At 36.7% G+C, this 144,179-nt stretch overlaps 1 long non-coding RNA gene across 1 annotated transcript; it reads right to left on the bottom strand.

Annotated features, from left to right (window-relative positions):
* Positions 1 to 61,368: 61,368 nt before the first annotated feature.
* On the bottom strand, positions 61,369 to 128,464 carry LOC134473185 (uncharacterized). Its single transcript, XR_010043308.1, has 2 exons — positions 128,328 to 128,464; positions 61,369 to 61,756 (listed from the first exon to the last, which is right to left on the bottom strand). It is a non-coding gene; the product is annotated as an uncharacterized LOC134473185 (long non-coding RNA).
* Positions 128,465 to 144,179: the final 15,715 nt, after the last annotated feature.

Here is a 144,179-nt window from a genome sequence, read left to right as displayed (position 1 = left end):
TTGAACAGTGGTACAGAGGTACAACATATGATATCACAGCAGATTAAATGCAGAAGCAGATCTGAGAATCCAGCTGTTTCCCCTTAAATCTGATTTTTAATAAGATTTGCAAAAAATGGAACATATCATGCATCTCACTGGTAATAAATACCTGTAAATACACACATATAATGGACATATGCAAAAATGTAAAATGTAGTTATTTCATTAAAATATATTATTTATTCATAATATGCCTACTAATGTTATTTTAAGTGAGTTAATAAACAAAAATATCTTAAAATTTAATACAATAAATATTTGTAGACAAAATTACATAAACTAAAACTTTTAAATAATTCTTATGGTTGTACACTGACTGAAATTAGTGAATTGAAAATGCTGGATAAAATGATTTTCATATTCCTTTTAAGTACCATGATACTCTAATATCCTGTACATTATCATATGTTACTACCTACAGAGAACAATTTCACAAGACACCAAAAGTCTTTAGTTTTCCTTGGCCTGTATGGACACAATTTTTAAAGAAATAATTGAAAATATTTTAAATTAAACAAAAAATAGTATCCAGTGAACCACAATTTTCTGCATAAAGAATCCTCATTCAATTACTCATATTTGGATTACACTGCATTTCAAGGTCTCTGTTCCTGAAATATTTATTCTAACTGTTTGTAGCAGGAGTTAGCACCTGTTCCAAAGTCAGCCACTTGTGGAATGAATACCAGAGAAGCTCACGCAGTTACTCTCTGCAAGATTCTAACCAACAGGGCCATTATGTATCGAATACTAACTACTTGATCAGATGTTCATCTTGGGGATGCCACACAAGGCAAGATCTATGGAGCAGTTTGCAATACCTGTGAAAGGCACAGAGGCTGAGAACACAAGCTGCGAAGTAATAGAAGCCATAAGCCGGTAGAAGTTTCTCTTAAATATAAGCCATGATATGGAAGCGGACAATGAGAATGGACAAAAAAGTCTTCAGTAAATCCTCCAGGAAAAGTGTGGGGAGCCACGGACAAAAGGAAATTGCCACAAAAAAATGCCTTGCTGTTAAGAGTTGCTACCAGCATGGCTCAGTGGTGTCCTGCATGACATTTCAGTTCTCTGTAAGCCCACTGTTCAATTGCTGGACTGAGAACCTGTTCTTCTCATGTCCACACGTCTGTATAATAACAAGGCTACTGGGGTGTGTTCATTTTTTTCTTCTTAGAAAGTCTTACACTGGTAGAGTACCTCTTAGGAAATTGAAATTTAAAGGACAAGTAAGGGAAGAGTAGTATATATGTTTAAAACACATACATATACAAAACCGTCAAAGAGGTGTATTACGTGTGACTATATTTTACTGTACTGCATACAGATGCATAATCCTTACAGAGTTATAGTGTATTAAAGACTCCACAAAACAAAAATTGCCATCTAACAGCAGGGAATGGAAGAAACTGACCAGCACAGATCCAGCCTAAGAGCCAGTTAGAAAAGGAGGAGGTGAACAAAAGTATTAAAGGACAAGGGTCATAAGAACACATAAGAATTCTATTCTCTGAGAACTTGCAAGAAAAGTAAGCTAAGAACAGCAGCTGGAAGTAAAAATCATTATACACTGAGATGCTCGGAGGCCAAAATGGATTAAAAGAACCTAAAGTTCCGGAGAATCCCTTGTGTGCTTTCTTAAGAAATTAAGTACCTCAGATTTTTAGATGATGGATCTGACTCCATCATTAAAATGTAGTGTAGAGAAAGTATGCCACAAATTTCACTGTCTTACCACCTAATCACCAACATATTTGCTCATCTATTTATTCCCTCATTCAATATATTTTGCTGAGACTTGAATAAATGGTTGGAGCCCCCACATGGATTAGGCACTCGGGAACTCTTTGGGGAATGAAAGAGATAGATTTAGACTGCCAGACGCCACAGTGGTTGCAAGGATGAAACAGATGCTGTTCATGCTTCATAGAGCTGACAATGTGGGAAACAAAAATCTAAATTCTCAAGAGTCCAGGCAGGTGTGATCTGCCTTGAGAAGACTATCCATGAGGTCTTGGCAAGAAGTGGAGATGATTTCCATCAGGGGGAGGAAGAACGTCTTCATGGAGGAATAGGTTTTGAAAGATAGGTAGGTAGGTCTATGACAGGCAGATTTGTTAAGAGGCCATAGAAATGGGATGGGGAGGCAAAAGCAGGACCATCAAAACAGGAATGAATGTGACCTGTTTGAAGGTTGAGAGTTTGGTGGGTACAACGTGCACACAATACACAGAGACAAGACAAAAGCAGACACGGCAAAGGCGAGTATGAGGGTCCAGACACTTGGACTAATTTGCTTTCTTTACTTTTCTTTTACAATTTGGGAAATTGTAAGAGCTTCAGTGTGGAAGGATGACATAAAAATTAATTACTATTCTTTCTAAACGCTTACTCTGTGCTAATATAATTTTGAATAATAAGCACAACTTCATAGCTAAATAGGTACTACATTATTATTCCCATTATACTTAGGAGTAAACTAAGACACAAGGAGCCCCCCCCCCAAATTTCCGAAAATCACAGAGCTGGTTTCAAGTCTAACTTCAGTGTCCATGATATTAACATCTAGGAGTGTAAACTCAAACGCGTTCCCAGGAATATAGTTCATGGAAACCAGGGCAGCAGACTGTACAGCAGAGAGCAAGGAGGAGCGGGGACAGTGGTAAATACATGAATTAGGCATTGAAAATAAAGGAAAAAACCAGGGATTCAGCTCAACAGCATAAGTGCCTGCTGGGCAAGCGTGAGGTCATGAGTTCAATCCCTGGGACCAAATTAAAGGAAAAACTCTCTCATTGGGCTCTGACTGAACAATCATTTTCTGATACAGGCAGCAAGTTCATCATCTCTGCTGGTGAAACTCTCCTCTCTAATCAATTTTAGGCAATTAATCTCAAATTTTATGATGATCAGTCTGGTCAAGAAAAAGGCAAGAGGCAGCAGGACCAGTTAAGGGGTCAACACATGCTTGCAGAAGAAGGAAAAGAAATCTAGTGAGTTTAGGAGGAAAGGCAAGGGCACTGTGGTACAGAGCACTGCTGAGGCAGGATGACAGCTTCTCATTATGGGATAGAGACGAGTGGAAGGAAGCACTTTTTCAACCCCAAATCATGTCTCAGTTTTAAGCTCTTCTCAACCCTGCTACAGGACCTTACCTATTACTGAAAGTATCCAAAGAATTCAGGCTCTTTCAGAACACTGGCATTTTTTTTGGAGTCCTGGCAAAAGATATTATGAAGAAAACAATTTGGGGACTTTCCTCATATTTGTTCAGTGAGGTAGTCAGTAGTTATAAAATCTCTAACATGATACTTTTCTTCCATCTTTTCTCACTCACCATAGATTTATTTCAAGCTTTATTTTGCTTTTTTTCCTCTTCATTCTTATACATAATATCTAACCCTGTAGCTTTCTATCTCAGGTTATTCCCTCAAAATTTGAACTGACCAGTCCATTAGTGTTTGGAGCTATACTATCTTGCCACATCTTCCAGAGCTCTGCCTAGAAAAGCCTATGGCTCGGTTCCTCACAGGAAGGAAGGAGCTAGGCAGCCATGCTTTTACACCAGCATATCTGGAAAGAGCTCACCTCCCATCTCACTGAACTTCTTCAAGCATTTTTTGCACACATGCATTAAATTTGCTAAGAAGAATCCTGGTGGTGAAATTTTTCCTTATATAGTTACAAAGCTACTAGGGGCAATGAGGACATGGAGTTTCAAGTATGCCTACAGAGAGAGGACTGTATCAGAAAATAAAGGACTGAGGACACAGTACCAGTATCCATGAAAGGAGTCAGATCTGGAAACACGAATTTGCAGTGCACTTAAGATTCAGTTGAAGCAGTGAAGGACAGAGGGGGAGAGGAGATGGAGAAAAGGGGAGTTTGAGCAACAGCATTAAGTAAAACATGATAACGAGGCAGAGGCAGGAAACGTGTGGAGATGCCAGCGAGGCTGGAAGCGTAGAATAAGAGACCAGCAAAACACGGAAAACCAGTGCAGGAGTTTTGGGTAACCCGGCTGCTAAGTCCAAAAACATGGATGCCAACATTGACTGCTCCCTCTCTCGTACCCTATGTCCATTTCATCAGAAAATAAGGTTGATACAAACTTCTCAACCTTTCCAGTGTCTCAGCATTCACCTTTGTCATTTCCACCAGCTGATCTACACCATCAGCTCCTCTTGCACAAGTAATCCCCACTTGTACTCTCCACTGCCAAAGTTCTAAGCCCAGCAGGGCCCTCAGAGTGAGGCTTTATAGTAATGTGTAGATCTTAATGGTTGTTTGCTCAAAAACCCTTCACTTGCTCCAGGTCATTCAAAGCCAAAATCCTTACAATCACTGATGACCTGAAGCCTCCACACAATCTACTCCCCCTACATCTGATCTGGTCTCCCACTCTTGCCCCGCCCGCTCTTGCCCCTCTGTCATGGCTTCCGGCCCCTGCTAGGACCTATCACATGCACTCCCGCATGTGGGTCTTTGCACTATTCTCTTTTCTTTGAAAGCTTATGTGAGACATCTAGGGCACTAAATATAAAGAATTAGGGTTATATTAGTGCTGACCCTCAGTGAAAATACCATTTTAAATTCTTATCTCTAAGAATATCACTTGCCTCACCCAAAATATACCCCTAAATGTCATACAGTTGATGAAGATTTTAATGTGATGATACAGTATGTGGTTCTTATTTATATGTCTGTTACTTATCATTTGTATTCCCTTTAATAAGTAGTCACATAAATTTCTATATGCTTTTTTTGTGCGTACTTGAAATCAAGTGTCTGAAGAATGCCTAGAATATGTGGGGTACTTACCAAATATTCAGTAAATGAATAAATGAGGATGAGGTGGCTCCAAAATACCAAATGTTGCAAATAAGTCATTTAAACACACAAGTTAAAACAAGATTAAAAGACTTGGGAATACTATGGTTATTATGTTCTTGCAAAAAGAGAGGCAAGATCATGAACCAAACTGTAGATGGTTAGAGATTGACTGGAAAAGAGTAAAAGCAGGAATCATGGTGGACAGCAGGTCCTAAGGAGTGAGGTACTGAGCGCTGCTTTTTGATTCTTGAAGTTGTCGTGCAAGTATACTTGAGAAACAAGACCTTGACTCAAACATACAGCTCCTCAGAAAAATGAAACCCAAATTAACACATGATCTAAAGCAACTGAAATCTGTATGGTGAAAATATATCTGCATTCCTGTGATCCTTGCAGCAGGATACAGGCTCAAACCAGATGTCCATCTACGCATAGATAGATAAAGAAAATGGGGAATAATGCACCATGAATTTTTATTTGCCTTTAAAAAAGAGAGAAATTCTGTCATTTGCAACAACATGGGTGATCCTGGAGGAGATTCTTCTAAGTGAAACAAACCACACACAGAAAAAAAAAATCTCACAATCTTATGAGAAGAATCTATAAAAGTTGAAATCATAAAAGTAAAGAGTAGAATGGTGGTTAGCAGAGGCTGGGACAAGGGTAGCTGGGGAAGAGGACAGGGGTGATCAAGGACCTGAAGTTTCAGGCAAAAGGACTAAATGTTAGCGATACAACGTACAGAGTGGTATTTATACTAAATGGTAATGTTTTGTGTACTTCAAAATTGGTTTTAAATTTTTCGCTGCAAAAAAATAAATGCATGAGGTAATGGATTTGTTCATTAGCTTTATTTGTTCATTTAATGTTACAAACAAATACCAAAATATCACAGGATATGTTTTACTTCCTAAGTGCATCTAATCATTACTTATCAGTTCAAGATAATTTCTTCAAAGTCCTTAGCTTGTAGTTCAGGGACAGGTAGAGACTGAGGGTGAGTGGGTAACCCAAATTGTAAGAACAGAAAGACCTGTGGTTTGGAGGCAAAAGAGAGAAAGCCAGAGAGGATTGAGCTGCTTAAGATACAAAAGAAAACTGATAGTGACCTCTGTAAGGAGAGATAAAGAGAGAAGAGGAAGCAAGGAGGAAGGACTAAAAAAGACACAGAGCCATTTAACAAAAGGAATCCTTATGAAGAAGGGTCCTAGCCATCCAGTGCACAAAGATGCTATGCTCATGGATTGCAATCACATTACACATAGTTCTTGCGCCTATGGTAAAAACAACTCACTGAATCAAAGCCTGGAGAGGATAGATTCAAAGGGAACAGGTAAAACTGGAAGCCAAAACATTAAGTAGTTCCTAAGATAAATACAAGAAAGATGTTCAAACAGTAAAATAAAATCATCAGTTCTTTGAGTTCTTTAACAAAGGAGTATCAGTTTTTGCAGCCATTAAGTCATCCACTAAATGGCTAAACTTGAAACTTCAGACCCTCAGCCAGGTCTCTGATCTTAATTGGGGTTGGAAAACAGTGTAATACAGAGACAGGAGTGGGGAGGGAGAGATGGAAACAGTGACAGAGACGGAATCCTCATCAGTGTCTGAAACCAGCTAGAGAGATATTCAAAATCACATTTGAGATTAAACACAAGCATGAGCAATATATTCACCTGGTGCTCACAAATCCCAGGGAAAATTAATTAGCCACTTGGGGATGCAGTATATTTTCTCTACTGTAGGTGCTCTGTGGGGAAAGGGCAAAAATTTGGAATCGCTTCTACCAGAATGAGATTAGTTCATATGCTGGTTTCAAGCCCTGGTTTCCATGTAAGTGAAAAGTAAAACTAGAAACACATGTGCTCTGAGGTTGCCCCTGATTCACTCCACCCTTTAATAAGGACATCTAGAATGGTGACAGAGTCACTGCTTTCAGTCTTTCACCAAACCATTGGTCGCCATATTCATCAATATTTTGCCCAAGAAGGTCCCTTTGCCCAGGGTCTAAGGAGGTAATGCATGCCTTCTCTGGCCACCTCAATTCCTGCAAGATCCATCAGCACATCGTATTACTTAGAGATTTCAAACTTGCCTCTACTGAGCAGCACCTTTTAACTATTCCAGCTTCAGGAAATTCTAGACAGTAAATTTTATTTCTGTTGCTCAAAAATCAGAACTCTTTAATAAACCAAGTATCATATGTATCCAAAGTAATCAGCCTCTTTTTCCAAGGCTTGCTCAAAATCTTCTTTAGCTTGCACTGACATTTTAATTGTGTGCAACTGTTTTGTCTTTTACAACAAGACACAGCTAGCTTACATATCACAAATAGTAAGCATATACCTTCTTTGAGCAAATCCTGTTACTATATAAAATTTCAGCCCAATAGCCACAGGTGCAAGAGGCAATGTGTCTGCAGTTCTCAATCTTATTCTGTTTTATTCTGAGTGATTCCAGCCTGCGTGATCACTAATGAACATATCGAGTTTTGTGCTCTTTAAGAAGTTTCAGCCAGTGTCTCTATGCCTTTGCCTGGGTGTTTCTGAGAGGAGGAGAGCCTCAGGGAGGGGTGGATGGAATTGGAAAATATAAATAACAAATCAAAAATTACAATTGATTGGATAAACAATTTCCCTTAGTCTGTTTCTTAATAAGTGATCGATTTTATGATCAATATTCATTATTTCCCAGAACACACCAAACTGCTTATTGAACAAATGAATGGCTGAAACTACAATGACACAGAATCAAAAAGGTGAACCAATTTCTTTAATAACATGGGTTGAACAGACTGTCTCATCTTACCTAGTTGTTCCACATCAATGCACTTTTCTACATAGCCCTTTAGAAAAAGGCTGGAGTTCAGGAAAACAGGGGAGGTAATTCATTACTCATTAAAAGAACTGGGTTAAGGGAGCACGTGTTCATGAGCGCGAGGGCTGGGTGCAGACTGTGCTCCACTGCCTTTTGTCCGCTCGAAATAAAGTCTCCTTACTGCCAAACCAGGCTCTCCCTGAAGGTATTGCCTTTCGAAGTTGCTGCAATACACAGATGTACAGTGAATCGAGAAACCCAGACCATATTCACGTTCTAGAAATATTTTATATTGAAATGCTGGAAGACGACGAGCAGACAGTTGGGTTGAAATAACTGAAGTTTAATTGACTACTTGTGACACTTGTCATCTTGTTTTCTTTTTCTGGGATCATGTTCAAAGCAGTTAGTGGAACCTAACAGATTCTGATCAACTATTAAAAGCATCTGGGGTACTCCGCGGTTTCCTTCATCCTCTTGAAATAATCTGGTGACAGGTGCGTTTGTGAATGGCTGTCATTGCCCTGATTTTTAGTGGTTTTCCATGGTCTTGTGGATGTATAAGGAGGCTGTACAGAAATTCCATTGCACTGGCAGCTAATACGAGGATAACGTCACCCAACTGATAACCCTAATGGAGAACAAGCTCTAGTACGTGGCAAAGGTGGTTGGCAGGACCCCGCTTAGTGCTGCGTCCTCAGGGAGCGTGACTGCCGTCAGCCGCCTGACCTTCAGGCCTGGCTGGGAGTGAGGAGCCACGGGAGCATCCGCCCTTTGAGCCAGCTCTCGCTCTCACCTCTCATCTCGTGGTCCCATACCGCCTGTAAGAAGAGCATAATTACACAGCTCCATGAGAAACGCCAGGCTGATCAATTATGAAAGCAGGCGATGATTAACTAGTTTCTTTCTTTTTTAAAATAAAAAACCACATCACTTAGTTAAGTCAGTCATCCAAGGCTTATCCAGACTACTTAGGAAAATCTCATTAAATCAGGATCTCCTAATTAGAAATTAGATAACTCTGACAAGAGCAAAGCTAAAGTTTACCTTTGTACTGTCTGTAAAAAAATATTGTTGTGAAGCAGAGGAATAACATAAACAAGGCTTAATGATTTTCCACATCTAAAGTTCTAGGGTAGATTCAACATCCTCTTAAGTATCTTGACAGCAAGATGTCAACCCTGAAGGTGTCTTCATGCTGTGTGCAAACCTCCTCCTCCAGAAAATACTCCGAGCTTTAATTGTAAAACATTCTTACCTATCACTAAGAAAGCCTCAGTAAAGACTTTACTAGGTAACATAATTGGAGTCTTGTTGTAATTAAAGTTATTTTAATGTATGTGTAATGTCTCATTTATACAGCATCATCAGGAATTCATACAAGTAAAATTTCAGACAACTGAGATTTTTATTTTAAGTTGCAACACTTATTTATTTAAATCGGGGCGGTATGGCACAGTGATTAAAAATGAGTGTTAAACCTGTGTCTACCTCTGGCTGAACTGTGGATAAGGTGATGCCTCTTCTGCCTGAGCTCCCTCATCTGTAAAATGGGAATATTAATGGTAACTCTTCATAATAGTGTTCTAAAGATTTAATGAGAATATATTTTAAAACCTTTGATCAATGTTTGCTTCATAGTAACTTCTCAAAAAATTATCATCATTTAATCCTTTGAGAAAGAATTTAGAAAACCCATATGGCATAATCACCTGCCTTGTCAAGCAAAGTGCACTGAGTATAATTTAACCCATTAGTTTTTGAAAATCACCATCATGAAAATAACTGTATATGCCTTGGGGGACCACTTTTGTTTTATTAAATCACATCAAATTATCATACTTATACTGGCTAATAGTTCTCTGTCTTTTTCTTTTCATTGCTCTTCATTATCTGCTATCAGTATGTCCCCAGTGTTTCTAATAAAGTGATTTATTTTATTCACAGTGGTCTGGATGAGGTTCTGTGAGCAATAGTGTCCTCTTATGCAATATATTATGTGTGCTTTCTAGAAGCTGGTTTCTACACTGATAATAAGAACTTTCCCAAGTTCTCCTGAATTCCAGAGTCTAGTTTTAATGGTTGAATTTGCTCCATGTCTACATTGTTTATAAGCACAATGCTACCATATTTATAAACATATGGTATATATGTAAAGTCCCATAAACCAGAATTTCCATTGATACCGGCCATCCTCCAGTTAATAACGTTTTATAGAATTTATTTCTATGAATCGTGGGCTCTTTTGAATTGACAGAAGATCATTGTAGTCGGAGTCACTTACTAGTATTAGAAGATGCTAATTTGCTAATGTAATGTTTATTCTCATTACTCACTTTCACCTATGAGTTAAATTTACCTAGAAGTGTGGAAGTTTGGGGGACACTTGGGGTAGGAAATTTTCCGGGTCCTTCATCACCTAGTCTGAAGTCTCTGAAATAAGAGTCATGGCAGAAAAATGGATACAGAAAACAGTTAACAGCAAAGCCTCCAAGCATGGTGAGTGCATTCCTATAATAACTTTACATCCATCAGCATCAGATTCAGCACAAATGGAGTACAAACTCTGTCTTACGTGTGTCATTTTTTCATTGCATGGGATAGGACACAAGCTAATAAAGCATTCAGATTTCCAGAACGTAGATGTGTTCTTACTTAGAGAGGGAGGATATGTTTTCTCCAGAGAAGCAAAGATAGATGTCCAAGACATGTATGCTCCAAACCGTATTATAAAATTCCCACCTTGTTCCTCTCCATATCAAATGTAAGTAGTGATATAATGACATTATTTGATGGTGATCATTTGCAATGGTCAATACCGTAAGGATGTCAATGGCTAGTAGTGATGTCTTGTGTCTGGTGGTGGCACTTGAGCAAGAAATGAATGCTGTGTGAGAAAGCTGTAAATAAATCAAAGTTGAGGTAATGGTGACACCGGCACAGAAATTCAAATAATGTGGTGGATAAAATAGAATCCCTTCCTTCTGCTCCCAGGCTCAAAATAGAATAACAGGAAGAAAGATACCAATACCAAGTAACTTTCATGAGAATATTTATAGTCTTTGAAGACACTGCTTTTGCTACCAATCAGCATGGAAATTTTCTGTAGTACATTTAAACTAAACTGCCACCTTGGCCTCCCCTACTGGAAAATGGAACAGTCCGGAAATTCTATTTGAAGACTTAAATGTTAGACCTCAGAATCCATGCCAAGCTATATTAAAATCCAAGGGATGGCAACCAACCATCCATGGGATGACGACATACTTTGGATCCAAACCACCTGTGCTTTGACCAAACACCTCAGCTCTGGCTGGCAGTCATGCCCTGGCTCCTGTTGAATGTTGGCCATGCCTTAGTCCAGCACCTCACTTTCTGGTGAGTCCAGCACACAGCTGGGCTCAGACCTAATGAGAGGACAGCTGCAGTGTGATGCTGCCCTGCACTGCAGTTCCAAATTCTCACAACTGCAGGAAAAAAGACGTAATTTGCAAAATCTCAGAATTTTATATTCTATCCTCCATGATAGGTTTGTCCTTTGGGTCTCCTTGAATTTCAATATTCATCACAATCGCCAAGAGATAAAGCTATCGTCTTCACTCATATTCTTACCCTATCAAAATTTGTTTCCAAAAAGTTGAATTTATCCTGAATGTGGTAATTACTTCAAGTACTTCCATCACCCAAGAAGATTCACATTGTAACAGGGGATCAGTGCACTAATGGTAGTTTCTAATCTAGGATACATAAGGTGATATGCTCAAGTAGGGAAGGAAAATATTAATTCTTCTACTCATGTATACTTTTCATGTACAAAAGTTAAAATGTTCCCTAATATTTAATATATATTGACCCTGGCACCCTCCCTAATCTGCCTTGCCAAATCGTCATGTGTCACATAAGTTATATGAAAGGACCTGAGAAAAGAGCAGGGAATCTTTAGTGTAGAATAATTGACAAAGGTCCTCTCAGGTCATCACCTGCTTAAAGTTTTTGGTGTCAGTTGCTTAGGTTTGCTTAGGTGCTTAGGTTGCTTAGGCTTACTTCAGTGAACTGGTGTGTTGTGTTATGAAGCTTTAATTAAACAAAAGCTTACAAAGTAGATGAGAAAATTTAAACATTTGTATGAAAAAATACCTCTTAATTGGCATCATTCATAAGTAAAGAAGTTGAAGCTAAAGTGTAAAGTCTTACAGGATTAATAACAATTGTGATGTATACAGAATAGTGAAATTACTGGTAATGACACAGAAATGACCAAGTTTTTGTAGCCCACAGAAGTTGCAGGTTATCTCAAGAACTAAATTGCCAATCTTATGACTCTTCCGTATACTCCTGAGGTTGCAGTTTTCTTTAGCTAAAAACAAAAGAGTGTAAACTTGATGACTTTTTCTGGTCCTTGAGGCTTAACTCGATATTTTAATTATAGATGAGAAGAACTGTGTATTTTAAACAAAAACTTAGAACTGCAGAAAGAATATTTAAAAACTGGTATTAAGAATCATTCTCATTGTGTGATGATTTTAATACTGAAAATGATCTCTGCCACTTTAAAAAAAGCTCATAGCTTCACACACAAGCTCATATAAAAAGATATTATAATCTGGTTTTTAAAAATCCTATATATCAAAACTCTCATAGGAATTTAAATTCATTTGCTAAGATTATAAGAATGTATATACTCTAGCTTGTGAAGTACTGATTAGGAAAGAGACATTTGTTTGTTAGGGACAATACAGATGCCTGTATAGTGACAGAAGAGATTCTAATCTGAATATCACAAACAAGACCATGTAGACACACAGCTTTTCTCCATTAAACTGTACATTGATAAAGCATTCTTTTTGCTGCAACAGGCATTAAAACAAAAATTTTAAAATTTAAAGCCAGAAGTCACATCACGAGGTACTAAACCAAGACAAAAATATTTTTGAATTACAAGTAATCACAATCATAAAAATAATTTTTGTGAAAGCGAATGGCTTTGTGCCATTACTAACGATATTTCATTTCAGCGTTCTCTCCTCCAGTCAAAATATTTGCATATGTTCTATTATGTATTAACATATTCATGGAATAGTACATATATAATTTATAAATCAATAAATATACATAGTTTGGGATAAGTAGTCAAAAAGTATATTGATGTTTTATACAACTGTAGAACTTGGAACCATCGTTTTTGGAATGTTCCCCCTTTAAATAACATTCCTCAGGTAGCATGGCAGGTTTTGCAAAGTGAGTGAGAAGCAACATGGGCACAGGATGTGCCTTCCGTTCACCTCTGAAGGCAGTGCAGAATGCACGCGTGCCGAGCAACCTCAGCACAGACCAGGTAAGTGTGGTGGCACTCACAGGCACATGTGACATTTGCACACACCAGTGTGGCCTCCAGTGGAAACACAGGGTATTTCTGTTCATTTATTTTTTCCAAAAAACCCTTCTTGAGTTTCTGCAGACTCCCTGTCAAGTGCTAGGGAAACAGTTGCCTTAAATGTTTTCATTCCTGGAAGAAATGGCCACAGTTCATCTCTCATCTGCTGCTGAGAGCCACAAGAACTCCATCTTAGAGGCCAGCAAACCAGTAGCCGCTTTGTGAACAGTCATACAAATTTTGTTCACCATGTGCCTTTAAATTGCAGGGCGCAGAAGTGCACCTGCGATTTTAAAATATTCCTCACAGTGTCCTCTGAATATGCTCCACCTTCAGATGCAAACGTTCTGCCGGCAAATGCTATTCCAGTCCCTCTATTCCTTCCTCAGCCCTTCTGTTCTTCTGCCCACGCGTTTCACGGAACTACCACAAGCCACCAGGCAGGCAGCTGCCACAGAGCCCCAGCGAGGATGATGATTTTAACTTCTTGGGGGACATTTTCCAAATGCCGGAAAACGCAGAATCAAAGAAAACCAGCCATTCTGACAATTACACGTGCAGACAAGAGAACAAATTAGATTATGCTCCCTATTACGGGAAAGGGCAAGTGTTTCAAGACCTGGTTTGTGCATTCATGGTACAGAAACATGTTCCCTAAAAATACCTGAGACCTTTCATATTGTCTTGGGAAAGCACCAAAAATCTGTAAAATGGCTTCATACTGCACAGCACAACATCCTCCCAATAGGAGACAAACTGTATGATTTCCACTTTCCCTCTAGACTCCTTCTTTCACAGAAATTCTCACAAAATACGTTAACAATTAAAACTACTGGTAGAGAAAGAATTAAAAAAGTGCACCAACCATTTTCACCATTATAGTTAGTTCACAGAGGGAGGCAGTGTAAAACCTCTACTTTACATCTTAAGTTTGGAAATAGGAGGTATAGGGCCGTCACAAGTCTTTATACCTTTGGAAAACTTATGTGGAGAAATATTTTTCTAGACTTTTATGCCATCAATTCCCTATAACGCTAGCCTGCAGTGTGCTCTCTTCATTACCCAGTCACTCCAAGAGAAAAACTTGAGTCCACAGTCAGCTTTGTAACTTACCAGCTGAACAACCTTAGTCAATTTCCCTCTACCATTGCTTTATTTATCTGAGAAATCTGCAGAAGTAACAGCAACTACTTGAAAGTGCTTGAGAGAAATAAATGAGGTCATGCACGTAAGATCTTCGAACCATGCCTAGCACAAAGCAAATACTCTATAAACGTTGGCAATCTTGGGTAATTATGTTCGGCTTTCTCAGAGACCCGCCCCAGTACACTTCAAATCTAGACTGAGTTCCCTGAACATCCTGTTTCTTCTTCCTGGGCTAAAGCAGCAATGTAGAAGGTAGCAAAAGATGTGAATGTTCACCCAAAGAAGCTACATCCTTTGAGCCCAATTCCACAGTCCTCAATGCTTTAAAAAATAAATCTTCTGTTTCCGAAAAGAGTTTTGTTCTTTTTAACTTCAGTAATTGGGGAATGGATTGACTCTCGTGCCAATGCATATGAAAGAGATTTATTTTCCACTATCATGAAAAGATCATGTAAAAAGTAATCCCACTAGGAGTTAGATACCATAGACCTGTACTTCATCCGTGTGGTTTTCCCGTAATCCTAGACTGGAACATAATATGTGTGCGTATATAGTGACCACAGCTGAGCTCTCAGTATCAGCAGCTTTAGCTGTCATAAACCTGAACAGTCCTATAGCAAAAAAGGTAACTTCTAAAGTCTCACTTCAAGATGAAACTGTCCAGAATTTGCCAGTACCTCATATAATATCAGGAGATATCCTCCCTACTGAAAGGTCTCCTGTGGAACAATGCAACCTTAGTATACAATAGGATGGATTCAGTCCCTAACTCGCCATCTCTGCTGACATGCTGGCAGTTCTCCATAGATCCAGTATGGCTCTGTGTGAGACCAAAGAGGTAATTTCAGCAGCAGCAGCGGCAGTTGCTTAGCTAGTTGTTATCGACATTGCTCAGGGAGCCACGAGGGTGGGAGATGATCCAGGAGAGGTTTCAAAGCCTTTGCTAGTAACATAAAGACCACAGCTGCTGCCTGACCAGTGGCTGTAGCCAAAAAGCATCGCCAAGATGCATTCTATTTTCACTTGATTGTATTCACCCCGCTCAGTGGTGCTAAATCTACCCATAATAACTGTGGAAAGTTCACTCAAAATGCACTTATCCTCAGGATTTGTGAGTGTAAAAGTACTACATTTTCTTCTGGAGTCGCCTCACACACAACCCTAGTAGTTGTGTCTCCTGGTTCTGAGATAAATGAAAAAGGCAACTCCTTTTGTCTTTTAGGTTGATTATCCCTGATCCTTAAGATAAACTGACTCAATTATTATCATTGACTTTCAGCTCTGAGCCACAGCCCACAGAAGTCAATCTCAGACCCTGTGTTGTGATCAAGTCTCCTATTTACTGATGCTCTATCAATCTAAGATTTGGTTCTAGAGAGATAGCTGGGACTAAAATTCCAAGTTGCTATTTCAGATCACTAGTTCTTGTCTGGTATATACTTGTGCAGTAGTAAGAGAAGCCTGTGTGAATAAATCAGGTATATCTTCCACATTTTAAATAAAATGTATATCTGGATGATGATCTCCAATTTGTTATATGAAGACACCCAAATTGTTTAACTCAGAAACTTAATCTGTGGCTGTGGTGCTCATAAACACTGAGGAGGAGCCAGTGTTTCATTATCGAAGGCAACACTTCTCGCCAGAGTCTCCACATTATGCCCCTGCATTTCACTACCACCCAGGGCTCTCTTCACAAATCTTTTCTCCAAATCCACAGCACTTAGACATCATCGAGAATGAGCTCTGTGTTCAGAAATCAATAGTTTTTAGCTAGTTTGTTTTAAGCATAATGTACTGACGGTCAGGATGTCTTGTAATTACACAGAGACTGAGACTCTAGTCTGAAGGAGTTTGGACTCTTAAAAAAGACAAAAAACAGCTTAGCTGCAAAGATATTGATTTCAAACATGTGAAACCTAATCCAAGTTTTGAAACAAAACATACAACTCCATCTTTAAACATGTCTTTAGGCTTGTTTTGACATAAAATTTCCATTGCTTTTCTAAGGTTGCCTCAAAAGAATCTTATTTTCTCAGAAAGCTCTGTATAAGGAAAGACCAATATTGGTCTGAGAAGCCTTCTAGTTCAGAAGTTAAACAGAAAAAAATTAAACAGATCAGCATTATGTACACCACACATATAAAGCTGCAAATGTGATACTTTGTTTAAAACTGTTCCCCAAAACAGTATGTGGATTTAGCATGTCTGTTAAATAATAATAATAAGCACTGTAAAACTAAAATAAGAATTCAAGTCAGTTGATCATGATTTTCTTCTTTCTTTATGAATGACTGTGCAAGAGGGAATGAGTCTTTTCCTTCTTGTACAGTAATAACTACCATAATTCTAGCTCTAGAAAAAAATTGTGAATGGAGTCAGGGACATTTACATATGTATCCTAAGATAAAAATAGAAAGATTGCAAGCAAATTTTATACAAGCCTGCAATTGGGGAAACTGGTATCAAAAGCTTTCTACTAAATTTCTCCTACATTAAGATATCCATTTTCACAGAGTTCCAAAAAATGATTAAAACTGCCTTAAAACTCTCACAAGATTAAAAAAAATGAGTAATTAAGAAATATAGTTCTCTGGTAGCCATTTTGTTTGCTACCCCACTGTAGAAAACTAGGAACTCTAAAACAATAAAGATGGGAAGGGAAAACTCCTTACTAATGAGACCCTTTAAATGAGCTCCTTAAATACTTTTAACTAGCATTTAATTTATTTTTAATCAGGTCCTTATCATTTGTTAAATAAATTCCAAAGGCCCCAAGATTCCACAGCCCTTAGATAGGTTAAACTCCCGTTGGGAAGCAACACATATTAAATAGTTGCTAAACCTTGGTAAATACACTTTTAATAATTAATTCTAGAAGTATTTAACTTGCAGTAATATACCGGATATTTCAGCAATATTGTAATCCATGGGATATTGCCGAGGGATTTCTCAGATTAACACATTTGGGTCTCCAAGTCCCATCTGTATACCTCTATCTGAATTAACAGCAGGTGATTCAACACATGGCGACCAGCTCCATGTGTCTGAGTGACCAATGATTTTATTACCGTATCAGTGAGATCAAATCAGTGAAATGCATCAATTGAGGAAATGCTTAGTAAGGGATGAGACAGACGGTGGCTTACAAGTCAACCTGGCTTTTCAAAAATGATAAATACTGAAAAGAAAAATTACTTTTCCTGTTGAGATGTGTAAATAATATGTAGATATTCTAACTCAATCTCTGTGATGGATGGAGCCCAATTTTAAACATATTTCAGTGATGCCTTAATTTAATAGAATAGAAGATACACAAGATGTTGAAGGATCAAGGTGAGAATAAATTTCCTTGCACAGATGGTTTAGTCTTATTGTAAAATTCCATGGGATTCTTTACTTCCCACTCCATTAAAAAAGAAAAAAAGGTTTTGCTTTATTTTCATCTTGTAAGATATGTTGTGAATAACCACTTGGATACGTTCTGTGTAGCTGGTCCATTTCTGATCAGCCTTTATATGACATGATTGTCATTCCTTCCCCTCTTCCACCTTGATATAAATTGCACTCATTTGTTCTGTGTTAAAATTGAAGTCAGTCCTGACCTTTGTCTGGAGCAGAGCCGTTCCCTTCCCCACCCAAACTGACAGAGATGAAAGGTTGACCAGCAGATGGTGCTACAGAGCAGGCAGCAACCCCAGGCTTAAACGAAGCTCAAGGACTGTGTCATACCCTGGCAAGCATCCTCAGTCTTCTGTCTGGTCAGTTACTTCACTTAGGAACTCTCCACGGTCGTTTCTCTGCTCCACTTCCCCCACTCTGACCCCCAGCTTCGTAAGTGTGCTTCTTGTAGTTTTCAAGATTGCGGGGCCTACACCCTGGTATCACTGCAGACTGGTTTCTATGGCCATCAAGGAATACCTGGGTAAACATGGACATGTGGACAGTCTTTCTCGCAGAAAGGAGTATTCCCTTCCTGCTCCAGCTAAATGGAAGCACACTCCATGATGATTTTTAGTAGTGACAAAAATCAAACATTTTCTTGAGCCACTATAGTCTAAAATGTTAAGGCAATTTACTTTTTAAAATGTTATTCATGGTGGGGGGAATTGCACACAAATTCCTAAAGGCAAAAAACATACTATTAACGCATGGTTCATTTTGCAATATTTGTTAGTCTATATTTTACTGGGGGGGGGGACTTTTAATTTGCTGAAAGCTTCAGTTTTGTTTTCTAAAAAAGAAAATACCTGTCTTTGTGTCTGTTTAAGAGGGATATTTTTAACGTGACTCATTTAAGAAAATGTAATTCTAATGCAGTATAGCTATAGGTTTCAATTAACGTTCTACCTTTCTGACAGCCTTTACATTATGTGTTTTATGAAATCATTAACTATTGTCATGTTTCTATTATGATACTATTAGGAAATAAAGAGACTTATGTAAATGGAGATGTAAAAGAAATGTATGACAGTTACTCGGAGCAACATCTGTGCACTATCATACATGCTCACACTAATTTTCTAAAGATTGTTCCATTCATTATAGAGCATTGTTACTTGCAGTGGCACAACCCTTATTTCCATGCATTTAGGGAATGAGGCAGAGAGTGGGTAAATGAGAGCCTAATCAATACCACTTTTCATTTTGCATCTAATGTGCTGCCTTTCCCTTTCTTTTCCTCATGCACAAATCCAAAAAAGATCCTGACGTTACAGTCATAAAATGTAATTCTTCTGCAGAAACACAGACAATAATGCTTTCTGTATTCAGGCGTATTGCATATTCTAATGGCATTTGGCTAAATTGAGTATGGATTTAACATCAAAGGCTTCATGAATTTTTCAAATGAGATATTAAAGTCAATATTTCAAGTGAAAGATATTTCAATTTAGTTGCATACACAACAATAAAAAACTTCTACAAGGTAGAGGTACTAGTGGCTGTAGCAGTATTAGTTCATTCAAGGAATTATTAGTTTATAAGAAAATCAAACACAAGGTTGTGATATGGCAATGACTCTGAATAAATTAGACTAACTGATATGCACCAGTATACTTTATCTTTTGCAGGCTGAAGCAGTACACTTGCCACTGGCATGTTCAGGGTGCCTGGCTGCTTTTCTCTAAACTCTGTTGATTAGTATGAAGATTTTCATTATCGTTGCATAAATCTCCTTATTTTCATTTGTACGAGTGGAAGATTTAGAATATGTGGGGGGAAAAAGAGCCATTTTTCACCTTGCACTTAAGTGGATCTTACTTCAAAATGTCAGTACTTAAAGTGAGCCTCCACAATGATGCTAAATGTTGCCTTTCAGGCAGGTTAGGGGCTGCTCAGCTTCAGCAAGTGCAAAGGTGGAGCAGCTGCTGACAGCTGTCCGTAGCATCGCAGGTGGCTGATGGGCTCAACACATGCAAGCTTCGAGCCCTAGAGCACACCATGGTTTCACCCATGCAACTAAATTCTCAGCAAGGAAAGGAAGACAAAAATGTTGTCATTCCACTGCATAAGCAGATGAATGGACGCTACGAAGCACCAACATGACTTGCCTTCCTTCTGGCTCATGGTCCCAGGGAGATTGATTTTATGGGGAATTTAGTGCTATAGCAAGAACTGAACCACACCTCCTGGTTTCCAGACTAAAGTCCTAAACACCAAACTGAACTGTCGTTGTTCTTTGGCTATGATGACAAAGCAGGTTGGTCTGTGTGGTTTGTATTGTGCTTTTGATTTAGCTCAGTAGACATATATAAAAGCAAAAGCCCAAAATTTGCATATACCACCCCCATCTTCCCTCTTTGTTTTGAGAGTGACAACATAACTATGCCTTGTCCAGGACCTTCAAGACCTCATCAGTTTAATCACGGATCTCTCTCAATCTCAGGTAGACACTTGGTTAATTCACAGACACCTAGGAAACAAACAGTAAAATAACTCAGAAGTGACCACTTCTGAATGATGATGTGTAGCCCAACCAGCTAATCTAGATGCTAAAATCCTTGCCTACCGTGCAGAACTAAGGCAGACTCTGAACAATGCAAATGCACTCAGCTCTGCTTCACTCCTGTTAACCTGCGTCACCACTACCTGATTTAAACCAGTGTCATTGTCAGAATCCTTCACTTTACTGGGGTTCTTAAAAGTGATGGCATTTTGAAAGCCTAGCAACCTTGCAGCACATAAAAAAGATTCCATTCTGAAGTCAGAAGAACTATTGCTCATCTTTATAAAAGAAGAATCCTAACTTCGTAAATGCTCTGTAACGAGGAAGGTGCCCACATGCTACAGATGCTTTTTCCTTAACAAGAACAAAATATTAGACCCATTGCTTCTTGCAATGTCAAAGAATGTGGGATCTCTGACAGGGATTTTTTTTCCATTAGCCCCATTACACATGTACCCACCTGGTTAGCAGAGGTTCACATGGCAAGTATTTTCCCCTGTTTTTTCCCCTCCTTTTGGATTTCTTGCAATTGGATTGCAAGAAGCCATGTTTCACTGTATCCATACCCACCCCCAATAAAAACAACAACAGGCCTCCAGGACGGAAAACTGTTTCTTTGCTTCATTACATCTAAATGATCAGACTCATTTCAGTCTCAATTCTCAGACTTCCCTCCCTTCTTTTATTCCTCTTTCTTTTTAAGGGACCCTATTATAGGGAGGAAAAACAAAATGGAACAAAGCTACAATTCAATGCTCATTTTAAGGTTTTCAGTTATAACAGTGCTCCTGGGCATAACTATTATATATTGGGTTCTTTGGGAAACTGTTGATCTCTTGATGTTTATCATTTCTTTATTTAAACTGTAAAAGGGACCTTTGTAAAGAACAAGACTTCACCTCTAACCAAGGCCTATCTTAAAATGCAACCCAGGCCATGACTGAAAATAGAGCCTGCGGACTCAAACTACTCCCTCATCGGTCTCTGCCCACATCATAAAACCAGGAAGCTATTTGGCATAGGAGGAAAGAGATGGGAAAGCACAAGAACTAAAAGCTGGGGCCGACCACGTACCTAAGAGCCACAAATATAAACGCAGAAGGAAGGGTTAGCTAAGTTCTGGAAGGTGGCAAGGGGAACATCAGGGGTTTATGTGATATTCAGTGTTCATATTCCTAAAAGAAAGTGCACATTTTAAAATTTTCACTGCACATCTGTGCATTGCTACGTTTTTAAGGGCCTGCTAGGACTGGAATTACAGGAGATTTGAAGCTCGCAACTGAGGAGCTCTGGCAAAGCTGTATGGGGGAGGAAGGCTACTGAAAATCACGGGGGAAGGTAGAGCCTCTGCCAAAGAGGAACATTAAAAACGGGTTCTAGCTGAGGAAACTATCAGCTTTATATATGGGAACTTGAAACGGAAAAATTGGTAGTGCCACTGAACCTGAACAGCAGCTGGGAAATGAAAATTTACTCCCTAATCTGAATTAACTAATCAAAACCAGATCACTCCTCCGTCTTTCCTCCACTACCCACCGCATTGCCTCTGGGTTATTTTTCATGACCAATCGCATTCTGCAGCAAAATAAATAAAAAGCAACAAAAACAGAAATACGAAAGGTCAAAGTGTCCCCACAAGACCCAATGCACTTGAGATTTATCAATGGAGAAACTAACATGAATTTTCCACTTTTCATCTTTGGGGCACATAGACTTAGTAAAAAAGAGCCAGGTTACACTTTCACCTCCAAGATGCTCAGAATAGAAACTAAGAATGATTTTCAAATGATGATTTCTGTAATCTAACCTCAAAAGAAAGCTAAAAGGTAGGGACTGCGGGAAGCAAAATGACCACTGAGCTAGTAATTTCTAAAAATTCAGATTCACAGCTAATTTCATACACAAGCACTTTTTGATCAAGCATAAGCATTTAATAAAATTGAACTGGCAAATTATCCAAAGAAATACATTAAAGGGTGTACACTAGCCAGAGCACGATTGAAGCTCTTATTAACTGGTGATTATCTTCACTGATCCACATTACCATTCAGTTGCAGATGTTACTGACATTAAGATGTATGATGCACAGGCTGGAGAAAGAGCCCATTTAAGACAGGTGAATACTTAATAGTAATTCAACATACGAGGCACAAAATGTCTTTCACGGGAGTTCAAGGATTTTCCCTTCTTTCTCTTTGCAATTTTATATGAATGTTTATAAATAAAATGAGAAATGAAACTCCATTTGGTAGCCATTTGACTTGCTCCAGTTTAATGGCCATTTAAAACTATGCAATTTATCATTTTAGGCTCCTACCTCATCTGGCTTTATTTTAAAATTTATTTATTTATATATTTCTCTCTTCATCTCTCATGAATTCATATGGAAAAGTCACATTTTTAGGATGCAGATGAAATGTGTCTGACCTGGAGCAGATATTTTCTTTCAGTTTTGTTATCTCCATTGCTGACACTACAGTAGCCAGGTTCTGCCCACCAGGCACAGAAGGGACCCTTTTGAGCTTGTATAGATTTTTTTCTTTACTACTTCTTGGTCCGGTATTAGAGAAGAGAAGACACAGTGCCTTCATCCACAGGGTGGATACAGGAATCAGTCATTTCAGGACATTTCTAGATGCAACAATCAACTATTTGGGGGAACACTTCACTCAAGTTCATTTTTTGAAAAAGGGAATCCAGATAGTCCAGCAAGAAACATGAAATTCAAATGATGCATAGGAAGCAGTTCCAAACCCTTGGAAATTTTTTAGTATGTCTCAGATACAGTCCCTTTCCCTCTCCCTGTCTTCCAAATACGAATGTCAGTTGGTGACTAATTTGACACACAGGATATGCCACACAAACTCTAACTGTAAGTAGAAAAAAAAAAAAAAAACAAATTGAGAAAGCAACAAAGATTCCACAGACCTCTTCCCTCTTTTTCTGTACACTTCAGATTTTTATCTTGGGTAAACTTCTGCCATATGGCACTTGGCCAAACCTCTCCCTTCAAACTCCTGTGTAAGCAGTGCTCCGCCACCCCAGTTCTTCTCCCATTTCCTATTTCCTCTGAGTCTGCTCTATCCCATAGTGTACTGCAGCTTGCAATCTCACTTCCTGAAGGATTGCATGACCAAAAATGGCAGACATAGGCATCCCCCAGCTGCTATTTCTTTTCCTACCATTGCTATTACCCAAAGAAATGAGTAATGGGAGACACTGCACAAGCAACTGAGCCCGTGGGAAGTGTATTTTGTCTGAAGGAGTTTTTTTGCCAATCACACAACATAAACATCTACTTGTTCTGCATAAGCATAACTCTGATCTTGTAAACATACACATATGTGTATTCATAGTTTTCTTTCCCATATTTGGAAGTATATGTGTGCTGCTAGTTATTGTTGTATATAAACATAAATTTTACTGCTTTACTGGAATCTATATTGTGAAATATCTAGTGCATTCAAACATGGGTTTCCCATTATACAAAATAAAGAACAAAGAGACTTCTCACTGGGTTGGGAAACTGAGTCCCAAGGTTCTGAGTTGTCTTGAGCCAATGATTTTCAGACTGTCTTCAGTGAAGTTGTGCATTTATTCTTAGGTTTGCAAGGAAAGGAGACTTGGGGAAGATAAGGTACAGAAGTAGAGTTTGAGACAGATTCTGTTCTTCCTATCTCCTTTCTTAATCAAGCAACTCTCCTTCTGCTTTTATAAAAGAAGCCTGAACTGCCTGAAGATGAGTTTCCTCTACTTAAAGACAAAGTATTGGCTTCTTTCTAGGCATGATATTGAAGGGATGAATGCTGACTCCATGGGCCAAACAGAAAAGTCCAAAGTTAGTCTTCAGCATATTCCGGTTCCTGACTGATGCCTTCGCTATTGAAACACTAGGCCCTTACTTTATGTCTTCTGAGACTTTTTAGAAGTACGGCTAGAAGCTGTTCAGCAAAACCTTTCAGCAGTGTTGGTCCTTAAAACCTTTCTTGAGCATACAAACAGACATTTAAATAAATAATCTATGCTTATTTTACTTTCTAAAGCGACAGAATTCCTAATGGGTAACATCTAATCTGTCCATTTGGAAGACAGGGAAATTTATTTCTTTTTTATGCCGAGCTGGGATGTAAGATAAGAGGCATCCTTGCAAAAACATGACTATAAGATGGTCCTTAGCCCAAATTGTTAAATCGTGAGCTGCCAAGTTTTAATGTATGTATAAATGCTCCCACTAGCAGAGTTAGATACACAATTTACCTTTCTTTGAAGGGAGTCCTGATAGACTTTATAGGCTCCTTTTACTCTAGATATTTTCCTCCATAGAGCATAATAAAAAGAGCCAGGATCAAGTAGACAGTACATCCTAAACTCATAATATGTGCCTCCTTGATACCAGTGTCATAGCATTTCATGAGGACCATGATCAGCTCAATATATATGTGTCTTCCTCACTGGAGACTTGTTAACTTAATTATCTCAGACTACGAGAGTGGGAGTAAGAGCGACACTAAAAATATAAAATAATAATAATGAGCATAAAGTAATAAATTTGCTCCCACTGTGTCGGATTCAGGGAAATTTCCATTTAGCGAAGGATTTCACACTTCCTACATCTTTGTATAACATATGTTCTGTTCTAGGAAAGTTAATTAAAGTTCATGTTTGACTGTTGATTCATCCCTATTTCAGAGCACAGTGACAGGAGAAGGTGCTCATCAAAGCTGGGAACTATTGGTAGAACCAGTTAGACCTTTAGCTAAACTGATACGCAATCAATTAAATCCCAAATTTAAACTGCATCAGAAGTACAGAAAGATGCCTATGCATTACAACACTGTGGATGTTCCAAGAAGCATTTTCTTTGGTTATATATTTGACATAATCAGTTGTCTCTTCCCTAACTAAGACCAATTCCTGTAGATCATTCAGGGTACTCTGTTTTCCAAGTGAAGGGGTTTCGTGGTACAAGAGGGACTCTTTGTTACCAGATTGTTGTCTCGCCACCAAAGAATGCTCTTATGCAATAATGTGGTGCTTAAAGTACAGTAATTACTGTTACACTGTGTATGCAGCAATGCAAGCACATCTAGTGCTCCACGTGGTACCAAGTCATGGAACAGCTGTAATTTTGGCTTTCAATATGTTTATGATCATTCTGAATGGTGTATGCTTGCTGTGCAGCGTATGATTTTAATTTTCTTTATGGATACAGAGGGCAATGAAATACTGACTTTTGATGCAATAATCTTTCAGGAGTAGGAGAACTCGAGGAAGTCAGTCTTCAAACTTGCCCTCCTAAATCTTTACTTATAAAGTTCTGGGTAGTAGATGCGAGTTTAAAAAAATCATAATTCATATTGCATAATATGTCCCATATCTCAGATTTGGATGAATCTCTTCAGTGGACTACTTGGAACTAGGATATCAGAGCAAACCTGCAAAATTAAAGTATATATTTTATTTACAAAATAATGGTTCCTTTCATTGGGAGAGAAGAAATAAGAATCTTCTAAAGGAAAATTCAGTTTCTTATTTATCATAGACAAAACTCAAGGAAGAGTCATTTTTATATTGAAAGTTATATTTAAACCCACTTCCAAGCAAGTGCTAAATTGGTCATTTCATAGGAATTGCTAAAGCAGATTTGCCTACAATTAGAAAGGAAAAAACTTTGAATTGCCTCTAATTTTTGGAAGTTAATTGTGCGTACTTTGGTTTGTTTCACTTAAAAGAATACATCCCAGATCTGTTAGTACTTGAAAGATTAGTGAGGGAGAAGAAATGGATCCAATAAAAAAAGTTTCATTTAATGAAATAGAAATGATGTTCCTTCCCTCAAATGATTGCTATCGTGAGAAATGTATAAATACCCATTTTACTAAAATTAGAGAAAAGAAAACTTGGTAAATCTTACCTTCTAAGTTACGGACTGGGGTGGGTAATTTTATCTACTCCTTAAAATATAGTTTTTCTGCATTGTAATTGTTTTTCAGGAATATGTCTTATTTCTGTTATCAAAGTACAATATTGCTTCTCAAATTATATTTAAAAAATACATCTATCAATCAAATATTCTTTCAGCTTCTGGTCATTAAAAATCTAGGAATGTATTGACAATTAAATCCTAAGTAGTTAATACCCAATCTGTCATAATAATAACAAGAATAATAATCATTTGCGGTATAGAAACTATTGTAAGACAGGTGCAAGTAGATCCTAGAGAGCATGGCAGGTGCAAGCTTTAGTAAACCAAGCTTCATTTTCCTTTCTTCTGGAACATAATTAACCAACATTTCCAATACATTATACTGAACTCATTGGACTGAGTTCTGGCCATGAAAATATTAGTGAAGATATGTGTGCAACTTCAGACTTCTACTCTCTCCCTCATTCTCCATACACTGACTGAATATAGAATATAATGAAGCTCTAGAAGAAAATAGAGCCACATGATGGAACAGTTGTAGTCTTGAATGACTTCATAAGGATACAAAAAAAAATCTGCTGGGCTGGGGATTTAGCTAAGTGGCACATGCCTGGCAAGCTCGAGGTCATGAGTTTGATCCCTGGTACCAAAAAAAAAAAAGATCTGCTTTTCTTATGTGCCATCACTGAGATTTTGACCAATAATAAACAGAGACACTATAGTATATTAGGGTTCAAGTGAAAACCACAAAAACAATAGAAAATCTAGTTTCTTTAAAAAAAAATCCACCAGAGAAATAGTGAATACATTCATTCACAAATCGTCACACATGGAGAATTTCAAGCCAGGCAAGGTAGTGCATGCCTATAATCTAAGCACTTAGGAAACTCATGTAAGACAATTGCCTTGAGTTTGAAGGCAGCCTGGGCTGCATTTAATTAATTTAATTAATTAAATAAAGTTCAGTGTTTCAATCTCATCCCTCTTGATGTTCAAAGTGCAGTAGTAAGTAGGGGGAAATGCTCCTGAAATAATATCAATAGAAAGATACAGTGTACTGGGGACTCGAGGCTTCTTACCTGGGCTGAGAAGTATTGCAGGCCCGTTACGGTGGTTATGACGCAGGTAGGGATATGAACCATGTGGATATGAACCACATGAAAAATGGATCTAAGAACAATGGTTGAAGCACCTGCAGATTTGCAATGCAGTATGTGACAGTGTGACAGTGTCAACCCTCAAGAATTCCAGCACCGTGGAATTGTAATATACCAGTGGCCAAATCCCAGATGTCTTCACTTGGCTTAATGACAGAAATATCTGTTTTGCTCCATTTAAATACATTTTCTTTTTCAGGAAGTAAACCTCACCTACCACCTCTCTCTCTCTCTCTCTCTCTCTCTCTCTCTCTCTCTCTCTCACACACACACACACACACACACACACACACACACACACACATGCACACACACACAGAGACATCCAATCTAAGGTGGTATTGAGCCCCGTTGAATGTAACAACTTTGGTCACTGTCCTGCAGGAGCAGTAAGTCTCTTCTAATCTTCCATTTGGGAGACCACATATTCATGATCCAGCTGTGAGATTACTAAATCTTTTGGTGTTTTCTGAGAATGTTGAAAGGTAGTTTGTCTGCTTATGAAATTCAGACTAGTATTGCATACAGGATTATATCTAAATAATGCTTTAAAATTTCTGATAGATCATTTCTAGAGTTTCATGTGTAGAAAATTCAGAAATGATCATCATGTAAACACACAGCATAATATAATACAACGGGATGCTTCTGTTTATTTTTTATTATTTCTTGGGTGGGCAGAAATTATTCATTATTAATGTGTGCTCTTTTAAGCAAAGAAAAGAGGGGGAAAATGCAGTTCTATTTGGGTCTAAGAACAATGATATAGAGAAGGGTCTATTAAAAAATACTTAATGTTGAAGTTTCTCTGAGTTTGTGAAATGTATGGAAAGTGTACATTGAAAAAGATCTCTGTATTAAAAATGTCAGCAGGCAAAGTGGTCAAGGTAACATAAATAAGTAGATATTATGCTATGAGACATTGATTCTTTGCTTTAGGCAATATATCAGCTGTGGACAAAGGTAACCAATAATATGTCTTCTAGCCAATGCTGTGCTGAATGTGTCCATTATCTTTTATAAAACTTTGGACTTTGTGGAAAATAGCAGAGAAGACAACACCCCAGGAGACAATTGCATGCGTGGCATATTATCTTGAAGCCACCTACAGTGTTTCTTATCTAAATCTTTACTCAAAGTAGAAAAAGCCCATGTAATAAGGTTTAAATATTATTCTGAGTAACAGAAAGACCACATTTCTATAAAACATAAAATAATCTTCCTAACATAAAAAGTATATGTAGAACTCTCAGCCTGAATTTTGTTTATATTGGATTTAACCCTCTGAAAGCAGAGAGATCATGGCAGAATGGCACATCTGCTTGCAGTCCCCCTCTTCTATAAACAATGGACAATATGGAAATGAATAAGTAGAAAGATAGGATCGGCCTGAGAAGCAAGGTTCAACTCCTTTGGTCCCACAAAAGGAACAATAATGCAAAACTCTGTATCCAGTTGAAGCTGTGAATCTACTGGGTTTCTGATCTGAAAGCAAAAACAGTATTTGAGATTTTCACTTCTGCTCGAGGTTAAAGAGCTCGTAAGCGACTGAAAAGGGTAGTGTGAGAAGGAAAGCTTTACTGCTTGGAGGTAGGAAACGAAATGAACAAGTCAGCTGTGTAAAATGAAACAAAGCAAAAACACAGTCAAAAAGTATATTGCTGGCAGCCATGGTCAAAAATATTGATAATCAAGTCATCCATTGGTTGAGTGCATAAATGAGATGCCCAGTGTCACTGAAGATTAGAAGTTGTGGGTAGGAATGACATAGAGATTAGAGTCACAGAGTCAGGAAGCAGCAGTCACAAACAAAACAAGAAAGGAGGAATGCTCACAGGAGCAAAAAAAAAAAAAAAAAAAAAAAAAAAAAAAAAAAAAAAAAAAACGAGCAAGAAAAACAAATAATTCCACCCACAATGAATTATAAATGAAAATTACAAAGAACATTAAGAAATGCACTGCAGAGAAAGCCACTAAAATTTTTCAAAGTAATCATCTTCTAAGAAAATTAATTTTATAGAGCAGTTTGGTAAAAATTTCAAAGTTACTATGTTTAAAATCTTCAGAGATAAATGAAAATGTAACATCCATTAGAAATTTAAAATTCCTTTAAAAAGAGAGAGAGCTAAAACAAAGATGGATAGATAAGAAAAAGAACCAATTAAAAGTCTGGGAAACAAGAAACAGTTTACTGCAAAATACAAATAGCATTATAAACTCTACACTGCAAATGACTAAAGAAGGAAGTAGAAAATATAACTGAGGACTTTACCCAGAATGAAGCATGTGGAGAAAAAGAGCTTGGATTTTTGGGAGGTGGGAGTTGGTTTGAGCTTGTTTTATTATTTCTTACACAAAATATCAGATACAAGACATGGTGAACAGAGTGAAAAGACATAATGTCTAATAAGTCCTGCAGAAATTGAAAAGAACACGGAAAATTGATGATGAAATATAAGTTGTAAAAATATTAGTTATCAGTTTTTCTGAATTGAGGAAATGACAACAAACCTGAGGACTTGTATGAGTTACTTCTGAGGACAAATTGGGATAAATAGAGATAAATTAGGCCAACAGATGACTTTTAAAAATTGAAAAACATTGCAGATATGAGACAGGAAAAATTTTAAAGCTAAAATCAAGATAGAAAAAAGATAACCATGATAATTATACTGATAACTTGCCAGTAGTGACAATAAGTGCCAGAAAAGAATGAAAAAATATTTCAGGATTGTACAGGGAAAATTATGGTCAATTTAGCAGTTTTTACCTAGATAAGTCAAGAGGAAAGACAGAATAGAATCATTTTAAGACACTCATCACTAAAATATTTATTAAGGAATGTACCTCAGGAAAATGATATGTGAATACAAAGGAAAGTTAGAGATTTAAAGAACAATGGTAAGACTAGGAATTGATGAATTATATCAATAAATGTAATCAATGATTACCTGAAAGTAATATTTGTATGTGCACAGATCTAAAATAAAGCAAGTCAATAACTTCGGTAATGATGAGAATTACTGTGTGCTCCTGGAAGCGGGTACTCAGTGACTGCTTAAGGCATGATATCAGTGACATTCTTGAACTAGTTCAAAAGCTAGCTATCAAAATTTTAGGAGTTTTGCAAGCCAGTTACTAAAAACAGCCATTATTCAAAAATCAAATTACATAAATCTACAATGAAATAAACTAAAATCAAATAAATCCTCAAAATCCATTTCCTATTTATTTTGTTACACTTAACCATTTTCTGTGCTCTCGAGGTTAACTGTCAGTGACACCTGGAATTCTTATACTGATGCACGTCTGCGCATGATGTGCCAACTCTGCTTTCAGTGACATTATGGTTACAGTTTGGAACAGCCATCGTGGGAATATTTACACCAGAGAAATCAGTAAATGCTGTGAATTCCAGGCTTTTTGCCTCCTCCAGAGAGTTGATAAACATTTAGCAGCATTCCACTGGCAAAGGTTCATACATATGTTTTAAGAGAAGGTAGAAACATTGAGTAACTTCAGACTTTATGCTACATATCTTTACGTTTTTCAAATTAAGGAAAATATTCAAAAGGAAGAAAGGGAGAGGGAAACTGAAGGAGAGGAAAAGAAAGGGAACAAACACGGAGAATGCAAAACAAAGAGGGCTGATTAGTGGTTTGAAATCTGATGATTGCAAAAGATCTTAAAGGAAACATCATAGCAGTAAGCCTCAGTGTTAGAATACTCACAAAAAATGAGGATGAATATAAAAATCACCAGAGTAGACTGAAAAAACACTAACTGTGTTCCTGCAGTTGAGAAGTACCAAAACTCAAAGGATGTCTAGCAAGAAAGGAACTTAAAAATATTTCCAGGAAAATGCAAATTAATAAAGAAAGAAGTTACTGGAATTAAGAAACAAAAATGAGAAATAAAAAATAAATCTGGTGGGTACATACTTTTTGTAAGCATAAGCGCCTAGGACAACATGTCACTAGTTGACCAAGCTGATTTGGGGGCTGTTTTACTTCTCTCTAGAAAATTATACATAGCAGTAATATTTCTTAATAAAAATGTTTTTAAAAAGAAAATACATTTGATTCAGGGAGCCAGGAGAATTACAATGAATTCCTAGATATGCCACGAATTTTGGCACCTGTAAGTCTTAAGGTTGTATTTCTTGATAGAAAAACAAAAAAAGAACTTTGGGTTTTCAAAAAATCATGCATCAATTGCATGCAAATCATTGTCATATATTAAAAATACTTTCCAGATCAGACTCTTAATGAGGCCAAGGTTGGAGTTGGATAGGGAAGTCTATTTTTATGGGCCCATCCTGTTATAAAAAAAAATCTCAATTTGAGCACAAACAGACAAAATATCCTTTATTTCAAAATAAATTTTGATTACAATTTGTAATAATCTGAAGACAAACTATTAATACTCTTTACTCTTCTTTTATTGGGAAAAAATCTGGAAAGCCAACCAAAGGCTAAAGAGACTTGAGATTCACATGTGTTAACAAGAATAGCAGAATGAAACAATTATTTTAAGGTAAATTACACTTTAAAAACTGTCTACCATGGTTTCAGCAGAGGTTCTTTTCAAGAAATGACAGGAGCGCCAAGGTGCCAGAAGCCCCTACAGGTGTGCAGTTTTATGTGTGTACACATACATTTTTCAAAAGGACAGGTTCTTTCTCTGTCATTAACACAGGTTTATGATTCTGAATAGATTAAAAACCACAGATCTAAGAAAAGGACCACAAAAATACTAGAAAGACCCTCCCTGAAACCTGGTAGTATTTTAAAGGGATGTTACAAGTTCTGACCGAATGTTGCTTTCCATGTAGGACTCCGGACCCCTGTTCATTATCAAGGTTGCTTAGTAGCCTGAACAGAAGAGAGAATCCCATACAGCCGTTAAGTAGGTACTGTGCAGAACAGGGCCATCAACTAGGAGATTGGCCTAGGAGATGCAGAAAGCTTGTTCACTCCATAACGCAAAGTTCTTGAGTAAGTCACCTGGCCTCTCATCAATAAAATTAGAGAGCTGTGGTAAGTTACTTAAATATCCTTTCTTGTTCTAGACTCCATAGTTCTACCACAACCCAATACTCTCCCTTCTAAAATGAAAGATAAGGCAACATCACACTCCAAATACAAATCTAAATGGAATCCAGAAAACCCCATGATGAATCAGAGACAGAAAAATCCAATTGGGGGAAATGGGTGGTGGAGAATAAACTTTACTAATCCAATAATCCACATTTAATTCCATAAAAAAAAACTAGCACAACACACTATATTCCTTTGAGTGCACAATTGAGTTTCTGCAAGCATAAAGGCCATTTGGATGACTGAGAGTCAAGTCTGTGATTCTCTATGCAAGGTGTTCTTATTTCTTTTGAAAGTTCAAAATCAACAAATTAGATAAGTGTGGGCAAGCTGTGATTCACTGGCAGTCAGCCCAAAGCACCATTTGTCCAAGAGTCCTAGAGTCAAGGCGTAATCGGATGAAATAAGTGGATGCCCACTTGCTCCCTTGAATTGTGACTGCATTGGGTTTCAGCTGACCTCAGCTATTCTATTTACTATTTCTGAAAATCCATCAGTTCAATTCCATGGTTCCCAAATTATGTGCCAAGGCTCCATGAAACACTGCTGCAAATTCACAGAGCCCACAGCTATTTTAAGTGTCCAAAGGTTCTGAGGTAACACTTCTCAAACACTCCGTAGCTCCTTGCAGGGAAGTTCAAGATTTGAATATAGGTTAGATAATGCTACATTCCTTCTAGTGGCACCAAATTGTATTTTATAAAGATAGAAATGATGAGGGGGGAAAAATGACAAAAATGTAAGTGAGAGGATTTGAGGAGTTGTAAGGCATTCAAACAAGTAGATAGATCTCATCAATATGTAACTGTAGTACAAATGAAATAAAAATATGCTATTTGTCCTTTGATTTCTGTGGATTATCTTTTCCAATATTGTTTTTAGGACATAAATACTTACTAAGTTGTTTGAACCTACCTACTGAATAAACAACACAGTTAGGTATTTCTTTTGACATAGAGCACAAGAAAAAAACTACTGGGACAATAAGATTCATAAAAGTTTGGCAATCACTCTCAAGAGTGATCCAAACTTGAACAGAAGATAAGTTTTATTTCTAAATTATAGACTGTATAGTTGTTCTCAGATTATGTAATAGGAAGGCTGAGGAGAAGAGAATGAGGATAGAGAGAAAGATGAATAAAAAAGAGGGATAGTAGTAATGATAATAATCATTATTATTAATTGAGCACATATTAATTATCAGGTTTTACACCAAGTATTTTAACTTACCTATTTCAATCCTATGACTATTACCACTCCTTTATGCAATATATTGAATTTCCTGTGTTCTAGTTTAAAAGCAGCTATTATTCCCATGCATTTCCAAAACTCCCCACTGTTCAGCCCTGGCCCTACCCCAGGTACCCCTGGACTACTCCACAGTATAGTGGCTAAAGAGCAGACTCTGTGCTAGCCCCCACTGACTGATATCTGCCCCGACTGCTCAGCACTCAGGCCTTCTGACTGTCACATAGGTAGCGTTCACTTGCATCAAATCCTCACAGCAACACTAAGGAAGACACTTCTTTATTCTGAAATTTACATGTCCATTTAACTGTAGTTTTGTGTGACTTCCAAGCTCACCATGTGCAGGAAACTAATCCCAGCCCATCTAGAATGCTCCACATTTCTGATATGTGCTTTACCTCTACAGTCCTAGGCTTAGACTGATTTGGAAATTCACCGTTCACCCTGCACTGGATTTGAGGACCTCTCCTAAACAGGAAGTGCTCTTCCCAATGATGGTATAAATTAGTTACACTCCACCTCCCTACTTGTCAACACACCTCAATGTTCTATAATAACATTTTAATACTTAGAAAACGTTATATACTCAGCAAGAAGTGAGTCATATTGTCTGTGTCCCACAATTTTCTACTTCTTGATATGGGACAGAATCACCCACGTAGCATTAGTTGACTGCAGCAGTGGTTTGGTGGAGAGTTTCCTAAGTTCCCAGGTGGACCGGTCTTTTCCTGGCCCTGGGGCATCCACATTGTCAGGGCATTTTCAGTAGTACCAGAACAAATGAAGAATTTCCTTCCTGAATTGACATATGACTGTAGCTCCTCCAAAAGACCAAATTACCCCCAAATCGCCACATCTTTCTGAATGAAGTCTGTATCTGCAGCCCAACATGTAGGAAAAGTTGTCAATAGCTGTCCATATTTCAAATAGAGAAATAATCCCTACCTCAACCATAGAATCTTTTTGTTCTATGAAACAGAAGGGTCTCACTGCTTCGTTTTATAATTTCCTCACAGCACACAGAAACACAGAATATAGCAGTTTCTCTCCCTCCCTCTCTCTCTCTCTCTCTCTCTCTCTCTCTCTCTCTCTCTTCCCCTCATCTTCAGTCTTTTATTTGTACCTGTTCTCTCCTCTCCTGAAACCAGCCTTCTCCTCTCTCAGTAATAAGAATCAGGATCATCCAGGGGCCGGGATTTAACTCAATGGTGTAAGTGCCTGCCTGGCAAGCACAAGGTTGTGAGTTCAATGCCCGGTACAAAAAAAAAAAAAAAAAAAAAAAAATCAGGATTATTCAGTAAAACTTAAGTGATCACAAAATGGTTGCAGTACAATAAACACTGCTAACTTGATTCTGTGTGAACAAGTCACTTTCTAGAAATAAAATTCCCTTCTCTTTTCCAGGCACTATAAAGTAAGTTTCTTCTTTGACTGTTCTAATAAGCATCCCAGAAGGGCAAATTCATCTATCAGTAATGATTTGCTCCCACCGAAGTTTAATTACTCCGGCTCACCAAAGGTTCAAGCCCACTGTAATTAGAATACCATAAACTTCAACTGGGTATAACAAGGACAGTCATTTGGGTCTTAACTCTGACCTATTTTTACAACTTCTCAAAAGAAAGTTTTCAAAACTCTTAAGAGCCAGATAGACAGACTAGATTTACTTAATGAAATCAGAGAAGTTTTGCTGGGCTGGGAAAATTGGAGTTTAAATTGGTTGTTGATATAAAATTTAATATCTAAAGCTAGGAAGCACACTTCCATTTAATTAAACTATGAGACAAGGAAAAATTAAGCTTAAAATATGAGTAAAATAAATAGTCAAAGGATCAATTTTAGACCTATTAGGCAGTTAGTTTCAGCCTCCTCAGTTTAAAGTTAAAATAAATTAAGGTTGATGAAGGTTAGAAACCAAGTCCCAGGACTAGTTAATGGCAAAGTGAGTGAGAACCCAATTCTCTTGTGCATAAGTTTCCTGTTAATTCTCAGAGTCCAAATATAACACCATCAATCATCTTGAAAGAGCTATGGTTTTTCCTTATAAATTTTACTCTTTGTATATCCTTTGAATATAAAAACATAGAGCTAAATACAAATATCTATTTCACTCCAAATCAAATTTCTATGTGCAAGATACAGGTATAATTTGTAAGATACTACAAGGGGACTTGAGAATTGAATAAGATATGTCTTTCGGCCTCAAGGAACATACAATCTAACAGGAATCGAATCATATTATACTGTTCCAATTGAGCAAAATATATTATCTGAAGTTACTATCTACATTTTTAGCAAGTTTTTTAAACTGCAATTGATTCTTTCTGCAATTTGACAGCTTTCAGTAGACTATAATTCTTCCTAATATGTAACATTATTTTTGGACAGATCCTGTGCTAGAATGAAGCATTCCTCCTTTTTTCTTGCAAATGTGGAAGTCAATTTACAGGAGACACACCTGAATGAATTCCTAATAGGCTATTTTAACTATTGTGAATTTGCCTTAAGTAGTGTGATTAACCTCTCCTGGAAAAGATCTATTTCTAAATATAGAGCAGTTACACTTAAAGAGAAGCCACTTTTGATGTTGAAGTTCTCTCCAAGTTTGCAGGAGGAGAAGATAGGTTCAGAGAGGATGAGAGGTCACCTACGGAAACCCTGCAGATTAGACCCCACTATCTGAATACCTTCTGAATAAAGCGTACACTCCCTGCAAAGGAAAACCTGCAAAGGGCTGTCTATGTGAAATAAAGAGAATCCACTGAGAATGAACGACTCCACCCGTATTTTTTCTTCTCATTTATAGATAGAAACTGTACTACAAGTCAGAAAAAAGCATCAGAAGTCAAAGAATAGGCAATATGTATATTTTAATTCTATTATTAACTTACTTAAAATGCATGACAAGCAGGAGTTTGTTGCCCCGCACCACTTATATACATTTTGTGTCCTAGGCACACTAGAAACTAGAGAATATCCAAAGGAATTGGGAAGTCAGAGAATAAGAAAAGGAATTAAGGGCAATAATATTTATGCTGGTCGCAATACAAGAGATATAGAAGTCTAAGAAGGTGAAAATCAAGAGCTTAAAATATGAGCAGTGGTGTAAAAGTCAAACATGCTGAGAAGTTGAGAAAGGAGCTGAATATTCTTACTCCTGACCTTGAAATGCTATGTCAAGGCATATTTGTGCCATTTGGGACTTATAGTCCAACTACTCTCTGACTCCACATGTGGCCTAAAAACATCTGGCGTGAAACTGCAAGTGCTCAGGACCAGATTGTCTGATGTGGAGGAGCACAGTCAGTGTCACAAATTAGGCCAGGACTGATGTCGCAATGGTGCTTTATCTTCTGTACAGCTAACTCAGTGCAGCTGTTTTTCCCTGCCACCTGGATTTCTCATGTTAGAACAACCTCGGGAAGAGCCAGTCTCATCTTACTCGTACCCAGTAGGAGGCTGAGAGCCAGACCTTCAATCACATGGTGCACATTTATGAAGTACTTCCCATCAACAGGCTAGATGTGGGCATTGAGGATTCAAGAAAACAATGCCCAGAGACTCATGCCAGCTCTTGTGTGGTTCATAAGTTCTTGCAGTGGCTCTGAATGTGGGATTCTAGGGCAGATCTTTCCCCCAAGCATTCTGTTCCTCTTTCAGATAACATATCTCAACTTTCGATTTATGATATAGAGTCACTACATAATTCTTAAAGACTGGGAGTATGAAAGGCTGCTGAGATTTCAGCATGTGACATTTAGACACAGAAATGGAGTAGGGGAGGAATCCTCCTCCTTCTAAAGACAAAGTGGCTTGGGATTTTGAGGAAGATCTTTGTGATAAAAGGCAAGCAAGAATCATGAAATTTCAAGCAACATTACATAAGCTTCTTGACCTTGTCTGGACTAAATAAAGCAGGAAATGTGTTAGGAGCACCTCTATGAAACTCCAGGGGGTGCTTTTTGCATCACATATAAGTCAGCGACACTTCTTCAGGTGTGCCCTGAACAGCATGTACAGGTATATACAGCAGCTCTGCCCAGGGAACACATTATAAACTATTGGCCACATTGAGGCCTATGCCCCATCCCACCTGTACTCAATACTCATAAAGCTTCTTGCTCACACTCTGTCCCTGGACCCAACCTAGTAACATACAGGCTATGAGGGTCTTTCCCCAATTGCCTTGCATCTTAGGATGAAGGTGCCCTTAATAAGAATATCTTGCATTGTTGGAGCCTGCCTATTGCAGACACTTTACTAAGTACTTCATGCTTACTATTTTATGCAATCCTCAAAACAGTGTCACATGGTGATTATTATTACTAGCCCATTTTATGTAGAAGAAATTTGCCTAAGGTGACATAGCTACAAAGCCTGGACCCAAAACCAACTCAGCCTGAATTCATTCAAAGTCATCCTGTGCTATACTACCACATTTTTTATAGTCAATGACTTGACAATTAGCAACTATTAATGGAGAACCAGGTACTGTTCTACTGTAAATAAGGAACAAGCAATCCCTGACCTTTGAGAACTATATTAAATGTGAAAGACAGACCATTATACAGTAAATATTATAAAAAGAAAAAATTTCAAATAGTTACAAGCTCTAAAGCAGGATGAAATAGAAAAACCAAAATATAAACAACAACAGCAACAAAAAGAAAAACAAAATACCAAGTCACTGGTCAAGGCTGGGGGAACCCATCTCAAACAAGTGATTGGCAAAAGGTGATAAACTAGAGCTTAGTGGAAAGGAAGAGCCAGTCTTGCACAAATCTGGGGAAAGTGTTTCAAAAATCTAAAAGCTCTTCCACAGGAACAACTTTGGTGTGTGTGGTGAACTTATTAATGATGGTCTTAGGTGAGACCTCCATCTGAACTGAGTCAGCATGCTTCTGGCAGTGAAGACCCAACTGAGGATTGTGACTGGAATGGCATAAAAGGAGAAAGAGAAGACTGCATGCTCTGCTGCTTTTTTGGTGTTTTTTTTTTTCAAAGGAGCTTTGTCTACTCTTTCTTTGGAAGAGTCTCAATCCTTATCTTCATTTTGGGTGCTGTCTCTGGCTTGAGTAAAGATCTCTCAGCCTTCCTGACTTTCTAGCTTCTACCGCTGGCCCTTGAACCTTTCTGGTGCAGATCCTTCACACAGACTTGCACAGGTTATTGCCATGGGTTTCAAGCCCTTGACTGGATTATTAGGATCTCCAGTGCTCTTCCACTTCTGACTCTAGTAACCACTGACTAATACAACATGTTTGGGGAAAAGCATGAAGCCCATGTGGTCTGAAGCTGTGTGTGATGGAAGGGGTGGGGGAAGATAAGGTAACCAAGGAGCAGATTACTTGGGAAGGTATTTGGATTGTTCTAAACACAATGGAAAGTTATTAGAAGGCTTTAAGCAGGAGATTTATATTGTCTGATTTGCTGAGTATGAAAGAGTCATGGTCTCAGTTTGGACTGAACTATGTACATGGAGCAGAGAGATAACCAAGGATCAATTAGGAGTCTATTGCACTGAATGAGGATTCAACCAAGGATATAAAGGTGAAGAGGCTAGAAGTAGTCCATTTCCAGTGGTATAGCTGTCAAAATTTTGGAATAGATCAAATAATGAAGATAAAAGAAAAAGAGAAATCAAGATGTCTCCTTGATTTGTCCCTGAGCAATCTTCTGGAGATGTTGACTTTCCTGACTTTAGTAAGTCAGGAAAAGAATAAGGAAGTCTTAGGTGTACACAGATTATTTAGAAGATCAATATTTTTGTTTGGATCATTCCAAGTGAAATATTTAAGATAGTCAAGTGAAAATAATTAAACAGATATATGGAACTCAGAAGGACACCAACATCTGGTGATCTAAACTTGTGGTCATCCGTGTAGACATGTGGAATTCAGAAAGCTAGAGATCTAACCTGAGGAGTACTGGTGTTTTCTGTGCTATGGACTGGATGGACTGCCTTAGGGAGATACTGTCTACAAAACTGCAGTAGAGAATGACATTGGCCATAACACTTTTGGGAGCTCTACCTGTAAGAAAAAGAGCCAGGCACAGAATCGAAGAAACCTGGACTGCAGAAAACTCAAGCAAAGTCCAAAGGATTCTATTTCTTTATCTTTATACTGAAGATAAACACAAAGCTCAACTCCCACCCTAGGTGAATTCAAAAAGTCAGACAACACATTGCAGGTGACACAAAGGAAATTTAAGACAGAAACCTGTATTATTTAATTAGCTCATCTCTGCCATGTAATAAATTTATGAATCTGAGCAAGTCACTTTTCCTCTCATTGGATGTTTATGCATCTGCAGTGTAGTCATAGACTTGCAGCATTTTTTCTATAAATCAAGTGAAATAATATACGTTAAATTCTTAGGTTGATCGGTTTACAGTAAATGCTTAAGGACTTGGGGTTTGGCCTTCAGTAGACCTGAATTTAAATACCAACTCTGCCAGCTCGAAATTGTTGAACCTGATTCTACAATCTGATCTACAAAACAGAAGAAAATAGTAACTATCACGTGATGGCATTGTGAAAATTAGAATAACAGCTGCAAAGTAAATAGAAACAAGCTAACTATTAATGGTGGTTATTACATTTACTATCACCACTATTTCCCAAGCCACAGAAGCCAGAAGATGACACTGCTCAAGAAGTTCCAAATTTCAACATTTGGAGTCTACCTTCAATGCTCTTCCCACCAGAACCTGTCACTCAGTGACACTGTCTAAGCTGCATATTTATCACCTTTAACAAGGTGAAAAAATGTTCCTGAAATTCTAACATTTCCCCCATCTCCACCAAAACCTGCAATCACTAATATTTGCAGTCCAATGATTTCACAATGTCTTGGAGCTCAAGATAACCTCCTTGAAAGGAAAAATCAACCTCTGACTTCTCTACCAGGACAGTGAAAGTGAAAAAACAAATCTTTTGGGTCCTAAATAGCTAACTGCCAGGAGTAAAAAGAGGGTCATGTTTCCTTCTTTGCCCATGAAAATGCTGTGTTTTCCTATCACACAACTTAATTTTAGGATTAAAAATTTAAAAAATTGAATCCCTCAGGTGCAAAGTTACTTGCATATTTGATTCATCTATTTTTATGTTAAAAGCTGTTAAGAAAAGAATAGCTCTTATGAACAAATATTATAATTACCTCCAGTTAAAGTTCTTTGAGATTCTCAGATGAAAGGTGTCTCTAGTATAGACTAAGATTCTTCTGTGATTAGCTATATCCTAGTCAAACAGCACTTAGTAAAGTGTGTGAATAACATTATTTTTTATTTTATATTTACATTTTCAAAGTTTTACTGCTACGTGAATATTATTCAAATAGTTTCTTTCTCTAGCCAAATTCTGTGTGTTTACTTTGAATAACACACCTTCACTTGAAACAAATATTCTTAAAATGGCTTCCACATAAGGAAATAAAAAGAACTGAGATGGAGCTGACTGGTTATACACATATACGCTGAGCATGAAATGAAACATAAGGAAGAAATATAATGCTTCTGAAGGAGATAAACCGGGGTTGAGAGGTAGATGGAATAAAGCAAGGAATCAGAAACAAATTCTCTATGAATTAAATGAGGCTGCATTTGTGCACTTACTGGAGCCTAAATCCATCTGCTAGGCTCTATAAATGATTACCAAAGATGTGATTTTTTACCCTCAAGGAGTTTACAGGCAGCCCAGAAATCAAACACACACACACACACACACACACACACACACACACACACACACTTTACAAAGCAATACAGAAAAATACAGCAGTCATTCAGAAGAAAACATACCAGTTTAGTGTAATCCCCAAAATAGAGCTCACAAAGCAATTTATGTGTAACATGGCTGCATAAATACTCTGAGCTAGTGTATTAAATTGTACTTCTTTGAGACAGTCAAAATTCTGCCTGTGCAAAGTACTCAGAGTAATGCAAGACCATTGTTTGACCTACTGGACTCTGTCCTGATGGAATGTTCTAGGCAGTTGGCAAGCTCTCCAGAGTCCCTGGGGTACAAGCAAGCTCACTGAATACAGAATGCTTGATTCTCTTTAGGATCATGTATGTCACCAGGTAGCCTAAGAGAAAGATGTTTATTTGAAAAAATCTCAGTAGCCCAGAGGCAATATCAAAGTTTTAGAGTCAACTGTTTAACAACTGGTTAGTGTGACTGCCAGGCCTCCTGAAGAGGAGTGATGGGGCAGTGTGCAAGACCCTGGCAGGCTGGGCAGGGAGTGGTCCAGCTGAGATGGGGAAGGGCTCTGGGTACGTCAGTGAACAGCTGGATGAACTGGTGCAGGGTGTTCCCACTGGACTCTCTGTGCACCTTGACAGCACAAATGACAAGTGTCTGGTTTTTTTACTTATTTTTATATTTAAAAAGTAACAATAGTGAAGTATTTCAAAACAGTCTAGTAGGAAAGTAACAAGAATCAACATATTACGTATCATTACATTCACAGTAGTTGTTCAGAGTACAAGTTATAGACTTGTAAAAGATTGTCCAGCAAATTACTAGCACAAAACTTTCCTCTTAACAAAGAGAAACCAGCTGTACAGCTGTCCTGTTTATATACTTTTTTCGTTTTCTTATCCTTCCTTTCTGCCATTACAGTTTTTCTTTTCTTTTGAGCAATCTCTTCCCTATTCACTATATCCGTTGTACATTTTGCATCTTATTTACTCTTTCAGATTTTCATACTAGGGAGACAATACAATGTTTGTACATGTGAGTCTGATTTATTTCACTTACAAGTATGGTCTTGAGTTGCACCTATTTGCCTATGAAAGTCTCAAGTTTATCTTTCTTATGGCTGAGCAATACTTCATTGTATAAAAATACCACATCTTTTTTATCTGTTCTTCGGTTGATAGGCATTTGAGTTATTTGTAAGATTTAGCTATTACAAATTGTGCTGCTATAAACATAGGTGCACATATATTATTCTGATTATGATGCTTTTTAATTCTTCTGGAAAAATACCTAGAGGGGCAATAGCTTGGCCAAATGGGACCTCTAATCCTAGTTTTTAAAGAAATCTCTAAGCTGATTTCCACAGTAGCTGCACCATACTACACTCCCAATAACAGTGGAGAAGCGTTCCTTTTCCCGCACAGCCCCTCCAGCATTTGTTTTGGTTGATTTCTTGATGATAGTCATTCTTTCTAGGGTGAGATGGAATCTCAGTGTTGTATAATTTGTATCTCTCAAATGAACAATGACGTTGAACATTTTTTCATATATTTATTTCCTGTTTGTATTTCTTCATATAAGAAGTGTGTGTTCATCCCAGATGCCCATTTTTGGATTGAGTCTTTGAACTTTGGGGGCCTTATTTTTTTTCAATTCTTTGTATGTTCTAGATATAAGTCCTTTGTCTGAGGGCTTAATATTTTTCCCACTCTATGGGTTTTCTTTTCTCTTGGTAATTTCTTTGGTTGTGCAAAAGCTTTTTAATAAAGTGAGATCCTATTTATTTATTCTTTGTTGTATTTCCTGTGCAGTCTGGGTTTTGCTCATGAAATCTCTGCCTATATACACATCTTCAACATTTCTACTTATTTTCGTTTGGTAGATTTAGAGTTTCTGTTTAATATTTAAATCTTTGATCCATTTTTACTTCAGTTTAGTGTATGGTGATAGACGTGGGACTAGTTTTCGTCTATAACATGTCTAAAAACAGTCTAGTTTTTCTAGTATCATTTATTAAAGAGACTATCTCTCTTCCATTGAACGTTTGGATCCTTTGCTAAACATAAGGTGGCTGAGCTGTGTTTGTAGTTGTGTCTACATCTTTTATTATGTTCCACTGTTCCTCAGGTCTGCTTTTTTGTCAATACTATGCTGTTTTATCACAATATCTTTGTAGTATAATTTTAGGTCAGGGATTGTGATGCCTCCTGACTTGCCTTTGTTGCCCAGAGTTTCTTTTGCTATTCTATGTCTCAAGAAGAACTAAGAACACTAATGTTGAAACTCTTTAAGGAAATTTAAAGGAAAGCAATACTTCCAAAATCATTTCTGGAGTCAAGTATTACCTGGATGCCAAAACCAGAGAAGACCCCAACCAAAAAAGAAAACTACAGACCAATCTCCCTAAAGAACATAGATGCAAAAATCATCAATAAGATATTGGTAAACCGAATGCAGCAAATCAAGATTAAACAACATGATCAAGCTGGAGTCATACCAGGTATGCAGAAATGGTTCAACATATGCAAATCAATATTAACAGAACCAAAGATCACAATCACATGATTATCTCAACAGATGCAGTAAAAGCATTTGACACAGTCTAACATGGTTTTATGATAAAACCCTATAAAAATTGAAATAGACACTCTATCTTAATCTGATGTCATCTACGACCAACCAACAGCTAACATTACACTAAATAGTCAAAAACTTAAAGCTTTCATTCTAAAATCAGGAACAAGACCAGGATGTCCGCCATCTCTTCTGTTCAATATAGTTCTGAAAACATTAGCCAGAGCGATTAGACAGGAGAAATAAGTAAAAGGAATAAGGATAGGAAAGGAAGAAGTTAAATTTCTATTATTTGTAGATAGTATAATTCTCTACAAAGAAGATCCCAAAATCTCCACTGAAATACTTACAGACTTAATAACCAAATTCAGATGTGTAGCTGGATACAACATTAATACTCAAACAAAAAATAGCTTTCCTATACACAAGCAACAAACTCACAGAGAAAGAAAGTAGGGAAACCACACACTTTACAATAGCCTCCAAAAAAAATGAAATACTTCAGAATCAATCTAACAAAAGAAGTAAAAGATCTATACATTGAAAAATTCAGTACTCTAAAGGAGATTGCAGAGGATATCAGAATATGGAAAGATCTCCCTCACTCATGAATAGGAAGAATCCATATAGTGAAAATGGCCCTACTTCCAAAACTGTTACACAGATTTCATACAAGCCCAATCAAAATACCATTAGCTTACCTCACAGAACTAGAGAAAACATTTCCTAAAATTCATTTGGGACAAGTCTCTTCAGAGTCATTAGAAAGTCTCCAATAGGTAAATCCCTCACCCTTGGAGGATTTCTAAGGTATTATACATTCTCCATAGAGAAAATTTTGTTTCCAAGGCTTGGGTCTGTGTAATTACTTATCTATACATCAGTGATGAGAACCTTTTAGAGCTTTCAATAACAGTGTGTGTGGCATGTGTGCCATAGATTTGCCACCACTGCTGTAGATAATTAGCTACTTGCTTCCCTTTGTCACACTTCTGAGTGGTTACCACTGTCCAACGCAATCTCTGAAACCTAGTCTCAATTTTCTTCTTCTGTGACTTCCAATACCTTTTATAATTACTGTTCTTATTAAATGTTCACTATTATAATTTAATCGCTTTCTTGAATTTGCCTTATTTCCTTATATAGGATAATACATGTTTTTCTAAAGCACGGATCATGTTTCTAGTTCCTACAGAACCTAGCATTTGATGAAATTTGTATTTCATATTATGATTTCATCATGGCACCCACTAAGCCTTGAATAGTTATGAAACGGTGGCTTTCATATGCTGGGACATCAAAAGGAAACCAAGACCCAGCATCAGAGCCTCACAAAAGATACCTGCTTCTCAGGAAGCAGCAACCGTGATAAAAATCATACCACAGAAAACAGTGGAAGGTACTGAATGACTGCTTTCTTTTTTCCTTTACTACATAGCTGTTTTTTTTTTTTTTTTCTAATCTAAGTGTGCAGCACATACTTTCTTTCCTCCTGGGAATCTGCATATATTATAGTTTGATCATTTTCACTGCTTTCCCAAATCCTCTTCTCCTGTCATAGTATCTACCTCCTTGTTTGCTATCATTTTTCTTCTTTCAGTTCTTCATATGTTGAGTTTCTCATATTAGAGAAGGCATGTGATATTTAACCTTCTGCTTCTAATTTATTTCATAGAATTATAGCCTCAAGATCACTCATTTTCCTACAAATGATTCAAGTTTATCCTTCTTTTACCTAATGGTTCAACAAACATCACTGCCTCCTCAGTGTCCAGCCTAAGCTAACCATTGGGGATAGCATGTGCTATCATCTCCTCACTCCAAAGCACTGGATTCTTGCAGGTGCTCTAATTCTAAACTCAATTTTTATCTAATCATGCATTGTCTCTGTAATATACTGAAAAATAAGTGATTATAAGAAAATCAAAAAAATATAACTTTTGGGGGCCCATTTATGAAACCAAGGTAATATTGCCTTGATATCTAAGTCAGTAAAAATATTTCAGGTGATTCTTATTCCTGAGACCTTTACCATTTTAAATGAATAAATGAAAACTGATAGCTACCAAATATCCAGTGTATTCTGTTGCTGGACTTATTTACTGATAAATTCAAAGAAGATATTTAGTGTGATAGATTTTTTTGTATTTATTTAAGACAAGAAATCATTTTTAATTTATGAAACTTCCCAATGCCTTCATGTACAAAGCAAAATTCATTCATTTAGAAATTTTGTTTAAAAAAAACAATGTGTTGAACTTTCAATGAGGTGAGAAAAATCTGAGTCAAATTTTGGATGCTCCTGGGACAAACCCTGAGTAAATGCTTCCCCGTATGACTAAAAATTTGCAAGTGATTTACACTTCCATTCAGAAACTACTGATGATTTCTCTTGATTTGGCTTTAACAAGGAAAACAAATCTCCTTAAGCAACTTGATATTTCCATTGAAACTCCAAGAAACACTTGGGATGCAAATGCATTCTGTCTGAGCCAAAAAAGAAAACAAAAACTTCCAAACTTCTCACATACTGAGTTTCATGCTCATACTCAGATAATCTCCCGTTCTCTCCATAAAACCCAGCCTAATGAATTAAGGGCTACACACATATGCAATGTCATGTAAAAAATACTAAAAAAAAATACCACACATAAATAACTGTGTTTACATAAAGCTGTGTTTACAAATAGCTACATAAATAACTGTGTTTATAAAGTTAATCCTAATACCTACAGAGAAACATAAGTGCCTCACATGTCTAAGGTGAGGCAGCTATATAGAAGGTAAACTAGCCATTCTTCCTCTGAAATAGTTTGTGTCTATATACTTACATTTCACTGAATCTAGGTAGGCATATACTACAGGACCTCACATTATGCCCTTATTTATGGGCTGCTTCTAGGAGATAATTTCTTAATCTGAGTGTCAGAACTCAGAAAATCAAAATCCAGAGCATAGAACTGAGTGATTAAACTAATTTCCCCTTAATACTCCATCTGCCATTCTCAGAAAGTAGGAAACCCATTTAAGAGACCACATTTTCCTTCTATTCATTTAATTCTGCTAGTATTTATATACTATGCCATGTCCTGTGCTAATATGGAAGACACAAAGATGATTAAGGCAACAACCCGTCCTTGAGACAGAAGTACAACTGACCATATATACAGGGCAAAATTAATACAGTCTATTCTTGGTCTGCTTCCCACACCCATAAGCACTCCCTAAAGTGGGGCTCTGAAGCCTATTGCCAAGCTCAGAATATCTATTTGATGTCACCTTTCAATATTCATGAATATCAGGGACTAGATTTAGTTTTTTTACAAATACTGTTTGCTTGAATCCAGCAGAGTAATGTTAAATTCATTTTATAGAAGCAAAAACTATGACTCTAAGAGGTTAAGTAATCTTTCTCCAAATTGCCCAGTCAAATATAAGACAAAATCAGGAAATTGTCAAATATAAGACAAAATTTGGGCATACATTTATAGAATTTCAAAACCATTTTCCCAGAAAGCCAACATATGACTCGAAAGTCCAGCTGAACTGCCTACTTTTAATTCTCCCTAACACTGACCTTTTCCCTTTACCATGTTGCCATCTAAGAATCGGTATTCCAGATTCCTGTAATTGCTAGCCATCTTTCTACCTTCCCCAGCCACCATATCACACAGTACCTGTACCTACTGTATGTGTGTGGTATAATGCCTTCCATCAACATAATAAAATACCTAGGACAGCTAACCTTGCAAAGAGAAGATTTATTTAACTCACATATAAAGGTTCAAGGGCATAGAGAGGGAGTCAGCCCAGTTCTAGTGAGGGGTCTCTACTCTCTTTTCTCTTCCCTTCCCTTCCCCCCTCCCCCTATCACTCCCCTTCTTCTTTATCTTCCCCCTTTTTCTGCCCTTCTCTCTTCCTATTCCTCATCTTAATACTTCTCTTCCTCCTCCTCTTCCTTTTTCTTCTTCTACTTCTTCTCTCTCTCTCTCTGTCTCTCTCTCTCTCTCTCTCTCTCTCTCTCTCTCTCTCTCTCTGTCTCCCCACACACATACACATGGCAGAGGCTCTTGTGTGTAGAAGAGCTTATATAACTAAACAGAAAGTCTAGAGAGAGACTGGGTTTCCATAATCCCATCTTAGGTGGCCCACAGACCTTCCTTTACACACCACATCTTACAGGTTCCATGGACCAATGTCTCACAAAGGAAATTTGCTGAATGTACCTTGTAGGGTTTAGATAGACACATCATAGTTTCCCATACCATTTGCATGAAAAAAAAATTATTTAGAGATTCTTGAGAACTTTAGTACACTGGCATTCATTTTTTTTTTCATTTTACAGCAGAAAATCAAATGCCCAGAGAGAGTGAGACATTTGAAGGGAGTCACAGAGCAATGCATTAGAAGCCCTATAAGGAAACTGCAGAAGGCTGATTTCCAATGCAGTGCTCTCTTCGTGTGACCACACTGCCGCTCATTAGGATGGCACCACTCATTAAGACAAAGCATAACCGTTAAAGATCCTGTAGCTTTCTAACATTAACTACCTCTGTGCATCACAGGTCTAATGCTTCACAAGGCCCAGAAGTGAATTAGACATTTTACTTAAATGCTACTTAACTAAGAGTTAAAAAGTATAATTTTCTATTGAAGAATAAGAACCAGGGAGACTAATTTGGTGCAGTTGTTAAATTTTACAAAGCCTGAGTCTCGATTTTGAAAAAATATTGTACATTTATTTATTGAAGTGAATGAAACATTTGCTATAAAACTATTCAATGGAAAGTTTTTTTAACAAAGCATAATTTACTTTTCATTTACAGAACAATGGAAAGTAGAAGGAAATCTCCTCCGAGGTATTAGAATCATGTGCAGCTCTGTATTTGACTAAAAAATTATTTCCCCAGCCTGTTTTCTCAACAGTAAGGATATGCAGAAAAGTATCACTTGCATTCATCATGAAAATTACAGAAAAATGACAGAAACTACTGAGAACATTATTAAATAAAACATACACTTATTATCTGTCTTTTTGTCTCTGTCTTTTGTTCTGTGGTTTACAGAACACTGACTTTTCTTACTAGTCCTCCTACTCAGAAATTAAATTTCAATCTATTCCCAAATGTGAAAAGTCAAAGAACTCATCAAAACTTCATCAAGGAATTTGAGAGTGAAGTCCACACCCAGGTTACAGATCCAAGCTCTGAGGACCTTCTGGGACCCTTCAATTTCCATGTGACAAATGTAGCAAGGGGAGCTCTTCTCTCCACAGCAGATGGTAGGCAGAATCTGGGGCTCTTTGTACCAGGTGAATTGAATTCCACAATGAGGATGGCACCCATGTCTCCTTATCCAATTATGCCTGTGCACAACATTACAATCCACGAGGCTAAGACAATGGATATTACCCTGATACATGCAAAGTAAAAATATGGGATTAGAAGAGAAGAAAACCATGTCCTTATTCCCACCACCATGCATATTCAGATCTAGAACCAGTGAACTGAGCTTGGTACCCTAGACATTTGCCACCATACATTTCAGGAAACATCAGTCCTAGTCACCTTGTCCAAGGTAAGCATAAGAGTTCAAGGGCACATGTGAGGAAGTGTCACAATGAAGAAGACAATTGCCATAACTAAAATCGACCTTTCTTGCAAAATATAATGATCACAATAAGCATGTATGTTTGTACATATTATGCACATGAGTGTGAACTTGTCTGTTTCATGGAGAGTGACAATGTCTCCAAAAGGCCAGGAGAAATATGCCACTGACTGCAAAGAAGACTAGCTTCTGATGTGAAATGAGGAGATCAGGCACTGGACCCAGGCAGTAGCACCCAGGCAGGGGTGAGAAGTGGAAATAGTGTAGAGTCAGCACCCTGGGGCACCCTGACTCAGGAAAGCTCACATGGACTTTGTTTTTTGTTCTGCTTTGGAGGTATTTTGGGAGGTGTGTATTTGTTTGTTTGGTCGGTCTTTTCTTGGTTTTGGGTCTTTTGCAATGCCGGTTATTGAACCCAGAGCCTCTACACTGAGCAACTTTTCCAGCCTTATTTATCTATCTAATAGGCTGGGTCTCCATAAGTGGCCAAGTTGAGTAGGCTAGGTTCAGACTTGTGATCCTCCTGCCTCAGGCTCCTAAAATCACATGCTTACAGGCACACTCCACCGTGCCTCATTCAGCTGAACTTCCAAGGACAGTTTCAGCAGAGGACAGCCATGAAGGTTTTCACAGGAAGCGGGATTCCCTTACATTCTGTGCTGCCTAAGCAAGACCCGGTATTTTGTTCATGAGTGTTTTCTCAGCCTTAGAGTAGGCATGCTGTAAATGTTTGCTCTATAGATGAATAAAGGAAAATGAGGCAACAGGCACAGGCTTAGGAGTTAGGACCAGAAAGATTCAACTGTAAGTAGCAGAGATCCAAGAACTCTCAAGTAGAATTTGCTGTTGGACAGGAAACTACGGAACAGACATGGAGAGAAAGACCTGAGACACAAGTCAGTTACTGCAAGTGGAATAAGTGGAAAAAGTCACTTAGAACAGCAGAAAAGTTTAGATCCTGCAGGCACTGCCGGAAGAATCCCATCACCAGAATAGGTGATGCTAAGCTGTCGAGTCATGTCACCTGACTGGCAAGAGGCAAGGGTAGGGTAGTGTGTGGGCTTTGTATACAGTGAACCTCTTGAGAAAGAGAAATATGAGAGTCTGTGTGTGTGTTTGTGTGTGTGTGTGTGTGTGTGTGTGTGTGTGTAAAAGAGACAGAGACACAGAGACAGAGACAGAGACAGAGACAGAGACAGAGACAGAGAGACAGAGGAGGAAAAGAGAAAATAACTCTGGGACTTTTCCATATTCCACTCTATATTTCCATATTCATTCAATTACCACTATTTATTGAATGCCTACTTTGTTTTAACCCCTTTGCTAGGCAATAAGTATAAAAATTTATATTTCTTTGGAAAATTCTGCTTTTTAAGGGACAATTTAGAGGAACTGATTTAACATATTTTCCTTGCAGATTCTGAGAAAGAAGTCCAGCTGTGGTGGCAATAACCATCCACACAATTCATTACTGAGGTGAAGGAGGCAGAAATGTCACCTCAGACATCTCAGTTAGTACAGACTACTACCAATGACCATGCATAGCCTCTTCCATGCATACACTGTGGCCAGAATGTCAGGAATCAGAACTGTCCCTCCTAATCAGTCACTCCAGATGAAAAACAGTAATCAAATGAACAAGAGGATGATGCTCTAAAGATGTACTCTGAAGTTTGTACAGTACTTCTTATGAATGGAGGAATAACTAAAGGAATGAAAATGTAGCAAAGATCAGAGGCTTAGGTAGTTAGGACTAGGGAGATCCTACTCTAAGTAACGTTAGTCAGACTGTGACTGTGCTCAGTCAAAATTTGCAGGTGGGAAGAAAATGACAGGGGAAAGAGGCACAAGACAGTAGACAGACATAGCAGGGGAAATAAATGAATTTGGTCACTTCAAACAGCAGGAGAGTTCAACTCCTGCAATCGGCACTTATTGCTAGAGGAAACACCTGCGTGACTCTTGGAATTTTTTTTTTTAGAAAGAAAATTCATCATTTTTATAGGGGATTAAACATGTAATTTCTACTACTTAGTACTAAAAATAAAATGATAAATCATTCTGAGTAAAGAATATATAATTCAGGGGCTGGGGATTTAGCTCAGTGGTGTAAGCACCTGCCTGGCAAGCACAAGGCCATGAGTTCAATCCCAAAAAACCAAAAAACCAGAATATATAATTCAAAGAGAGACAGCTCAGTGAAGATAGGCAGTCCATCTTTGGATATTTAAAAAATTGTCACACAAAAGAGAAACATTTTTTCCATGATACCCTCAAGAAGTTCAGGACCACTGAGATGTGAGGTGATCCTGGATATTGCTATGAGAATCTGCCTCAGTATGAGAAACAAATTACTATTTCAGACCTACTTTTAGAAGAAATGGCTATCAGGACACAGACCGTCTCAAACTCAGAAATCAGGAAGAGAATGACACAAGTGAGTCAAGATCTGGGGAAACTGACCAGTGGTCTTTAGGACTGAGAACCAAAGAGTGCAGAGTGGGAAATAAGATACAAGGGTTGTGAGTACTGCAGCAGTGATAAGACATGACCAGGTCTCCTAAATTGGGTAGATTAATAGCTTCATGTTCTTCCAGGATCAGTCCCTAGGAGCAAGATTGCAGCCAGTGGCAGCTGACAGAGCCGAGTTGTAATCCATCCTTAAACGAGCTAGAGAGTAACTGGCTGCTCTCTTGAGGGAACTCTGGAGAGGCGGGCAGCAGTGTCCTATAGGATAAAATAGAAGCCACGAATTATCTTTTTACCGCATCTCTTTGGCTAGTTCAGCAGTTTGTAGCTATTCAATTTGGAGAACCAATGTTCTAAGAAGGAACCTCACAGGATCTCTGAGAAGGTAGAGAAATTAGGAATTTGTGAGTCCTACCATCCTCTACCTCTGTTTCCAAGAGCAGCTACTTGTTTTCCATAAAGGTTCAGCACAATACACAGATGAAATTAGAAAACCAGAACCATAGAGGAATTCTAAGCTCCTCATCTCTCGTTCAATTTCTCCCAAAAGGAAAATCCAGGGACATACTGAGGTTCTCCCAGATGCACAGCTGAGCTAGGTAAGCGAGGCCAAGCAGCCAAAAGATGAAGCAATGGACTTCCTTTTACTCTATGTCCCACTGGATGGGTTCACATTTCTCTATTCTCTACTTTCCTCCACAGTTGCTCCTTGGCTCGTACTGCAAAGCCCACAAGCTCAGGAAGGCACAGAGAAATTGAAACATTGCTTCAACCAGCTCGCCCTCAAGCTGGAAGGGCTTCTTCTGGTATCATTCATTCATTTCAAAAGTGAGACATTTCTGAAGAGCATAATTGTCATATGAAGTTAAGACAAAAGGACTTCAACTTAGGTAATAACAACTCTCAACACATAAGTGTAGTTTAGTCCAGTATACAAATACAAGACAAAGCTGGGCATTGTGGCACGTGTCTATAATCCTAGCACTCAGAAGACTGAATTCAAGGCCAGTCTGGGCTACATAGTGAGTTCAAGGCCAGCCTAACTCCATGGCAAGACCCTGTTTTAAAAATGAAACAAAGAAAAATAAACAAACAAATAAAAACAAATTTAAGACAAAGCTGACTTCAAAGCGATGGCTCCAGTTAATGTTTGTTTGCCCAAAGTGATTCTTCCAGTGCCATTGCTCTTAGCACAATAAAATTGTTTTCTTTCCAGTGTATAATCACAGATAGTATTTTTGTTGATAAATAGATTTCCAGTTTCTGGAAAACAATTCTTTTCCTTTTTCTATTCTAGAGCCACAGATGGAAAACTTACCAGTTTACTAGGTACAGTGTTTTATTGCTTCAAATGAGGTATAGAAATTTATTTCCATGTAGATCCCTTTATCATCCCTGCTTTTTAAGTATAATTTTAAGTGTGTCTCATATACATATTAACCCCCACATCAGATGTAATGAGTTTTGCTTTATCAAATGTAAATTAAGAAATTCATGAAAACCGTCCATTATATATACCCGTCTTTTTGTCTGCTGATATTCTCTTTTTCCTAATTTCCAAATTTTCTTTTTAGCTTTTCCTGTTTAGAGAACTTCCTGTAGCTATTCTTTAAGAATAGGTTTGTTAGTGAAAAATTTTCCTCATTGTCCTTTGTCTGACATTATTACTTAATTTCCTTTCCTTGTTTAAACATATTTTTGTTGGATGTAGACTGGGTTTTTTCTCTCAGCATTTGAAACATTTTGTGCCACCTTCTTCTAGTCTTTTTGTTTTCAGATAAGGAATTAGCTATCGTTAGAATTGCTCGGTGTTTTCTGCTCTGGCTGCTTTCAAGATGCTGATTTATATCTAGGTTTCAAAAGTTTAGCTAAAATGTTCTGTGGTGTGGATTTCTTTGGATTTATCTTAGAATTGTCTCAGTTTCTTGAATATAGAGATTTATGTCTTTCACTAAATTTAGAAAATTTTCAAACATTTCTTTTAATATTTTTAATTCCTTATTTTCACAACAGTGTTCAAAGTGTATAAATTCTAGGGCTGTGACTTTGGGTTCATTGCTCAAATTCTGAGTCCACCTAGTTAGTATTTATTTTGCTTTAAATGAGTATCAGTTCTATAAATTACATTTGATTCTTTTCATAACATATTTTTGCTGAGGTTTCTGTTTTAAGATAATTCACATTTGTTTATTGAAATATGGTTATTATGGCTTCTTTGGAATTCTTATCAGAGCTAATATCTGACTCATACTGATGTTTATTGTCTGTTGACTATCACTTCTTAATGAATTTGTGATTTTTCTTGATTCTTGGTATCAGTGATTTTTTTTTCACTACATCTAGACATTTAGATACTGCAATAATAGATTCTTGATCTTTTTTGATCATTTTACTAAGAGTCCCTCCTGCTGTACTATAATGGAAGGCTTGGATAGTTGTGTCTGACGAGCTTCCTGCTGGACAGTGCTGTCATCATCCATGCACACATGGAACAAGGACTTACACTGCCTTGGAAATGACACAGTGGAAATTCAGTTCTCTTTTCAACCTCCAAGACACCTTCCTGTTAAAGTGGAGCATGAATTCACACCAACTCTTGCTTTGAGTTCTTGTATAATCTCAGCTCTGCTCCCCACTATACCCTGCTGATAATAGGGAGGGCAAAAGCTTAGGGCTGAGTTGTACCAACTCATACCACCTTGTCCAGTCTTAATGATTCCAGACATGAGTGGATCCTGGCCTCCAGGCAAGGTTCTATTGCATTGGTAAAGAGGTGGAATGGTAATGGGTCCTTTGTCTCCTGATCTAAGTTTCACTGCTGCTGGTGCAAATTTGACTTGAACCTTCATAAATTCCACTGAGAAAAGTCTACGCTGCTTCTTTCTGAGAAGTAATCTGAGTTGTTCAGAATCCTGAGCAATATTTGTCCTTTCCTTTTTCCCATTTCAATCCACCACTAGGCCAGAGATTCACCAGTTTTAGCTTTGCTGGCTGTTTCTCAATAACTTGCTTTCATTTTCATTTATTATCTGGAGTCATTAAATTAACACTCTGCCATGCTCCAACTCTGGTCATCCATCTGGCTTGTCAAATGATACCCCTTTGCATCTGCAGCCTTCATCTGCTTTTCAAAGATATTGAACCTGGCTCCAAAGTAGCATACCTTCTGCCCAAACTTACCAAATTGATCTCAGGTTCCATTTCTATGTGATGACTATTAGTCCCACCTCTATTCTATTCCCTATTGTTTTTCTTTTCTTTTTTTAAAATTTTATTTAAAGAAAGACTAAACAAAACAGAAAATGGGTCAAAATAATACATACATTCAAAGAAAAAATAAACAGTAAGAAATCACTAGCTGATGATTACATACTGTCCTCTTACAAATAGTTGTTCAAGATACAAAAGTGGAACATATAAAGTGGTAATTCAAACAGCAAGACTGCAAACAGTTCTGTTCAACTATCCAACAAAAACTTAATAACATGGTCGTTAATCCTACACACTTAAACATACACACAGTTATCCATATCTTCATTTATGTTGAGATTAAACAAACTAAAGCAAGCTAAAATCATTCTGAACAAAGAATAATAGTATTGCTGGATTTCACATCATGATACTCTGGGATCAGCACTGGGTACTTATAGTGTCTTTTTTAAAAATTTTATTTAAAGAAAGACTAAACAAAACAGAAAACGGGTAGAAATAATACATACTTTCAAAGAAAAAAACAAACAGTAAGAAATCACTAGATAATGATTACAGATTGTCCTCTTACAAATAGTTATTCAGATACTAAAGTGGAGCATATAAAGTGGGGGTTCATACAGTGAGACTGCAACAAGTTCTGTTCAACTATCCAACAAAAACTTAGAAATATGGTTATCAATCCTATACACTTAAATATACATGCAGTTATTCATGTCTTCAATTATGCGAGATTGAACAAACCCAAGCAGGCTAATATCACTCTGAACAAAGAATAATACTATTTCTGGGTATCACATTATGACACTCCAGGATCAGCACTGGGTACTTTAGTGTCTCTTTTTTTTCAAAGTATTTGTTCATTTCATCACGTATCAAAGATCAGTTCTCATAAACTGTTCATAGGTTCTATGCATGCATGAGTCTTAACATGTATTTCTATCCTTTCTGTATTAGAGGGGGAAACAAAACAAAGTAATTCAAAACAAAACATATTCCTATAAACACATGAAACAAAAAACACATATAAGACCACTGTACAAGGAGTTCCACTATAGTTCCTGTGTTGTCTCTTGTTATCTTCAATAGAATTGGCTATATCATCAGATATAGTATAATTGAATATATCAGTACATAGCAGTATTAATAAAAACACAACTTTATATACAGTATAAAACTTCAAAAACAGGCAGTAATCATATTCTATTCCCTATTAAGATCTGAGGTCTTTGAAGTACATTTGTGCTTCAGAGAGCAGTGAATAGAGAACACTTTATGCATCAGAATATGTAGAAAAATGCTTTTGATTGAGACTTATAGAATCACACTCAGATTCTAGTTTCCCTCAATCAGAATCTAAACCTAGTCATACTTCCCATTTCTCAGTTAATTTAGTATATTTTGAATGCCACCCTCCTTCCTCATCTTCATGAATAAAAATTTTAAAAGTTTGTCTATCATTGGAGAGTCAGAAGATAGACTTTGCTTAAAGAGAATCAAATTATGATCTCCAATTAAACAGAAATTTGGTTAGTAAATGGGATTATTCTTCTTTAAAATGATTTCTTCTTTTTCTAATCCCTTAGCCTAGCAGAAAAATCCTACACAATATAACAACCCCAACCTCATGCCTTTTCACCAAAATTAACATTACATACCTCTACTCCACCAGCCTCAATTTATGGTACACTGAAAGGACACTTACATGTTTTCCACCCTCAGCTTTTTGCTCTTATCTTCTATCCTGCCTAAGAAACCAGTTCTCTTCCTTTCTTTGAATGTTTTCCTTTCTTTCAGACTCAACTTGAGCTCAGGGATGTTCATCCCTGAATGACTAGAATCTATGGTTTTCAGTGGCCTTTCACTCCAAACTCTTAAAGTATATATATATATATATATATATATATATATATATATATATCATCACATACCTGATAATCACTGCTTTTGTTAGCTTTGTTGTAATTCTTGATATTTATTATTCACCAGAATCACTTGGGGTTTTGTTAAAGAGACAAAGAGACAAGTTTCTTTGGCTGTGCTGTAGAAACTCTGTTTTAGTAGTTGTGGGAGGGAGTCCCTAAGACTCCTGTCCCTTGGCTATTTAATCAAACATAAACCCAAGTACAATTGTAAAAGGACACTATCAATGTAATTGAAGTCTCAGTCAATGTGCCTTCAAGTATCTTAAATTACCTGGGTGGGCCTAATCCAATCATATGAGCCCTTTCAGAGCACAGTGTTTTCTCTGATATATGACAGCAGAAGAATCCAGAGAGCTTCCAAGGATGGGAAGGCCTCCACATGCCTGTGCTGGTTTAAAGATGGAGAGGGCCATATGCGAAGGAAGTGGGTGGCCTCCAGGAACAGAGAGCAGGCTCCAACTGACAGACAGTAACGGACTGAATTTTGCCAACAACTTGAATGAGTTTGGAATTGGATTTTCCACCAGAGCCTTCACATAAGGATGCAGCTTTGTGAGACATATATTTTGGTCTTGTAAAACCCTAAAAAGATAACTCAGCCAAGCCTACCTGGATATCTAACATTCAGAAACATGCAATAATAAATAAACGTTGTTTTATACTGCTAACGTAATGGCAATTTGTTACATAACAATAAAAAAGCAATATAATAAATTTAGGCTTGGGCCCAGGACTCTGCATTTCAGTAGTAGGTGGTTTTTAACCACAACTTAAGAACTTCACCCAAAAGTTCATTATTTTCATTCTATATATCCAATAAGTGAGCTTCATGCTAGTTTCCTATTTAGCAAGATAACATATTTGTCCCATTACCTTGCAGTTAATTTCATCTCCCACTGATACTCTCTTAGGAATAGTTAGGTTTTTTTGACTTTATAAAATCTCCAAGGTAGACAAGCTATTTTCATCCCCAGTGTAATAACTGAAACCTATGCTTATACAATGAAAATGCTAGAAAATCAGAGGACATGACGTCTAGATGGGCCAATAAGTTCTTTGAGATTGTACACTGGTCACACAGCAGTAAACAGTTCTTGCTACGTCTTTAGTGAATCAGGGTTCCATCTGAAATTTTGACAGAAGTACTCTAAAACTGCAATCACAAGTGCCAGGTATTATGCTGCCTCTCAGCATGAATGGTAATCCCCAGGTATTAATGGAGAGGTTTCCAGATAACATGATAGTATCTTAGTTACTTGTTACTAAGACAAAATACTCACATCTCAAATTAAAGGAGGAAAAGTTTATTTAGCTCACAGTTTGTAGAGGTTTCAATCCATAATCAGCTGGCTCCCAGGCAGGGGAGCACATGGCAGAGGGTCAACCATTCACAGCAGCAGAAGACAGCAAAAGCAACAAGAGGGAGACAAGACCCTTTCCATCCTTTATACTGTATGCAGGCTATGTGTCCTAGGGTGGGTGTAGCATTCACACCCTTAATCTAACCCAGACTAAACCAAAGCAATCAGTGGACTGATTAACTAGTCATACACCCATAATTCCAACACCACACATTCTTCATTCCTCCACCTCTGAAAAAGTCCTATGATTGCATGAGGCTTTGGGAGACATCTAGACACAAATCATAACACATGGTAGCAGGTGGCCTGCTCAGCAGGCCTGAGAAATCTAAGACAGACAAATACAGGACTTGAGATTCCTGGATATTCAGAAACTCTGTCAATATCAAAATTATCTTAGTTTGCTTGTGGGAGGGAGACAGTTGACCACAACTTTTCCATAAATGATAACTGTCAGGTATTAGGCATGGAAAAGAAATTGGAACTGTTCTAGTTCACGCTCTTCCCACAAACTGCTTGACCACCCAGTGATGGGGAGCTCATTACCTCATAAACCAGACTATTTCATGTCTGAACAGCTCTGTCTGAGCTGTGCCTGACCTCCCTGTATTCAGTTTCAGTGCCGTTAGGAGGAATGTTGCACCATGCTACATTGCTAGTCTGGATTTAAAGATCCTGTGCATATTAGAAACCCATCATTGTAACCCATTCCTGTGCTGCATGTGTTTTAAGAGAAATTGCCCGATTTTGACAATATTTTCTTGCATATCCTCCCCACACCATTCCCCATGCTTGGTCTCTTAGAAAATCAACCATATCAGAAGCAGTGAGGAGAAAGGCTTCAGACAGGCACAGGGCTTACAGAAATAAGATATGACAATGAAATGACAAAGAGAAACAGACACACTTGGTGCCTAGATAACAAATGTCCCACTGAATTCAAAGTTCCAAGAAAACAGACAAAATCTGAAGTAGCATATTTAGGTGTATTACTTTCTTAAAACAATTTCTTACTATTGCTCCACTATTTTATAGATCCTACAGCCTTCACTCTTTCTGCCAGAATCATAAAGCAGCGGCAGTTACAAGCTCTCTAATGGAGTCTCTCACCTGAATAGAGAGGAAAAGATTTCAAAGCAAAAAAGAATAGACTGCAGAGGAGGAAAAGCAGCCCACAGTCTACTCACTCAAATAATATAACACAGTCTTTGTCTTACCTGTCAGGACCTATAAGTCTGAAAAACCAAATATGTACAGTGCTTATGTGTCTAGACAGATAGACAGATTTAGACAATCATGGAGCTGAATTTTCATGTTTTGGGAAAATTTCCAGCCAATGTCCTGCTGCGAAACCTTCCTGCCACAAAAATCCATAGCTGATTGACACAGGAATTCAAGCAAGAGTTTTCAGGTTCTGATGGAGGGGGAATGATTTGACTTTAAAAAAAAAAAGTTACTTTGCTGGGTCCCCCTCCTTCCCGGCAGCCCAATGCAACACCTGTCTCATCAGCAGGAGCCCTCCGAAGGGATGGGCCTCAAGGAACTCCAGTCCCTGGATTCTCCATGCCTCATTCTTCATCCACGCTGCTCGTAATGTGCCATCACTGGCACAGTTACACCTGAACACTCCGGTGCTGCCAAACACCTGGCTTGATTTTCCACTGTCCAAATGAAAAATAAGCATAATCTGCTTTTTGAGGATACAGCAAATGAGGGAGTTCATGACAAATTGTGTTGGTTTATGCAGAATAGTGATAATAAGATACAAATGAGAATTTTTTGCTTAATGAATAATACTAATCACGTTTCAACAAATGCTGTGCCCTTCTAATTAGAGAGACTGCATAAAATCAGCTTAATTTATTTGTGACTAGTTATACAGAGTTTAAATATTTACTAGAGATTTACTCAAATGTTTGAGACGATTTTAAACATTTCCTACAGTAGAAGTGGCCTGCCTAGTTCTGTGGGCTGTGGAGACAGCTCTAACTTGTGGGGGCTCTCTGAGTTTTCAGTGTGTGATGAAAATCCCAGTTTCAAAATCAAGAAGAAAGGGCATTATTGATTTACATGCTAATTCTCCAACTGTTACTCATTTTCTTGATTCCAGCTTCCAAAGTTGCTCTCCCAACATTCATCACTGTAGTACACTAGAGGGGATGAGCATCTTGTTCAATAAATTAAAGGAACTATGACTAATTACAGTGATATTAACTATGCAAAGCAATGTGTAACTTAAAATGGATACGTTCATCATTTCAAATTATGCCTTTGACTTTTGATGGTCTAATATACACACACTCCTTTTGAACTAAATGTGCACTCTATTTTCTGGGAACCTCTTTATAATTCTAAGTTCTGCTTATGAACATAATGACCCCCTAAATATAACCATCTCAAGCCTATTCAATGACCCAGAGCAATTAACAGAAGAACCTACAGAGGACCACAACACGCTTCTGACATGGAATAAGACATAAAGAGGCTCTCATGAGAAGTCTGATGAACCATTTTTTGTTGGGGGCAGGGAGCACTGGGATTAAAATCAGGGTCTTTGTATTTACCTACATCCTAGGACCTATATCATTTTTTTCATTTTGAGATAGATTCTAAGTTGCCAAGTTGCCCAGGGTGGGCTCACATTCGGACTCCTCCTGTGAAAATGTTTTATCATTTGTATTTTTAAAAGGCATTTTGCTTGTGGATCGTTTTTTCAATCCTGGGAGCAACCTGGAAATTTAAAAAGTCTGCCCTCATCTTCTGGAGGGAGATAATGAAGCCCTGGAAAGTTAAGAGATCTGTCCAAGGATAAAGAGCCAATTATTGACAGTTGAAAAGTACCGCAGCCTTGCTGCCATTTAATGCACATTATATTTTCCCCAGCAATTGGAGTGATATTCGAGTTCATTAAAAAACTTAAAGAAAACTGCCAAAATTCATCATTTATTCAAGCAACATGATTTGCTCCATCATTTTTTCCATTCATCATTTTTCAATCTTTCACATTTTAAACAAGAAGGATTCTAATGAGGTGAGTGTTAAATTCAGCTTCAAAGAAATCACTGGATTTCTCCCCACAGACAATAGCCATAAAGCATTCCACATGTTCCTTGGAATGAGGGGTGTGTCCTCGGAAAAGGGCTACACAGCTGGGGGGAGGGGGATCTGAAGGGTGTGTCATCCGGAAGAGTTTGAGCTTTGTTGTCCTTATTGAGTAGGCGTGAAAAGTCAGCAGAGGTTCCAAATGGAAGAGCAATGGGACAGTTTTCTGTTTCAACCAGTCCACCTGGAGCAGATGGGTAAGACAGGACGATCCTGGAGAAAGGGAAATGAAAGTCATACGATTAAGAGGTGGCCCAGAGGGATTTGTCTTGTGCCCTCTCCAGTGGCAATGTGATCCGTGGCCTTCAGCAACTCATGATGAAGAATCTTAAGTCTCTGAGACAAAGTTACTCCTATAATTTGCTAGGTATTTTATTAGACTTTTCGCAAGATGTTCAACTTTAGGGTTAGGGTAAGGGTTAGAGTTAGGGTTCAGGTAAGGGTTAGGGTTAGGTTTACGATTAGGATTCAGGGTTAGGATTGTTATTCCCTAAACCAAAGCCTAAGATTCAGCCTCCCTTTTTGTAATTATTTGTATTGGTCAGTTTTTGCGATCTGTCCAATTTATAGGCATTCACATGCAGGTACAAATAAAGATTGCTTACTAATGTGGAATTTCAATGATCACCGAATTTTTTTCAAAAGTATTTAATGAAATGATTTTTAAAAACAACCTACTAACTGTCAGATGTCTTTCAAAAATATGTAACACCTGTTAATTAGAACAGAACAAACAAACAAACAGTCAAGGCCTTCAGGGTTCCCTAGATCATACAACTTTCTGCTTCTTTCCTGACACCACAGCCCTAAGCCTTCCTTCATCCCTGGACAATTGGTGCCAAAGGCTGAAGCCCACAGAAACTGGGACTGGAATTGTTCTGGCAGCAAAAGGAGGCCCTAAAAGCATCTGATTATTTTAAAATGTGCTTTCATTGTGCTGCTTGCAGCTGTGAGTCAATTTTGTTTAAAAAAAAAAAAAAAAAAGACCATTTGCTTCTTTAAAATCCAGGTTTTTCCCCCTCTGCAGAGCAGCTGCAAGAGGAGCAGCATCACTTCAAATGCCCACCATGTCCCCAAGATTGTCACTCTGAGAAGATGCCTTTCTTACCACCACAGAATCCATTCTGTACTCCAAAAGGCCAAGGTTCCAAGGGATCCCATCATTGGCTGATCTGGGCAGACGGGCATGTGGATGGACCAACTGTGGATTTGCAAAGCATTATAGCCGCCTCAGAAATTCTCTGGGCCAACCCTCAAACATTTACTGCTGAGAAAACTCAAAGGCAGAGAAGTTAAGTGACTGACCTAAGATTTCACTTCTATGTAAAGCAATGCCATGGCATATATATTCTGGAAGCAGAGTGCAATAGGGTTGAGAGTAAGTGAGATGTTGTCATTAGATTTTACCAGTAGGCAATCATCTCCCCACAAAGCAATATTTATTACTGCTGTCCATGCGACATCTTTAAGATGCTGGGCCCCTTGGCCTCCTGTTTTCCTTCAGTTCCACTTGGGAGTCACATTCTCAGTAGAATTCTGGACCACTTCTCTCTTCCCATTCCCCATTTGCCTTAGACTCCCTCAAAAAATACCTGTAGTGGTTGATTGTGTCTTGAAAAACTCAGAAGTTTAAAGAAATCTGCTCAGCAATTCTATACCCTAAGGTGTAGAGGACCCATCTTGGCGTGGCTTGTTGCCTGGGTGGTAGGTGTCAAGGGGAAATGAGGAAGGACAGAGCTGCTTCTGTTCTGAGGAGTTACAGTGTCTTGCCTTTGTGCTTTGCCTTAGATATTGGCTCCTGGCTTCCAGCACAGACTGTTAGGCTTCCCTTGTACACTGTTTAGCATTCCATCTTAGATGTATCCTCCCGATACAGACTCACACAGGTCACTGCAGTGAGCACCAGATCTTGGACTGAAGTCTCCAGCATGCAGACACCTTCTGCTTCCTCATCTGACTCTGTTGCTGATCATCATAAGCTAATCTTGTAATTTCTTATACATTTGTAGATCTTGTATTACATCTAGTAAAATACTGACTGATATAATACCCCTCCATTAAACCCCCTCATCCATCATCCTGTCCATGGCACCATGCCTTGTGTTTCTAGTCGGTTTGATGTGTAAGTGCCTCACTTACATTTCCTTCTAGTTTTGGAGATCTTCATTGCTCATGGGCTTTCTTCCTTTGACCATTCTGCCAAATTAGCAAGGCTGTTCAAGAGCTGGTTTTGAATCTCCTGTCCTCCAGGGGTAAGATAATCAGTGTTTCTGTGAATCCTTCCATTGTTACTATTCCTTTAGAAGGAGCCATATAGCAATAAATAGTAGTAATCAATCCCATCTCTGTCACTGCCCCGTTAGCTACAAGGTGGCTCTGCCAGTCACTTGCCAATCAATTTCACAGAATGTAGATTGCACCTCACCCAATTCAAGCCTCCTAATTAATGGAGTGACAAAATTTTGACATTTTGTTGGCTTTTCTGGCTCTTGTGGGAATTTGGGGAGGAGGATTGAAGGAAGTAGAGAAGGGGGAGAATAAGATGAGAAGAGGCATCGAGTTAATGTGCTTTTGCCAGTTTTTAGCTAATAGCAATTGTCTGAGTAAGTCATTTTTTCTAATTATAAAAGCAATATGGGTTCAATATATAGCATCCTTTAAAACTACTGGGAAACATAAAGAATAAAATTAAAATTAGGTTACTTACTTTTCACCTATTTTATTTTCATGTTATAAAAGCCTTAATGCCACTTACTTTAAATGATTTTAAGGTAAATGCTAGCTCATGGGCAGACGTCAGTGCTGTTCTGCTTCATTCCACCTCTCTGCTCTGCCTTCTGGGTGTCGGATCATCTTAAAACTAACTTCCCCTGTGGTCACAAAATCTCTTTAAATATCACCCAGGAAGATATGATTTTTCATTCATGTCCAGAAAAAACTGGAAATCTCCCACACAAGCATTGAAAAGAGGTCTTTTCATTCTTTCTGATTCTACCAGGTAAAACTGTATGCCTGCCTCTGAACAAGACATTAAGGCAGAGTGTTAGGGAAATACTGGCCGATGAGTACAAAGTTTCAGTTCTGTAGGATGTATGTATTTAGAAATCTAAGATATAGCATGACACTGCAGTGAGTAGTACTAATTGTACCCTTGAAATTGCTAAGTGTTCTATCACACACACACCCCAAAAGGGGACTATTTGGAGAGATACATTCATTAGGTTAGTAATCAGTTCCTTATGCCTATGTATAACAAAACATCATGCTGTATACTTTAAATGCATACAATTTCAATACAATTTAATATAGTAAGTGACTCAAGCCAGGGTTAAATATCTACCTCTGATGTAAAAGCCACTTCTAGAAAAGTGCTGATTGATTTGACCTAGTGATGAGCAACCTGTGAAAGTCAAATGGGGATCAGGATGCATGCTGTTGCCAATGGTCTGGGGTGAGAGATTACAGAATGGAAGTAGGAAAATCAGTCATGATATTTTGTGTACTCTTTAGATTCCCAATGTTCAGAGAAGAGCTATTGTTGACATTTTTGTTACATAGCACCACACACATACATATACTCTGTGGATGTGTATATTATATCAAAATTATATTGTATTTACTGTTTCATGGCCTCTTATTTTTCACTGAAAAAGAGGAAAGTTTTTTATGTCATCAAATCTTCTTGTAATATTTAAAAACTGCATGGAACATAAATAACAGCAAAGATCTGGGTATTCCTTAACTTGTTTTACTTTTCTCATTTACTGATTAAGCTACCATAGGCCATCTGCACATGTACCATTGTTTACATGAAGCTTCATTTCCATAGGTTAGAGTACTAGAACTAGAAATGTTTAATGGAGGCACATAAACAAAATTGTTGAATATATATTAAAGAAACACTGTGCCAATTTTACAGGTTGGCAATATTACACATCAGCATATTTTAGTCTCCACACCTGTTGTATTTTAAATCTCTAAAAAATTTTTTAAATGTTGTTAGGGTTGGTAGTTAAGTCTATAAGGGAAAGTAAAAAGGAGAAATCACTAATTTATTAAAAGGTTGGAATTCAGAATATTGTAAGTCAAGTTTTTCAACTTATGGTGCCTAGGGCTATAATCGGAAAAAACACAGAATAAGGTCATACTTATGTGAGGAAGTCATAAGACAGTTTTTTTGAGCATTGAGTGACTGCTCATCCTGACTGTTTGGTATGTTAGTGACAGGTGTGCAATTTGATTTAGCTCAAGCAAAAAGGTAAATTTATGAACTTACCTAACAAGAAAGAATAAGAGTGTAACTGGAAATGACCAGGGCCAAAGATTTTGATGGTACTGTGATTCCTCACCTTTCCTTATCTCTACCTCTATCTGCTTCATCTCCTATTGCAAGTCATCTTGGAGAAGCTTATAAGAATGCATATTTTTATTTTACCATCAAAAACTCATCCCTACTCCTCAGATTCAGTTTCAAAATTGATTGGCCAGGATTAGTTCATCTGCAGGACCATGACTGATAGCCCTAAATCTAAGGCAGTCCAAGTCAGGAAAAGCTGGTCCTGTAGAGGAGAATGGCGTTAGTCATGGTTTAAGTCAGGGTCCCCCAAGCCTCAGGAATTATGGACTCGACCAAATCTAGCATTTGTGATTGGTTCATTTTCTAGCGCTCGGGTTAGTGGTGTGAGTACTATCACAGCCTAGTGTTCCAGCATACTATGTAATGGCAGGAAGAAAGTATGTCTCTCTCCCTTTCTCTCTCTCTTGCCAATTTGCACCTTGTTGTTTGCAGTCATCCATGAATGGCAGCCCACCAAGCCACCCTGCCACTTGGAGCCAGCTGAATATGGGATGAAACCTCCAACTTGTAAGAAATAAACCTTTCCTTTCTTCATTTTAGGATTTGGGTATTTTGTCCTAGCAATGAGAAAAAAGTAACTAAGACAGTGTTATTGAAAGAAGAAATGTGTGCTAAGTAAATACCAAAAAAACTTAAAGAGATGTCTTAAAGTAGTTTTTTAAAACTCCATGAAATAGTTACTGCCACAAATGTATGTAAAAGGAAATTGAAACTCACAGAAATCATGCTATTTGTCTTGGATCAACTTCTCTGTCTCTCTGTCTCTGTCTGTTGTCTCTGTCTGTCCCTGTCTCTCTACCTCTGTCTATGTCTCTTTCTGTTCCTATCTCTCTGTCTCTGTCTCTCTGTCTGTCTGCCTCTCTCTCACCTACACACACACACAGACACAAAACATAAGTAAACCTAATTCCAAAATCTATGCTTCCACTTACCATACATTAACCACACTTTAGAAATTTGGCCATTATGTGAACAAAGACACTGGTGGTATGTGATAACATCACACCTGCCCCTTCTTGCCCTGTGCCCCATACATGCAGACAACCACATTGTGTGGCCATACAGTATCCTGGCTCACCACCACCACCTGGGAGAGAGACTGTTTCCTGTGTGCCCATGGTCAGCTCTCTGAGCTGCAGCTCTCAGGACTGTTAGGAGTCACAGAGACACATGCTGAAGCAGTCTACCCTCAGCCTTCTCCTAGTCAAAATCTGTCATTTGCTCCAGGAAGATACACTGGAATTTCCATTAATTCACTTTTTAAAGGTTTTACTTTTTATTAATACTGTATATATCTGTAGTACATAATGATTATATCCCTCCACTTTTAAAACTTTTACTCTGATGTACTCCAGGGTAGTAGACTAACCTGTCCCTACATAAACAAAAAGGTCTCAGCTTCATAGTTTGTACATGCAATCTAGTCCACTCATTTTGTAGCTTTAGGAAATAAGGATCAGAGTAAGTATGCAATTAACACAGGGTTAAAAGCCCAGCTAATGCGCTGGGTGAATACAAACTTAAAGCTCCCATCTCCTAAGTTAGCATCCATCCCTATCACACAAAGATGTCTCTGTCATTTCAAAGAGAGTACGCTTTTAGGATAAATTAGCATGTGAAAGCAGCTCTCAAAGGTAAGATGACTATCTGTGTAGTCCGAAATGGAGCATCCCATTGTTTCTTGGAAAGAGATGAGCACACATGCAATGATATGAGTGGACAACAGCAACTGAGGACAGTAGCTGAACTGTGTCCATTAGGAAGTCAATAAACATATATTATGTGCTGATGAAGTGTCCAAATTCTTTTTTGGTGCCAGGTGCTGGGAGTAAGGCAATAAACAACACATATAATGCCACTAGCCTTACAAAGATAGCAATCTGATAGAGATACAGAACAAAACATTATAGGTATGATGGCTATTTCTACGAGTCACATGCAGGACACTTTGGGAATGTAGTGTCCATCAACAGTGGTAGGAATGGGCTTTCAAAGAAGGGGACTTCAAGCAGAAATCTGAAGGGTGGGTGGAATATATTCAGGAGTATGAGAGCGGATAGTGGTCCAAGCAAGAGAAAGAGCTTATGTAGAGGCCTGGAAATGAAAGGAAGTGATGATTTCACAAACTGAAAGCAGATCCCTGTGGCTGGAATAGAGAGCGAGGAAGAGAGGGCAGAATAATTGCATGGAAAGCCCTGTAGGAGCTAGAATATGCACAGCTCCATGACCTATACTGAGGAATTTGGTGTCTATCCCAGGATAGAGGATTTAAACGGGAGTGGTAGAATCATATCTTCATTTGCAAAAGATTATTCTAAATAGCATCCAGGGACAGAAGAGATCAAAAGCCAAATGCAGTGAACAATCTCCTAGGAGGCATTTGAACTGTTGAAACCATGACAGTGGTTAGATGTGGCTGTGCCAGGGGAGTGGACACAATTTCCTCCTGTCTTTCCCTGAATCACGCATATCAGGAAATACAAAATCAAACCCAAAGTCTGCTCATGAGCAAAATCATCTCTGACAATTAAGAAGGAAAGGAATCCAAATCACCTCCTGCTTGCTCAGAAAAAATGAGAAAAGTGACTCTACAAAAGAAAAATGCAATTAGTTGGAGTAATTCTAAGTCACAAACACTATTTCCGGGCCAGATGCTGTTGTGGGAAATTTCAGAAACACCCACTAAAATCATAAATGAAGATCACATATTCGTAACATTTAATGAGAATATAGGCTGAATTTACAGCCGCTGAATGTGCAGTATGGATGTAGCTGTTGATTTACTCATGAAGATGGAAATATATGTGACAGAGGAAAACAATACTCAGAAATGTGATAAACATTTGCATGAAAATGAATCACTGGAAAAACTCAAAACTTCTTTAATACTTTATGTGCCAAATTATCTTCAGAGCAGTCAAAATGAAATAATAAAAAATAATAATAGGAAATTTTCCTGCTGTTATTTTTTTTTTTTTCAAAACCTCTATTGATTTCAGTGGAAGTCCTGCATCTTGAATGTGGCCCAGGAAATTTATAGTCTGCAACTCAGGGACCAAAGACCTTGAACATCAAGAAAATCTCTTATCCTTATTTATATACACTGTTCTTTATCACAAAAGAAGAGCTGGTACCCATTCCAAGTAACCAATCATTATGCAAGGAATATTCTGACTCACCCCGCATCCTTAATCAGTAAATGCTGTGCCAATGGAAAGAGAGTGGGAAAAAGTCACAGCATCCATTAATAAAAAATGACTGGGGCTTTCTATCAACAGAAGCATCATTAGGAAATGTATGGTAGGAAAATAGTAGGCTGTAGATTTGTGGTGGCAGCGATGGCAATGGAATACTAACATTTATACCCTCTTAACCACTTTGTTTTAAAATGATACCAGATTTCAGGTAACTGTACACATGCTTAACACTGCACTGTGCTGTCTCCATTTCTTGCTAAATTATCAACCACAGTCTCAAAAAATGGAACTGCCTTACTTTTTCCTTTGGCTGCTTTCCTGTCTCCAAACACATATATTCCTAACAGGTAACTGACTATTCTTTTTTGAGCATATTCATTCCCCTGCAAAAGACCTGGTCATTTCTTAGCAAAAGAAAAACCATGTATGAAAGGAAAGAACCTCAGATTAACCTAATAATTTTTTAGCAGTCTCCTCTCTTTACTATATTTTTCACTCCCAACCCTGAACCATAGAGTAAATAAAGAAAATATGATTCACATTTCCAATAAACTGCACAATCTGTATTTCAACTCAGGATGCTTCTTGGTCACAGTGTATACATACTGTTTCAAACTGCATTGCATTTTGAAAGAAAACAAGGCAGTCGTGTTCTATTAAAAGAAAGCCTTCTTGAATATGTCTTCTAGTAGGTTAAAGGGATCTGAGTTATTTACTGAGGATGAATGAGAGAGCTAGTTTATATAAAACACCTACAAATCTTCATAGTGGGATGAACTAAAGTCACAAAAGTCACCACTACTTTGCAAGTATCTCTAATGCATGTCACCAGTGGATTAACTAATAGTATTCTACTTTAATGGCATTTCTCTTCTATCATTAACCCAAACATGGTCCATAAAGTTGCCTGAATAACCATAAATGAGCTTACTGCAAGGTTATGTGATTTCCAGTTCTATTTGCTCAATAAGAACAACAGCATCAAATTCCTCACCCACGCTGTTTTGTGGGTCTGAGGGCTAGGGACTGTATAATAATACCCGTGATTAAAATGACTTCAGTGTGAATTCAAAATCCCATTTTGTCTGTTTGCCATGCCTCGCTTTCAAAAGACCATGATTCTGCTCTTAATGCTGCACAATAGCGTATGGCTTCTAATGAGATTCCACTATTAACCTCTATTCTGCCTTAAAATGGATCCTAGATAGGTAATGTTTTCAAATCACTACCCAGTCTGCACTGGAAATTATACTGGTTTTGACAAGTAGTTTGAATATATCATCTACTGCCCCCTCCTCCCCTCAGAAGTTCTGTTTAATCCAATCTTCTATTGGAATTCTAGGATTTATGTCACTATTATGGAAAAACTCATTTTTGGTTATAGCACCAACATGACCAAATAAATGACTTCAAAATGCTTGAAGAAAGTATTTGGCCAAGACAAATAGGTATTCAAAAAGGCTTCCCAGCATACTCATTTTGCTATATGGAAAATGAACTAACCAAGTCTAATGTACAGCAAATGAGATTTGGAAGCGTGCTCTAATCCACTTCATTCTGTACCTGAAATGAGAAGTGTTTGATTTCCCTGCTTCCTCCTTAACCCCTACAGTATATTCTCACAACAGGCCAGAGTAATGCTTTCCAAACATACATCACATCGCGTCACTCCTCCGCTCAACACTTGCCCATGCCTCTCCCTCCATGAAGAGTGTGAGCCAGAGCCCTGGCCAGGGTCTCTAGCCTGGTATGTTTGGTTTCTCCGATCTGTCATTTACTCAGTGGGAGCTGAGTAAATGTCTCCAGCCTCACTGGACATAGAGCCAACATATTTACACGTCAGGACTTTTGCATTGTCTGTCCCATCTGACTAGGGTTCTCTTCTTTCTCATATCAAAAAGATTAATGATCTCATTCCCAAAATGTTTGACAGCCACATTTCAGCAGCCAGCCCGACCCATCTGCTATAAAATTAGACTCCACTGTTTCTCCACACACTCTCAGCTCCTCTTGTCCTGTTCCAGCTTCTCTCCATAGCTGCGTCGTCTCATCCTCACATTCTCCTTCTCACAGTGTCTTCTCCTTCTTCACCACCAGAATTTAAACTCCACAAAGACATGAATTTTAGCTCATTTTGTTGACTACTCTAGGCTCAGAGTGGGGAAAAATAGATGACACATAGTAGGTATTTAATAGTATTAGTTGAATGAGTGAATGAATTCCAAGTTTTTGCATATAGCAGGGATCTAGTATGCTGAAAATTCAGGGTCATGTAACTTTAATTTTAAATTTAAATTCTTTAAGCCTCCATTTTCTCATTTGTAAAAAGGAGTAATTATACTAACAGTGTTATTTTAATGATTAAAGAGAAAACAAATAAGAAGACTTTACGACAGTACCTTACATACTGATGCAATATTTTGTGTCTAAAATTAAGAAAAGCAAGAATAATTAAAATCACACCTAACATTTGTATAGGACTTTACTGTTTATAAAGGATATAACTATTTTCATTCAGTTTCCGCTAGTATCCTCTGAGAGTCACTCCAGGAAGAGATAGACTTGGATCCCAGAGTCTGTACTCAGCAATATCAGGAGATAAACTACGAGAAGTAGATGCAGAATTTAAACTGGTGTCCAAAATCTGAGTCCTTTACTCTTACTAGAAAAGGGAAATATCAAGTTGAGAGCTACCTCTTAACAAAGGAAAGGTTTGTGAAGTGTTTTGTTGTTACTGTTTTGCTGTTGCTGTTTTTCTTTGTTTTCTATCTGTGGGTTGGTTGGTTTGTTGTTATTTCTTAGTGTGGAGAGCTAGGTAGAATGTGGTTGAGGTGGAGCCATAGTCACTAGCATCCGTTACATCCTACAAATCCCAGGAAGGAAACTCAACCACTGTAAGATAGCTACTCAGCACCTGATCTTTGATTCAGTCACATACGTGCAATCTGGAATACATGTATTACCTTTATGTGTGACAGTTAAACTGGATTGTGGATTGCCAGCTTGACTGGCTTGTCAAAGCATTCTCCTAAGTGTATCTGGGGGGACTGACCTTCAGTACTGTAGATTTAATCCTCCAAAACCATCATTCTAGTAAATCTCTCCTCCCTTAAATTTTGAATGTCAGGTATTGCTCTGACCCCCTAGTGGGAAAGCTGACCAATATACTGTTTCCGGCATGTTTCTAAACATCTGAAGGCAAAGCTCTTTTAGGGACCTCCCAAACTCCTTACTGAATCTTGTTTATGTGATTGATGTTTACTAAGCTCTCTGTGAGTGAATGAGTGAGTGAAAGATGGGTGTGTTTACTGGTGCTGCCTACAGTAGCTGGCAACACAACGTTTTCTCCGAACTTCTCTACTGCGGTAATTAGAGTACAAGCAGATGTCTACAGCAGCATGCTGCCACCCTCCCCACCCCTCACGGTTGTGTTAATTGGAAAACTAGTTCCCCAAAATGTTGTGTGCAAAAAAATTACACATGTAAGAGGTGCTGAATGAAACACATTGAAATACTCTTTTTTACTACAGGACTTCTCAGAGCTTTCAATATATTCACAAATAACCATCGCAAATCTTCAAAACTTAGACAGTATCTGCAGAAATTTGTAAATTTATTGGATCATACACTCCCCACCTTAACTTTAAGAAAAGTCTTCCTGTGTGAAGTTTCTCTCAAATTCATTTTTCCAGAGAATATGTTTATCTGCAACATATGTACTCAGATCTCCAAAAACAGAGCCCATGAAAAGTAAATCAAAGCATCTGAAACATGAAGAACATTTCACTTAAAGCTAGAGGATTCCCATGGCAATTCCACCTAAATTTACTATTAACTTTCCATCGTGCCCAGTATTGGTTTGCCTTTAGACTTTATGCAAGAATTACTTTGATCAATAGTTAGAAAGGCTGATTTTTTTTTTTTTATTTTACTGGGATTTGATGTTCTGGTTATTTTAAGAAAGCACTAGGATTTTAGCCTTATATAAGCTCTCCAACTTCAATGAGAGGACCAAAGTTTTGATAGGCCACGTAGTTAAATTGATGATGAGAAGAGACACAAAGGATACTATCACCTCCATAGTCTTAATGAGGGTCCACAACATCCCCCTCTGACCCATGCAAATTAAAAGCCTACTCTCAAAAAGCAAATGTTTTCCAAAGATCTTTATCAGCTAATAGCATCTTACTTAATTTCATTTATCAGATAAGATTTAATAAACGTAACAAGGTACCAAGGGCATAGGGCAAATGTATACACTTCGAGGAAGCAAAGAAGAGAAGGATATTTGAGGGATGAGACCTGCCAGCGAAGGACAGCTGTGCCGGGCTCCCTGAGGAGGCACAGGCCTATCAGGCAGGAGGACCTAGGAAAGTGTGGATGAAAGAAAACGAATTCCACTTTGTCTGTTCTGTGATTTAGCCTCATGGTAGCCTGTCTTGTACTGGAGTTTCCATAGGAAATAGTTATTGCTAGCTAAAGACACAAAGATATACAGGGAAATAAATACTGCCTAGGTAGGATGTTGTCTTTAGGAAATATAAGGATAGAGTCCCTAGACCAGGGATGGCGAACTTTAGAGCTTTCAACAATATGGTCGGCTGAGGCGTAGGTTTGTTACCACTGTCCCAGGCTTTGGTACAAGTATAGTCAAAGCCAAATAAAATAAGCCTTTCATCTGCTTTATCCAGGAATACCCTGTTTCTCCTCTTTGGCCGCTCCACTCCATACCTGCATTACTATCCTTAACTCCTGAGTGAACAGAGGGTTAGAAATAAGCCTGAGTATCTGTTGCTGTGGCAAATATATGCACTCTCACCAAGAGTAGTGCACAAGGTTTTAACTTCTATTTTTAAGCTACAAAAATATGCAGGCTATTTGCATAATATACAAATACCCTCCTTTCCTTCTGAATGTAGATGAATTATAAATCATTAATGAAATTACTTGACTCTGAGATTTAGTCTCCGTATGGGAGCCCTTCGTAAAACTTTAAATTTCAAATTCTACACTCAGAGTCCAGCTCCTTTTTGTTCTTCTTCCCACTTGCCCGCTTCCACGAGGTTCTGTGAGTGTTCTGTGGAGGCCTGGTCTCCGGGCAAGTAGTTTTAAGCATGGCTGCCTGAGGCAAACACTTTCTCCTAGGGCATCTCATTTGGGAATCCTTTCACGGGAAGATTTTAAACAGGTTCAGGGTGAACCCTGAGGAGCTCTGGGCTGCTGAGGAGGGCCTCACCACCCCCAGATTAGCAGAGCTCACCACTGACAATCAGGGTGAGTCCTCTTCCCACTCAGTCTCGCCCACAGCTCCCTTCTCAAAGCTGCCGAAATCTGCTCTTCCTTTGTCTTCTTAAGAAGATCTAGCTTTCCTTGGATCCTTTCCAGGATAAAACCCACTCATTTCCTTGACTCGCAATGTCCTCTTGGAAACTAAGTAATGAAAGCAGATGCTCTAACTCAGACACATATTGCTTCACTCAAAAGTTCATCGCAGCTTCCCACCCAAAGCTGAGGCACGCTCTGCCGGGAAAGTCAGTCTCTGAAGCACACAGAAAAGCTGGCGGGCTGTTCTAATGGGCTCTTCTAGTGGCCATGGCTGTCCGGGAAGATAGACTTCTGGTTTATAAAGTCTCTGTGTAGTCTATCCACTTGACTCTTACAAGATATCTACAGAAAAAACAGATACTTTTTTCTTCCAAAATGTCTTAGATTGTCTTGCATACTCAGACCATTTTTCAAAAAAGACACACTTTCCTGGGGGGAAGTGGGGCTGGCAATGAAACCTGTTAGGACACTGAAAAGACAGCTATAAAAGCTATGTTCTGATCTTCTTTCCTCAATACATGAGAGAAGGAAGAGTTCACATAATTGGAAAGTTATTTCTGAATGTTTCCCTAAACCTACAGACTCCTTACCTTGAATGTAACCCTGATCACCACTGCATCGTATGCTACAGACCAAAACTTTCAGAGTTCAGGAATACAAAAGACAGACCATTATAATAAACTTGTGGATCGTATTGAATGGTTGATTCCTAAAGAAATATATAAATAAAATTAATTAATTAATTGAAAAGACTCACATCCAGTATTTCATGTGACTGCTCTGTCCTCTGTGGCATGTACAAACTTTTTTTGAAGAAATTGCGGGAAATGTCAAGACCCTTACTTGCTACAATTTAATTTTGTGCTGCTAAGGCAATTACAGTTCAATGAATGATGATTCAAACACATCGAAGTTTTCATTACTCTTTGCTTAATTTGTCAGTTAATGCTTCTGAGTTATACAGTTTCCCCGGCAGTCTTAGCTTGCCATTAAAAACCTGTCAAGGAAACACAACCTTCTGATTCCAGCCAGGTTTAAACGCTGTATATCCTTTCATTATTCAGAAAGTTAGAACTAGCTCCTCAACCAAAATATTCATACTCCATAGTTAGGAAAGGTTGCCATAATTCTAGATTAGTGCTTTTTAATGCAACAGCACCGCAGTAAATACCAGAAATAAGTGTTCATGCTTAAGATACTATATATCATAAGAATGTTACTTTCTCTCAGTGTTTCTTAGTGGTTTATGGTTACCTGATAAATGTTGGACTTTTACATTCCTCTCCATGTCCCAAGCATCTATTACATTTACACATTTTATACTTCTCTAATATTTTTGCAATACATTTTCCTGAATCGGCTGATGACATTTAATAGAATGTTTAAGACACAATATAAAACCTTAAATGTTTTTTGCTTATTCTGGTGGGAGAAATGTGCACATAGATTGGATCTCAAATTAAAACTCACGATGTATACCCAACATTTTTGCTTCTTTCGTATGTATTAAAATATAACTAAGTGCTTCTTATGCAACACTGCAGCATCCGCACGAATAACAAGCTCTTGCACTTACAAGCAAGCTAGATGATTAAGGAGCTATTAATGAAGGGAAACAAAACCACAGTGCTGGGATGTAATAGTCCATGAAATTCTTATTGGTAGAAAGGGAATCTGCAGTAAATAAATATTAACCTAAATGCTATAGGAAACATAAAGCAAACAGGAAAAATGTGTTCTTTAAGCTACAATATAGGTTAAAAATTGCTGACAATGTAAGGAAAGTCTATTTGCATACCACAGGGCTCCATCTGCTGTGGAAAATATAAGCTGCAAGAATGATTTAATATTTAATAGAAGTAGTAGCCGTTGTTAATTATAATTTGCACATTTACAAATCAGCACTGATAGCAATACAAATTATGAAATATAAGGGTGTTCTTCTGGATACTAGGGAAAATAAGATGACAGACAAAGTTAATGGAGTATCCCTAACCACAGCTCTGTCAGAACACATCAGAGAACTAATCCAGTTACAAAGAGCCTGCAATGGAAAATCTATTTAAAATATTAAAATGCTGTTTGGTAAAAGCTTTTTCATAGAGCATTTTACTTAAACAGTTGCTTATTGCTCATGGGTCATTAGCTGTATACCCAGATACATTCTGCAAACTGCCATTTAAAAGAATAGTAGAAATTAAATAAGAAATATATTTCTGTAGCTTTTTCTTGATATATAGAAAGAGTTTGCTAATATCTATCTGAATATGAAAAACTAGCATATCATCACACAATACGGGAAAAGCTGTGCAATTAAGCCTTATACTTGGCCTACATCAGACATAAAATTCAACGCAGCTTTTCCCTTTAGAGTTGATTTTATTCCCATTTATACTTAGATGCTAATAGTGATGATACAAATCGACTGTTATTTAGTAAGAAGACAGAAATTACCATTGATTTTTTCATTAATCTTCTATTTCACCTCATTTCTCTCATCATCATATAATATGGATTAGTGGTAGAAGCATTTTATGCATGATGTTTTAATAGTAACTTTTGTTCTCTAAATCATAAACACTGCTAATTTTAGCCTCTGCAATCTCTAATTTATGGAACAGACCCTTTATCCAAATTCCATCCGTTTGCTACGATTAGGAAATCCTTGCTCCTTGATCATTATTTTTAATGCAAACTAGAAGTATTGCTTCATCTTTTAAAAAACTTGTAGAACAAAGGCTATACTGAGCACATGGTTTAAAATATGTAAGCCTAAGCGGCCCAAACTGTTACAAATCACATTCAAATGTGAAACTGCTTTCTGTCTACGATTCAGGAAATATTAGCACATATTTGTGCCTACTTAAACTGCACTACCAAAGTATTTGTTGGGTTGAGAGAAAGGTCACACTGTCAGTTTCTAGGTCAAGTACTTCCAGGTTGTGTTTTCTTGGCCATCTGTTTTTTAAAATTTGAACTTGAATCTTTCAGATGTTGTTCCCACTGGTTCTTACTGTTTTATTTTTCATGACATTGGACCTTACAATGCTTCATTCTATATTACTCTTGCTTTAAAGAATGATTTCACATCTCTTTTAATATGCCATTCTGTTTTTAAGTGTATTATATGTATTTTTTTGTCATCCATCACTCCCAGTAGATGTACTTACAGCTATGACCCAGTAGTACATTAATAAGGTGGGAACCTCATTAACTTCAGAAATCAAATGATTAAAGTATTACAAAAATAGTATTAAAGTTATCTGAGTACTAGCAATGAAACATTATCAAGAAAATATCTGTCTTCTTCATGATTCTTGGTGGAAAAATATTCTTCTAACAGTTTCCTCCAAGAATGATCTCAGAGACCCGATATTATTCAGGTCACAATTTTAAATATACGTTATCCCTAAAACCAGAAAGCTTAGACATTGTTAGAGTGATGACCACTTGTATTCATTGTGCCTACAAAATTTTCACTGGAAGAAAGTACCTCCAAGTTAGGACACTAACATTCTCACAGGTCAACAAAACATACATTCATAACTAAAATTACAAGGCGCATAAATAAATACTTTAACATGTGTAGCCAGGAGCAAGAATAAACTATAGGTTAAACACCAAGCCTTCTGAATTCTAAAAACATTGATTGTAGGATACTAGATAATTAAAAATTAAATGTTTTTAAAAGACAGAAAAATGAGATATATGATCAAAGAATAAGAGACCATTAAATATGGTCAATCAGATTTGGAAAATAAAGTATTTTGAAATAGTACACACACTAAATTTTAAAAATCATTAGTGGTTTCATTTCAATACTGATAAACTAGGTATTTAAGATTAGCCTTTAAAAACACTAATAATTGTGGCAAAATGTTTTAAATAATATGTCTGAATTTACTGGAACAAATACAAACGTCTAAAGAATTATGAAGTCCAAATTCAGAAGATAAATATCCAGAGAAATAAACCTGCATTTGAATCTGCTTTCCCCAAGGGTATCTGCTATTTTTGGAACAAAAAGATGAGAAGCTGAATTCAGGTTTTAACAGACTCTTGACACTACACAGAGAGAAACTGAAGTTCAGAGCCTGACAAGGAAAAGGGACTGGCAAATCTCCTAGAGTTTGTGACAAGGATAAACAAAACATAAATTAACTTAGAGTAAACTAAAGTCCATATTGGATTAAAGCAAACTTTGATTACAAATGCCCTTTCCACTGGTCAGAAATAAAAATAAATATTCTTCAGTAGAAGATAACATCACTCTGAGATCCAAATTTTTTTATATATTTTTTCATAAACAGTGAGTAGGAATCAGCAAAAAATAATCTGGCATTATAAGTAAGTAAGAAAGAATGATGAAAACCTAAGAGGAATAACAGAACGTAGAAACAGACCCACAGAGAATTCAAATTAGAGAGTTATCAGCTAAAGACTTAAAAATAACTATGCTTAATATGTTTAGAGAAAAATTTAAAACACAAGATTGGCAATTTTAGCAGAGAATTTAAAATTATAAAAACTTGAAATTCTGGAATTTATAATATAATAGTTAAATTTAATAATTTCATGGCTAGGATTAACCACAGAATAGCCAGAAGTGAAGAAAGCATTAATGATTTTGAATATAGATATATGTCCTGGATATATTTAAAAAGATATTCATGCAGCATGTAAATAGAAATACCAATATCAATAGACAAAAATAAATCTGTAGAACATAGCCAAGACAGGGTTGAGGATTTAGCTCAGCGGCATAAGCACCTGCCTTGCAAGCAGGTGGTCGTGAGTTCGATCCCGGTACCGATTAAAAAAAAAAAAAAAAAGAGAGAGAGAGAGAGAGAAAGAAAGAAAGAAAAAAGAAAGAAAGAAAATACCCAAGACAACATAGAGAAAGGAAAAGGAATAGAATAAAAAATAGAAAGTAATATAAACACATGGTATATGCAATTACAAATTATAACCTAAAATGAGACAGAAGTATAATTTGTGAAGATCATGACTCAGAATGTTTTGAAATTGAGAAATAGTAAGTCATAATTTTAGAAGTGCTATTAAGTTCAAGCATTAAAAATATCACACCTAAGCATAGTTAGATCCTATAACCTGCATGGATATTCTTAAAGCAGAAAAAAATTACAAAATGAAATTTAAATATATATTTTAAATGCCTAACTAAATTAAAGAGTTCAAAAACTCACAGAAATGCACAACACATTGTTTAAGAAAAACAAATAAAAATGTAGACAAGACTTACGGACCTAAGAATAGAATGCCATATAGCAATCTTTTCCTATGAATGCTTTCACTTTTGTTGCTTTCTGTTACTTACTGCCAATCAGAGTCAAGATAAATGAAATGGGTAATTCCAGAAATAAGCAACTCATACATTTAACACTGTGCACAACTGTGAATAGTGCAATGAACTCTTGTACCACTCACTCTGTCTCACTGAGGATGCCAATCACCCCTTAGTCCAGTGTATCTCTGCTACGCATTTTACTCACTTCTGTGCATCCTCTTGCCTAATAGTCACTTATACCTTTATTGGTTATCATATTAACTCTCACAGCATCACAGTGCTTGTGTAATATTTGCTTAGTATGGAGCTGGGGATTTAGCTCAGCAGCACAAGTGCCTGCCTTGCAAGCAGGCAGTCATGAGTTGGATCCCTGGTACCGATAAAAAAAGAAAATTACTTAATGGTTTCCATGCAAGAGAAGTGATTCTGATAATGTAATTACAGTGTATTATTATAATTGTTATAATTATTGTATTTTATTATTAGTTATTATTATTAATCTTTTATTGTGCCAAATCTATAAAATACATATAGGAAAAATAATATATATTGGGTTTAGTGCTATCCATTGTTCCAGGCATCACTAACTGTTAATACCTCAAAATGTGACCTTATTTGGAAATAGTATCTTTACAGAAGTAATCAAGTCTGAGTTTAATAATGTAGACCCTAATTCAATCCAACTGTATTCTTGTAAAAAAAGGGAATCTGACTATTCTGATTGAACATTATACATGGTGTACATGTATTAAATTATCACAATGTACAACATAAATATGTATGATTATAATTTTTTAAAAGAAAAATCTCATCACAAACACACAGACAGAAGGTAAAAAGATATAGAAAATTTCCATCTATAGGTCAAGAAATGTCTGAAGCTACCAGAAGTCTGTAGAGATCTAGGACAGATTCTTTCCCTATAGGTTTCCAAGGAAGTCTAGGTCTGCACAACCTTGATTTTCAACTTCTTGCCTCCTGAATTTGGAAAGAAAAATTGATTTGAAACAACAAAGTTTATTATTCTTTGTTATGACAACCCTAGCAAACTAATACAACCATTCTTGATATGCTTGAAATAATAACAATGCTTTAGTACCTTTATAACTTGTATCTAGACACTATCCTAAAGCTTCATGTGTTCATAAGTGTGGCTTTTGAAGGTCAATGGATCATGGGTGTGTAATAATATATTAAGGGTACAACTGGATTTGTCCCCTCATTGGATTAGCATAGTTTGGGATGTGGCTTAGTGGATTTACTAAAGACAGAAGGCCCATTCTGGTGTGAGTGATGCCAACGAATAGCCTTGGAGCCTGGATGAAATCAAGGGAGAATGAAAGAAGAAAAGCTGCTACTTGCTGCTTCCTGCCTCCTGACTGCTACACCATGAACTGTTTCTTCTCTGCCATGCCCTGCTGTTAGACTGCCCTGCCTTGGATACAGCTACCTATGGACTGAAATCTGTGCATAACTGTGAGCTAAAATAAATCTTTCCTACTTTAACTTGTGAATATTGAGTTTTTTGTCTTGGCACTAACGAAGTAACTAAGACAGTATCTTTTAATTTCCATTTCTAATATTATGATAATACATACAATAAAATTACCAGATACCTCTCAAGCAACCTAAAATCAACTTTAAATCATTTGACATGTGATGTAGTTGCTGTTGAATATATAGTAATATGACATAAACAATAGTGATATGTATATTTTATTAAAGCTGAGATCACTGATGTAGAATCTGCTGATGTTCTGAAAAAAATAGAATGTGTTTCATTAAAAATGCCATCCATAAAGTTTGCCAGTTTGGTGTTCACTGTCATTATAAGGACTGCGTCCAACCCTTTGGGATTCTCTTGGTGGCCTTCCAGCAGATGCTATTCCAGATGACTCAAGGCTAATGTGGTAATTTAGTATAATTCTGTATGCCAAGTAACACACTGTAAGAACTAAGTCATTTGAACTTCAACTTTATTCAGCCAATGGCAAACAAGTTTGCTTGCATTATTTTTCTTTTATTTCCATAAAAATAATTGTTTGAAGCACATAATGTATTTTAAAACACATTTTCTCTATTAAATAAAATTTAATAATTTGTACATTTTTGTAGACTGAGAAAATTGGTCACAACTTCTAAAAATGCATTTCTATAATAACTATAAAAGTGAGACTTAGAAAAAGAATCAACTTGATATTTAGGAAAATGTTAAAGAATGAATCCAATCACTGTCAAGGAATACAAGTAAAACCAAAATATCTTTTAAAAATGCTAAACTTGATGATTCTGCATGCATATGGCCTTAATTGTTTTCATCTGCTAAGTAAAGATATAATTTCATTGTTTTGAATATGAATTGATAACTTAAAACCCACTTAGAAAACATAAAGTATCCTGTGGATGCTAAGCCTTAGAATTGTGGAATAAAAAGCCTTAACTGAAAAACTAAAAACTATATATGTTTTATTCTTTCTGCACTGGGCGATATGACAACTATTGCAGAAAAATATATGGAATATATTACTAAATAAATTAAGCAAAAGTATTTCATTCTTGCCTTAAGCCAATTCAAAATAACTTCCAAAATGTCTGAAGAAATCTTTCATTTTCTTACATATATTCATTAATGATACACTAAGAAAAAATTTCTATTCCCATCCCATTTGACAATATTATTTTCATCAGCATTTTGTGCAATTCCTTTACTAAGAGATAATACAAAAATAAGGTTGTATGTGGACTTGGCAATGGAAAAACACTTATAGTTAATCTCATGTAGCTAACTCCACCCATGCGAGACTTCATTTAGGGACATCTCTGACCAGTGATTTTTAGATAGACTTTGAAAATTCATATTACAGTGATACATATATGTCCACATGTATAGCAGCACAACTTATAATAGCTAAATCATAAAAATGGCTTATATACCCATCTACAGGTAAATAGACAATAAAAATTTGGCATGCATTAAAATGGAGTACTATTCAGCCATAAAAAGTATAAATGTGAATCATTTGTATGAAAATGAATGCACCTTGAGACCATAATGCAAAATGAAATCAGACACAGAAGGCTAAATAGTACAGAGTTTCTCTTATGTGAGAAACCCAAAGTATAAATAATTTAAAGAGCAAAATAATAGATAATAGAAAGCAGGGAGGTAGAGTTCATGGAGATGGAAAGAAGATCTGAGGATAGAAGAAATAAGAGAGGAGGAAGTAAAAGAGGATCAAGGTGTGATATGTATATGTATTAATTCCCCACGAGGAATGTATTTATATTTCACAAACATCTACTACTAATTTTTTAAAAGATTTATTGTAGAGATGATGGAAACAGTCCAATCATTTACACAATGACCTACTGAAAATTTATCCATTTGAGTGTAAATTGGCTACAACCAAATATGTACCCATTCATGTTGCTTCCACTTTCTGGAACAATAAAGAAAATCACTCCTTCATGATGCCTCCAAATTTGAGGTTGTCCAGGTTTATCTCACCATCGCCTCTTGTCTCGTTCTTATACAACATGGTTTCCATGGCGCCATAAGTGGTCCTCTCTGAGCTTACTACTGGACACACTTGCCTGCGTCAGGGTTGTTTTCAGGAAAAACAGTTGTCCCTATGATCACTTTTCGTGGGTTAGAACGATGTATTTTATTGGCATTTTAGCAGCAATACCAGAAAGGATTGAGGGGGAGATAAAGTGAGAAAGGAAAAGAAGAAAAAGGGATGAAAAGTCTCACATCTTCATCCAACTTGTAAGCTTGGAAAAGTAAGAAATGACCCATCATTCACAGTTTATCTCCCCAGTACTCAGTCCAGTACGCTGTCAGAAATCTATGTCTTACATAAAGACAAAAAGTAAAGCTTCAGAGATCACAGAAGATGGATTTGATGTCACCTATGGACTGATAAAACTGGGTATGAAAGGATAATAAGGAAAAAGTTGAATGAATTAAAGTATTACATCAAGCTGTTAGCAGATGAACATACTTGTAAGGCAAAGAAGTAGCTCTCTATGCATGCTGTAAGGGTTTTGACAGAATTGAGAGGATATTGAACCAATCTGTGAGATACTCAGCTGCTGACACACCGAAAAAGAAAAGGTTGCTCATGTAGATTGATTAGCCAGCCAGTGCTCTACCTGGTGAATGAAAAGAGGTGTTAATGAGCCCAAAGTAGAAGGGACGCACTGTCTTGGAGTTAAGGTTGGGGAAAAAGGTCAATGAAGGGAATGAGGTAAACCAGGAAGGCCAATCAATTATAGGTCGCAGGGGATCGATTCCGGTCTTGCCCACACAACATCCAACCAGAAACTCAGAGTCAGCTCTATCTTTCTTTTTCTCCTCAACCTCTTGTGGTTCCCAAGACCCAACAATCCTAACCCTGAAATCAGTTCCCTATTCAAGCTGCCTCTGCCTTAATTTAGACCTTTCTCAGCTCTTACCTGAAAATCTTTAATGATCTTTCAGTTACTCTCTATGCCTTTAGGCTTACTCTCTTATTCTATTGTAAGAATTCCTTTTAAATCACAAGTCTGGTCACATTCCAAGATGAAAAATTTTGATGGTTCCTCAATTGCTATTGATAAAGGTCTTGATGTGATATTTGAGGTCCTTCATTATCAATCCTAAAAACATATTTCCGACATTGCTTTCCATCAGACCAGGGCACACTATAACCACCACAAACGACTTTCTCAACTTCTGTCACTCATCATTGTTAAGCTCTTCCCTGTCTGCACAGTTTATTCCTCTTCTCTCTACTTGATACACTTGTACTAACAGTTAGGACCAAGCCAAAATGAAAGATTCCTCTTTAGAGTTTTCTCCTTCCATAATGCTTCTACAAATTACATCTTCCATTTCTGTACTTTCACAGTCTTTTCTTGTGCTGTTTGTTTTGCACTTATTGCATCATATATGTCTTCATCTTAACATGCCTGGAGTTCACAGAAAGTGATGAATGAATGAATGAATGAATGAATGAATGAATGAATGAATGAGTGACACAGAGAATGGGAATGATAATGTGTAATTGCTCAACAATTGCTTTGAGTTACCCTTACAAGGAGCCCTACAGATCTGTCTAAAACACCACAACATATACATTTGCGATATATACACGTGCATTTTATGTTTGATGACTTTTCTCTTATAATCTTTATCATTCCAAAACATTCAAACATGCTGCCATTAGACTTAAATATTAAAAAATATTTGTAGCAGGCACTGTCCTAGGCCCTGAGTTTCACTGAGGAATAAGACAGCCAAGGTCCTATCATAATGCCACTTACATTACAGGGGCTGTGACAGGCAATAAATGAGCAAACAAATTACCTACACTATGATGAATGCCAAATAGGACAGGGTAACGTGATAGAGCATTCAGGCAGGATTATGTCAAGAAAGAGCTTTTCACAGAGTTTATTTCTGAAATAAAGCCTAAACGATGATAAATTGGCAGCCATTAGAAGATATGGTTAAAGACCATTGCAGGCTACCAGAACAGCAAGTTCAAAGCCTCTGAGGAGACAAGGACTTTGTGTTTAGTGATGAGAAGGTCCCTGTCATTGGTGCTGTCAGCTGAAAGGGAGGCAGGGGACACCACTAAGAATGAGGACTCGGGCATTTAGCTTAGTGACTGAAGCGCTTGCTTGGTAAGCATGAGGTTATGAGTTTGACCTCCAATACAGAAACAGAAGAAGAAGAAGGAAGAAGAGGAGGAGGAGGAGAAAGTAAAATAAAACAGTTAAGAAATTCTGTTAAATTTATAACTAACCAAACCATAACAAAAATCTATTTAATGTTTTGTGATTCATCGAATGTTGCAGTAATTACCCACACTGGTTTCCTGACACCAGGCAATCCCTGCATTATTACATTGCATTATAATACAGCTATATTATTGTCAAAGTTTTTCACCCAGTGAAACACATGAGATCAAGTTACACATTGCTTATATATCTGTGAATTGTCCACATGTCCACTCAATTTTCAACCCTTTTTCTTTTCTTTTCTTTCTTTCCTCCTCCCACCCTTTCCTTCCTTCCTTCTTCCTTCCTTCCTTCCTTCCTTCCTTTCTTTCTTTTTTTCCAGTTATTTGACATGATAGATGTCATTCAGGGGCAACACACATTCCCTTGGATATGAATACACTTTGAAGACACCACAAAAAAATGTCAGATAAACAGCATTTGTTGTGTTGTATACAACAATGTCAAATACCTCAATATAAATAGACACTCACTTAGAAGAGGGGACTACCACAGAGTTCAGAATTATTCCTGCCAATGTTAAATTAAAATTAAAATTTATACAAATGTTTTGGAACTTATAAAAACCGACTTGTTATGATTATGGCCTATTTCTCATAAATTTGTTACTAGTAACAAAAATATTTCATAATACTTTTCTTGCTTATATCTACAATGTGTAAGTAGATCCATACTCAAAACATCTTCCACTGATTTTGGCTAAAACTTTAATACACACATTGATACACTTTCACAAATAAATGTACTTATATAATACCAACACAATCAAGTCATAGAACTACTGTTAACCCAGAAAGTATCCTCATGTATCTTAATACTTGTACATTCTAGAATTTTATAATTTACAAAAGCAAGCAACATACAACTTTTCCTCTCTATTCATACTGGTATGAGTCCAAAACACCTGTGAATACCAAAATCTATGGATGCTCCAGCCCCATATAAAATGCTATAGGATCTGCATCTATCCTGTGCACATCCTCCTGCATGCTATATCATCTCTAGTTACATTTAATTAAATGTACATGCTATACAAATAGGTGTTAGAGTGTATTGTTTAGGAAATAATGACAGGAAAAATATACATCTTTGGTATAAATCAATTTTTAAAAGGTATTTTTATTCCAAATTTGGCTGAATCCTTGGATGTGGAATGCTGAGATGGGAAGTCTCACTGTCAGTGTACGCATGTGGTATAAGACTATGAATTATTTTATGAATTAGTTTTAAACTGCTTCCACATTGTCGTATGTGACATTTGTGTTAATAACTTGTTTCTTTTTATCTCTGCTTGAGATGGTTAATTAGTCTAACCATTTAGCTAGTACTGGACATTTGAACGTTTTACGTTTGGAGCTACTACTAATAATAGCAACAGCAAGCTCCTCTAAAGTTCTGTGTCTTTGTGTGGCCATGTTTTTCTGCTTTTATTGGATAAATGCACGAGAGTGGAATTTGCTGTGTTAAGTGGATGCATTTTACGAGAAAATGGCAAGCTGTATGCCAAAGTAGTTGAGCCATTTTTATTGTCTTACAGCAATACATAACAATCCTGGTTGTTCCACACCCTTACCATTCAGTATGTACCTAGGAGTGAATCTATGATTTGATTCCATTCCTCTGATGGCTAAGGAAGTTGAGCACTATTTCATGTGTTTCTTGGTGTTTTATATATCATATGCTTTACTCACTTTTTATTAGATTATGTAGCTTCTTAATACTGAGTTTTAAGCAGTTTTTTTTTAAAAAATGTACTCCGTGAACAAGTCTTAAAATAGCTGTATGAATTGCAAATATATTCTGTTAGTATCTTGCCTTTTCATTTTCTTAATGGTTCCTTGTAAAGAGCAGATGTTTTTTAGTTTTGATAAAGCACAATTTATTGAGGATTTTAAGTTCATCCTTTCAGTGCCCTGAGAAATTCTTGTCTATCTCAACATGCTGAAGGTTTTTCTACTCTCTGTTTCCTTCTAGATGTTTAAGTTTTAGCTTTTATGTTTAAGCCTACAATCTGTTTCAAATATTTTATTATTATTTCTCTCCCTCTTTAATTTTGATGTAATTCCTTGTCTTTCTGCCTTCTGAAGTAGAATTTTAATCATTGATTTTAAGCCTTTCTTTTTCTCTAACATGCATATTCAAAGCTATAAATAGTGCCCTGAGCACATATTAGCAAATTTATTTCTGAGTATTATTTTAGCTAAAAATTGATATGTTCAATTTTCATAATCACCTGGATTGATTTGATGTCTGGTTTTCTTTTATTTCTTTAAATGTCCCATGGATGATTTTAAATTATGTTGTTTAATTTTTAAGGATTTGGAAAATTTATAGATATCTTTTTTATATTAATATCTAATTTAACTCCATTAAGGTCAGCAAATACACTATATGGACTTCAGTCATACAAAATACGCAAGAGCTTATTTTATAAAATATAGCTCACACTAGTATGCAAAAGGGATTTGTGTATTATTGTTGTTGGGTGTGAACATCAGTGAAGTCAATTTAGTTGATAACATGCATTGTTTTTCAAGATCTTTAAAACAACTTATCTTCTGGGGCTGGGAATTTAGTTCAGCAGTATAAGCGCCTGCCTTGCAAGTGTGTGGTTGTGAGTTCGACCCCTGGTACTGGTTTAAAAAAAAAAAAAATCAACTTATTTTCCATCTATGTATTTCATCAGTTCCTGAAGAGGGAATTTAAAATTACCAATCACTATTGTCAATTGTTTCCATTTTCTCTTTTTATTCATATCAGGTTTGATCCTTATTTGAAATTATCATCATTCACATAAACATCTAAATTTGTTATGAATGAATTGATGTTTTAATTGATGCCCATTGCCTCTGTTCTCTATAACTATAATAGAATTGCTGAGATGATAATGTATAAAGAAAATTACTTTATTTTTTTAGAGTTCTGGAAGCTGAAAAGCCTGACAGCATACCACCATCTCCTGCTTAGTTTTTGGGTAAGAGTAAGGGGTTTGGTTTGGTTAAGTTTTGGATGATAATGTTTTTGGAGAATCTCCTGGTGAGACAGAGCAAACTTGCTAGTCATTTTTATAACAAAGTTATTCAGTTGGTAACTCAAATACCCATTAATCAATCACTCCAGGTACAGTTAATAATGAAATTTGGAGGACGCATTCTCTTCAGGACATTCTTCTAATTCTTTACTACTTTCTTGTCCTGAATTCTACAATGTTTTATGTAACTAAAATCTTTCCAAATTTCTTGTGCTAGTTACTCAACATAACTTTTTCATCTTTTTCTGTTTACATTTCCTGTGTACGTCTTATGAGTGATAGTTAACAATCCTAGTTTTAATTCAAATTTTGCAATGTAATAGATATAATTTTATGTAGTTGTATTTAAACCTACTATCGTGCTCTTCATCTACTCTATCTTTTCTTCCTTTTTATTCATCTTTATATAAATTGACTTTTCTTTTTAACAATGAACTCTTCTCCAAGTTTGCTAGCTAAATCTCTTCGTTTTATTTTTCAGTTGTTGCTCTAGGGTTTACAATACATCAACTTGTCACAATCTATCTCCAAATAATAGCATAGTACACAATGAATAATTTAAGGACAATACAACTGAAGTTTTCATTTACTCCATCCTATTCTTATTGTTACACATTTTACTTTTGTTTATCTTACTTAACTCAATATACTGTTTCTTAAAGGAAAGCAAATAAACAAGTTTTAGTATTTGCCTGTACATCCACCATTTCCAACACTATCCATTCATTTGTATAAATTTGATTTCCATCTAGTGTAAATTTTCTTCCATTTGAAGAACTTTCTTTAATATTTCTTGTCAAGATATATTCTACCAATAAATGAGTTCAGTTTTTAATTTTCTCAAAATATGTTTATTTACTTTTCAATTTTGAAAAGTATGTTTGATAAAGATTTTTACAATGCCATTGATTTTTGTTTTAGTTTGGTTCATGTTTTATAATGTTGTTTGTTTCCCCTAGCACTTTAAAGATATTGTTCTTTTGTCTTCTGGCTTGCATTGTTCCCGGTCATTCATATCTTTGTCTGCCTGTAGGCGACACATTTTCTTTATTTTGCTGCGCAGAGATTTTGTCTTTGTAATTGATTTTCAACAACTTTATTATGATGTGCCTTAGTGGAATTTTCTCTGTGCTGATTTTGCTTAAAATTTGTTCAGTTTTTTGGATCTGTGTATTGATTTGTGTTTATCAAATTTGGAAAGCTTTTAGCCATTAATGTTTTAAAAATTATTTCTACTCTATTCCCTACATTTTCTGAATTTCACTTACATATACAAAAAATCATTTAACATTGGACAAGGTCTGGAAGGGTCTATTTTTTCTCTAGGCTTTTGTTTATTTTGTGATTCAGTATAGTTTGTAATCAACATTACTATCTTCATTTTAAGAAATCTCTTAAATTATCAAGTGAATTTACCATTTCAGATTCTGTATTTTTCAAAAATCTCTACAAGACCCATTTATTTTAAGGTTACCATTTCTCTTTTAAATTGTTCCCTTTTAAATCATTGACATATTTATTATAAGTATTTTAATTTCCTTTTCTACTGATTTGGGCATTTCTTCTATTTTTGAATTTATTTCTACTGTGATAGTTCATATTTTCCTACATTTTTGTATGTCATGAGAAATTTTTGTTGGAGCTGGACTGTACAAATGTTACAGGTTATAGTGTCTAAAGCTCCTTATTCCTTTTTAAATATTGGTCTGGTATCAGCTAATTTACATGTTGTTTAGTCAGGGTTTTTAAGGGAATATATCTAATATAGGACACACAATTTATAGAATTATTTTATAAGACTCACCCAAAAAGTCAAATGCAAAAATGTGCAGGAGATCTGCCCACACACTAGAAATCCAAATAATCCAGCTGAGGGCATGGGTCACACAGCAATGTCCTGCATGAGTCCAACTAAAGACCTAGAGCACATGGCAATGTCTCATGCAAGTCTGTATCAAGGCTCTGCACTGGAAAGGCCCAAAGGTCAGGGTGAAAGCTAGAAAGCCTGCATCAGCAGGACAAAAGATCTGCGCCAGCAGGCTGAGGGATCTGCACTGGAGACAGAAAGTGATGTTTAAGGTAAGGACCATGGCTCCACCAAAAAGAACTGCAGCCATCCTGAGCTCTGCTGATGATGAAAACAGCTGTGTTTATATCAGGAAAACCAGCATGACAAGCTTATCCAGGAGAATCAACAATGTAGAATCTTCTACTCCAGTTCCTCTTTTATGTTGTTGGCAACAATCCTCAGGTGGGCCTTGCACACCCAGCACCACACTGATTTAGTTTAGCTAGTTGTTACAAGTTCACCATTAGTTAATCTACTGTTGAAGCTTCTTTTGAGGCTTCTTCTCATCAGAGAAAGCCTTGAATAGTCTTTACTTAGGATTAATTTGATCTTACACCTATGGCTTGGGTTTTCTGGGATCTCTATCAAATACCCTGAGTTTTCCATGAGAATTCTACCCTGGTTGGCTCAGTGCCATTTGGTTCCTCACAGAAGTCCTGTTACTTGTTTGGATTACAGTATTTTAGTAGTTGTTCTTCTCTCAGTAGTTGTTTGCCAAGTCTTGCCAAGTTTTTCTCTACATACATTCAAGATATTCTTCAGCCTAAAACTCAACAGAAACTCAAGAAGATTTTCCCAGCTTTCCCATTGCTTCTTCTTCATTATTACACATCCTTAAAAAGACCAGCAGACTCAGTTCCCCAATTCAGCAAGACTACTGGGTTCTGTTTGATTTCCTTTCTTTCACTGGGGTCTAAAAATGCCTCTTCTGAAAAAAAGAAGATGACTTAGTCTCTCTCCCTTGTTTATTTGCTACATTGTATAGCTCTTAATGGCTTGTTGCATAATTTCTAAAATAGTTGTTTGCAACACGTATCCCCTATTTCAGTAGCTTCCTCTCTGTTTTTGGCAGGAGAACCATTGACTTAAAGCAGCTATTTCATGGGTAAAAGTAACAAGTGTAGCACTAAAATCATATCGCCTGACATAAAAATAATACTGAATTTCCCAAATTAGTAACTTTCCATCAGTACATGTGACTTGTGGTAAATTCAGCGATGGGTGATGAATGATTGTGAGGATACCTACTGCATCTTTCCCTATGCTCTTACACTCGGGGAAAGGTATCAGAATACTAGAGAGGAAGGGTAATGTCCCAGAATGGCCAAAGGCAAGTCTACCTTTTACTTTACCCATGACATAACTTACCATCAGGTACAAATCCATACAGTTACTAGTTTATCAAATACTAAGTGTTAAGAAACATCATTGGATATTGAGAACCCAGCCCTAAGATGCAGAATCTATCACTCTTCATGGATTACATCAAGCAGTGTCTCCAAAGTTCTGTCTCTTCAGTCTGCTTGATCCCTACTATGTTCCAGCTTCAGTATGTCCTTATTTCCAGAACACATCATGCCTTTGTTCATCTCCAAATCTTTAACTCTGCCACTGCCTCTCTGAAGTGTTTAACACTTTGTCCTCAGGTCAATTCTTGTTCAAATTTCAAGACCACACCCCAAGCTTGAGTTAAGCTAGTGACAAAATGTTTATTGCATGTTTTCTGTGTGCCAAGTACTCTAAAAACTATTTACATGTATTAAAAACAATTAAAACATACAATAACATGTTATTAAAGATAAGTGAATGAAAGCTTAGGAAATGTAAAACCTTGCCCAATGTTACACAGCTGGTAAGAAGGAGGCGAGAATGCAAATTCAGATTGTGTGACTCCAAAACCTGTGCTTTGAAACACTGTACTCATTATTTATAACTCATTTTTACAAGTTATCATTTTCAAAAATATTTTTACTGATTAAATCAGAATTTCTGAGGGTCTGCTATAGCATCTCTTAAAACCTCCCAGGTAATGTCAGTTTGCAGACACACTTGAGAATCAGTGTACCACACTATATTTTTACTTCCTATAAATTTATTACTAGCTGATAAGAAATCAAAGAAGTATCCAAAAGCAGTTTTATTGTACTAGAATTTAGCATTTACCAAATGATTACTGACTATACCATGTGGAAACAGCATTAGGAAAGTAGAAAACCACTGCTCAGAGCAGTCTGAAATCCATGCACCAGGCAACTGTTGAGTAATTGAGTATCAAGTCTACCATTAGAGCAATAATCAACTTGCCTCACTTATTATTGTGGTTGGCTGATTCTGTCTAAGTTACTGTTCCCTAGGTATTGCAGGATACCATAAAGTAAATAGGAGACATTACAAAATTGCTTTGTAAGTATAAGCACAGAATATAATACTGTTATATTGTTAAGTTCAAGCACTGAACATGCTATTAATAACCTTTGAGGAATAGGATGCATTGCAGGTTGATTCTCATGTCAGAAAAATTTACTTCACCTATCCAGGATTATTAAGAAACAGAGAATTTGGGTATCAGATAAAAACATGATTCTTTCAAATCTGGTGTTCTGGCTCTCTCCATGAAAATAACTATGACAGGGATTCAATAGAATTCAACACTCTGGCACATAAGTACTGTGTCCTTAGAGACTCGCATAGAATAAATCCTAGAATTGTTTTAGGTTGCATTAGGGAATCACTTTCAGGACTAAAAGTAAAGAAGTTTGATTAACTTCCTAAATTTGTTTGTATATTAATATTTCTAAACCCTGTCTATATGACCAGTTCGAATTCTGACCTATGTAGGTTTATAGTATCACAAGTAATAAGACATTTTTATAAAGAGTTTTAAAGATCTTTAGTATTCTTTGAAGCTTTGTTTTATTCACAAAAAAATGCCAATGTTGAAAAGTCAAAATTAATATACTTTATTAATATCCATTTGATATCTCTATAACTGAGTTTGATTCCATCAGAATGTAAGGTAGCCCATCTTTCAGTACAAACAATCATCAAAATAATGGTAACTTAAAATATCAACGGTGCTGGCATGGTGGCACACAGCTTCAATCCCAGCACTCAAGAAGCAGAGGCAGGCGGTTCACTGAGTTTGAAGCTAGCCTGGCTACACAGTGAATCCAAAACCAACTTGAACAACACAGCAAGACCCTGTCTCAAAAAAACAAAAGTTTCCTTTTCAAACTCATTGTGATTCATTGCAGACTTTGGGTTGTTCTGGTCCACAAGGATCTGAGCAGTAGGAAGGGTTCTTAAGAGTTGCTGGTAGCCATACCAAAAGATAAAGAAAGTATGGCTAACGACTCTCTATTTCTTAAATTTTTTCTGGAAATAATTCTCCATTTCCCTGAAAATAAGACTTAACAGGCAAATCAACCTTAAGAACAACAGATCAAAAAGCCCAGTCAGCCTCGCCTTGCCTTACAGAGGAACCACTATGCAAGAGAATAGTGATTGGAATTCAAGGCCAATTGGGACTGGTTATTTTGAGCGTTAGTTATCAAGGCTGATTATTTTCCTGTTTGGCCTTATTTTAGGGGAAACATGATGTCAATTTATGTCTCTTCATCCAAAGAAATCAAGAAAATATAAGCCTGGAGCCGGGTGTGATGGCACAACCTGTAGTCCTTGCACTTGGATCACTGTGGATTCAAGACCAATCTAGGTTTCACCATGAGTTCAAGACCAGCCTGAGTTACAAAGTGAGACTTCACCAAACAACAGACACACACACAATTTATCCAAAAAGACAACTAGATCATTTAGATAAATAAAATTCACAGCAAATAAAATCTATCCTTCCAATTGTCAAATATTTTATTTTATTTTATTTTATTTTATTTTATTTTATTTTATTTTATTTTATTTTATTTTATTTTATTTTTTGGAACAGGGAATTGTCCTCAGGACCTCATGCTTGCTAGGTAGGTGCCATGTTGCTGAGTTATATTCCTGGCCAAGTTAATTTTATTCCCATATATAAAAACATTCATCCATTTCTAAGAAGAAAAGCAAAAATGTTGTGATTTACAGCATCATGCTCACAGTCCAGGATCTTGGGATAATGCACAGGTTGGTTTCTTCATCATTCACCATTATTCTATTCAAAAAAAGAAAGAAGGTGATGAAGTTACTGGTCAATGACAAGTCCAACATTCTGGGCAGGTATTTTCAGATTCCTTTCCTTGACTGAGGAATAGTCCTTAATTAGGTCTCAGTTTGTTTCTTTTCCATTGATTTCTGTGGACCTTGCTTCATCTTCTCGAAGATTATTCCTTTTTTTTAAATTATGCTCTTTGGCTACATGTAAAATGAATTTCAGAGAATAGTCTCCACTGAAGGAAGGAGATTTTTCAGACTTACTTCTTGCTCAAGATCATTTAAAATTCCAACGGTCATCTTTTACAGATTTGCTAATTCTTTGACAGCATAAGATTTTGAAAAACTTAGTAGGCTTCATTTTTTTATTTCAATCATTTCTATGTACCAATAGCATAACCCTTTCCTACCCAGAATCGCTAGCTTTTCTACAGGCCTTTGCTTAGTGCCCTGCCTACCCTCTTGCTTTGTCTCCATTGCTGGTACTTGGGAATATCAAGTTTCATTAGCATGTCGACAGAGTCAGCCTCTTTTCTCCTAGCCTTTTGTACAACTGAAAATATTTTCTGTGTGTCAACTTCGTCCAGCCAAGGTTTTAGTAATAGTTGGCCCTTGGAACAATTATAAGTATTTCTCATTTCATTTTTTTGACTGATTGGAGAAAAAAAAGTGACGCAGTCCCTAAGCTTTTACACTTTTTCTATTTCCTGTTATTCCTGCTGGCAAATATACCACATCTTTCAGGAAAGAAAAAATAGAATAATAGTCTTTTTTGCAGTGCCTCAACAAACACAGTTAGTAGAAACAAATACATGCTATCGTTTCCTGTATTTTAGTTACTTATTAGAGCAGCACCTAAAATTCTTGGTGTCAATTGCTGCTTTACAATTGACTTAAGGTAGGCTAGTAATAAACACCCACAGATCTCAGATGCTTAAACAAAGAGGATAATTTTTCCTGCCCAGGTTGCAGAGCCCATTGTAGACTATCAAGAATATTCCATTTATTGCTGTCATTCAGTTTCCCGAGCAGATGTAACAAACATCAAAAGTTTCTGGCCAAAATGCCAGGCATAGAGAGAGAAGATACTAAAACATACGCTTGATCTTAAAGCATTTCCTGGAAGTTACATGCTTCATGTACGCTAAGGCAAGCCATACAGCCACACCAAACCAGAAGGTTTGGAAACACAACCTTGCCACAAGCCAGAAAGAGAACTGGATAGACATGATGAACTGCCCTGGCTACACAGGGAGAACCAGGACACAAAACTTTAGTAACTGAAGTGATAACTCAGCAAAGAAACAAATTTCTGTCATCAACTCATTTGTGCAGAGATTCTCGATTACAGGCTTCTTTTTAATTATAAAGTGAAAAGGCAAAGTGCACTCACAGTAGAGGAACCAAATCAACTTCATATTTTAGAAAAAATATTTTTTTCACTTTCATGTCTGCAATTTACCAGAGGACAAAACTTAATCTGGAAGCATGTCTCCGATGAAATGATATAATGCTTAGATCTTTTATTTTTTCTTATATTAATTTTAAGTGTTGTATCTCAGCAGGCTCTGTAGCCTCCTGAGGTAATATGGGCTACAGAAAAGATCTGAGTTAGGTTTAGCACAGAAGAGAAATTAATGCTTCATTTAGGCATAACCTTGGGCAAGTCACTTCGTGCTCGCTAAATTTTCCTATTCATAAACATTTGACACCCGCATACACTGCAGGGTGTTGGAAGGGTTACTGAAATCTATTTGAGAAACACAAAGGTGCTAGAGCCAATATGAGAGATCATCTTTTTTGAAAAAGATTCAATAAATTAATTTCTTGTTCTTCTACTGAAAGTATTAACAGGAGCTACAAAATGCCACAGTTTGGCAGAATTAGCAGATTGTTCCTTAACATACCTCAACCGCATAATCAGTACAATTATGTTCCATTATCCTGCCTTTCCTCAAGCTGTTCAGTACCTAAAAGCTCTTCAAGCTTTACTATTCAAAAGCTGAATATGGGCCATCAATTTCTCCTTCTGTGCTACTTTCAGTTACCAGTCTGAAGAAATCTTCAAAGAAAGCGTTATTCACATGGCACTGAGTCTCATCAATAACTCACTCCTGACCGAACACAGCCAAGCCAACTGGACCATGTTTACAAGACTCAAAACAAAGGTGGACCAACGAAGGGGGTGGCCGTCAACCTTCATTAAGTATTATCGATGCCCTTCGGCTTGACCTTGAATTTTTATCTTTTAAACTTGACTGCCCACTCACTCTACTCTCTTGGTCCCCTTTTTAATGCCCCATTCCATCACACTAGCCTTAGTGCCCAGGGTAACTGTCTAATTAAAATCACTCCCATTAATCATACACCAACACATTTACAAATGCAATTCTTCTTTTGTTTGAAAAGTAATTTTTTCAAGCTCTTAAGATTAAATTAGGAGAAAAATTTTACAATTTTGCGTGATTACTCAAGCCTCAAATCTATCAATACCAAGTATAATAGAAATTCTGATTATGTAATTTGGTTATGTAATCTGGCAAGTGGTTAACCAAATATTCATCACATTGTTAATAAAAATATGTATGAATGGGTTACTAATTTATAAAGAATGAGAGCAGGATGAAATGCTTTTATATCAAAGTTAACAATATACTTTTTTCATTGAAAAATGTACTTCAAGACCACGATGAATCACAAAGTCCTCTCCATGAAACTATTATTACACCATAGAAACTAGAAGCAGATTAATTTTGTTAGTGACCCCAATTAATGACTTCCCTGTGTGCATACCTTTTGTCGTGTAATTTTCTAGTCTCCTCAACTGTGACTCTGAGTGACTTGCCTTAACAAATTAAACAGAAAGAAACTTAACAGTAGCAGATGCTGCAAAAGGTAGTCAGACATTTTTCTTTGTTCTCTTACTTTCCCACCTTCACCATGTGAATATTCCCAGGTTAGCTTCCTGGAGGATGAAATATGTGGAGCCCAGCCAAGCCAACTCAATTTTCCCAGTCAGTGCCTCAGCCATGGTAAAGAACATAACTGCCTAACTGACCTGCTGCTGGCAGAAGATAGTCTCACCAGTCCCAGTGCAGATGAACAAAATCATCAGTCAACCCACAGACCGATGAGTAAAAAATAAATATTTGCTATTGTGTGCCACTTAGGTTTTCAGGTTGTTACACAACATTTTTGCTGTAATAGATAACTGATATATTGAAGAATTAATAGAGTTTGGAGTTCAATGAATGCCAGACAATAGAATTCACAGTGACTAAATTTAGTCTTGAAATCTGTCAGTACAAAATTCTCTTGTGCAGTTACATAGTTACATATTATGAAACTTCTGAGGAAAAAATATTAATTTAGAATGTTCTTTAAATGTCATTTTACCATATTGAGCAAGCAAACATGCTTCTGAAAATCATTCAATTCCTTTATTTTTCCTAAGCAAACAAGAAGAAAGATAAGACACTTTGAAGGAATGGAACGAACCTATACACAAAATTATTCAAAGTTGAACAGTCAGGATGGCTATACCTCCAAATCAACCCTTCTTCAGCTAGAAAAATTGTGCCCTGCCTGGATCTGGCCAGATCAAAATGGTTTTGAAGGTGTCCCCAGAAAATGTTTCTGATTGCCTCCCTGAGAGTGAACCCCTAGATACTATACTGCCTTAAAGATAGTTGACTAAACTGTCCTTTGCCGTTTAAGCAATAGGATTCAACTCAGCACTGAAAATCTTTGCCATTCAATATGTTTGAAATGTAACCTCCTCATACCAAAGGGTCAGCCCTTCAGTGATTACGTATGGAGCACAACATACCACACAAGTTCAGTAACCTGCCAAATCACATTATTAAAATTTGCACTTGATAGTAGGCAACATTTCTTGGCCCTTGAACTGTAATTGAGTTGCCAATCTAGAACAGTTGGCCTATCATGTGTCTTCTTAGCCAGGAAGTACAAGGAGTTGAAGATTTTTTAAAAAAATAAGATGAATGGTGTGATTGTTCTTTTATTCTTGCACTTGAAAATCTCAAAATCCCCTAGCTCACTAGTTCTACTGATAGTCTTAACCTTAAAGTTTCTTCTCTTAACAATTCACAAATTTGGGCTTTACTCATTCATGAGAAAATTCAATGTGATTGTCTAAAGACAATTTTATAATCTTAGGAACTAAGATCAGAAATATATAGTGTGCTTTTCTTCTCAAACCAAGGGAAAAGTAATGCAGTAGAAAGAAAATTGAAATGTCCATCTCCCAGTCCAGTGTTTTTCCCATGATTAATACCAAATATTCACTCGTGAGAAAGTAGATAGGACAGAGTGTACAACTACTGCCTCTGTCAGAAAAACATCTGGAAAGAGATGACGGTAGAGCAGGAAGCAGCAGAGAAAGAGCCTGAGAGTTGCCAGTCAGACACTGACATACAGCAATGTGAGGAACACAAGAAGGAGGAAAGTAGGTCCCCTGGACCCAGGAAGGATCTAAAATACAAATCGAAGCCCACAGAGAGAGTAAGGAGAGAAACTTTATGAAGAAGGATATAGCTGATGGTGCTTGCTCCCTGAGATAAGACTCACTGTGTGAGAGGAGCAGTTCAAACCTGTGAACACATGGTGACAGTGATGGCTGGTGACCACAGAGGCCTCTGTAGAGTAGAGAGGAGCCTCAGACATAAAGGACTGAACTGGCTGGTGGTGAATACAGAGGGCTCAGTCTTCCCATGGGAGAAAGCAATTGATCTGAAGCCATCTTGGAGACAGGCCAACTGAGATCAGAACTCAGAACTGCTGCTGGCTCCATTTAGTGGCTCCTAGCTGGGCTCAGACCCATGGAAGGTGCTCAGATGGCAATAAACCAAATGAGTCTGGTTTCAACCAAAAAGTGCAGGATTGCTGGGATTATCCACTACAGCACCAAAAAGCCCACTGGCAGAGCTGGGATCGATTGGCATGACTCAGGACTCTGTCTCCACAAGTTGACTACTAATGAAAGCAGAAACAAACTTGGAAGTGCACTTTTCTTCTCTCTTTCTCTCTCTCTCTCTCTCTCTCTCTCTCTCTCTCTCTCTCTCTTTCTCTCTCTTTCTCTCTCTCTCTAATTTGTTTTTTGTTGTGGTGGTGGTGAGTTTGTTTTTGTTTTTTTTCCCCTCTGTTTCACTGTTTGATCTTATTTTTATGAGTGTGAATGTGATTTCTAGATGCTTTGTGGTTGTGATTCTGTTCTATTTGGGTTTGGGTTTGGGTTTGTTTTTGTTTTTGCTTTTGTTTTTTTGCCAGGGATTGAACTCACAACCTTGCACTAGTCAGGCAGCCATTGTGCCGCTGAGCTATGTCCCCAGCCCTCTGTTCTTTTTATCTCTTTCTTCTCTCTTTCCTTTCAGTCTTCTGCATCAGTTTCCCAAAGTTAGTGTGACCATTTTTTATTCCCCAACTTTATTTCTAATCTCTTTCTCTTCTTTAACTTCTCTTGTCTACTTAACTCCCTTTAAATTTTAACCCCTTGGCATAAAATTAACCTATTAAGGGCTTATACACTGCATATAATTTTCTGGTTTGTTTTAGATTTTGCTTTATAACCACAAATCTAGTGGTTCATATGGTTAAAAGTGTCAAATTAATGGTTAGCTCAATTTGTCATATTATAGGCAGTAACTGGTGCTATTAGTACCACTATAGCCAAAAGTGACATAATTGTTCTACACAGCCCTCCTTCTCAGTATTCCATGACTGAGGCTGACTAAGGATCACAGTAAATACTGTGGTAAAGGCCCAAAGAACAAAATACTGGGCCAAAGAAGCAGCAATTTCTTATCTCCAACAAATTGAGAAGGAAGGATCTTCCAACAGACTCAAAACCCAAAAACCAGCTACACTTGGAACACACCCGAGTGAAGTAATCATTACCTAAGGATAATGATTACTAACAATAAATAGATCCACCATAGGCAATTTATAAGCATCACCCCACAAATAAAACTTTAAAAAAAGAAAGGGAAATGAAAAGACACTTAAACAAGATGCAACCCCAGACATTCAGTTCACCAAAGGTGCAATGAGGTGGCACAATCTAAAGGCCTCCAACCAGGCCTTTATTGGTAACAAAAAAGTAGTTGAATGAGACTCTAGAAAAAATCAAATAAGAAATAAATACAAATACATAGATGGTGTCCAAAATAAAGAACATGCTCAGTGATGCTTCAGCAGATACAGACAAAAAAAAAATAGATGAGCATGAAAACATTATGAAAGCCATAAATGCCCCCCCCATAGGAGAGAAATGAAATCCATAAGGCAGATATCAAAGAGAATAAAAATTCCATTAAAAATATTTACAGCAGATTAAGCCAATGTGAGGACCGGATCTCAGATATAGAAGATAAGCTTGTAATTAATGATCATGTAAAGAAAGATTTCTAAAAAATCAGCAAAGGATCATGAGAAACCAATACATCAATGGCCAGACAAGACAAAGAAGAAAAATTTAAGATTAATTGGTGCTTACAAAAAAGCAAGAGACAAATGATATTAAAAAATTGTTCACAGATGTCATGGCAGAAAACTTTCTTGTAGAGAACAAGAATTTTTCATGCATATAAGTAAGGCATATAGAATTCCAATTAGCTATGATAAAAAAATTCTATAGCCAGGAATATCCTAGTAAGTATTCTAGAAATTCAACACAAGAATAGAACTTTAAAAGATGTTAGAGAAAAAGAAACACATCACCTATAAAGGAAAGCCCATCAGAATCACAGCTGACTTTCTAGCACAAACTATTAAGTGAAGAAGAGATGGAAGTACTTCAAATTCTAAAGGAAAACAACCTTCAACCCAGAATGATGTACCCCACAAAACTATCTTTCAAAACTTTGGAGAAATAAGATACTTCTATGACAAAGAATATCTGAGAAAATTTACAACCACCAAAAAAGAACTCCAAAATGTTCTGAAGGACATTCTAGAAAAAGATAATGAGATAACAAGGACTACAACCCCACAGACCATAACAGAAGGAATACATCAAGAAAGGCAAGCAATTAAATGGAGAGGGAAAAGCAAGAGGAGCAGCTAACAACAGGAAGAGTCATGGCAAGGATGTCAATAAATATCAAGTATAACTATCAATATTAATGGTCTCAATTCACCAATCAAAACACAGACTAGCAGAATGGATCAAGAAATAAGACCCAACAATATATTGTATACATTAAACACATTTAATTAAACTCATAGATTGACAGTCAAACTATGCAAAACAATACTCCATGCAACAGTAACCCAGAAAAAAGCAGGGGTAGCTATTCTATTTGCAGAAAAAGTAAATTTCAAGTCAAGACTAATTAAGAGAGATAAAGAAGGTCACTATATCCCCATATAGGGAACAATCCAAAAGGAAGAGATAACAACCATAAATATATATGCAACAAATACCAGTGCACCCAACCATATAAAACAAATACTAATGAGCATAAAAAAAATCAAATAAGCCCTAATACAATTATATTACCCTACTGTCACAAAAAGATCAACAACAAAAAGTCAGCAACAAAATATTAAGCCATTTCACCCATGAACGTGATCTCCAGTTGCATACAAGAGCCTCAAGATTATTCTACTTTATAGCAGGGTAGATATCCATTGTATGAAAATATCATATCTTTCTTATCCATTCTGTGATTGATGGCAAGTTACCCTTGCTTTTATTTTTTTCCTTTTGGTCTCCTGTCACACAGAACAATTGTTTTCTCTCCTTTGATTTTCAGTCTATGAATTTTCTTTTGAGTTAAATGTGTTTCTTGTAGGCAGTGTATTGATGGATCTTATTTCTTGATCCACTCTCCCAGTGTTTCTTTTTATTGATGAATTGAAGCCATCTACATTAATGGTTACAACAAGTGTGTATTGATTTGTCTCTGCCATGCTATCCTCCTGCTTTTGGCTCTCCACTTTTCCCCTCATACAGGTGAACCTTATAAAAAATAGAAGGAGTTACTGGGATCCAAAAAACACAATATGTATTATAAAAGTGATAGAAGAAGAAATACCCAGGAGGGAATGGTAGCATCTACTGTTGATTTCTTATTGTCTTGTATTGAACTCTTGAATTCTTTTCATAATTTTGTTAGGTTTTGTTTTGCTTTTTTCTTGTTTTGTTACATTTCACTGAGTCTGATGGTATGGGCAGCTATTTTGAACATAATGGGATGTATTATGGTAAATATGGTTAGTTTCTTATTCTCTTTTTTAGAAGTCCTATGATGCTTTCATTCTTCTGTTCAATTGGTTTTATGCTGTTTTGTTTTGTTTGATTTTATTATGTATATGAACATCTATTTACAAAAACAAGACATTATGGTAGCCATCGTTGGTTTCCGTTGTCTTGTTGTGAAGTCCTGTGTTGCTTCCATTTTCCTGTTCTGCTTTGTTTTGTTTCATTCTCTTCAAAATAAAAAATTTTTAAAAATAAATATTAAAAATAAACCAAACTATTGAACAGATGGATTTAGTGGATATCTACAGAGTGTTCCACCACACAACATCAGAATACACATTCTTCTCAGTTGTACATGGGACATTCTCCAAAATGGACCATGTTGTAGCTCATAGAACACACTTAAACAATGGAAAGGAATTGAAATTATCCCATGCATATTATCAGGCCATAATGCAATGAAATTGGAAATCCATGACAAAAGAAACCACAAAAACTTCATGAACATATGAAAATTAAGTAATATCCTCCTTTCTGAATAACTAATAAGTCACAAATAAAATTAAAGAAGAAATTAGACGGTTTATAAGTTGAATGATAACAACAGTAAAATATATCAGAACTTAGGGGACACAGTGAAAGTAGTCCTATAAAGGAAATTTATAGCAGTGAACACCTATGTCAGGAAAACAAGTAAGTGCATAGAAACAATTTAGTGGTGAACCTCAAACTCCTAGAAAACGAAGAGCAGGTTAAGCCAAAAACTCATACAAGAGAGGAAATTACAAAAGTCAGAGAAGAACTTAATGCTTCGGAGACTAAAGATAAAAAAAAATACAAAGAATAAATGAATTGAAGAGTTAGTTCTTTGAAAGATTAAATCAAATGGACAAACTCTTATCCCTCCTTATCAAAAAAAAAAGGAAAGAAGTGGCTCAAATCCACACAATTAGGAATGAAAAGAGTGAAATCATAATGGACCCTACAGAAATCTAGAAGGTCATCTACACCTACTGTGAAAATTTGTATTCTAATAAGATGAAAAATGCAGAAGAAATGGACAGATTCCTAGATATATGTGAGTTACCAAAGCTGATAAAGAAGATATAAATATCCTAAACAAACAATGTCAAGTAATGAAATTGAAGATGTAATTAAAAACTTGCCAACAAAGAAAAACCCAGGTCCTGCTGCAGAATTCTACAAAATTTTGAGAAAACCTAACACCACTACTTCTCAAAATCTTTTATAAAATTGAAAGGGAAACAATAATCCAAAATTCATTCCTGAAAATAAGCATAAGAACCCAACTAAGAAAGAGAATTACAGGCCAATTTTCTAATGAGCACATAAATGAAAAAATTTCAATATATTCAATGTATCGGATGAAGCAATTCTTCAAGAATATTATACACCATGACTAACAGGGATTCGTCCTAGGATGCAGGGATGGCTCACATAGATAAATCAGTAAAGTATAATACACTATATTAACAGGACCAAGTACAAAAATCATATGACCATCTCAATAGACTCAGTAAAGGGTTTGCACAAAGTACAGCACTCATTCATGATAAAAATTGAAGAGAAAAGTAGAATAGATTGTTTTCACATCAATTTCATAAAAGCCAGCTATGACAAACCAACAGTGAACATCACACTAAATGGAAAAAACCTGAAGACTTTCTCTGTAAAATCAGGAATAAGACAAAGATGTTCACTACCTCCACTCTTATTAACACTGTCCTTTAGCCAGAGAAATTAGACAAGAGAAAGTAATATATAAATAACAAATAGTTAAGACAATTATACTACTAATTTCTCTTAGCTCACTGAAAAAAATTGTGCTAATATTTTTTGGACAATTAAATGCAGATATCTTGTACTCTCAGTAACTAACTTAAAGATAACAATGTGCAGTGTTAAACATTGTTTCCCTTTAATTATATTGTTTTGAAATTTTGGGGTTTTTTTTTTGATCTTCCAAATAATAATAATAAAGTAGTATAATAAGTTGTGTTAACATGCCTTTCTCAAGTGGAAAGAAAGTATTATTTTTGCATGCAGGGTACACACCTGATAAATACCACATTGAAATAACCTACCACTTAATCATTGCTATAGCTTGGATAAGTGTCTCCTGAAGTCCCATGTGTTAAAGGCTTGGACTCCAGCAATCTATAAGAGTTAGAGCCTAGTAAGAAGTCTCTAGTCATTGGGAATTTATTCTTGAAACAATATTAGGGCCCTTATCTCCTTTTTCCCTTCCTTCTTGCTCCTGGTCATGTATGGAACATGATTTTTTGCCACATACTCCATCCATGATGTGCTGACCCAGCAGAGGGCCAAAAGCAATGAGGGCAATCTACCATGGAATGAAACTTTAAAAACTATGAGCCAGCCTCCATGGTAAGCAGCCCTGGCTTGAATGAGCAGCAAGCAACCCAGAGAGAAAACCAGCCAGCTAGCCTCTCCCAAGATCCATGCCATGTTGGAACTTAGGGTGCTGGGCAACAAAGGAACCTGCTTGCCTCCCTGGTAAGCAGCCGTGAGCCTACCTGGTGCGTGGGCTAAAAATCAAACATCCACCCCACCACACCCCCATTAGCAAATAGGAGCCAGAGATCTGAGCATCTCTTGGGAGGATGACTATATGCAATATAACGAATACAGATGATTTCCTTCTACCATCTCTTTGATGGCAAATATTGTTATTTGTTTTGCTTTGTTCTGATTAATTATATTGCTCTACTCAATACTCTGTTTTGATAGGTTTTATGATGTTCCGTATTTGGTTTGATTTTACTAGACCTGATTTAAAGGACAACTATTGTGAAGATAATGAGATACACAATTGCACCTATTACTGTTATCCTGATAACCTGCTGTGTCGTTCACTGCATTGTCTCCTTTGGCTTTGTTGTATTTTACTACCTTCAAAAAAAAAAAAAAAAAAGTAAACTATGAGCCCAAACAAACCTGTCCTCTTTTTAAATTTACTATGTCAGGAGTTTTTGTTTGTTTGTTTGTTTACAGAAATGGGAAGTAAGACATAGTTTATTCCATTTCCTCCTCATTTTTTGAGTTTTTCTCCTGCTCCCAGCTTAAAAGTGTTTAACCTCTCTACTTCAGATTTTAACCTCTCTACTTATGAGTTTAACCTCTCTACTTCAAATTTTAGAAAAAGTTACTCAAAAGTTTATGCATAAACTGTTCAAGAACTTTATTCCAAAATTAGCTGCCTGAACTTCATTGCCTATAGATAGAGCAAACAGAATTTAGAGAAAAATATAAATTATACAATACACTAATTTTGAATATGTATATTCACAAGTCCTTTAGGGGTACAATTATTGCATATAAAAAGATGTTAATGAATAAGAACAATATTTAAATAGATTTTATACATACACACATAAATTTATTGCATATTTGTAAACAGGAGCACAGAAACCAGGATGGCCACATTCAGAAGGTAAGAAAACACATTCCTCTATTTTTCCTGCCCTTAGACAACATGGATGTACTTCTCTCTATGAGAAAAAACTTAGGTCACTGCAGCACTTGAAATTATCACTAATGTTGAGTGCAATGAAAGAAACTACAAGAAAACTACAAATCTGCACCCATGGACAACAAGATTCACTGAGTCCAGCCCAAACAACATCTTCAAGTCTATCTCCGGGCAAAAGCCCTTCCTTGTGAAAGTAACTTCTTAAAAATTTTAAGAGGTGACTACTCTGCCAGGGAATCAAAGCAGAGAAATAAAGAATGAAAAAGCAAGAAAATATGACACCACCAAAGGAACAAAATGATTCTCAAATAACCAATATCAAGCAAATATAAATTTGTAAATTCCTTGAGAAGGAATTCAAATTAAAAATTTTAGGAAAATTTAGCAGGACATTAGATAATACAAATAGATATTTCAACAAAATTAGGAAGCAATTCATGATCTGAAGGAGAAATCAACAAATGGAACCAAACAAATCTTACAGTTAAAGAATCTAATCAATCAAATAAGAAACACAATTGAGACCCAAGTAGTAGATTAGGCTACATCAAGAAGTAAAAATTTATAAACTTGATGGTATTTATGGTTATTCATTAAAAAAGTAAAAAAAAAAAAAAGATAAAAAACAATAAAAGCCTACAAGATACCATTAAATCAACAAATATTCACATTATGATAGTTCCAGGAGGAAAACAAACAGAAAAGAACAGAGATCTTATTTAGTGGAAATAACTGCTGCTATTTTACAAAATACCCACTGAAAACTTAATAAGTCTTGGAAATGATATGGACCCCAGGCTGATGAAGCTCAAAAGTAACCAAATACTTGAAGAGATCTCCAAAGTACAGTGTAGTCACATGTCAAAAGTCAATGACAGAGTTCTAAATTTAGCAAGAGAAAATCGCATCAAAGAGAATCAGGGAATTCCTCAGAAGAAATATTGCAGGCCATGACAGAGTTTGATGATATACATTCAAAGTGCTTACAGAAAAACCTGCTAGCCAAAAACAATATCCACTAAAACTGTCCTTCAAAAGTAAGAGTAATAGTTCTTCACAGTCAAGCAAAAGCTGAGAGAATTCATTACCACTAGTCCTTATCTTACAAGAAATGTTTAAGGCATTCACAAAACAAAAATAAAATAAATGTAATTAGTATCACAAGTACATCTTTAAGTATAAAATTCTCTGGTAGACATAAATGCATAATCAAACCAGAATTTTCCAATGGTGATAGATAAATTATTTATATTTCTGGGGTAGGCCAAGGATATAGCTCAGCTGCATAGCACCTGTCTGGCAAACACAAGGTCATGAGTTTGATCCCTAGTACAAAAAAATTATTTATATTTCCAGTATGGGGATGGAATTTTATAGCTATAAGTGTCTACATTAAAAGAATAAGTAGTCCCATTGTGTTTTAAGGAAATACCAGAAAGAAAAAACTAAATCCAAAATTGGTAGGAAAAGCTAAAAAATAAAAATTAGAATCAAATAAAACAAATCACACACAGAAAAATAACAAAAGTTGACAAAGCCGTAAGTTTCCTTTTTGAAAAATAGACAAAATTAACAAGTTCTTAGCTAGACTCATTAGTTTAAAAAAGGCTCATTTAAAATAAAAAATGAAAGTGGAGAAATTACAACAGATGCTTCTGAAATATAAAAAGAATCATAAGGGACTATGAAAAACTATGTGCCAACAAGTTAATAACTCAGATTAAACACACAAATTAGTAGACAATATATAAATCACCAGTATTGATTCAGGAAGAAATATGATGTCTAAACATAAATAATGAAGAAGTAATCAAAATCTTCAAAAGAGAAGCCTACAAAAAAAAGGAGATGACTCCACATCTGAATTCTACCAAATAGTCAAAGAAAAATTACTACAAATACTTCCTAAGCTATTCCCAAGATTGCATCATGAAAGAATATTTCCAGTACTTGAAGAGGCCAGCATTACTTAAGTCAGAGCAATCACAAGAAAACTCTAATTCGTCTTTTGGATGAACACTGGTGCAAGAATTCTCCATCTAGCATACATTTAAAAGATTATAAATCATGAACAAGTAGCCTTCATTCCTGTCACAGAAGACTAGTATAAATTTTAATATCAGAGCTAACGACATGGCTCAGCGGTGGAACACTTACCAAGTATACAAAAGAATCTGAGTTCAAGCCCCACAACCTAAAAAATAAAGTATATAAATCAGTCAATTTAGTCAATGTGATATATCACTTTAACAGAATAAATGGGAAACCACATAAACATCTAAGTTGACACAGAATAAGCATTTGGCAAAGACTGTCACACTTATTTGAAAAACAAACTTTTTAATAGCTTAGGTCTAGAAGGAAAATTGCTCATAACAGAGGTCATTTATGAAAAATTCAAAACTGACATTATAATCAAAGACTTTTTTCCCATAAGATTTAATATAAAGCAATGATATTCAGTCCAGCTTCCATTTAATAGGTACTAGAAGTGCTAGCGAAAGCAATCAGATAAGAAGAAATAGGCATCCAAATCGAAAAGGAGAAGTCAAATATCTCTGTAGATGACATAATCCTATCTATTTTATCAAAAATCCAAAATTTCTACATAAAACCTGCTAGAACTCATAAAAGAATTGAGTAAAATTGTAAGATACAAAATCAATGTACAAAAGTCTAATAATCTCATGCACAATAATAACATTATTGAAAAAAATCAAGGAAACAAAATAATTTGTGATAGCATTAAAAAGGGGAATGAAATTAGCCAAGGAGGTGAAAGATCTTTTACTGAAAACTGTGAAACACTGATGAAGGAAATTGAAGAAGACACAAATTATGAGCTTATGCTCATAAGCTAGAAGAATTAGTATTGTTCAAAGATCCAAATAAATATAGACAACACAATAGGAGATCAGACCAAATATACAATGAATATTTAAATTTTAAAAGTGTATTACAGTAAAAAAAACCTCATCATCCACCTGAAAATATTCCACCTTGCTTTGAACATACTGTAGTTATCCTGCTGTTCTTACCACTTTCTGAAGCAGTTCTACAAGTCTTTCATGACTCATGAAGGGGTCTGATCAGAAACACAATGAATCCTGCTGCCAAGCGGCAGTCAAAGGAGAAGCAGTCTTGGGTGTCTTAGTCCACTTAGACATTGGCTCTAGTACCAGGTCACGTCTGACTGGAGTGAACCAGAAAGATGAACATCTTCAGTTGATTTAGGACAGCAAGCCAGCCATGACAAAGCAACTAAGAAATTCATGAGAAAGAACTTTCAGAACAGCTTTAATGGGAAACAAACAATGAGACAAGCATGTTTGAAGAAACAGGTAGTATTGTGAGGGGGATTAGTGGCAATGTGTCTTTTACTTCAATTTTGTCAAAGCTAATCATTCACTGTGTTTTTCAACCACGCCTCTTTCATATCTATCAAAAATCTCAATGATATTCTTCACCTAAACTGAAACATTTCTAAAATCCAAATGGAACCATAAAGAACCTGAAATAACTTAGCATAAAATACCACTAAGAAAAAAATCTTAAAGGCATCACACTTACTGATTTAAAAATATATTCCAGAAATACAGTCATCAAAACATTCTGATATCTGGGCATACCGGTGCATGCCTGTAATTCCAGCCATTCAGAAGCTGAAACAGGAGGATCACTGGGAGTTTGAGGCCAGCCTGAACTACATAGCCAGTTCAAGTTCAACCTGAACTGCATAGCAAGACACTGTCTGAAAAAATAGTAACAAAACATTGTGGTCATGGCATTAAAAACAGCCACATAGATCAGAGGAACGAAATTCAAAAATTAGAAATAAATTCAAACGTATATGATCAGTTAATATTTGACAAGGTCTCCAAAAGGACATAGTGGAGAAAGGACATTCCTTTAACAAATGTTACAGGTAAATTTGAATTTCCACATGTAAAACATGGAATTGGACTCTTCCTTATCACCATACACAAAAATCAGTTCAAAATGAATTTAAAAACCTAAACATAACACTAGAAACTATAAAACTCCTAAGCTTTGAAAGAGACAAAAACTCTCAGATACTGGTTTTGAAATGAATTTTTGAATAACACATCAAAAGCTCAGACTACAAAAGAGAAAAATTAAGTAAGTGGGACCACACTGAACTAATAAAGAAATTCTGTACAGCAAAGAAAACAATAAAATGAAACAGCAGTCTATGGATTAAGAAGCAAATACTTGCAAATTAATCATCTCATGTATTTAAATATCCAAATTTTATTTAATAATGGGAAAGTAAATAACCTAATTTTAAAAAAATAGGAGATTTGAATGGATATTTCTCCAGGAAAAATAAAAAAGGCCAACAAGCATATTTATTAGTCATTAGTCATCAGGAAAATTACAGGCATTGTATATACTCAAGAGAATATTGCCGGGGATTTAGTTCAGTGGCATAAATGCCTGCGTGGCAAGTGCAAGGTCATGAGTTCAATCCCTGGTAACAAAAAAAAAAAAAAAAAAAGACAGAGAATATTATTTAACCTCTAAAAATAAGAATGATCTCTTTCCATTTACCACACTTTGAATGAGTTTGGTGGACATTATGTAAAGTGAAAGTAGCCAAAGACAGAAATAAAAATATGTATACTCTCATTTACATGTGAAATGTGAAATCTGAAAAAGGAAAATTCAAATATACAAAGAAAGAGAGAAACCAAAACAGTGGTTAATAGGGGTCAGATGGGAAGGAAGTGGGGCGACATAGATCAGAGGGCAGAGAACGGCAAGTGTGGAGAATGAACCAGGCTACCGAGGGAGGGAGTGCACAATCTGAGGACGGTAGGGGATAAAAGCGTGATGTGAATAGACTCACGTGAAATGAGATTTGAACTATTCTTTTCATAAAGAAGAAAAGTAGCTGTGTGTGATGATGGATCTGTTAATTTGCTACACTGTAGTAATCTTTTCATTCTCTCTGTATGTCCAGTAACATCATGCTGTATATTTTAATTGCATAATACAAATTTTTATTTAAAAAATTTGAACTACTTCGTTATGTTTTAGTTACTCTCTCAACATATCATTTTTGCAGGGCAAAGGAAAGGTTGCCATGCAGCATGCAACTTCAACTTTACCAACGTAACCCAAGAAAAATTCCTACAATGTGCAGATAGGGATTCTCTTATTTTCCAAATAGTATCATTTCACCATAGCAGAAAATATACATCGTATTGTGTTTGAAATTTTTCTCGTGGCTGATATAACATAGAGATAAGCTTTTATTCTTAGTAGTCTTCAGACACAATCCAAGCTTTCCAGACTCATCAAGGGTTTGCATTCCAAACCTGCCATCTCCTGGAACATTCTCAAACCTATCATGAATTCACAAGTCCTTTGTCCTATTGATTAAGTTCTTCCTCATTAGAACAATCTACTGTGGAGTAATTTAGGAAGAGGCTGCTCCATCCAGTTATTTGTTTAATAGAAGCAGAAGCACTGGAGCTTCTTAAAGGTTTCTATGAGTAGCATCAATTCAGAAATCGTGCCTTTGCGCCCCTTCTCTCCCCATAACTGGAACACAGCCAGCCACTCCCCAAACCAGGCTTTCTGAAGACACAATGTACATTTTGATTTTGTTTTTCAGAGCATGTTCCCAATTTTCACTTTCAATAGGAATATTTTTAGAGATCATTGAAAGCAAAATGTCTTGAAAATGTCTACAAAACTTCTCTAAGTTTCTTTCCAAATGTCACGATTTTTTGGAAAAGACCACACCAAGTGGTAAAGAGATGGACAAGACTGCAAACACTTCTAAAATCTCTTTGGAGATATTCCATGTACCACATTATATATGAACTGAGAAATGAAACATCTGTGACTAATACAAAATTGAGTCTGTCTTAAATTATAATTAACAGCAATGAGAAAATGTTGCCTGTTCACTTCTTCAGAGAATCAAGTCATATTTTTATCATTAAAAAGCTTGAGCCAATGATTATTATTTGTATAATTGTTCTGCCCTACGCTTTCCCAAATTGCAGCTGAAGACTAGCAACAGAGTAAGAACAATAAAGACTCTCACCACAATTTAGTAAGGCCTCAAAAATTAGTTTTCAGAAGACTGTGGGGTCCACATAGCATTTAGTCCGTAAGACATTTTTGGCCCCGTATCAAATACTCACACCATCTTTTTTCTTCATATCAAATAGTATGTTGATAGAAATTAAGCTTTTGGTTTTAGAAAATATATTGAACTAATTTTTCTCCTGACAAAATTCCCAAGAGAATGTAACAAAGAAGAGAAGAATAAATTAAATTTCCTTGGGAACCCATGCTGAAACCTCTAGTCTGTGTTCATGGAAGAGGAAATGAGTCCCTCACGCCCCAATGGGTTTATCTCAGACACAGGCTCCTGATGTCAAAGGCCTGTCCAGTCTCTGTCCTTTCTTTTAAGCATCCTTGTCTATGTCTGTCCCACCAACACCTTGAACCCTGGGATCCGTCGCTGTTCTTTTCTAACTGTCTAGTTGCGGTGTAGTCTTCCAGGTTGTGCCAATCTCATCTTCTATTTTGAAGGTTCTCCTACAATCAACAATTTTGCAATACCTCAACAATCTTGCGCAATCATCAGAATTCCTCTCACAGCCCTGTGGTCTCACCAGTATTCATCTGGCAACTTGCCTTGTGTAATTGGTTACCTTCACATGCAAACAAGTACATTCTAATGCAAAAAGCAGTTACTTGAAGATGGAATACTGTCGCATTTTTCATTAATAGGCACAGTATTAACAGAACAGTAGTTCCCTGCACATTTGGAAAATCATAAAACACTGTGGAAACACTTTGGAAAAATCATAAAATTGATTTTTGAACCAAGACTCTTACATACCTCTTTCTATTTTAGTTTCACAATGATCCCAGGTAAGCTCACATTGCACATTGTACAGATAATGGGATGTGAGACTTAAACACGTTTAGTGACAAGCCACAAGTATTCTAGCTGAGATGGAAAATTAGGTCTAGTGTCAACTTTGCTACACACAGTTCCAAATTCTTCAGAACACCTTTCCCAATATCTAAAACACCTTTCCCAATGTCTAAAAAGTCATGAGCCCAAATGACTGCCCACTTGTATTTACCCTCTAACTTTGCATGCCCTTCTGACATTCAGTTATGTTGCTTTATCTGACATATTCCCTCTGCCAACCTCTACTCCTCACCTTCAAACTCAGTTTCCCAGGTGTGACTCCTCCTGATGGACCCTTTTCCATTGCCACTTAGAACTTTTATAAAGCAAATCTTAGCTTCACTCAAAGGTGCAGCCACCTTCTTCAAGCTTCCTTGTTCATGATGACCTAGTCGCATGTAGATTCCTGCACAGACGCTAAGGGAGCTGAATCTTTGCTTAGTGAGCAGCAGAACACATAGGCAGTATATCAGAAACTGGGGTCCTCTAGGAGTTACCATTTCCAAAGTACAAAGACAACTATGAGACTACTTTAATGGTTATTAAGAGCAATATAAACAAATAATGCTTTGTCTGTTCTCTGATAATCACATTTCCCACCCACCACTTCCCCTTCTGTACCTCTGTTTTTCTTCTCAAGGCCTTTTTTTTGCTGGAGACCACATGAAAAATGTTTACGTATAAAAGCAGAGAAGCATGATGGAAAAATGTTCTCATTTAAGGATGAGGATCTAGAGTCAGGGAATTGTGCTTCTAATTCTTCTTCTGGTATGAAGTAGTTGTGTGACCTTAGGTAAACTGCTTAACCTCTTGAACCCAAATTTATTCATGTATGTAATGAGCATGATGCTTTCACTTATTATCTTGAGTATTAACTGACATAGAATATCTAAAAGATTTAACATACTGCCTAGCAACTATTTAACGCTCCAAATTGTTGGGCAGTGAATAGAGAGACGTGACTAGAGCACATATAACAAACCTTAACTGAGGGACACAGGCACTGTGCTCTGTGCCTTGCTCACTTTATTCCCACTATGGTAAGGATCTTGAAGCTTAAAAGGGTAAAGTAGCATCCTTGACATCACACATTTATTACACTGAAGAGCTTTTCAGCCACCTGCACCCCTACTGTTTGTATAATACTCCAGTGATGTCACTCATCATAGAAATTGCTGCTGCATTCCCTAGGCAACTGACATCCTTTATGGGGTGTTTTTTGTAGAAATCACTGTCTCTGTAATCTCTGCAAAGCTGTCTGTCATTTACATGCCAAACAGGAGGTAAGAAGAGCCAGTCGGGAGGCTGTTGCACTACTCCAAGTAGGAAGAAGTAAAGGTCTGAACTAAAGGGGTGGGAACTAAGTCAGGAAAGAAAAATGAGCTAGGCACGGTATCGTGTGCACTCAGGAGGCTGAGGCGGAAGAATCACTGCAAGTTCAAAGTCATTCTGAGATACATGATGAGTTCAAGGCCAGCATGAACTACACAGTGAGACCCGTCTCAATAAATAAATAAATAGAAAGAAAAGAGTAGAAATAAGGCAGTGAGAATAAGGAAGGTCCCAAGTGATGTACAGCAGGGTATACTAGAAGTGAAATGTGGGACAATCATGTATGTTCCCAGGACACCATCTTACCCCTGTCTCCATGGAAGTGCCTCTATATCATACTTCCTAAAAGAAGTCCTGCAAATTGTTCAATTGAACCTCTATGAGATAAGTGGATGAAGAAAATATATGTGTACAGTAAATGAGTCTTCAATGTTTTTTTGTTAAATTTGTCACCACCAGAAACCAAGGACTTCTTGAAATCAGTATTACTACTCAGTCCCATCCATCTCATTCAGGAAAGCTGAGAAGAATATTCCAGGGATCAAGTGATCTGACATCCTATCTCCTGAGGCACAAAAGGGTGATGGCACTTTGAATCCTATCGGGTATCACTGTACCACAATGGCAAATGATGTTTCCAAGGATAGAAAATAGTTCTATAGGAGTCTCTGGGGTGTGGACTCATTGGCAGGCTGATTATTATCCAAATCAGGTTTACCTGATTTCTACTCTTTTCCCATTAATGTTCCCTTAAGATATTTATTCTTTCCAATATATCAGATTTAAAATATCAACTCTGGTGCCAAGTATTAAGATATTCACATTAAAATCACTAGCTTAAAGTTTAATTGTATTGATCTGGTTTATAGAGGCAGCACTCACAAAAAAAAAAATATTAGCTATGCTATGCTGCAATGCAACATTGACTCAAATAGGTATTGAACATAAAACCCAACCAGCAATAATGCAATCTGTAAACACAGAGGCAGAAACAAGCAGGACCTGGGCTAATTCTCAGCCCCTCCCCTGCTACTGTGGCTTGAAGGTGTGCGCCAAAGTTCATGGGTTGGAAACTTCATCTCAAAGTAACAGTGCTAAGCAGAGGGACTTTTAAAAGATGATTAGAGCCCTTGTCAATGAATTAGGGCCATTATGCCTGGAAGGAGCTAGTCATTACAAGGGGGTTTCTTGATCAAAAAGGTGCATTGCCCCGTCCTCCCTCCCTCTTTCCTTTTCTCTACTCCTTCACTTTACCTTTAATGCATGTACATCTTACATCCTTCACCTTCTTACCCTCTTCCAGGGTAAGAAAGCTCTGCCGGATGCAAACACCCTAATTTGGAACTTCCAAGCTTCCAGAACTTTTGAAAATTAATTTGCTTTCTAAATTACCTAGACTGTTGAATTTTGTTATAACAGCACAAAGTAGGGACCCTTGCTGATTCTGTCTCTCTCACTGTCTTTATGGTAGTCTGTTTAGGGGTCTTAAGAAGGATAGGAAGGCTGGAGGGTGCTCCACAGGCTAAGGAACTGAGGAACTGAACCGGCTAACAAAGCATCAACTTCTACCAGATTGTCAGGGGGAAGTAGGAGTTACAGAGAGTATGCAGATCCCCAAACAAGTAGAAACAAATATGTAAACAAGTCTGGTTGTTGCCATAAACTCAGTTGAATAACTACGTGCAAATTACTTACCTAGATCTCAAATTTTTACAGTCAAAAATTGGAGATAATAATCTGATCTCCCCCCATCATCTGCAAAATAGAATTAAAAGTTTGGGAGCCAGAAAGATTAGGGTTCAAACCTTTAATCTTCTACTTGTTGACTGTAGAAGCCTGGACAAATAACAGTACATTGAGCCCACATCTCTTCCTGACATTCAGGGAAATAATTCCCTGTTGTAGCAAAGACTAAATAAGATAATGTGCAGAAAGCTCTTGGTACAGAAGGTATTCAGTAAATGTTCTTTTCCTCCCTTTCTATTTTAAAGGGCTGTTATAAGAATCCAATTTTAGTGGAAATGAACATGCTTGAAAAAAGTTTAAAGAACTATGCAAGTGTAAAGCATTATTATTATGATTATGATCCCTTCAATTCAATTTTCTTCTCTTATCCAGACACTGCTATTCTCAAAACAAAACAAAACGAAACAAAACAAGCAAACAAAAAGCCCAAAACAAAAAAATATGGTTTGTAGATACAAAACAAGCTGAGAAGAACAGAGCACGGTTTAAAAACTGGTGCAGACAGTGTAAAGCTAATGTTCCTTCATTTGTTTCCAGCTCTGTGGTGCTTGGTAAATCAGAAAATAAAACCAATCAGGTCCCAATTAACTTTTCTGGAACTGTAGAATCAAGTGTAAAGGAGCAAGCTACAGGTATATTTTAAAAAATCCTTTTCATTACTGAAAAAGCCACTGAAATCTGAATAGTGAAAAGAAAACTAATAATGTGCAATGGCTTTACGAGCAAAACGCTAACTGCCACCTGACTGGATACTCCTAAGATACACAGGAGACCAGCCGAGAGGATGAGCTCTGAGTTTTCTCTAGGCATTGCTAACATTCTGCTCGTCTTCCTGGTGTGTGCAGGGATACTCCACGGAGTGCTTCTGTGTGGTTACTCCCAAAAAAGTGAATTTCCAAGGATTTCACTCTAAATTCAGTAATTATGACATCTCCAAAAATAACAATAGAAAGCATAGAGTTTAGTTTCATTGAGTGAAGGTATCAGTGACCTAGGAAACCTGATGTATTAGCAAACCCAGAAGTAGCCTCGCTGAGACCGGAAGTGAGATAAACATTCTTATCCAGATGCGCCCAAAGAGGAAACACACACCTAGACACTGCTCCCTGGGTGGAGGAGAAACTGCAAGTCAGGACATTCACTTAAACCACAGAAGAGACACAGTTCGCGTTTTGAGACAGTATTAATCCTTTCTTGGTTTTTTTTGTTTTTTGTTTTTTTTTTTTTAAACAAGTCACGCTTCCGTCCTCCTTCAAAGAAAATTATTTCCAGGATCATTCGCAGTGAAGCTGCTTTGCACACAAGAAGACCCTTGGAGTCCTACTCGCACCTGTGGAGCCTCAGTCTTCCGTTAAAATACAAGAGAACCAGAATGCAGCTAGCTTATAAAGTATGAAAATACAAAAAATCTTGTAAAATAGTTATTTTAAACCTAACACCCAAATAGCTTCTCCTGCATGTCAGCTTTCTCCAGCCATGCCTTCACACACAGCATCGCTGGGAGTTCTACATCTTAAATCCCCAACACATAAGCTAGGTTGCTTCCTTTAATACCCACACTTCCCAAGTAGGAAATGCCTCACATATACTATTGAATTTGACAATCCCTTGTCTAAATATTGCAGCTTAGTTAGATTCTGAATTGTTAATGTTACAACCAATAAACAAGAAAATACTAGCTGAAAGGAAAATAAAATAGCACTGGTGAGCTTCCACTCCAGTACTATGTGTTATGACTCTCTTCACCATGGGGGTTTTCATCTTTATGAAATTTGGAAAAGGGGTAAGATACATGTTAATTTTTTTAAAGTTCACACCATCAAGGAAAGCCATCCAAATCATTTTGGTTTACAGAGATTTTATTTCTAATCTTTCTCTGCAAAATGCTTTGTTAAATCCTGATGACAACTTTTATGCATAATGCATAAAATAAACTTTGCCAAAATCTGAGACACTTTGAAAAGCATGTAAAACCCCTTTAAAGGCAAAATGGCATATTATAAGGTACATGGTTGCAGTACAGTTGGAAAACCTCAGTGTATGGTTGATGTAAAGCATTGTGCTCCATGCCATTAATTCCCAAATACCTAATATGTGAGTTATCCTGGTTTACTTGCACTCAAAATTGTGTGCTATTTCTTATGAGATTCTTCATACTTTGATGCCTAGTTTATGTACTACATAAATTCAGTTCTGTCTTAACACTTCTGGGAATCTTCACACTTAAAAAAAACCAGATACTTATTTCATGTAACTGAGAAAATCTTGTCACAGACCAAAAACTAATTTTAAAAATGTTTTTGTGTTTGTAAAAATTAGTATTTATACGTGTGCTTATCGTTTCATAAATCATACAGGTAACTCCAGTTCAAATCTTATGGCTGTTTCTGCTTATTTAAAACCATAAAAATAGAGACCAGGAAGGAAAAAGACTTAGCATTCAAAACTACAGACTATAAATCCTGCCATGCAAAGGTAAATAAATAAATAAATAAATAAATATCAGAATAATAACAATGTATCACTAGCCAGTGTCACTAAAATGATTTGTTTTACTCTTCTAATCTTTACCATATCTAAGCTGACTATAATAAATGAATAATTGCTCTGAATACAGAACAGTTAATTGAAAAACTGTACCAAGTATAAAACCAAGAAATCATAACACAAAATACAAGGTTTCATCAGTGTTTAGGAACTTGTCTTTGTCAATATTTTTAAGGTTCAGTGTAAATGATACTGTTTGCTATCATATATCATAGACCATCGTGAATTATGTTAGATGTCCTATGAATATTAATGGCCTGAAGTTACAGGACACTTCATCAACACATCCAGGTACAGAATTCTGCTGGAGTTTGGGTTCTTCATGAAAGAAAATGGTGCAATTTCAATGAGCTTTATCTTGAAAGCCAACTTTCTTGGGGCAGGCTCTGTTCAGCAGGCGTGTGCCAGTCTGACAAAAGGTAGGCATCCCTCTGAATATGAAAGGTGTGGCTTCCATCTTGTTGTTTTTCAAAATTCCCCTCTGGACATTTATTTACCATTGTGTGCGCAAAACAATCCAAATCCTAAGAGGAGGGGTGCATATTAGAACATAGAAACAAAAAGTACATTGTTGATTTCAAACAGCATTTTCCTGGGAGAGCATACATTTGTGTAGCCATTCCACAGTGGCCAAAATGATTTCAAAAATTGTTGAACGAAAGCACAGATACAATAATCAGTGACTAATTATCTGGACCAGTGAAAAATGTCTTTTCTGGAAAGTCTTTGAAAACCTATAGCATCTAAATTTGCATGGAAGTTGTATTATATGAAAGCTTCTTTATTGAAAATAAAGCACTTCAGGCTCAGTTCAATAATAACAGCTTAAGGGAGAGTAATTGAAGTTATCCAATTCTCTTCCCATTGAAAATGACCTACAGTATATATAGAGAGAGAGATGCAAAAAAAAAATCTGTCATGCATTTTTATTGAGACGGAAGTAAAAAGGAATTGGGGTTAGGCACTGTGTGAGCATTTAATGCACAGCAAATGATGATATGGTCTGCGAAAATTATCCCTTTTTCTTCATGTTCCTTTTCCAAATTCTCGTCTTGTTCCACCCCCTACTGAGTTTCTATTGACTTCAAAGAGACGTCCATGGGGGTCCAGAACAAGATGAGAATTTGGCCCTGTGTGCATAATTTTTGTTCTCTCTTATTCATAACATACACAATAAGCACTGTATTTGAAAAGGCTCTAACGGGGACTGATAATGGCTCCAGAATAATCACGTATCTTCTTAGTACACTAAATGATATCACCAGTTGTGCATTAGAATCACTGAAAACTCTGAGGAAAAGACCATGCCAAGTCTTTATTATTATCCTCGTCTGTTATTATTACTCTAACTAATAATAACAATATTTATGTAGCATTAGAATCACAATCTCATTACTGTAATTTTTATAAGACCACAGGCATAGCTGAATCTTTGCGGTCAGGAAGCCATACAGAAAATTCTGAAAACTTCTCACAGGAAATCTCATCATTCAAAGGCACAAAAGTATATCTTGTAGATCAGAAATACACCATGGTAATAACATAAAATTATTGTGGACAGTGATGAAAAAATAATAGGTGGGACAAAATCATCTTTTAGAATGCTGATGGAAATGAGTTATTCTACTCAAGGACTCCATAAGGCATAGTAGATAACAGAAGGAAAAGTTAAGGAGAGAGAATTCTGTGGTAATATAGGGGTTGGAGGTCAACAAAATATTTTAACATTGTGAAAAGCAGTCAGAAGGAAACAGAAGGTGGCAATGTTAACTAACAACCTCTAGCAATCTGATCATCATCATGGGAACCATGGTATTAGTGGATTATCACTAATTAATCATTATTAATCATTATCTACCATTATTTCACCCCATAAAGTTTTTGTCTAGATACATGTTCCTCTAATACTCTCTTGTATTTTTGCTGACCCAACAGGTAATTCATCTTCTCAAACACTGATGACTTATAAGCTATCCTGTGTTATCAATGACAAAGAGACATCCATGAAATGGTTGAGCACCTCATTTATTTATAGAATTTTTGGATATTAATCAATTCAATATTTGTTGATATCCAGGATCTTTAAAAGCAGCTGCTGCTTTATCCCACTAAAGGTCAATTTGTAATTTATATGAGTAGCAAAAGCACGCTCCTTTATTTATAAGTAAGCCTACAACCTACAGATGGTAGTTGAGAAACAAAAACTGATGTCACAATCTATAAAGCATCTTATGCTTTGTTTACAAAGCAGACTGTAACCTACTATTTCATTTGATACTCTCTACAATACTGTAGGTCAGTTGATGAGGAGAAAATGGAACTCCTAATTAATGAGGAAGCTTCCAACAGACCTCTTTGCCCTAACAGACATGACACTTAATTAAGAATCAGATATATTGCTTTTTTTGCCATTGACTTTAAGTTCCTGGATGTGTCACAGTACCCTCAGCATGTGACCTTTTTCTCAGCTTTTAGCATTGCTATTATCATGCATATATTCAAAAAGGGAAAAAATGACAGCAACTCAGAAATACTATTATAGGTGTTGGGATAGAGGTATACATACACTGCTCTGACTTCTCTGAGATGCACATTATGTAGACGCAATAGTACCTGTTATTCTAGCTATAGGGTTCATTAAACCATCCTTCTGAGGACTAAATAGGGAAAATAAGACTTGTTCTTGTTTTTTTTTTTAACTGGGTTTAAATATTAAATCTAAGATTATGTGGTTCTATGGGTCCCCAGCACCTAATTAAACAATTGGTACATAATATATAATTGATAAATGCTTATTAAATGAATGAACCAATCAAGCAATATATGCATTGGGTGTGGAAACACCCTTTTAAAATAATAATTTGGTCGTTTGCCTTTAAGAAGTTACTCTCAACTGAAAGTCAATTTAAACCTTAGGATTCTATGATTTGTTTTCTTGATTGACCCTGCTATTGTCAGCACTTAAAACTACTATCAGCATTTAAGACTGAGCCTAACAAAGACTTAGGCATATGTAATATAATTCTGTGCATTCCCTTGTCTATCAGGAAAAAAGTTCTTAAACAGGTGTTTTCTACTTGTTTTTCTGTGAGGAACCTTCAGCAAACACAAGACCCATGCAAAAATCACATGTAAATGGTTGAAGCACATAACTTACAACTGTTTCCCATTCCCCCAGTCTTAAGCAGTAGAAAATTATCTTTTTAACGAGCATAATTTTATTTTTCACTGGATATCAAAGGAAAGATTACAACGCAGCAGCTGGAACACTGGAACCAACATAATATATTGCATATTTTAATCACGTTGGATAAAACCCTCTTTCTAGGATATCAATTATACTAATGACTCATACAATATTCTCCTATGCCTATGGATATGTATTGTCACCTCTCTTTTGTCATAAAAATAGTCAGAAGCTCTGAATTCACACAGAAATAGTTGCTTTCATTTTTATATAATGAATGAGTAACACTGTAAAATAAGACATTTTAGCCCATATTAGTTTAACAGAGTGAAGAGATTTCACATATGACAGTGCTAAATATACTCTTAAGCTGCTAATAAAGCCAAGGCCTGCAGGGAAAAATTCTAATGATGAGCAATGCCAGAAGTTTGTATTTCTGAAACTAAAGCAGAAATGTTCCACTTAGGTATAATTTCTAAATAGCTTTAAAAGGAACAGGGATTTCTAATAATTTCATTTCCAATAAATCTCCCCAGTCAATTTGGAATCATTTTATTTGTCATAAATCTCCGTCAGCCTAAATGATGAACACAACATTTTTTTCCTTCCCATTTCCCAGAGTGTGGTGTTATGGAAGAAACTTCTTTGAATGTGTCTTTAAAATTAATCACGACAACAGAAGGCATGATTCATAGCCAAACTACTGCAAGCTTCCTTTTTGTCAACAGAATGAAAATTTCTGCTAAGATAGTTGAAGATTATTCACCTAAAAATAAATAAATGAGCATGTAACCAAATCCTCAGGCTGTGCTCCAGAAATGCCACAGCTGAGGGCTCTGTGCAGTGGCCATTCTTCAGGGTACCAGCTAGCAGTGCTAGAGTTAAGGCTTTATGAAAATTTCCATTATAAACTTCTCGTTTCCAGGTTTAATAAATCAGTCATAAAAATGTGCTCAAAGCTGAAAGTTGGCAAAGCAATTTAAAGAGAAGGAAAAAAACTTCTGCCTGGTCATTTTTAAGTTACACAAGTATAAAAAGATAAAGCTAGGCATCTTAGAAGCATTTTCTCTACAAATAGTTTTGAAGGCCCATGATTTTAATTATACAGAAAACTGGTCAAGTGATAGGTCCACATATGGTCAGAATATCTGGGGTAGTTTGAAGCAAAAGGTAAAAATAATGAAGTTATTTAAATTCTACCTAGGAGCTTTTAGATGTGCATTTTGAATGTCATATGCTCTCAGTTCAACAGAGTTTTTGAAAAAAAGCACTGGATCATCAAATGCTTCTCCTTTTGTTCGCCTAAATACGATATTCATCTGAAAAGATCTTGGAAAATTCTCTAATTTAAGTGCTGACAGTTATAAGGTGTGTTTACATTTAATTATTTTATGTAGTAAATGGATTTACCTATATTCATAGAAGCCTGATTTCTTCAATTTATCATCAGATAAATGGAATTGAATAGAATAGAATTGGTTCTATTCTTTTGTGAGTTAACTCATTTAAACAGGTCAATAAATTCATTTGAATACAAATCTTTGAGTATATATTGAATATTTATTGGACTGTTTTATATGATCCAATAGATATTTATTAGTTGATTATATCCCTTGTTCAAGTTTCATGGTCAGAGGAAACCTTGATAGTTTTGCCTTAGTTGAAAAACCTTTACTATAAACATGAAAGCCATGAAATATTTTTAAAGTAAAAGTATTTGTGACTCAAATTTTTCCTTTACCCCAAAGCAGAAACACCCAGTCCCTGATAGTTGTAGGCTGATGCTTAACTATTTGTGACATCTTATCCTCAAGGCTGAGAGGTTATTTTAAAACATTTTTGTTCATAACCATTCTGAAAGTAGCAAGGAAAAAAATAAATGCAAGTCATGTCAATTACTCAGGATATTTATATTAACTTAGCATTGTTTTCTAATTAAGTTTATGTATCCAGTAATGACATGTCTCTTTGCTAAAAAAAAAAAAAAAATTCTTAAAGGTAACTAATGATGAAAGTAACATAGACTAAAAATTCATCATTATTAATCATAAAACCAAAAGAGATATATAGTGTCATGCCTTTGGAATTAATACTGCTTCAGTTCAAATCCCAGGCTTATTCATTTTCTATTTGTGTGAGTTTGGGCACATAACTTAATTACTTTAATGCTCAATTTCCTCATCAGAAAAAGGTACTGAAAATAATAAGAATGCCTCATCATAATGTTTCTATGAGAATTAAATGAGTTTCAGCACTTATCAGAGTTTGACATAAGCGCCCAATGAACTATTAATACTATTATTACCATTATCACCATCATCATTGTCATCATCAAGAGGAGGAAATTATAGAGGTGACTATTAGAAATACTCTCGGGGATCTCAAGATAAATCTTTTACACTTACATAGCAAATATTTATTTTATTAGGAATTCATTGAATATCAACCAGTTTATTAAAAGATGCTATATGTCTCCTGTGGACTTGTTCATGTGATCTCTGACCTTAAAAATCCTTTACTTTACAGGTGGAAAATATGTACACATGAGTACTGTGATTAAAGGTGATTTATTTTGTCTCTTTTCTAAGCTGAACCATTAATGCTCACTCCCATCCTTCTTTTCATATTCTATCTGATCTACTTTGTGATGAAAATGAAGACACAGCCTAGACATTGCAGCCTCAGTCCCTCAGTTTCCTGGGGGAACATAAGCAGTCCTCCATCCAGCAAGGTGTTGGTCAGGTCTAACTTTTGGGCTCTCTTGTGATGGCAGAGTCTCCACATGGTTATCCTCCCCAGCACTAAGAGTCAACCCTACAAGGATAATAATTCAGCATTCACGCACTCATAGTTAACCTTGAAACTACAGTTCCTCTGCTTTTATTCCCTCTACATACTGGCTTAGTCTCCAGGACCAAATTTCTACATTGGATTCTTCTACTTCTTTATTATTCTTTGTGAAAGAAACCCCAGTAGAACCACAGCCCAATTATGATGAGAGAGGAAGCTCCTGCTCCTGTTTCCGCTGTTCTGATCTTTCTTCCAGGACTGGAGTTTCATTCCACTCTTGGATCCATTAGCTGACAACAGCACACGGATTGCTAGATAATGAAACTCTGTTTGCAGGTGCTGCATTTCTACTGCTTTGTCTGCAAGATATAGACATCCTGTCACTAGTGCTTTTTTTTTTTTTTTTTTTGCTTGTTCTCAAAATTAGCAGGACTAAGCCCTCTTAGTCATTTACTCTGCACCCCTGCACCACTTAGTTTGTTTTTGCACATTCTTCCTTTGGTTCCTCTGGTGGCCTTCAATAACTCTCACCAAAGATATTCCAAGATTTTATAGCTCTCACCCTGTGTTGAATAATTTTTATTGCACCTTCTTTCCTCAATTCATTTTTGCTTACTTATGTTTACATGCATTCAACCCACTGAAACCTAAATGTTCAAGCATAACTTAAAGTTCAAGAGAAGCCCAGGCTTTCAGACCCACCTACTAGTTAATAGCAGGAATAATCCAATTTACACTACGCTAGTCTTTAAATATCTTTATCATTAACTTGGATAAAGTTTTAGAAATCATACTCATCTAACCAGTATATGACACAAACTTGACAGGAATCACTAGATAATAGAACCAGGATGATAAGCACCTGACAGGTGAAAATCATAGATTGAAGCTAACAAGAGGATCAAATCAAAATTGGAATATTGAGTTTTATTTGGTGCAAGAACATATTTAAATATGTCCAAAACTATTAGAATAACATGAACATAAAGATCTCTCTATATGAGAAGAGCATGAAATACTGGTGAACAATGTTCCTAGATGAATACTGGAGAGTATTCAGATATTAAATGCTCTGCTTTAGAATAGTAATTGCTCTTATTCTACATACAACTGAAAAATTTCTCCAGAGCCATGGAATGTAATTTATAGGTAGATTTCCAGTCAGTGACAGAGTATTTTTTTTTTTCACAAAGTCAAAATTTTCTTTAAAGGAATCCCTACATGAAGTGCTGAGTTGCTAGTTTTCTCACCTTAATCTTTGAATACTTCCTTGAGCAAAGTCAGTATGTTTATATGCTGGCCTTTTTCCTGACCTCTAGATCTGAATTCCAACTGAATTACCAGTAGATTCCTCAGATCAGATTCACTATCTGAAAATGCCTGTGAGCTCTTTTTCTACACCACCTGTCTTACTTCCTCATTACCTAAGACAAAAACTTGAAGCGCTCTATTTCTCCCTCTTCTTCTTAGTTTCACCATTTTTTTTTTCCAGGTACCAGGGATCAACCTCACAACTTTGCACTTGCCAGGCAGATGTTTATGCCATCTGAGCTACGTCCACTGACAATGATTTTAATAACAATAATGGTGTTGAAGGCAACCACTTTCATTGAGGTTTTACCATCTGAAGTCAGTGTGCTAAATTTTACATACATTACTTTATATAATCAATGGCTGTCATATGTGCACTATTATTCCAATTATACAGAGAACACTAACGATGGGAAGACTGAATAGCAGGGCCTGGATTAATATCCAAGGCTATCTGATTTTAGGACGACGTGATTGCCCCTGCACTACAACAACCCTCAGAATTTATCACCCATTCTGTCTGAGGAGGTTCCAACACCAGGCATTCTTACTTAGACTCCAGATTTTTGCAAACTGGATTTTCAAAATCATTCTCCATGTCATAGCTTAGATGTCTTTCTATCTAAGGGAATCTTCTTTCTCTCCATTATGGTACTCTGATCAGTTTCCCGGTACAGCTCATCATCACTTACTTTCATATCATTGTTTACTCTTTCATTGCTTGACTTTCTCACAAAACTCAAAGGTCCATGTCAAAGAATTTTCCCTCTTATTCTTCTCTTAGTTTTTGACACATTTTACTCTGCCCCTTGCATATATTCTATTCACAGCTGATGTAGTTCTGCTCCTATCATGACCCTTGGGTAGTGTTAATAGCCAGCCATTTTATTTCCAGAATCATCCTACTTGGATTCAAAAACAGAAAGAATCATGTCTCCTGCTCAGAACTCTTTCATGGTCCTTCTTTCACTACACAATAAGTCAAAATGTCATAAAAAGAAACTGAAAATTTGTTGTTAACACCACTGCCTTCTATGAGCAAGCCAAACCTTGTGCCATCATTGTGGGAACAAGCTGTGTGATGCCAGACCCTTACATCTCTTTCATGTTGCTCTGTTCCAGAAACACTTCTCTCTCACCCTTCTGAAAAAAAAATCCTTGAGAAATTACTTCTGCTGCAAGGTTTTTGTAGGCTCCATCCCCCAAAGCCATATTTCCATTGTATTTTGTCTACCACTTCCTTTATTATTTATGACATTCTTTATAGCTAAGTATGCATTTATCTTTCCAACTAGATTCAAGACTGTAGAGGTGTTATATAATAGTTACTTCAAAGGGCCTGGGGATTTAGCTCAGTGGCATAAATGTCTTACAAGCACGTGGTTGTGAGTTTGATTCCCTGTACCCATAAAAAAAAAAGAAACAGTTGCTTCAAAAATGAACAAATCTGAATAAAGCAGAAAATTGAGTTTGATTGTATCATCTTTATACTTAATGTTTCATGTATTTTTATGATTATTTTTCAAATGAAAACTATTTCTCATATCCCATGGAAAATTCTTTTACTTTTGATCTGATGTCTATTCATTAAAAGCTATTAAATTTAAAGAAAACATATTTAGTGCTGAAGAGAGTATAGGATGATATAAAGATATCCCTCAGTTCTTTCATGTTTACTTAGATCTTTACTTTAATTCTTAGATGTTTAAGATGTAATTCAACAATTACATTTTGCTACTTAAGTTAAATTTAAATCTTCTCATACGTATCTGATAGAAGTTTAACCAATCTCTGTGGGTGAGGACAGGGGGGTAATACGTTTTAAGAATTCTATGAATGCTCATGACTCAGTATTTGACTTTTAGGAAACAATGTTCCAGGAAGATAAACATACAAGATCAACTGTATCATTACTATATTGTATCATAAAGCATTTTATTATCATAATAGCTAAATAAAATTGGAAGCAAAAGCTTAGTAACATGGAAGTATATAATATAAATGAGTATCACTCACAATTTGAATAATCAAAGACATGAAAAACTAGACTCAAGAATGTGAAAAAAACTGACAAAAACAGAGCTTACTACGTAATTCTACATGTTTGTATAAATGTACAATGCATGCATGCAATACAGATAGGTATATGGGATATAAAAATATTACCTGGATAATCTTCAGAGATGAGACTGTGATCAATTATGATTTTCTTATCTGTTTCTACATTTTCCAAAATGACAAAATGAATATATTCTTTGCTCTTCAGATTTTTAAAATTATTTAAAAATACTTATATCCATACACTTTAAGTATCTAGAATTTCTCCTAAATTTAAACCTACTTGGATTGTTAGCAAACCATATATCCTAAATTGTTTCAAACAAATATATCCTACACATAAAACACCTTCCATATGGCATAAGATATATGTGTTATGAAGCATTAACAACTTTTTAACCAGATAGCTCAGTAAAAATGGTGTAAAGAAGGAGATAAATCCAAGAAACAAAAGACATAAAGCTTTTGTATACAACTGATACATGAAAGTAGTGAACGCTTAACATAATGTGTGAAGGAAAGAAAGGTAGGTATGAGAAAGGTGCCCTAATACATCAGATGTTCATATTCATATCAAAGTAGAAAATGCAAAATATATCTCATCTGTGTTCACTATCTTTGCATCCTCTTCAGTTCTTCAAACAGCTGGATGTGCAGCACTGTACTTTCTTGGCAATATTTTCATTAGGGGAGGAGGATGGTTTCCATTATTGTCTTACTGATAGACCAGGGATGGCTAGTAGGGCCGATCTAAAACCCCAGCTGCTGTCCCCATGAAAGCGCATATTTCCTCATGTAATGACTGGTCCTGGGCTGTTCATTCAAAATTTAATGTGTCATTCTTGCCAGGCATTTTTTTTTCTATCTTTAGTTATAAAATGTTGAGGTGTCAGGACATTTTCAACAAATTCATGCCTCATATGAGGTGCTAATGGGCAAGAATCTTGTACAGATTGATTTCAGGGTAGCTATAACTTCCTATGCACTATGTGAGAAATAGTAAAGAAAAACATCATCATAACATTTGTTAAAGATGACAAGGTAGACTGTATTCAAGGTTTGTAAGGAGATACTATTCTGATAAGGCGTTCATACATGGCTACTACAATGGGATTGTGCAGGAAGGAAAAATATTCAACTCCAAATACAACATGGACAAGTAGGAATTTATAGCTGAGGATCAGGGTAGAGGTCAGTGGAAGGAAAATTACTAAGAGAAAGGATCAGTGATTAAGAAAGATTCCAGCTAAGCCAATTCAACAGGATTCCCATTTAAGGCAGGTTAGTGTGATCAGATATTACCACCGAGATGGTGGAGAATGAAGAACCTATTTAAACATGGTGAGTGATATGATGCTGCCAGGGATATGCCAACAATAAACTGACAGGATTCTTCTGAAATTGGCAACACACAGTAGAGTTTAGAAGCCCGAAGCCAGGCCTGGTTGAAAGAGAGTACAGAGTACCCTGAGTAGAGTTTGCTCAATGAGAGAATCTTTGTGAGCATGCTACTTTGTGAGATGCTACTTAGTTAACATCACCGAAAATACTTGCAAGACTGAATATATTGTAAACTGAAGTTATTATTTACATTTTGTTCATTAAAAGTATTTTATTTAGAGATTATTTTTCTGCTCAGCTCTGATGACTATCATTTCATGTTCCCAGAATTTTCTTAAGGAATAACTCAGTTATTTGTGGGTCAGTACACTATTCTTTCCACAAGTGGTATCTGACGGTAACATGCTGGGCTATATAAAGGTCACTGCAGGGAAAACTAAATTTAGGTTTGGGTCCAGTTCTAGTTCAATCAATTGTGTGATATGGGACATATCATTAAGCCCATCCATCTTTACATTCAGTATTCACAGAAGCTAGAAAGATTAAAACCCAGAAGTCTAGGAATCCACTCCAATGGTTCACAACTAGGGTGATTTGTCACATACACACACACACACACACACACACACACACACACACACACTTCAATCATGAGAAATGTGGCAATGTCTAAGGTTGTTACAACTCAAGGGAAGAAGTTTCTGGCACATAAGGTAGAATTTGGAGATGCTGCTAACCATCCTACAGAGCATACGGTAGCTCCTTACATCAAAGAATTATCTGATCCAAAATATTCATACAGCTCAAAAAAAAAAACCTTCTAATTAAAGCAGCATAGGAGATAAATTTTCAATAATTGATAAATCATAACTTTAATCATTTTCAGGAGATGGTTGGTAAAATTTATCTTTTAAAAAATGGAAAATATTCAGAAAAGTGTAGAACATCACCATTGACTTCAACTGCCAAAATTACTTAATTTAACATGAGGTTATTCACATAAAATTAGTCTTCTACACCTTAAACACCAGCTTCATTGTCTGTTATCTCAGTAAATGCAGTTTTCAAATCTGTTTTCATATCACCAAATATGATAGTATCACCTAAGAGGCACAATTTAGAAATCAATGTGTGCTTATCCACAAATCTGAGACTACTTTAATAGTTGATCATTTATTTAGTTATTCCTCTAACCTGGAGGTTGGTTATTTTTCTAACACTGAGCTTGTCAATAGCCAAGTGTGTTATTCCAGTAATAGGAAGATTAGATGATAACATATTCATGCTGAGATTCCATTCCTAAAAGGGGCAGAGATGATCCTGCATTAATTAAATGCAAAGATTAAGGAAAATCCATATTAAGAGTATATTTTTAAAAGCTGTTTTAAAAGCCAGAGTTTTATGAGATTAAAGAAGCTATATGTAAAAGATTATGTTTGCTTATTTGTTCGTTGCTTTTTCAACTGTAAAAGTGAAAAATCTGTTAGCTAGACTAACCTAAACTGCAGTTCAAAGTTTTTTGAAAAAAAATTGTGGAAAAAGTCTGCCTTATCTTAGCTTTTTAAAGTTGCAACAATTTTGAAATAATTCTTGTCACCATAGATCCTTAAGAAGTACAGTTTCATAGTAGAAGTTTCTACCACTCCTCATGATGATTTCAACAGTCATCCATCAAATTCAAACATCTTCTTCTCCACTGGCCTCTGACTTGCCACACATTGTTTGATATGGTGACAAGAGCAGTTATCTCACTTCAGAAGAACCAACCTAGAATTTCAAACATATAACTCAGTAAGAGTCTTAGCTAAATAGGTCTTCTGAAAGTCTTTCAATAAACACATACTTTTTTCTTTCTTTCTTTCTAATCAATTTAGGATTCAATGAGTTCTTCAGTATGAGGACCTACAGAGATGTTAATACATAAACCAACTCTATATTATAGTAATCACAAAGCTGAAGGATGAACTTACATACTTGGCCACTCTACCTTTATTTTTTATGTCACAGGATTTCCTTTGAACCTCTGAGTAGATACTTCATTTCTTTTGCATTTAGCTGATATAATTTTAGCAAGCTCTAAAATCTTTGTGCTAACAGTCATTCAATTCTTGAAGTGCCTCGTCATTCTTGTCAAATCAGCTTTAATGTTTCTTGGCAGAAAATCCAATTGTTTCCATGATGGTAGACTTAAAGAAACCCCAAAGTTAATGCTGAAAAGGATTCTCCATTTTCTAAAAAAAAATAAATAAAACAAGAAAAGAATAGAAAGGAGAAAGACTGGTACACCTACACGTGTTCTAACCCAATTTAGTGTTCACCCATTAGAATTTTGATGACATAAATTTTGCTATGCCACTCTGATGTCATAGGCAGAACAATAGACTTACAGGTCAAAAATCTGACTTAGAGTCATAGCTGCACCATTTCATAATGGTGGATGTGGGGATTTATTTCTTCACTTCACAATCTCAGTTATGCTCAAATTCATTTAATGAAAAGTTATTGTTGGTATCACACAGAACAATATTTTAAAAGTGCTTTATAAATTGTAAATCACCATAAAAATGCAAGCTAAAGAATAATGTCCACCTTTCATAATATATTGGATGGATACAATGCACAAATTAAGTGACAGAACATATGTTTTATGACCTTGTGTGTTAACATCCTAAGGATTGCACATTTTTGTGTGGTTTACAAACAACCTGTTCACATAAACTACAGAGAAAAAACCAGTTCCTTCTACCCAAAATCTTTACTGTACATTTTTCCCTATTGTAAAATATACAAGATGATTATCTCATGAGCTTTTACTTTTATGAAGAAGTAGAAGGGATGAGACTTTGTAAACTATTGGTGTACAAAAAGAAGAGACAGAAGACATAACCCTGTTCGAGAAAGAAGAAAATTTCAGAATTAAAAATATAAGTTTTAAATCCCAGACTATTCTGAGTGGTATAATAAAATGTCATCCATTTCTTCCATTCTTGAGGCATGAATTAACTCTTTGCCCAGTGTATCCACACTGAATATATTACCCTCCAGTTAGTCATACAGTAGCTATCTCACTTATAGGATCAACTGTCATAGATTTGCAGACAGAGCTAGTTATCTAAGTATCCCATATTTTACTTAGTATTGGTTCTGAAGTACAAGAGTAGTGATGCTGGTGATTCAGTATTCCAAAGAGATGCCATCAAATGCTTCCTTTAAGTGAAAAGATAAAAGATCTCAAATTAATGAAAAGAGAAATTTGTATATTGAAACTGCTAGAAACTACAGTCAAAAGCAATACTCTATCCATCAATTATGAAGAAAACACTCATAGCTTGTTTTTGTACCTCAAGAGTAAAAGTTACTATCCCAATGCATGATACTCACTGACTTTGGAAAGGCATTTAATTTATGTGTGCATATGCAGAAATAAACACTATATAAGATGTAGTACTATCCATAGTTGTAGGCATACATTCAGAGTCTTGGTATATATCTCACATTGATGAGCAGGGACTACTATACAAAACATATATTTAGAATTAAGCTATGCTCAAAGTTTGGATTATTTAAACAACCAATTGCATATATATTATATTGCAGATTCTACCAAGATTATATTTCCTAAAGATAGAGTCAAAAAGTTGCTTGTTAATAAATTAGAAATGGTGAACAACTACCATAAGATGCTTCCCTGAAAATCCTAGCATAATAGTAAAGACATCAATCTACTTTGGTGCAGATAACCCTTATTTGGGTGCTTTCTTGTTATTTGTATAGTGCCTATTTCATGAGATAATTTTTTCATATAATATCTCATTGTTTAAATAAGAAGGGAAAGCCAGAAAGATTGAGCTATTCCTCCTTTATTGCCAAATAACTTCACTCTTTTTTATACATATTTTTTTTTGTCTTTTTCATTTTTATCGGTACCTGGAATCAAACTCATGACCGCCTGCTTGCAAGGCAGGTGCTTATGCCGCTGAGCTAAATCCCCAGCCCCCGAAATAACTTCACTCTTAAAGCTCCATGTTTTTTCAACCTGATTAAAATATTACTTAAAAATTACTATGAAATTAATGACTAGTGCTAAGACAATCTGATCTCAGTTATTTGTGTCAATTAATACTACCATTGAATTAATCATGTGGTAGTGTGGCCTTATGAATACTGATACTATTGTGCCATATTGGACTCTCCTAAAGACTTGTAGACCTTGCTTAACTTTGTTTTACTAGAAAAAAAATCATAATGGCTAGAATAAATTTTCATGTCCATTTCTCAGTTTCCTAAATATGCCATGTAATTCACTGTAGAGACCACTGTAGAGACCTTTGCACATTCTGTTCCCTGGCCTGAAATCTTCCTGTGTTGGCTGGAAATTTTCTGTGCCTCTCAGTGCCCTAATGTACAATACACTCTAAGCTGATCTATATGGTCTCCCTATGTCCTCCTCTCTTCTCTAGCCAAAATACATTCTCATTTTTCCTACATGCTGCTATCCCATGTCATTTTGTACTCACTTTCACCAGCACTTACTTGCTTCCAGGCTGCTCGCTGAGGGTGGTGACTACATTGTTTATTAGTAGTAAGTACATAACCAACTGAATCAAGTGAATGCTCAACAGTTGCTTTTTGACTGCAAGCATAAGAGTACTGGAAGTCAAGCACTGTACTTATGATGTTTCAGTTCCCAGTCAGTTTAGTAAGTCTCGAAGGACATAAACTAGCCCAGCCTATTCTCTCATTCAGTGAATCACTTGTTTTTTGTTTTTTTTCTGGCCATTGAATTCCTTACCTTGTGTTTGCCAAGCACTTACAACGCTGAGCTAAACACCTCGCCACAGTTATTCTGTATCTACTGCAGCAATAGGAGATGATGAACTCTGCATTTCATTCCTTATTTGGCACAGTGGTAGCTCAAGTTTTTCATAAGAATCCTTAAGTGATTTTCTTCTCTGGGGTTCTGAGTCCATAAGACTCATCTAGAGTCTTATGGATGTCTGGTTTCCCTAAAATGGGTCAGCAGCAGATTATTTCTTTTATAAATTGGAGAAAGCTAATTTCTTTGGATTTCAGGCCTCACGGCTCTAAAATGGGGAAATACCTATTTCACAAGGCAATGGCAAATGAAGTAAAAATCACCCTAAAGGTAGACCTCCTGAATGTTGGTCACATCTGCCTGATTTTCCTCTTCACCACTGGCCTCCTTCCCGATGAGAAGTCCATTTTGGGGAAAACACAAACATAGAAATAGAGATTTCTCAGAACACTCATTATTTTACTTACATTTAAAAGAGTATATAATCTCAAATACCTAATTTATTCATTAAGCAATATTCACTGAGTGCCAGATACGTGCAGGCACTTTTCTATGCTTTAAGTATACAGCAGTTGATAAGATGGACAATGTGTTTTGCCCTCACAGGACTTTCAGTCCAGTGGCCTTTCATTTATGAAAAAAATCAAATGGATTTATCATGTACAAAGTTGGGGAAAGTTTACATTTTCTATGCATAAAGGAAAGTTGTTTTGTCTTTTAAAAACATTTTGTAACTGAATTAGTGTGAGGAACCACACTAAAGACTCTCCATGAACAAAGAGCAGTTACCTCCCGTTTGGCTAAACCTGGCCCTGTCCCCATGCACTGATATGTACAGAGCTGGCTAAACCATTTCCTTTTCCCTTCAATTGGCTCTAAGCAATATAAATAAGGCTGGCTGAAATGCTGATGCAGAATCTTTGAAGCTAGGCACAGTCACTGTTTCCCTGCCCTGTGACTCTCATCAAAACATGGTTGAGACTGGGCAGGATGTCGTGCCACTGCTCCAGGGGCCAGTTGGTTTCCAGCATCAAGATAAGAGGCTATAACTTCCCAGGGTGGAAAAGTTTGCATATTAGAGCTGAAGAAACCATCCCCCAGAACATTAAATGCTACCACAGTTGTGTCATGCAGATTGCTCTCTCTGCATATCCTTCTCTCTGCATACTGCAGAGATGCTTCAGGCTTCCTCCATAGCTCAGCTCATAGCACTCACAGTATCTCACAGTCTCTCATCTTCAAGCCACTCCCTTCTTCCCTAATTAATAAAATCCAGATTAGGTTCAGATAAAGCTTCATCCTGGCTGGATTTAGGACCTGTTGGTCCCCCATAATTATAAATATACCTTTGTGTCTTTATTCTCACTAGAATTCCAATAACTTTTCCATGGGATTACACATACAAGTTTCCCAGACCATGATGAGGACAGTTTTCACACTGGGTCATTTCCCATTACATACCTTTACATATAATGTCTTACACATAGTGGCTGTTCTAAAAATATTATTATTAAATGAATAAAGCTTTTAAATGATGTTTATTTAATTTATCCTTAAAATGCCTATGAAGTCATAATATGTCCAAAAGGCCTTGGAAATAGTCATTGAATATTGACTGGGAAGCAAAGAACGTGAGTTTCACGTATCGTGTCAACCTGCTCACTTCCACTGGGAAAATCAAACAGGTTGGCTACCTAAATAAATAAATATATTTCACAGATGATTGTTTTTCTTATTTAAATATGAGATGAAAAAAAAAAACTGATTTTCTTACCAGAGAAGAACATGTATTACTCTCACCCACTCGGTGATTTAGAAAGCATATGATACTGGGAATAAAAATACACAAGAGAAATAGGGGGGAAATAGCCACCCACTGTCTTCATGAGCATACTAAATGTTCATTCCATTGAGCTTATGGTCTACCTCCTCCTTTGTTTTTGTGAAGAGACCTGGGAGCCTTCTTTTTCTATTAGATAAAAGAAATGAATTCTGTTGTAACTGAGGTGGCTGATGGTGCTTCACTGAGTGTCTCTGCATCTGTATCCCTGCAGAGAATGAGGCTTTCATTGAAAGAAATGATGAAGAATACTCTTGCTCCAGTACCTCACATGGCATTACACAGTGCTCACTGAGGCAACACTAACTTTATGTGCTGTCCTGGAAAGATGGTAAAATTCAAAAGCTATGTGTATTTAGAATTTCTTAGTTGTTTGATCACATCAATGAAAGGATATGCAATCAATCTCCCCCTAAGACAGTGAGTGGTATTGGCCATAACTCATTACTCCGTCAAGGATTTGGCATTTCAATCGATGGGAAATGATGTGTGATCATTCTAATTTATTATACATCATTTCCCATCAATCGACGAACAGAAGCCTTGACATAATAAGTACTTACAGACACTGTCAATCATTCTTGGTCCAAATACCTCCCAGTGCTGCCATTTGAGATATTCTAAAGATTCATGAAAATAGAACATGCCCCCAGATCACCAATGCATTGATTTTGTTCAGCAGAAGACTTTGCAATCACCTCTTACTACAGGATTCCATCAGCAATGGCTTACACATTGGGCTGCACCCCAATAAAGGATATGAAATTGATAAGTTTTCTGATTAGTCATAATTTTCTTTGCAACCTGTCCAAATGGGATTCAAAGATGGTGGTGTTGGCAGAATAATTAGAATTTACATTTGTTTTTTAAAATGCCAATCTTTTCTACCTACCTCATCTCAAAAATTTACTGTTTCTGAGTGCTTTTGGGAATAATGACAAAGTTCATTGATTTTTCAGTCTTTTTTCTCTGTAAAGAATGATATCACAAGAGACAAGAACACCAAATAGTATCAAGACAGTAAAGCTCCTAAGTTTCCTGTACTTTTACATAGGTTTCCTTTGCTGTTATTATTCCTCCTGTGGAGGAAGAGTTGGATGACCACTGCCTGGCTTGATTATTTCTTTTTGTTTGAAGTTTGATTCTCGTGAAAATAAAAAATACTCACAGGTGAACATACTAAAGCACAGTGTCAAAAATCATAATTCTGGATACTACATACTCCATAATGTTTTCACAGTGACTTCAAAACTACCTTCTGCTTCATATGATCATTTTTGGCAAGTAATGACATTTTTTATTTTGACTTTCTGATATTTTTAAGAGCCAACCATATTTCCTTAAGAATTTGTATGTGTAGAAGTATTTTTTATTTTTACCAGCCACAAAAGGAATATTTTCTGAGAGTGATATACCTTGTATAATTGATGCACATAGAAACATTTTTGTAATGACAGAAAGAAATATGTTTTGGCTAGAAAATGTTACATGCATTGCCTATGACTGTCATCTATTAACTCTGTGGGAAAATAACAAGTCAGAGGACTTTTCATTCTTAATAAACTTTTTAAGGAAAAGAAAAGAAATTATTTTCTTTTCTCACCAGCCACATTTGTGGAATCAACTTTTTTTCTTCCAGAAAGTCATAGAAGTCTGAAGATGTTGGAAAGGAAAACCTGGCTTCATATAGTGCTTTGCATGCAGCCTACAGGTATGATCTGGAAGTCACTTGGGGACTCTGTAACTTACCCACATGAAGTTGACTCCCATTCCATAAGAGTCTCAAAAACTAAAAATGGTACACTAATAAGGTGAATTTTAGTAGAATCTTTCTCTGCAGAGTTTAAAGCATTCATTAGTTCATTCAATCCTCAAGATTTGTCTTAGCCAGTAATTTCAAATCTTGGGAGGAAATGTCCTCCTCACCACCCGGCACCAGCCTTTTGTCTTTGCTTCTTCATCAGCAATCAGTGGGTCTTGGCAGAACTAAGACTTACTGGGGAGCCAGCTGGCTCCTTCAGCTTCTCATACCCTCTGGGGCTTATCCGGGGTAATGGAGTATCAGTTCATTATGCACCTTCCTCCTCTACCCCCTATAAGGAAGAATCACTGAATACCAGGTTTGGCTCAGAAAGCATCATTGCTGCTGAAGCTGCCAAAATAAGCTGCCAGTATCCCACAGAGGCATTAAGGTTTAGCAATATTTGTAATAATAACAAAAAAATGTTTCTTGACCCCAGAAGAAAGCTACAAGCAACTTCAAGTATGCAAGAAAATCAATGACATCTACTGTCCCTACCTTGTTCTCCACTAGTTGAGCAGTGGCAACTATCTGCTTAAACTCATGCTCTGTGCTAAGCACTTTATCAAGCCCTCCAATGTAGAGATGACTTAGATCTTAAAACAGTATGATCACTGCCCCTATCATTTAGGTGAGGATGTACAACAGGTTTAGATAAGCAAAGCAACTTGCTTACAGCTGTATAGCATTGAAGGAGCTGACTGACCTTCATACCATCATCTCAGGTCTCAGTGCTGTCCCCCGTGCTTAACCTACTATACAGAGGAGACCAAGGAAAGAATGTTGCCATGTGATTCAAAGAGGAAAGCCAGTGAAGCACAGTTTTTTAATGAGAACAAAAAAGGGAAAGGAAAGAAGAGGGAAAACAACAGCCAGCATCCATGTAATCCAGAAAAGTCTCCAAACATAGTAGAGGCACATAAAAGTATTAAGATAAAAATCATGGGTATCTTTATGATAATTAGGACATCGCTTCCTATAAATATTTATTTCTGGAGGAGAAAAACTACAACTACTCAAAAACTCTTTTTCATGGAGAAAAATAACTACAAATACGAACTTTTTTCAAACATCTGAGGCAGAATCAATCACAGTCCATGTCACTCTTAGAAATGAGGTCCCCACTCCCTAATGCACACTAACAAAAGAAACAATGCCTAGAGTGAGTGCTCACATGTGAAGTTTGAGTTTGAAATGATTTGAAAAGCTTGAGTAATAAACTCCTGAAAAATGGTGTTCAGTAATGAGCAAGCCTTTAACTGTATAGACATGTTGCCAGGTACCATTTTAATAAACTATTACAAATGATCGATGCAAAGGTGTTTCCAACAGCTGTTTATGCAATGTGGCTGGAAGAATTCTTCCATAAGGAAGCTGTTAGTGGGAAAATTGGCTATGCACGGTTGTGATGTCAAATCCATACATAACAAACTTTTCCCCGTCAATCAACAACCTTGCCATAAACTAATCCATTTATAACAAGACTTTTTTTGAGTTGACAACTTCAATGTGAAGAATAAAAAGGACTCTTTAAGGAAAGTGAACTCAGAATGGCTATTTGCAACTCTTTAACACATGGTGAGAAGTGGCAAAGCCTCCTGACTTTTAAAGTATGTTGAAAAAAGATTGCTCTGAATCCCAAAGTAGCTTTCCAAAGGCTGCGAATACAGCAAAGCCAAAAGATCTTTTAGGTGTGGCTTAAGAGGTTAAGAAGACATACCAAAGCCAATGGATGGAGACAAATGCTGGTGGATTTCTGTTAACTGCCTTGAACCTGAAAGATCAAACACAGACGCAGTTGTTATATAAAGAAACTGTGGTTTGCTCTGGCTACCAGATTGTTGATAGCACCAGAACTCTAAGTGAGTGAGTCCATGTAATTAATAGCACCTTAATGCTGTTGCTGCATTAAACAGGGCCCTGAGCTTGTTTTTGGGTGCCATTGTGCTGCCCTTGACCTTGTTTTTTACCAATGTTATTTCTAAGTTCAGTTATCTCTGGTTTCTGGTTTTATTATCCAACAACTTCAACTCACAAAAATCACAGGGCTGTGTAGAATGCTTGTATGACACTAGGTGTGTGCTTCTGTTTATCAAGCAAAACAACACCTCAGGCAAGAATTATGACCCTTAAAATGGCCAGATGTCAGACGCCCTCAAGGATACTTAACTCCACTTCCCAAAACTGCTGAGTTTTTTACTTTCTAAGATTCTTTTTTTTTGGTCTTTTTCATTTTTTTCAGTACCGGGGATCGAACTCACGACCGCCTGCTTGCAAGGCAGGTGCTTATGCTGCTGAGCTAAATCCCCAGCCCCTAGTTCCGAGTTTTTTACTTTCATATAACACAATATCCCCTTCTTTAATCACTAGAGAGGAGGGTTATTCTTAATAAATTTAACATGAGTATTCTTTTGATCAAATGACATCTACATGTATATCTGGAACCAAGGTACTTTCTCTAAAACTTAGCACATGTAACATTCTTTCCCTCTTTAATCCTCTCATTACCTCTCCACTTAATCAGTGTGACCAAAAAGTAGAAATGAATAAACTACCACAAACATAGATGAAAGCCAAAAACTATTTAATATATCGATAGTACTTTTTAAATGTTTTAGGAGTTTTTGTTTCCTTTGTATTTTATTTTCCTGGAGTGGAGAAGAACCATCACTTTATTTTCTGATAGGATTATTTCCAAAAGATTAAAAATATTTCCAAAAGATGAGAAGTATAAAACAAAAAGCGGCCTTTATTCTGAGAACACGGAGAGAGATGACCGGCACCCCCCACCGCTGGCATCCCTGGAGATCTCTCCGGCGGACACGTGGCGTGGGGGTATGTAAGTCACCTCAGTTTGGGGTGGAACCTAAGGAGGGCATTAGGGATGCACAGGTAACCCATTGGTCCTAGGTTTGGTGCCATAGATAAATTTCCAGGGGTGGGAAGATGGCGTCACAGGTAAATTCCTAGGGATGGGGGAGATAGGGGCTTCCTGCTTCCGGTTGAGGCTTTCCTGGCTACAATGTCCTGTCTGGGCCAAAACCCTTTCACTTTCTCCCTAATGCATTCTATTGAACTGGTCGTTGGGAGGCAAAGCCCCGTCCTCAGCCCCAACCAATGCTTTCTTTTGCATGGGTGCCCTGCCACCCTGTTAGGTAAGATGAGGTTCTCACCCCTCGCTCTGCCCCGTGGGTTGCTCAGCGAATTTCCCAGCAGCTAGCAGATGTTCACCCGCCTTTCCCTGCTGGAGTTATGCACAGATACAAGGAGTCAATGCCTCAGCCTCTGTTTCCCATGAGCTTTATTTTCCCACTGCTTCCCAGTCCCTTCCACCATGTCTTCATGTCATGAGGAACATTTGAAATTCTACATTTTTTTCTCTAACTGATCTGCAGGCTCGTTCATCTAGGATGAGGCTGAATGTCCCTCCAAAAAGCACATGTTCTCAGTGTTACCATCGGCATCTTTGAGGAAAAGTAACAGAGCTGATCACAGCATTAACTCCAATGGACTGTACAGTTTTTAAAATGGAGTGAAAACACTATTTTGAAAGACAGTAAAAAGCATTTGGATACATTTCTTCTCCCATTCAGACTATCAAATGTGTTTTGCAGCAGACTCTCTAGTGCTTGCTCAGTGAATAAGCTAACAAACTGAATGAGTGATCACAAATATGTGAACAAGTAAATGAATGAATGATTGAGCCAATGAAAAAACCACACACTCTGAAACATCACTGCATGCAAATTTAAGTTTAAATTGATTCACATTAATTTTCAGCATAATATAGATAAATATTTCTATTTAAATATCTTTATCTCCCATAAGAAATTCTTCTAAAGGCCATCTTTGACATTCTCATCTTTTAATATAACCAAACTTAGCCCCACAGTGCATCCAAAGGTCAAAAGGCTTGTATATTCAAAGAGACAATTACAGCACTAACATTCAAAACAGATAAAGCGAAGCTATACTTACTTTTAAGAAATGCATTTGTCCAAAATATGTGGAGCATTTTATGTACTTAATGTTGAAGTGTATTAACATGTTCACTTTTGTTATCTCAGTTATTTCTCTGAGGTTATCACCCAAACAAATAGATTTGTGTCAGTGTGTATAAATTTAGCTTTCTTCCTCCTTTTTTCCCTTCTTTCCTTCAGTATCCACTGAGCTCTTATCATGTGCAAGCACATGGAAAACACACACACATCATACTAATCAAAACCAATGTTTCTAGCTATAGCACTCCAGCTAGACCTTAAAGGCAGCATAAAGGTGAGTTCACAGGGTAGTCACAAAATTTCTTTTGCATTATTTCCCATTTGTTTCTTTAGGAGCAGATCTATTTTAAGTACCAGAGTTCTATCAGGATATAAAAATACAAAAATATAAAACAGAAAGAAAAGCCCGGCTATCACAGGAACATATATGCACAAGCAATTCGTTCAACTTCTTTACTTTTGCATTTCATTTCACTGACTCTGAACTGACTCAGATAATGGAGAAAGTTGAGAAGGTGGCAAAGATGGGATGATAGAAAGAGAAACACAGGAAGGAAGTCAGGAAGATGAACCTGAGTTACGTAGAGATCAGTGTGAAGAAGTTCAGCACGCGCTACTCTAAACACAGGGCAAGCTGGCCCTGGAGAAAACAGGAGAAACAGGAAGGCAAGTCTCACTTTTCCTTCTTCCTGCTTCCTTGAAACAGCTGTAAAACTCAGGAGTGTCACTCTCCGATTCTCTTCATCTCTTCTCTCCTAAAGCAGATCATTTGAAACCTATTCACCTTACACATGGAAGAAAAGGAAAGTGCTTATCTCTGAAAATAGGAGAAAGCAGCAAAAAATCTGGACAGGCCTTGCTACATCTCTCCCAGTTAATTAACATTAGATCATACTGATTAGGGGAACAAAATTCCTGACCAACTATATGCCGATATAAGTTTGTGTTCTCTAAAATCGAAGAATGAATTTTAGGAACAACGGAGGTTAAGAGCAGAAATATTTATTGAGAGAAAGAAAGTGTCTGTCTGAGAAAGAAACAGAAGGAGTCCCGAGTAAGTTGCCAAAGATTCTCTTTTCTAGGTTTATAAAAATCCATACGGCAAGATGGGTCTAAAATGGGGAAAACTGGGAACTTGCAAGGCAGATGGGCATGAGGTAGGACAGAACTATGATCAGCCAATCAGATTAATTGTTCAGGTAAAATTGACCAAATTAGGGACAAATGGAGAAGTGGAGTCATGTAACTTATGGATCAGTGACTCTTATGGATTAGTGACTCTTCCGTAGGGGTTGGGATGGTGACTCCTGGCTTCTTAAGGTGATCCATACCTAATCCCTAGTGTTTATACTTAGGGTGTGGTTGCATTTGTTTTGTTTTCTGTCTTGAGATCTGGTTCACAGCAAGAAGTATGTGTCTCCTCAAAGGTCAAAAGACATTTGGTCCTCCAAGTGCCAGCTTCCTGGGGGCCTATGCGTATCTGACTGCCTACAATATTTCTAACTAGCTCAGCTACCTGTAACAGTACTTCCTTTGTCCAAACAGAATTATCCACAACTATCCACTTCTTTATCAGACTTAAACATGAATCTACTCATGTTGTCTTTAACTTTGGATCTTCATTTCTAAAGTCTCTGATGTCATATACAACTCACTAAATCAATTTATATACTTTTCCCTTGTTTATCTATCTTTTGTTACAGGGGCCTTAGCTTATTTTCCACTGTTCTATCAGAATATCACAGGCTGGGTACATTATAATCAATAGACATTTATTCATCTCAGTTTCAGAGGCCAAGAAATCCAATAATGTAGCAATGATAAGTGGCAAGGGCCTTTGTGTTGCATCATGCAATAGTCCAAGGGCCAGAGAATGAAGGTGAAAAGGAGAGAAAAAATCTGGGCCAAACTCATACCTTTATTAGGGGCCCATCCCTCAAATAAATAAACTGCTCTAACATGAGAACATTAATCCAAAGAGCCTTTGTGACCTAATCACCTGCTGAACACTGTGACTTTGGGAATTAAGTTTCTACCACACGAATTTTGGGGAACACATTCCAACTATAGTAGATGCTCAGTCGTACCCAGTGATGGGTAGCAAAAGATAATTTCCTTTTTTGCTACAAGAATTTCCTACTTTCTGTGTTCCAGCTTCCTT

This window comes from Cavia porcellus, unplaced genomic scaffold, assembly GCF_034190915.1.
Source record: "Cavia porcellus strain 051 isolate PalLab524CR breed Dunkin Hartley unplaced genomic scaffold, mCavPor4.1 scaffold_1, whole genome shotgun sequence".
Lineage (NCBI taxonomy): Eukaryota > Metazoa > Chordata > Mammalia > Rodentia > Caviidae > Cavia > Cavia porcellus.
The sequence above is the reverse complement of the archived record's forward strand: the minus strand, read 5'-3'. Positions and strand labels throughout refer to the sequence as shown.